Source organism: Eulemur rufifrons, chromosome 6, assembly GCF_041146395.1.
Source record: "Eulemur rufifrons isolate Redbay chromosome 6, OSU_ERuf_1, whole genome shotgun sequence".
In the NCBI taxonomy this organism is placed as follows: Eukaryota; Metazoa; Chordata; class Mammalia; order Primates; family Lemuridae; genus Eulemur; species Eulemur rufifrons.
Genome location: NC_090988.1, coordinates 94,141,560 through 94,285,738, shown reverse-complemented (window position 1 = coordinate 94,285,738; position 144,179 = coordinate 94,141,560). Strand labels below are relative to the sequence as shown.

Sequence of the window (144,179 nt, the reverse complement as noted above, 5' to 3'; positions counted from 1 at the left end):
CCAGCTTTTCTAGTTTTTTCTAAGTATTTGTTTGCTACATGCTACTTTCTCCATCATAGCCAAAAGTGAAGTTTTTCCTACTCAAATTTTGAGTAGGAAAATTTGCCATGGAAACCACAAGTCTTGCCTTTATATATATATATATATGTGTGTGTGTGTGTGTATATATATATATATATATATATATAATTTGATTCCAGGTGCAACTCTAGGCCCCCAAACCTGCACTTAGGAGAATGCACACAGTGAATGGTTTGTAGACGTCCTTAGAGGAAAGCATCCCCAGTGACCACTTCAGGTAAGGCCATGCAGAATAGACAAGGAATAGTCACCCAAAATGTACATCTAGGAGCCATCAGAACACAATGCCAAAGGATTTACTTTTTGGAAACATAATCAGTGTCTGATTAAGAAATTTCATTCTACTGCCAGGATGTCAAGAGAGAGATTCTGTTAAGCCTAAAAAATATTGATTTATAGAAATGCCCTCTATATTTTTAGAGACAGAAATGATTTCAGGAGTTTTGCAAGGCTTTGCCCTGAAGGAAAATGTGAACATGTTAGTTCGCATATCAAAAGCTGCCTGGCCTCAGGAGGGCGTCTCAATGGTCAGTAGCAGCTGCTTTCCAAGGTGACCCTGCAGTCTCAGGCCTGTGGTTCTCACGTGCTTTGAAAGATAAAGCAAGTTTTGCATGGAGCCACAGGATGGGGAACTGATCAATAAAGACAGGCCGCTGGAGATGAGAGCTGATCAATAAGATATGCCACCCGAGCCAGGGTCCAGACAGACCTGTGCAGTTAAAGTAATCAGCATAGGAACAGCTCATGCTTGATTTCCGAAATCTCTGTTCTAACACACAATAACCAGAGCCACAATGTCTCTGTTTTTGCTAAAGTGATAGCTTTATCTTAAAACTTAGAAGTTTGCCCTAAAAAGATTTTGTAACCATTTGTTCACATAGATAGAGCTAATTAAGGGAGCTGTAGAAGCCTTTTGGAAGACTTTGGACCTAAACCGAACTACCTGTTATTATGTAAATCCTGTTACCCCTGGCAACCAAAAACACTGTACCTATAAATACCTATGTAAAACTTCAGTCACGGTTGCACGTTCTGATGGGAAAGACGTGTAATCCTCCGAGTAGCCTCCTTTGCCTATCTTCATAAATCTATTCTTTATAAACTGTATTTTTGCTTCTGTGTAATATTTTTATTTCTATTTCGTACCATTTTTTCATCCTTTGAGACAACCCCTACCTGAGGGACCCGATTTTTTGCTGGGAGTGTAGCTAACTCCCCGCAAGATTCTATGCAATTCCTGCCCTACGGGATTTGGTTGGAAACACACTCTCCATTTTCATCCATGGGAGTTTTTATAGAAGTAATCCTGTTCCTTCTGAACCATTGTATATATTAGGGGGATAAATGGCATGTTTTAGTTGATAAGTCACCCTATATAATAAGTCACAAATGGACCAAACTGAGAACATAGCACATCTTCAGAGATCCTAGCCTACCTCATCTGCAATAACTACTCATTGGACTTTAGGTCGTCCTTAAGGATGGATGGATATATTCTACATATAGAAGGGAGTGTATCATTATTAGTGTGGCCAGGGAGATTGCCTATGGCAAAGACTTCTATATATTCCCCAGTACTCATCATTACTTTTAATAATGGAACACTCTGATGTTTTCGGAGGCTCTGTAGCTAGAGGCCATTTTTCCAAGCTCTCACTACAGCTAGTTGTGGCCACATAACTAGCACTGGTTGATGTGATGGGATGTGTGCCATATCTGGGTCATTTATTTGAAGACAAACCTCTTGACCTAGACATCCACATTCCCCTATCCTACTGGCTGAGAAGTGGTATCTACTGCAGCAGTCAGCTGGATACAGCATTGGGACATCAGTGCTGACTCTAATACGTGGAATGAGATCATAGAACAGTCATCTCTATGCCCTGGACCATCTGACTATCTCTGGACTTATTCATTATCAAAATAAATTCTTTTTAGTCTACCATATTTTGAAATTTGTTATATGAGCTTAGTGTGGACACTACCTTTATACTCAATAGTGTGATAGTAAATGTTACAGCTCACTCCTTGGGATGGAATGCATAAGAATGCAATGTTTTCCAATTTCCATGGTGTCTTAGTCCATTCCAAGCATGTGGAATTGCAAAGAAATGTGTACTATTGGCTCTTGTGACCCAGTAGAAGCCATATGCCCCCAAATTATCATGGCTACAAAGATCCCCAGAATCTTTTTTTCTCCCTTGCTGACAACCACTATTTGGGCAAACTTCCAAAATCATGATTCCAATCTTTACAATTAAAAAAAAAACCCTCAAACTTGCTAACCAATCAGATTACAAAAAACTAATCAGCCTGATTAGTTCCAGAGTATTGCTTGGTTAGCCAAGCAATTTCTTAGCTTAATTTGAATCGACATCCTGTAATAAAAAATATTTTTAACATTCTACTAATTCATGTTCTATTTGGTATCTGTAGAATCTAAAACTATTCACCCAGTTATTTAAAATGGAGCACTAGATATCAAGACCAATAATATTGGGGGGTTGGGGGTGGGTAAACTCACAACTAATGGACGCGGTGGGCATTTTGGGGGGAAAAGGGCATGCCTCGAATCATGGTTTGGGTGTGGCAAAGTCATAACATGTAACCAAAATGTTTGTACCCCCGTAATATCCTGAAAGAAAAAAAAAAAGAAAAAAGACCAATAATAAAGACACCATAATTAAGCCAGGATACAAGGATAAACATATCAATAGAACAGAATTTATGGACACTTGATTTTTACAGTGATGGTATTGTAGGGCAGAAAAGGCAAGGCAGATTTTGTAGTATTTAGGGTTGAGACAATTTGATATTCATATAAAAGCAACTTGATTCACTATTTATACTATGCACAAGAATAAATACCCAGGTACAAAATGAAGCTAAGTGTTAATAGCAAAACAGAGCTGGTAGAAAATGAGATTTTCTCCTGCCAGCATCACATAAGATTCCTTAACAGGATTCTAACTGTAAAGGAAAAGATTGAAAGAATGAGACACAGTAACATTAAGAGCTTTGGATCATGAAGAGACTACAAAGAAAGTAAAAAATTAAGCAATAGAGTGGTATAAAATATTTGTAACACAAACTGGTTCACATCCAGAATCTATAAAAAAAATTCTAAAAATTCCTAAGCAAAAGTCAACTCAATAGAAAAATAAACCGACTGGTACAGGCACTTTCCTAAAAAATTTTAAATGGCCAATAAACTTATGAAAAGGTGGGTAACTTCACTTTTCAACAAGAAAACACAAATTAAGACCACCATGAAATACCACTAATACTTACTAAAGTGGCTATAATGGAAACTACTGACAACACTAAGTCCGGCCAAGATGTGAAGCAACCAGAACTTTTATAAGCTTTGTCCAAACCCTTTTGGAAAACTGCTTTGTAGTATCTGAAAGTTGAACATGCCCTGTACCCCAGCAATTCCCCTCTAGGTACACACACATCAAAACTATGTATGTATATGCACTAAAAATAGGTACAAAAGTGCTCATAACCCAAGTATGCATAGATTAGCAATGACTTGTGGTATCTTTATACAATAGAATACTATAAAACACAAAAAACTACAACACAGAGAAATCTCATAAAATTCATGTTAAGGGAAAGAAGCCAAACCACAAAATCATATTTATACGGATGAAAAACAAAACTAACAGATAAAGCTTAGGAACGCATACTTAGATGGCCAAAGTATGAAAGAAAACAAGAAGGGATGACCATAAAGTTCGAGGTAGTGGTTAAATTTGACGGGGGAAGGGGAATCGGCAGGCGTTGTATTTGGAAAGCAGCTTTTTCTGGGATAGTCAGGTTTTTAACCTGGGTGGTAGTTATTTAAGTGTTCAATTTAAAATAATTTATTGAGCACTACTTTATGTACTTTCATATGTATATTTAAGTTAAAATGTTTAATATTAAAAATAAGTTATTTCAAAGGACCCATATTCACTTTTTAAAATGTCAGTTCTTAGGTATAAGAGTCTTAAAATGGAGTTGGGGAACAAATTCCTATAAATTTAAGGTAATTAAAATTCCTATATCTAAGACAGCTAAGAACTGCAATTACCCCTGGTTGGCTCTTTTTTCCCCCCACGCACATATCTGTCTCCATAGGACCTACATTAGCCACTACACTAAGACTCTCCCAGCCCGTGGCCAGCCTTTTTCAATTAATACTTAAAAACCATTATATCTGCCCGACACCCAATTAATGTTATTCCTAAATGTGCTCTTAGGTGATGATCAGTGAAACCAATTTGATGGTGAGTATATGTGGTGCTTATTTTTCCATTCTTGGGATACTTAGTAGAATGTGTTCCAGCTCTATCCAGGAAAATACAAGTGATGTTATATCACCATGGTTTCTTATGGCTGAATAGTACTCCATGGTATACATTGTGGGGGGGGAGGGGATGGTGTATACATACATAATGAGTGCTATGCGCAACGTCTAGGGGATGGATGGACACCCTTGAAGCTCTGATTCTGGGGGGAGGGGGGGGACAAGGGCAATATACATAACCTAAACTTTTGTACCCCCATAATATGCTGAAATAAAAAAAAAGAAAAGAAAAGAAACCCATTATATCTACGGAAAACATTTCAATAAACTGCTAGAACTGGCCTCATGTTTTAAACACATCTTATCACTCACTTCTTACATCACCATTTCTGACTGTGAGGCACAAAGAACTTGTATTCACTGTGTTCCTAGGAAGTTACTCCAGGTCTATAACTAAGGCTGTGTAAGGGTTGGTATATTTTAATGATCACATGCTTTCAACAACACTTGATCTTAGAGGCTTGGCCTTTGAAGATTCAAGTCCATACAACCATATTCACATCATACTTTTTCGGGGGCGAGGGGTTAGAGACAGGCTCTTGCTATGTTGCTCAGGCTGGTCTTGAATTCCTGGCCTTCCAAAGTGCTGGGATTACAGGTGTGAGCCACCATGTCCAGCCTTTATTATACTTAAACTGTATGTGGCATGCCTGGGCCAGGTATCTCTTAATTCCAAAAAGCCTCCAACCTCATCTTGCTCATGAATCACACCCACTGCACTGACAAACAGAAAAAATAATAGTAACAACAAAAATTTTATTTAAAAACTTAAAGCTCAAATAACTGCTAATGAAGTTCTGCTAGATACAACTAATAACACTGAAGCCTAGTTGAGTTATTTCAAACTTAGTCACATTGACTTATTGCAGAGTACCTCAGGACAATTACCTCAAGAGTCCTGTCTGCCAAACACACTTTGCAGACAAACCTGTCAACAAGGCGGGCAATGAGACCCAACATCTCATTAGCCCCTCTGAGATTTACCTAGCTGTCACTCAACTTTCGAAGGTTCCATGGAGAATGAGAAGCATCTGGCAATTATTCCCAGTTCGCTTGCTCACGGCCAAGGCTGACTGGTCATTTCCTGATCTATGTGCAAGAGGACAAGGAGGTAAAGATGAAAAAGGCAGTTTCAGTCAGTGTAAAACGTTCCTGCAGAAATTGGATGAGAATTAGGTGACCAAGTCTGCAGAAACTAGTGAGAGGTTTCTTAAAAGTTGTTCTGGCATGAGGGTTCAAATGTGGAAGAGGCACATGGCAGAAGAGAAGAGGTAGACTGGAGGGCAGAGCAAGACACCTGACATTTAGTGTTTCAGAAAAGTAAAAAGAACGTCAAGTTGAACTCAGCACGTTAGTTGATAAAAAGGAAATAACACAGCAATACTTATTTGGCCCTGAGTCTAGGATCAGAAAAGCCTTAGTTACTCCCTACTCAGTATTCAACCCAAAGAATAAGAATCAGAAAAATCAAATAAAAACACAGTTCATTCATCATACACATTGAGCATAGCAATGTGCCTGAATGACAACAAAAGCTACCTCTTTGAGCAAATTTTTCAAATTTATGTTTTCTACCTCGTGGTGCTTCATACCCACACAAAGTCACAGCAATGAAGAGAAAAACTAAAGCCAACTTCATGATACCAGATCCAAAGCGGCGACCTCTCAGGGTGCAGGCAATAAAATGAAGCTGGGCCGCCTCGTGTGACTTTATAGCTCACGATGAACTCAGGTGTTGCATATGCACACCTCCTTGGGCCTTACCACATACCTGGGCCAATTTCCTCAAATCCTATCTTTCACTGATTACCTGTGTTCTAAAATTCAGGAGAGTAGATAAAGTAAACATGAAAATTGGTTGTGCCCAGAGATCTGTTTCTTCTTTAGGTCTATGGTAAAATGACAAAAGAAAATACATATAATTCTCACACCATGTTTGTTTTTTTTTTTAATTTTAGGAATTGAGTCATTGTGGGGATAATTTGGGCAGCACAGGGAGACCCCACCTGATTTACTGACGTGCCTGGACCTTCTACCCACCTTTTTTACATTCAGCATTTCAGCAATCCATCTTACGACCGCCAGCTGTTTACTAGTTTGGGGGAGTTTTTTGCATTTCGATAATTTATTATAAATAGTTGTAGTGATTATTACAAACGTTTGGGGCATTTTACTACTATGTAATAGTAATGCAAGTAGTTGTTATTTATGTTTAAGTATACAACTCAGAAACTAAAATTTCTTATTTAATCCTTTTTCAAACATCAGGATCTCTTTAATTGAAAAGTATTCAGAAATTCATGGTAACCCGTAGAAAACTATTACCATGTGCAAGTACTTATCTTGTACACTAGTTTCTATACTTTCCCCTACAACTATCCCATTTTTATTTTTCTCTTTGCAGCCATACTCCTAGAAAAAGCCATTTATTCTCACCCTTCTGAGTTCCTTTCTTCTTATCTTCTCTTAAACTTGAACCAACAGACTTTCACCCATATTTCCCTATCAAAACTCCTTTTATAAAAGTCATCATTGCCCTCCATGTTGCTAGAGCTAATGATTAATTCTTAGTTCTCATCCTACTTAACCTTTCAACAACAATTGGCATGGTCAACAGCTCTACCTACGTGGCTTCCAGGACCCTACCCTGGTTTTACTTCCAGTCTACCTTACTGATTTCTCTTTGGCTCATTCGAAGGTTCTGCCTCCTCTCAGCTACTTCTTAACACTGATTATCATAAGACTCAAAACTTGGACCAATTATCTTCATTTTCCTCATGTATTTGCTTTGAAGTCTTACAATCTTATCAGCTTTAAATATTACTTTTTTCTGATAAATCCAAATTTTCTACATCCAGCCTGGACCTTCCCCTTTCGAACTCACCATGTATATATTCAACTACTCACTTGCTGTCTCCTCTTGGAGATCTAATGAGCCCATCGTAAACATGACATTTTCAAATAGAGTTCTTGAACCAACATCTTCCACATTTTTTGTCTGAGTTAGTGGCATCTCCCACTTTACAGTAACTCGCCAATCATAAACTCTCCTGGATTCCTCTTTCTCGTACCTTGTTTTTGTCTGCAAATCCTCCTCAGACAGACAGATCTGACCACTTCCTATGAATTCCACTGCTCCAGCTAACTCAGAGTTCTCAACCTCAGCACCAGCATCTGGGCCAGATAACCCTGTCAGTGGCTGCCTTATGCACAGATGTTTAGCAGCACCCCTGTCCTCTACCCACTAGAAGTCAGTATTAATAGCACACTAAGCCCCCATTGTGACAAAACTGTCTCCAGATATGTCTCCTGGAAGGTAAAATTGCCTCAGGATGAGGAGCACTGGCCTAACAATCATCATTACCCAACCCAGGGGTCCCCAACCTATAGCAAGTTGTATAATTATTATATATTACAATGTAAAAATAATAGAAATAAAATGCACAATAAATGTAATGCACTTGAATCATCCTGAAATCATCCCCTCTTACCTCCCTGATCCATTAAAAAATTGTCTTCCATGAAAACAGCCCTGGCACCAAAAAGTTTGGGGACTGCTGCTATCCCATCTCCCTACATCAGTCCTTGCTCCGTGTGTGTCTGTTCTCCACACAGCAGCAGGTGATCCGGAAAAAAATCCAAGTCAGATCATGGCACTCCTCCCTTTGGAATTTTCCAGTGGTTTCCCATTTTATTTCAAATAAAAGCCAAGGTTGTCAATCGATTTTGGGAAACTAGATTATCTACCCCTGCTCCACTCCCATTGTTTTAGGTTTTTTGTGATTTTTTTCTTAAATCTCATTATGACTTTCCAACCACACTGTCCTTCTTGCTCTGTGAACACTCTGGCATGCTGTCCCCTCAGGGACATTATACTCACTGTTTCCATAGTCTTGACAGACCTTCCCTCCAGGATCTGCACAGCTCAGCCCTCACTTCCTCCAGGTCTTTGCTCAATCATCACCTTCCAGGGTGGCCTTCCTGATGCTGTATTTAGAACCACAACCCTCACCCAAGTATTCCCAATCCCCCTTCTCTGCCTTATGTTCCCTCAGGAGCATTTACCCTTTCCCAGAATACACTTTGTTTATACTCTGTCTCCTACTAAAAATGTCAACTCCATGGTGGCACATTTGTAGAATAAATGATTATGCACAATTACCGGGTCCAACCATGACTGAAACTTACCTAAGGGCATGAATCAGCAACTGAGGAGAGTAACTTTACCCTTAGAAACCTATTTATAAATGAGCATGGAAGCTTAAAACTACCTACAAGTCAGCCCTTCAATAATTAGAAACAGCCATGTAATAGTACAAACTTTATTCACAAATAAGACTCCATAAAGTTAAAAGCAGGGGCAGTTCCATTTGCAAAGAGTGAACATAAAAAGGTATCATGCCGTTTTATTTAAAATTGCAAATTAGTTTTTTTAAATGGTTGAGATATTAAATTCCATTCCTGCTTCTCAGATTTCCACAAAGTAGCATATTATATCTTCAGTCCTATGGAGTCATAGTGGAGAGTCCAAGTTGCCTCTCAATATTGAAGTGAACAGCTCAGGTTCTTCTCTTGCAATAAAGGTACATCATTTGATACACAAGGGAAGGTAACATTCAGATTCTTACTGAAATGGAAGAAAGACAATAAAAGATAAAGCCCCCATGTAAACATTACTTAGCTACTTCTGAGAGCCCATTATTCGTAAGTAAAGCCATGTATACAGATAGGGGTGAGGGAGGAAAAGAATGAGAAAGTAAATATTCTATCTTTGAGACCATATCCTTAAGTGTATAATGATTCAAGTGCAATGCACATATAAGTAAATAAGAACACTTTTGCCCTTTCAGGTGTGAAGTACATCCCAAATATTCTAGGACTATCCTGTTTATTCTCTATAAAACATAGCTCCATCCCTTTATTAATAGCCAAATATCAACATATGGATTTTTCATAATATAACTTTATAGGGGACTCAAGAATGAAAAAACTGTACTACCTTATAGGCATGTGGTCCTTCCTGGAAGAAGTTGCAACCCAGATTTATGACACTTTTGAGTTCCCTTCTCCAGAGACTACCAACATATCTAAGCCACTTTGTAGGCTCAAAATTAATACTCATTTATTACAATTCAGAGATTTATTCATATTGGAATTAATAGGAATGTTACCTTTAAATTGATGATAGTATTTCATATCATGCCAAGAGGAAAAGCTCTTATATATATAGGGTCCCTACCAGTTAGTAACAGATTAATAAGACCACCATAGTGAATAATACCATCAAACAAACACAGGAATGCATGAATTTGCCAGTTCTGAACTGGAAGCTCTTTAGGCACAAGGCACCTTCATACAAATACATGCTATTTCCTTGACAATTGTGTTGGCTTTTATCTAGGATATGCCTGGACAAAAGTCATAAGATGCCAGTTTTGAAGATCCTTACCAAGATGGCGTTGCAGAAGCAACTCCCACTGTGTCTTCATTCTCAGCGTGTATTCTCAGCCTTGTTACCCATTGGGTAAATCTGCCAGTTTCATCAACTCTCCTTCCAACTTCATTTAAAGGAGGCTGCTGCCTAAAATAAGAGAAGACAGAGAAATATCACATGAGGCTCAAGATCTATTCAGAACCTAGTGTTTACAAGGCTGAAGTTGGGGCCAAATTCCTGTTACTAGTAGATGTATTGATTTCTGCTTATTTTTCAAGAACATCACAGGCAGTGTTTGTGGTGCTAAGAAGCATGAACTTAGAAAACCAGACTTCTGTGTTCACTTCCTGGTTCCACCACCTACCAGAAAATGATCTTGGGCAAATAACTTAATCTCTTTGTGCTTCAGTTTTCTCACCTGAAAATTGGCATAACAGCATCTACTGCAGTTGGGTACTCATTGTCCCTGGGAGGTTGAGGAGGGAGGTTGAGGGGAGGGTTTTCCTTGAACCCAGAAGTTTGAAGCCAGCCTTTTGGGTAACATAATGGGGTTACAGATCTAAAAAATATAAATAAGTATCTGCCTTATGGAGTTGCCATGAGGAATAAATACATTCATACAAGTAAAGTGCTTAGAACAATGTCAGCATACAGAAAGTGATTCATTAATGTTAGCTGCTATTATAATTATTATCTGTGGGAAGAACACTACGTAGTGTGGCTGTTCTGTAATTACTGAGGTGTAAAAAGTTTTTCAGGTCAAGATTTTAGCCAGAAAACCCTAATAGAAAAATTGTAAAAGAAAGTCCTGCCAAGTATATTAGAGTTTTGCTAAGACCTGATCAAAGTTGTTACTAATCTAAACATTAATTATCTAAGACTTTCTCAAAAAGATCAAATCTTAGCCCATGGATCCCGCTCTAATCTGGTCCATCTCTCTCCCCACAACCCTTCACGGGGCACGCTGATCTCAACTCCCTGATGAGTCCATGTACATTTTAGACTTTTATTTTTGTTTATAGCCTTCAGGAATCTTGAATATGGGCTCAAATTTAAAACTAAAATAACCTAATTTGGTTGGCTAAGATCTATCACGTTTTCAGTGACGCTGACAGTTGTATCAAAAAGTGAATCCTTTCATTTTTCAGCATTCCTAATAGTCGTATATTCCAAGGGATAATTGTAACACGTTTAGAAGAATACAAGGCCAAGGATCAAGGGATTTATGTTCCCATTAGGGTTTGGTGTCTCCCCCCACGCCCCGCCACCCCTGGTTGTGCCATTTAACCTTTCAGGTTAGGGGTTTTTTATCTGGAAAGTAAAGATGAAGCTGGGGCCAGGGCGGCAGCCCGGATGCTATACTCACTTGCGGAGGACACAAGACAGCGGCATTTCAGATTCGTTATCACTGTATATTGGCATATGCGTGATCTTAGTTTTAAATAGAACAAATTCCTGGAAAGTCTAAGGAAACAAAGAAAGATTTTGAACAGATGTTTGTCTCAAGTATCTCAGGAAACGTAAAGGCATTTGAGTAGGCATGTATAGACACTTCGAGCTCTCTAAAAATGGTCACACCCTCGCTAAATTATAAAAAGCATCTGCTCGTGGGCAACGGCCATTTTCTGATCTAAAGGGACAGATGGGTTAAAATCTGTCACAATGCTTGCACGTAAAAGGCAAGCAACACTTGTTAGTTGGAAGGATCTTTGTGACTCATTCGAGGAAGTGTACCCCTTACCGAGCAGCACGGTGGTAGCTGGCGTACTGCTTATCCACAGAAAACATGGCTTTGGAGATCCTGTGAATCCTGTTTGGATTCTCAGAGCTGCCTCTACTTGGAAATTCTGTTTAAACAAGTAAGTCTGTTTCCTTATTTCTAAAAAGGCAGTGATTGTGGTGGCAAGGAAGAACACTGAAGTTCTCAGTATATAGTAAATGCCTAATGGGAAGAATCGCTGTTTTAGGGTGAAGGGGGAGTTAAGATAATAGTAGAATTCTTTTCTAAGAACATGTATAATAGTTCTCAATATAGGGCCTGGTCCTTGATACCACAGGAGGATATGAACCAGAGGTATTCATATTCATTATATAATTTTAAATATAATGTTTCTATTGCCTTCAGATATATTATGCTTTTTAGATGATTCGAAAATATAAATAAAGTGAAATTCACATACTATCATCTCCCACAGATGCTTCGGTTAACACATGAATATTTCCCTGAATTTTTCCCCCTAGCTTATGTCAAGGTTGATGATGTTCTGCTAATACTTGTGTGGTGGACCTGTAATATGCTTCTCAGATCCCCTAAGGGCTTGTTGTCCCAGCTGCTAGGAATGCAGTCCCCAGAGAGCCTTTAGCTCTCAGCGCCCCCAGGAATTGTCACAGCTGCCAAGAGTAAGGCCACATTCCTTTCCTGGCGTGGCCCACATCTACTCGCCTATCCAGCAAGAATGTGAAGCTCTCTGCAGGGTCAGCCAAAGCTGTCTTTGGGCCTGCATCACAGCTCAGCTTCATCCTTTATACAACCTTCTTCTTTCTCCCAAGGGCACTTTTATTCCTTTTCTTTTCTTTTCTTTCTTTCTTTTTTTTTTTTGAGACAGGGTCTTGCTCTGTTGCCCAGGCTAGAGTGAAGTGGCACAATCATAGCTCACTGCAGCCTCAAACTCCTGGGCTCAAGCAATCTTCTGTCCTGAATGTGACTGTTAGAGAAACCAGTCTAGCCATATGACAGATAGAAACTTAGTGACTTCCAATTTGTGGGTCTGTTGAAGGAATCAGGTAAGATATAGCCATTTCTCTTACTTTAGTTACAATACCACATTCACTAGGATGGTAGAAAAACTCATAGTAAGCATCTGGCTCAACATCAGTTACAGGGCAGTCATCTCCTAAATACACTTCCTCGGGGTTCATATAATAATTGTGAAATATCGTGGGTTTAATCCTGGCGCAGAACCAATGTAGGGTGCATTGTACTTGAATAGCTGAGAGTTTTAAAAAAAAAAAAGAGAGAGAAATTTTTTGTTAGTATGCAATTACATAGATCGACTCAGAAAAATTTTAGCATAACCAGTTAATACAAATGAAGAGATCATCCTTTACTCAAATAAAACATCTTAGGGATAAGCAAGTCTGCAAAACATGGTCTCTGTTTTGTTGCTTCATCCCCTAAAAATATCCACATATACACCCATCCTTCAAAGAGACTCTTTAGTGACTTTTTTCATATACAGATTCAATATAAAATAAGATCTTATCCAATTCTCCAAAGTCAGCTTTTTATAAAGCTAGAATCATAAGAACATATCAATATTTATGCTAAGTAATATAGAGCATGTTCTGTATCTCTCTCATTCAACTGAGGGTTCTTTAGGCAAGTCCTTGTTTCCATTTTTGAATCTGCAGCTTTGTGTTATATAAAGGTAGTCACTGAGAGTTGATGTAGCAATAAATACTTGTCCTGAAAATTAAAGCTTCACAACTAGGCTTTCATAAAAATTTGCGTGATAATATGCTATCCTTCCCCTTCTAACTTGAAATATCAGGACAGTAATTTTTTTCGTCTGAGGGAACAATTTTCTGATATAATCTCCTTTTTGAGCTAGGTCCCATGGAAAGAGAATTAGAACCACCTAGAAGTTATAAGAATAGGTAGCCATGAGAAAAAAAGAGAGTAAGTTTGGCTATTTATCTAAACCTCACTAAAGAAAAATCCTTTCAGTTGCACTGAAGATATCAGAAGAAGCCTGAGTTCTCAGGAGATACTGAAAACTCACTAACCAAACAGGAAATACATAAACCTGCAATCCTGTCACCTAAGAGGCTACACGTGAAAAGATGTTCAACATCATTAGCCATTATAGAAATCACTACATACTTACCACAATGGCTAAAATAAAAAATTGTGACAATACCAAATGCTGGTAAGGATGTGGAGAAACTGAGTCATTCATATGTTGCTGGTGGCAATGTAAAATGAATCAACTACTCTGGAAAATAGTTTCTAAATTTCTTTAAAAACTAAACATACAACTACCATATGACCCAGCAATTAAACTCTTGGGCATTTATTCCAGGGAAATAAAAATTTGTTCACATAAAATGCACAGAAATGTTTATAACAGCTTTATTCATAATAGCCAAAAACAGAAAACAGCCCAAATGTCTTTCAGTGGGTGAATAAACTATGGTAAATCCATGCCATAGAATACTACTCAGCAATAAACAAGAATGAACTATTGATACATGCAATAATTCCTTAGATGAATCTCTAAGGAATTATGCCAAGTGAAAAAAGCCAAGCCCAAAAAGTTACATAGTATGAGTTCATTTATATAACATTCTCAAGATGACAAAACTGCAGAAATGGAAGACAGATTTGTGGTTGACAAAGACTGAGGACTGGGAAGGAGGGAGGGTTGGCAGGATAGGTTCAGGAGGAAAGCAGAAGTGGCTCTAAAAGAGCAATGTAGGGAGTCCTTATTGAGATAGAAATATTCTGCAATTTCGCTGTGTCAGTCTCCCAATGTACTATTGTATTATAGTTGTGTACCATGTTACCATTGGGTAAAGCTAAGTAAATGTTACACTTAAGCTCCATTATTTCTTACAACTGCATGTGAATCTACAATTATCTAAAAATAAAGGTTTTTTTTTTTAAAAAGCAAAATGCTGAGTTGTTTCACACAGAGATTAGCAAAAAAAATAAGGCATCTGTGAGTACCAAATATTGGTGAAAATGAGAAGAAAGAAAAGCTTTCATTCTTCTAAGAAGACTCTGAACTGGACAGCCCTATTAGAGAACAACTGAGCAAGAGGGAGTCAGTTTTCAGATCTGCACACCCTGTGGCCTCATGATTCCGTTCCTAGGTATGAAAAAAAGAAAGAAAGAAAAAAAACCTCAAGCACAAACATTACTTGTAACAGCCCAACACTAGAGAAATTCTAGCAATATGAGAATAGAAACAATTTGCAATGTATCCAATCAATGGAATACCAAACAGTAATTAAAATAAAAGTATAAATATACACCTCTAAATAATTTTGAGCAATTAAAAAGCTATAGCATGAAAAGAAATAGAAGTTTAAATGCCTGAAAAACATATTCATGGACCCATAAATTTGATGTAAAATTATAAAACACACCAGGAAATGAATAATGCCAAACTTACAAATGGGAAAAAAGGGAAGACAAGAGGGTCAGGATGGCCACAGGGACTTCAACTGTACCTGAGCTTTTACTTCTACCAGAAAAAAAATTAAGCAAATTATTATTGATTTAATAAAGCTGGATAGTGGGTTGATGGATATTAATATGATTCCTTATAGTTGTCTGTTTTAAATAGCTCCTAGTAAAGAAAAAAAAGCACCATGAATACACTAAGATTCTTACAAGCACTCACACAGCAGGTCTGGGTCGTCTTGCTGAACAGGTAACTTGACAAGAACACACAACCTTTCATTGCGACTCTGAAATTTCAACATCAGAAACTGACAGTCCAAGTTTATACTCAGGGTGATCAACTATTTTGGTCTGCTTAGTACGGGAGGTTTTCAGGGCTAACACAGGGAAAGTACTGAGAAAACCTGGACCAAGGTTGGCCGCCTCACTCGGGAGGAGCGGATTGCTATTCCCTCTCAAATTCAATGGATCTATGAAGGGTAAAGGCAGACTAAGCCCTTGACGAGGCGTCCTTCCTGTATATCACACTCCCCAGAGTCCCGAGCTCCTTCCACGACCCATGGAAGCCTCTTCTGCTCTCCAAGCCACTCCACACTCCTTACCGTCAACCCACTTCTCGTATGTGAGCCCCAAGAATGTGATATGGTCTAAAACGTGCCCGAAGAAAAAAGGAGTTGGACAAAGAAAGATACTCTCACGGTAGGGCACATTCTCCAGACGCAATATTCAAGAGAAGAAAGATGATAATTTATTTAAAAGAGACTCCCCCCTCCCATGTATCCTTAGCTATGATAAGATTCAACCAGACCAAAACAATAAGAATCTGAAAGCCACATCTTTCAGCACTCTTTATGAAACTCCTGTTCTCCGAGTCATAAGTTATACCTGCCCAGTCCTCAGCACAAGTCCACATGAAGCAATGAAGGAGAAAGAGCTCCCTCAACCCCAGGAAAGTCTTCATTTGCCCAGATTGGAAACCAAATCTCACTCAGGAAACAGGAAGTTGGGGAGAATAGACAGCCTTATATACCAAAACAGCTGAAGCCACACGCAGATGTAAGTAATTAAGTACGACTTTGGCCAGCACTCACGTGCCATGAATATACTATCATTTCATTTTACATAACTTAACACTTTTTATTCAAATATCAAAGAACAAGAGCAAAGGTAAAGCAAAATGTGCTATCTGAGCACAATAGAAGGCTCTACTTCACTGGCTTTAGAGCCCAAATCATCAAATATGGAGTTGTTTTTATGCACTAAGGTTTACCTTATTAAACCTCCCTATCATCCTAAAACATTTATCTCCATATCTGAACACTAAAGAAATAACTATAAGATAATTTAGTTGTTCTGTGTACCTCAGAAGGCAAAGCCCTGAGGACACGGGGACTGAAAATCTGATTTTACCTTATTCCACCAACCAACCTCCAAACAGTGGCCATCAAACTCTATAGACATAGAATCACCTGGAGGATTTATTGAAACACATCTGAATCTCATTTGGTTTTATGCTTCAGTAAGATTGAGATGGGATATGAGAAGTTATTTCTAGTAAGTTCCCAGGTGATGCAGATACCAACCATCCAGGAACCACACTTTGGGAATCACTGATCTAAAGGGATTTGCCTTCAGAGTGCATGCTGTGTTCACGCCCATCAACAGCATCACTTTCTTCTCGGGCTTTAAGGAGCATACACATCACCCGAGGACCTTGTTACAATGCAGATTCTAATTCAGAAAATCTGGGATGAGGGCTGAAATTCTGCATTTCTATTATAACAAATTCTCTAATAATACCCATGATGCTGGTCTGCAGACTGTAGTTTGAGTAGCAAGGCCTGAAAAATACTTTATGCATATTCCTTTCTTCAAAACAGAAGATGCCAACTTAAAATGAGAAATTCAAAATCTCAACTACAAAAAGGAGCTTAGGTGAATATTTGGTTCAAATGCATTCTGATTTTTTTTTTCTCTAGATCACCAGTTACTAGAATTCAGCAACTATGTGCTATTTTAATATAACATGGAAAGTAGGAGCTTACAGAAAGTAGAAGCTTACAGTAGAAGCTTACTAGAAGCTTATCTCATCTTATTAGAAAATAGTAGATAAATGCTTGTAACTATCCTTGGTATTATCTGAATTTTACCATTACATTTACATTCCATTTTAAAAGTTTTAAAAGGTCACTAAATGATGAGCTCTTCAAAGGTAGGGACTATGCCCATGTCATTTTGTATCTCCAAAGCTTGGCAAACCAGGTGCCCAATACATTAATAATATATGTCTTAGTGAAAAAAATTTCAATTTTTGGAACAAAATGGTTTGAAAAATGAGGCAGCATAAGAAATAGCAGGCGCCAGGTGTGGTGGCTCATACCTGTAATCACTTGAGGCCAGGAGTTGGAGACCAGTCTATACAATAGCAAGACCCCCATCTCTACAAAAAATTAAAAATTTAGTTGGGCATGGTGGCGTAGGCTGTAGTCCCAGCTTTTGGTAACCTATCAAACAAACTTCAAGAGATGTTAGGAATACCTGGCCTCAGACCAGTTACTATTTTCAAGCAAAAACTACTACAACACACTGAGAATATGTTCTCGAAATAGTTTTCTTAATTTAACAGACAACAGTTTCTGTGTCCATAATTGATTATCCCACAAGGGAGGATATGGTGAGAGGCTGAGGGTTTTTGAACCAGAATAACACACTACTGTGTTATTCTTAAAACAAAATAAAAAGTTATAGCTATTAAAGCAAGGCCTAGCAATACCTGAGCCTGAAGTTCAATCCCAGGAATGATAGGTCTTAAGCCTTTGTATTGCTTTGCATTTCCTTTTTATTTCCTTTGGAAGTTCCTATGTCTCACCTGAGTCCTCTATCAATACTCCACAGAGCAGAATGTTCATCATACCCCTTCCTGCTCAACACTGATTCCTGAAACAGAGCAGATACTGTGTGACATGGCTGTGCCCACTTCAGAGATGACTGGGTAAAGATACCTGCAAGAGCCAACATTTATGTACCCAACCAGGTATTTTATGACCCCCAAAAAATATTCAGGGCAAGTGAAAACAGGGAAGGTATAAAACCCCACTGAGACCTGAATAGCATATACAATTCAGCAATCGGGGTATACAAGCAGGGGGATACGCAGTTCTCTCTCTCGTACCTTGTGTCCCATCATATTTGATATTGATATGAAGAAAACCCTACACTTCCCAGTCCTTATTCTCTCTTCATCCTAGAACTTTTTCCCTTGACAGTAAAGATTTCATTTTACAAAGTTCAGAACTGAACAATGGGAGTCTAAAACTAATCATTGTAATGAAAGGAGGGGTTGATAAATTCAGGACTTGCCAGTTTAGAACATATTCTTTTTATGTTTCACAAAGAGATCAAATATCTTAAGGTTGGGAAGGGGCCTTTGAAGAAATATATAATCTAAATTATTTGGGTTTTAACACTGGGTCTATTTCAAACAAAATTTCAAATATATACAAAACTTGATTTTTTTTTCCTTTTTCTATAATCCTTAGGAGACAAGATCTATGTGGCTTCCATTCTTAAAATCTCAACTATCCCGAAACTCTCTACCATGAAGCTCAAGTCTGGGAGTTATAAAAAAAATCATGACCTAAAGTTATCCTTGTGTATTTTAGCTGGTTCCATTCCTATAGGTATGAGCTCAAAGAGTCCTCCCCATCTTTTGAAAAATATCCCCGAACCTTGGATCTCATAAATATCAAAAATCAGCTGCTTATGAACTTTGTTTTTCTATAGTAAATGCCTCTTTATGGGCCATACAATCACTTCAAAGGCATTTCATCCTCCTTTTCATCTGTAAATTTTAGAAGTTTGTGCCCCTGGACATTCAGCAGCACCAAAGAATAACCCAGTTTAATGATGTGATATGGTATTTTATTTCTATATTTTTACATGGTTTTAATTCATTGTCATCTATTGTAATCTCCTTTAAGATGCCTTTGCAAAAAGGACATCAGTATTGTTTACTTTCAATGTGACCACAAATCCATGGGTAAAACTTGACATATTTTATTGTATATCTGTATTTATTGCATTTCTAATTTAGCTAAGTAAAATCTAATTAATTAAATTCTAAGCTGCTGGGCTGAGTTACCAGGAAGGTGGGAGGTGGGGGGAGGGGGGGTAATCTTGCTTTTGATGGCTATTTTATACCCAGCTATTGAAAACCAGTCCTAGTTGTAGGCGATGTATGGCCAGTAAGCTTACTTGGCAGAAAGTGGGTGGAAATTGAAAACGTAAGAAACAGAGCTCAGAAAGGTGAATGAACAGGGTGTCTATTTAGATCCCCCCAACCCAATTATTCCATAATATAAGGGGAAAGGGATGGATTTTGGCTCTATCAACCTGCCACCCCATCAGTCATTTGGACATATCCTCCGAATCTGAGCAATGTCAGCAACGTCCCCATTCTTGGTCCCAAAGATTCTGTGTTACAGCTGGTTGCACAGAACACTCTGAAAGCTGTGATCATGTCTGCCTACACATTTTCAGATTTTCCTTTCATTGAGATGTTATCATTTTAAATCTAGAAGCCATGTTACCATTGGAGGAATCTCAATTGCATGCTCTGGGTAATGATGTAAGCACAGTCACTTTCTTGTGTATAACTTGGTGGAGAGGGCACAGGAAGATCTCCAGGCACAGGACAGAGTTTTCTCAAAGTCCAGACTAGCCATTGAGCTTTTGTCTCGAACCTGGATGGGTTCTTCCTTGCCTAAAGTTCAAGCCACCCTGTCCCTATAATTACCATATGTTTTCTGCTTAGGCATTAGTGATAATAGATATTTTCTGTTTGCATATCCCAGGGTTGAGACAGAGAATTTGCATTTTAAACAAATCCCCAAGTGATGCTGATGTTGCTACCCTGGGGCACCACCCTTTGGGAACTACTGTACTGAAGGTTAGCCTATGGCCGCCACCCACCCAGGGGCTTCAGATATCCTAAAGGTGTTCTAGAGATTACTCACAAAATACTTCCATTTGATTTTATATGCTATAATATCCTCTCTTCACACTTCAGAAGTTTGGGACTACAGGTATGCTGCGGGTTAGTGAGTAATCATGTACACCTATGTGTGGCATCAGGTATAAAATCACTTCGGGCCTGGGGTCATTTTAAGTAAGAGTTTATCTCCTAAACCTTAGGCTAAATTTTTATAATCAAGAATGGATCGGTCCGGGCACGGTGGCTCACGCCTGTAATCCTAGCACTCTGGGAGGCCGAGGCGGGTGGATCGCTCAAGGTCAGGAGTTCGAGACCAGCCTGAGCAATGAGCGAGACCTCGTCTCTACTAAAAATAGAAAGAAATTATCTGGCCAACTAAAATATATATAAAAAAAAAAAAAAAAATTAGCCGGGCATGGTGGCGCATGCCTGTAGTCCCAGCTACTCGGGAGGCTGAGGCAGTAGGATTGCTTGAGCCCAGGCATTTGAGGTTGCTGTGAGCTAGGCTGACGCCATGGCACTCACTCTAGCCTGGGCAACAAAGCGACACTGTCTCAAAAAAAAAAAAAAAAAAAAAAAAAAGAATGGATCAAGTCTCCTGTTAAAGTGTTTGCAGTTCCTGTGCTCTAGTCCTTAGTAGTTCACATATATAGAATTCCATTAACATCTCTCCCACTAAACTCTAAACTTTGCAGAGACAAGGATCATGCACTTTTGAATCCCAACCACTAAGCATAAGATCTGATGGGTCATAAGGACTCGAATATTTCCTGAATGACTGAGTGAATAAAGATATTAATGAATCCTCCCATTAGGCCACAGCAGCCTCCCAAGTAAATAAGCCAAGGGAAGGGGTGAATACACATTGATGGCACCTGAATTCTCTCTAAAGCCCGAGTTCCTCCAGGTACCTAAGAGAGATTACTCACACTTCACCAGGTCACAAAACAGTGTGTCAAACTTAGAGGAGCAGTCAGATCTTTGGTGTCAAAGGGAGGAATATTTAAAGTAAAAATTTGATCAGAGCGTTATACTGGAAAACCAAGGCAAGGAGATCAGCCAAGAAGTCAGCTCAAAAGAATACAGAAAGGTGTTAAAAAGGAGGATAAGGCATGAAGCAGAGAGCATAATGCACCTGAAAATACACTATTTTCCAGAGACGTTTTTGAAAAGAGAGTTTACTGGTCAGATTGAGACCTGCTGGCCCTTCGAGGCCTTCACCTTGCTACCACTCACAGTCACACGCCACCACACCTGGCTAATTTTTGTATTTTTTGTAGAGACAGGGTCTCGGTCTTGCTCAGGCTGGTCTTGAACTCCTGAGCTCAAGGGATCCTCCTGCCTGAGCCTCCCAAAGTGCTAGGCTTATAGGTGTGAGCTACTTCACCAGCCTAGATTTGCATCTTGATGTTATACTTTTATTTCTTTTTAAAATGTCAATTATCTAAATGTCATAATATATTTCATATATATTAGTTGAGTCCTATATGAATATCTATGCTTTTCAAATAAGCTTTTCTTTTCAGACTGAGATTTACAAATCTCTGAGGGTATGCCAGAGGGTTGAAGGTAGGAGTTTACAACGAGAAGATATAATGGAACAATTGATAGCTGGAAGATCTGTAGAAGGAAAAACTCATGTAAAACATTGTTTTACATTTTAAAAAGTAAAAGTCTATTATGGAATAGAATGCAAAATTGAGCTTGAAAATTTTAGATAAAAAGATTAAATAAACCTAATGCATGCCACAAGTACATTCCAACTATCTCCACTTCTACACACTGCAGGAAAGTGTTCATCCACTCCCTTTGATACTAGAGGTAATTTAAAGATCTCTACTCAGGACCATCCAAATCTAAGACATTGATGTTTTTTATTGAATGCAGATTTTCTAGCCTCGTTTTTTATCTTCTGCCAGCAGGAGGCACTGACGGAGATTAGAAGACCTTTATCTTCACCCTGCTATCTTAAAATGATGTGTATCCAGACTCCCCCTGTCGACCAAGGTTTGCTGATGTGAGGGGTAGGATTCCACAGACAAGACTTGAGCTCTAAAAAGTTTTACTAAAAGGACTGCAAGAAGAGCCTCACGAGCATGTTTCAGGATTATGCTATTACTAGCTGGAGAGTGGGAGTTGAAATAAAGAAGGGTGATCCTAAGGGATCACTAAAATTTAATTCCTCGAGTGCCCAAAAGGAAGACTTAGTCTCACCCTATTGATCTTAAGGAAGATACAGAAATGTTCCACTACAGCTGTTCCCCCAACCCATAGACCTGCAGGTCATCAAACTCTCTACTCTGTCTCCTTGTCAATCCAATGGTGTTCATTTCCACCATGGCTACTAAGTCTTTCTTAAAGGAATTAAACTCCCAACGATGTGGGATTATTCTGTGTCTAACACAACTTGTACACAGGTTAGAAAAGTGCTACTAGCAGCAGGGTGGGTGACAGTGACACTTCCATCCCTACCGCTCAGCTTAGGTCCTATTTTGAGGTAATCACTTGGTCATCAAGAAGTATAGCCAAAGGCACAGCACATTTTATTTGTAAGATCAATTCCACATAAAAAGTATACATAGACATCTTCTTATCATCAAAGAAATAAGCAAGGGCACCACGGCCACTTTGCTGAAAAGGAACACTTTTTAAAAACATATGAAGCACTAGGGGCACTATCCAAACCCTAACTTCAAGACATCCTCTTAGGAAAATGGCATAGAAAAGTGCTAAAATCTATAGTGATTGGTTTAAAAATTAAATTTTAAGGAAGCTGTAGCAACAGAATTATCAGGATTGCCACGGAATGCCCTAGAACATAGCCATGTTTGCGTACTCATGGAGTAGCGGATGAGGCATATTAAGTAGAAGTGACTGGGAGGATGGCTCTACCTGCAGAGAAGAAAGAAAGACAATGAATGAGAAGCTTGCAATGTAACCACTGACAAACTTGGCACAGAAAGCACATTCACTCACACGTTGACTAATGAATTTGGAGCATCTACGATACACCACGGATTAGAGGTTGTGGGAGTTGAGATACCTGGAAGCTTTTATCCAAGTGGCTGAGCACTATTTACAGTGAGTGGTTTTCACACGTTCTCACTTCTATGTGGGAGCTAAATAATGTGTACATGTGGACGTAGAAAGTGGAATAATGGGCACTGGAGACTCGGAAGGGTGGAAGGGTGGTGAGGAGTGAGAAATTACTTAATGGGTACAATGTATACTATTTGGGTGATGGCTATACTAAAAGCCCAGACCTCACCACTAGACAATATGTTCATGTAACAAAACTGTACGTATACCCCCTAAATCTATAAAAATAAAAAATAAAATTAAGTGAGTAATTTAATTATCAACTCAGATTATGTTTAAACCATACTGGAGATTCAGTTAATTTGATGCAACAATTGGGATAAACGAAGACTTACCAGTAACACCAGAACATACATAGACATATGGAAGTGGCATTTTTTTTTTCTAAACTGGACTATCGTGTAATTTAAGATTCATCACATGGCTAGATACTATTTAAACAACAACAACAACAAAAACCATTAGCAGAGATTTAAGCTATACCCCTCCTTATAGCCATACAATAGTTTCTATGTGAAAACTGCCATGTGTTGCCCATTCTCAGGATCCTCACTCACCAAGGAGTCTTGAAAACGTAGAATCTGAAGCAATCCAAACAGGGAAGTGTTGGTTACGTTCCAGGGAGAATAAGAAATGGTAGACGGAGGATCATTTCTTAACTTTGCAAGATTGTTTTGGTGGTGCTTGGAGTGGTCTCCAAACATGATGAGCTACAATTTTAAAGAAGAGAAAATTTGCACATTAGATCAAAATATAAACCAGTCAGTCTCATTTTGGCTCAACCCATTTTTGTTCAGCCTATTTTAGCAGCAGATGTACCACTACCTCTCTGCTCCTACTTGATTTTTTTTAGACTTAACACCCTTCCCCACCCTTTCATGTGCCACCATTCGTGAATATATTTGAAACAGAAAATGTTAGCTCTGATAAGCTTTATCAAATCCCAAAGACAACCCCTCACAAATGTAAAGCGGGAGTCCTGGATCTTTTAAAACTTGTCATTCGTAAACTAGTAGTAGGCTAACTGCGTTCTTCCATCCATCTTGAAGGTATAATAAAGTTTAGGAGGTTTCCCCAAAAGCCATAGGGCCATAATATCTATATCGAGCAAACAGCCAAATTGCTATTTTAAAAAAATATCTTTCAATACAATTATGCCCATTAAAGTTTATAGGATTTATAAAAGCTATCAAAATGGAAAAATGTTAGGTCTTCTACAGAATAAAGAACAGCTTAAGCCAAGATGGTTTTTTTTTTTAAATAAGACCTTAAAGAGCTGAAAACTGAGTAATCTGGCTACTGTTTCTACTTCTCCAGGCACCTCCTGATCTGCAGGTGGCAACTATGTGACAAGGCACGTTCAAGTCCTGACTTGCCATTTCCTAGCTACTTGATCATGGGTACAACCACCTCTGAGCTCTATTTAACCCATTTTACCGTGTCTTAGTTGGGTTCCCCAAAAGCAGAACTTGACAAGGGGATGTATGTGCAGGTGATTTATTACAGAAATGTTCCCAGCAAGGGAACGGGGAAGCAGGACATGAAGGGTAAAGACAGCAAGCCAGAATGCTGTTTTTTAAAAGTTTCACATGACACAGGAACCTTCAGAAATGAAGACCCAAAGAAACAGGAGAAAACTGTATTTTTATGGATAGTTGTCCAGAAGCATCATGGGAAAATAAAAGAATATGATCTGATGGTAAAACTGGAGGGAAATTAAAAAAAAAAAAAAAAGTATGCTATCCAAGGCAGAGTCCTGGCCTCAGTAGGACCTTCAAGAGAGCCCCAAAGTTAAATCCTGCCTCCAAGTTTGCCCCTGACTCAAGCAACAGAACTGGGCTTTTATATTCCCAAATCAGTCAATCGTGGAAGTGGGGAACATTTTGTAAACTTCCAGGCCCAGTTGGGGTCATTAGAAGCTGAGCACACACAAGCAAGGAGAGGGGCACATGGAAATGGCAAGGGGGAGTCCGGGGGGTTCTGGGCAGAGTATCTGCAAGGACCAAATGGCACAGATAAATATTTCATTGCACAGAGGAGCCCTGCACACCAACATCACTCCAGGCTTCAAACGAAGCTGAGCTTCATTTTCCAAATGTTTTCCTTTTCACAAGTACATCTTAGAAGGTACACTGTGAACCAGCTGGTTCCTTATACTCACCTGAATACAATACACATCAAAGCAATTTTGCCAGTGACTCCTTTGTGCATTGTGTTACAGTGGAGGGCGGAATAAAAAATCATTCCATATGAGACACACTAATGGGACTAAAAGACCTTTTATGAAGTATGCCAAGACACACTGGAATTTTAAAGAAATTGGAACAAGAAATAGGTCAAGTCAAGATGTAAGTTCCTTATACTGTACTAAGGTTTATCTGCACAGAGCCCGAAGGGACTGCTTCCACAGAAAAATTAGGAAAACAGTATGCCAAGCTCTTGATTATAAGTGCAACCAGTTAGCATTTGTGGAAATATTAATCAAATTATGAAATTTTTGAAATCCTGAATTGCCAGGCCAGGAACAAGGGCTACAACCTCTAATCAATGCATTTTTTCTGGGACTTGGCCTTCAAACATTACTGCAGTGCTGAGTCTCAGGTCTCTGAAAATATTAGACCAATTAGAGGTTTGTGCATGCACATTGTGGAGACATTATAAAACAATGTTATGGCCAAATAAAAATATCCATAATCTTAACACAAGGATAACTTCTGTAAACACATTTAAGTATATGTTTTTCTATTACTCATTTTAATAAAAATGTCTTACTGAATTACTATTTTTCAACCTGTTAATTTATACAATAAATATCCTCATGGAAATAAAATGTTTCCAAGGAGAATTAATGGTAACATACAATAACTTGGTTATAGTTGCTTTTGAATATATTGTTTTAGTCAAGTCTATCAGTTGTATGTGAAGTGTGGAAAATATATACTATGTGCTCCTTACTTCTCATATTAATTAAATGTTCATTCAATTGTCACTTCTAGTACAGCTAATACCACTAAAAATCTACTTCTCCATAAAACAAACAAAAAAAATTGGTAGAAATTATCAAATTCAACTTTTTCAAAACTCTGGAAATTAATCTAAGGCTTGCAACAATTCCAGGAGCATTTATTCAAGAAAAATGGTTGGAATCTCTGTAAGAACAATAAGTTTTGTGACACTTTAACTTGCTCTATTCTTATTCCCCTCTCCCTAGTCCACAGTAGCCCTGAAAACCAATCCTAGCAGAACCTGGAGAGACCAGATTAGTTTAGAGCTCCCCAAAATCTCCATTCTCCAGAGAATTGTCATTATTTGATCTTTCCTAGAATTCTGGTTATTTGACTTGACTCAGAATGTGTTCACTCTGAATAGACCTACAAGAAGTAAAGAGACTGAATTAGTAACTAAAAACTACCCACAAAGAAAAGACCAGGCCCTACCTGACTTCACTGGTGAATTCTATCAAACATTTAAAAAAGAATTAATACCAGGTGTGCTTCACAAACTCTTTCAAGAAATAGAAGAAAAGGGAACATTACTCAACTCATTCTATGATGCCAGTATTACCCTGATACCAAAACCAAAGACATCACAAAAAGAAACTATAGATCAATATACTTTATGAATGTAGACACAAAAAAACTTCAGCAAAATATTAGCGAACCAAATTCAGCAGCATAGAGAAAGGGTTATACACTGTGACTAAATGGAATTTATCCCAGGAAAGAGATATGTTGGCTCCACATACAAAAATCAATGTAATACATCATATTAGTAGAATAAAGGGCAAAACTCACATGATCATCTAAGTAGATTCAGAAAAAAAATTGTAAAATTCAATACAATTCATGATAAAAAAAAAAAAACACTCAATAACTAAAGGTAAAATAATGTTCTCTCAACCTGATAAAGGGCATCTGTGAAAATCCCACAACTAGCATCATACTTAATAGAGAAAGACTGAAAATGTTCCCCTATAATCAGAAATAACACAAAGGTATTCACTCTTACCATTTGTATCCAATATTGTACTGGAGGTTCTAGCCAGGGCATTAAGGCAAGAAAATACGATAAGAAGTGCCCAGATTGATAAGGAAGGTGTAAAACTATCTTTGTTCACAGACAACATGATCTTATATATGGAAAATCATAAGAAATTCACCAAAAAACTATTAGAACTAATAAATTTACTCACTAGGCCGGGCGCAGTGGCTCACGCCTATAATCCTAGCACTCTGGGAGGCCGAGGTGGTTGAATCGTTTGAGCTCAGGAGTTCGAGACCAGCCTGAGCAAGAGCAAGGCCCCATTTCTACTAAAAATAGAAAGAAATTATCTGGACAACTGAAAATATATAGAAAAAATCAGCCAGGCATAGTGGCGCATGCCTGTAATTAATTCCAGCTACTCGGGAGGCTGAGGCAGTAGGATCCCTTGAGCCCAGGAGTTTGAGGTTGCTGTGAGCTAGGCTGACGCCACGGCACTCACTCTAGCCTGGGCAACAGAGTGAGACTCTGTCTCAAAAAAAAAAAAAATTTACTCGCTAATGTTTCAGGATACAAGATCAATAGACAAAAATTAATTGTATTTCTAAATACTACAAATGAACAATCTAGAAATAAAAGAAAACAATTTCATTTACAATAGCATCAAAAAAACAAAATACATGGGAACAAATTTAATAAAGTTTATGAAGATTGTAATAAATTATAAGACTTGGACATTGAAAACTACAAAACATTATTGATCTAAATAAATGGAAAGACATCTGTGTTCATGGTTGGAAAGATTTAGTACTAAATCTAGTTAATATGGCAATACTCCCAAAATGGATCTTCAGAAATAAGGCAATCCCTATCAAAATCCCAACAGCACTTTTTGCAGAAATTAATTAACTGATCTTAAAATTTATATGGGAATGCAAAGGGCACAGAACATCCAAAACAGTCTTGAAAAACAGAAGAACAAGGTTGGAGGATTCACACTTCCCAGTTTCAAAACTTACAGTGTGGTACTGGCATAAAAGGTAGACATATCAATGAATCAAAGAGTCCAGAAATAAACCCACACATTTGAGTGAATTAATTCTCTACAAGGGTGGCAAGACCATTCAATGGGGAAAGAATCTGTTTTTTAACAAATGGTGCTGGGTATATACTGAAACAACTGTGTATCCCCATGCAGGAGAATAAAAGTGGAGCCCTACCTCCCCTTATAAAAATTATATATAAAAATTAACTCAAATTGCTAACTCAGAGAGCTAAAACTACAAAAGTCTTAGAAGAAAACATAGTCATAAACCTTCTTGACCTTAGATTAGGTGATTGTTTCTTAGATATGACACCAACAACAAAAAAATAGATGAACCGAACTCCAAAATTTAAAAAATTTTATGCTTCAAAGGACACTATCAAGTAAATTAAAAAGATAAGCCACATAATGGGAGAAAATATTTGTTAACCATGTATCTGGTAAGGGACTTCTATCCAGAATAAAGAATTCTTATATTTTAATAACAAAAAGATATAATACAATTTAAAAATGGACAAAAGGTCTAAATAGACATTTTCAAAGCAATATACAAATGGCCAATACATACATGAAAAGATTCTCAATATCATTATCATTAGGGAAATATAAATCAAAACCACAGTGAGATACCATTTCACACCCATTCCAAGATGACTAGAATCAAAAAGACAGAAAATAAGTTTTGGCAAGGACATGGAGAAATTAGAACCCTTGTTTCATGTAAATGAGAAAGTCACTTTGGGAACAATCTGGAACTTCCTCAAAAATTCAAATATGGAGTTACCATGTAACACAGAAATTCCACTCCTAGGTATTTATTTAATACAACTGAAAACACACACCCACACAAAAACTTGTATACTGATAGAAGTATAGCTACTCCTCTTTCCTGGTTCCTATTGTCATGGAATATCTTTTTCCATCCCTTTATTTTCAGTCTATGTGTGTCTGTATAGGTGAAGTATGTTTCTTGCAGACAACATATAGTTGGCTTTTGTTTTTCTTTTATCCATTCAAACACCCTATGTCTTTTGATTAAAGAGTTTAGTCCATTCACATTCAATGTTATTATTAATAGGTAAGGATTTACTACTGCCATGTTGTTATTTAATTTCTGGTGGTTTGTGGTCCGCTCTTCCTTCCTTCCTGTCTCCCTTTGTTAAAAGTGATTTTCTCTCGTAGCATGTTTTAATTTCTTGCTTTTCATTTTTTGTGTATCTGTTGGTTTTTTGATGTGAGGTTACCATGAGGCTTGTAAAAAAAATTTCATAACCAATTATTTTAAACATATAACAATTCTGTTTACAAACAAATAAGGAAGCTATGAAAAATCTAATAGAAATTTTACACTTTAACTCCATCCTCCCCCTGCTTTTTAACTTTGTGTTGTTTCCCACATATCTTTTTCTGCTCTCAGAAAGTTGTTGTAGTTATTTCAGATAGGTTTGTCTTTTAGTCTTCCTACTCAAGATATAAGTGGTTTAGACATCACAATTATAGCAGTAGAGTATTCTAGATTTGTATACTTACTGCTACCAGTGAGTTGTATATGTTCAAATGATTTCTTATTGTTCATTAACGTCCTTTTCTTTCAGACTGAAGAACCTCCTTTTAGTATTTCTTGTAGGACGGGTCTGGTGTTGATGAAATCTCTCAGCTTTTGTTTGTCTGGGAAAGTCTTTATTTCTCCCATATTTGAAGGATATTTTTGCAAGATATAATATTCTAGGGTAAAGGTTCTGTTCCCTCAGTACCTTGAATATGTCATGCCACTCTCTCCTCTGACCAGGCTGGTCTAAATGCTCCCTCCCAGGGCACTGGCACAATTCTGCCCTGTACTGTGTTTCCCTGTGCCAGGATACCCCTGAGTTTCTGTGCAAAGTCCCACAATCACTTCCTTGTCCCTCCCCTGGGCACCCAGATTCTCTCTCCACTCAGCACTGACCCCGCACTACCCAGGGGATGGGGGAGGGAGGGCATAGGCAGCACAAGATTGTCTTTTCTGCCCTCCTCAGTGCCTCTTTCCTCGTTATAAGGTTAAAACCAGGTAGTTGATCACTCACCTGATTTTTGGTTCTTTGAAGGTGCTTGCCTGCATGGATAGTTGTTGAATTTGGTGTTCATGCAGGAGGACAATCACTGGAGGTTTCCTTGCTATTCAGCCATCTTGCTCCACTCCCTCTCCTCAATATACTACTTTTGAATTCACATTATATTAATAAAACCACTGCATGCTAGAGACCACTTTTTCATCCTCCACCAAAGGTTAATGTTGAATAGTCTGTAAGTTGCTGTCAGAAAACATGGGTTCACTCCCTGCCTCTCCTGTTCCTGGGTTCTATTATTTTAGACAAGTCACCTGGATTCAACTTTGTTCTAGTTACACAGCCACAGAGAAAAATAAGAGATACAGGAGATTTTCGCACCAACTTCTATGAAGCATTCAAAGATCACAAATTCCAATCTTACCCAAAGTGTTCTAAAACTTGACAAGGATTATATGAGAAGGGATATTTATAGATCAATCTCATTCACTGGCAGAGATGTAAAAATGAAAAACAAGATACTATCATATTCACCTCTCCATCAAATTTTCTCAGGTGTTTCTTTCTTCTGAATTCCTCTAGTGAATCCTACCTCTGTTATAACTTACTGTCCACTTTAGCTCGTTGCCTTCTTCTTCAAAGGAAAAATGTCAATTCCAATTTACCAATGTGTAAGTTTCAGTTACATGTCTGTTGGGCAGCTGCATGACCTGAAAACTGGGAATAATGCCTTCTACACAGTGTTTCTAGACTTTAAGAGATGTAAGGACTAAAAAAAGATTTATGAGTGCTTGAAATGTCATGCTATATATGTCAAATTTTCTTCTTGCTTAATGGGCTATGAACTCTTCATGGCCAAATCAAGGTTCCCGTTGGTCGGTATACCTATCCTGAAAATACCAAACTCAAGTGTTATAAAATGAGCAAGTTCTTCCTCTTTGGCCTTGGCTGCATCAATCTTGCACTGACTGTACACACAGTGCCGCTGCGAGGTAAGATCTGGGGGTCAGTTTATTATTTGAAATAGGTATAGCTCTTACCTCTTTCTGACTCCCATATTCAGTGACAGGACAATTAAACACATATCCCTTCTCAGTTACAAGACAACCAGTTCTCAGAGATACTTCATCAGAATGCCAAAAATGATCTTGACCAAATAGGGTTGGCTCAGCCACAGCCCAGAACACTGTTGAAAGAACCAAAGGTAAAGATTCAGATAGCAATTTTATGCCAGAGGACATTCCAAGTTTGAACATAGCCTTTTTTTCCCCCATACCATAAATATATACAATTTTACTTGTCATTTAAAAATAACACAATACATAAATAAAAAGAAATCTCTTCCCCCACGGTGTGACCATCAAGCCTGACTTAGACAGCGATGTTCCCCAGCTAGCACGCTAGAGATGGAAAGGTCAGGGGAAGAGTGAGTGCCAACCCAGGGTCGGTCCATGGGTCCTGGGCCAAATATTCAGAGTAGATAAAAAGTGAGAGGTGGTGACAGTGAGGCCTGCCACTTGTAGAAGAGCCAGAGATCCCCTGAGCTTCCAGGCGACACCCTGACAGAGAACCCAAGAGATGGGGGGCTCAGGGGCACAGAGGTTACTGAACATAGTCTTTTATTTAAAAAAAAAATTACCCCATAACAGCCTTCAGAGATGTGATGTGATCATTTAAATTGAATTGTAAGAATTGTGAATGAAGGCTTTTTATCAGATTGGTCCCATGCAAGCCTATCTAGGGACAACCTCTGTCTCTTCCGAGCCGTGTTTCCTTAGAAACTACAGCATTAAGTTAAATGTGGGGTTTTGTCTCTGCTTCACTTCCTGTGTGGGGCTGCTCCTGGACTGGAGGGGCCTCAGGCTGGTGTGCTGGCCTGGGGTCTGCACATGGTTAGGACGGTATACATGACTCATGGAACCCTGGATTTGCAGCTCCTGTGGCTTCTGGCTCTCATCCCTGGAAGCCATATAAACCCCACACGGGTGAAGGGACAAGTGAAACTGTATCCTTGAGCAGCTGCTGGACCTGCCGATAAGGCGAAGATCTGCACCTGCTCTGCTCCACCCTATTTCCTTCCGTAAAGCAGAAGGAAGATAGTCTTAGACTAAGGCCTACTCACGTCTGGCACGTGTGGCAACTCAAATCATTGTCCACAGTTGCCCGGCTACAATGGCATTTTCTCACTCTGCCCCACTAATTCTACTACCAGAAATATATCCAAAGGAAGTTTTTAGACAAATATGCAAAGACATATCCTGCAGATAAAACTATCCCTCACTATATTTTCATGATAAGGAAACACTAGAAATAACAAAATGTTACGTTTAGTTTCTATGTCATATTTCTATCCAGTCACTTTAAAAAAAAAAAACAAACGTGTAGTTTAGGTAAGACTACTGTAAAATAAGCGCAGGTAGGACACATGGACAAAGTAAGTGAAATGCAAATAAAACAATAGATATTAACAACTTTATTACTTAGGACAAATAAGAAGTGAGAAGAGGAAAAACGAAGAGCTTTCTTTCGACAGCCTGATTTAGAGCCAGCTCACAATTACTTAAGAGGCACCAGGGGATACTGAGGCAGATGGCTGGATTATGAGCAGGAGATCATGTAGGACATGGAAGAGCAAGCTGAAATCTTAAATAGAGAAATATCTTTCCACAGGTAGGGTGAATAGCGTGGAGAGCTACACAATAGAAAACACCTACGTTTAGAAGAAAGCACAAAAAATAGCTCTTTCCCAAGCATAAGGATACACTTAGATAAATCACTTGCTTTGAGGGAAGGTGGAGGGCAAATGAGAGAAAACAACATGATAGCAGAAGTCAAAAAAATAAATTGGCAAGTCACTTCTACTCAAAATAGCAAACAATAAAAGGCGCAGTAACCTCTAAGAAACTACACCTTGAAACAAAACACGAGAATCACCCTCATACCTGATTCTTGCTCAGAAAAAGCCAAAAGCACACACAAAAAGAAAGATGACTGTAACCCCACAAAATCCTTCATGATGTCAGCTTCCAACTAATCATCCCTGAAAAACAAAGGAAATTAGAAGCGGCTGCCTCACTTTGGGTAATTTTTATACCCAATGCCATGCCCCCAGCTGACTGCATTTATAAATAACTCCTTGCCAATTGCTTGTATTTTGCGGGAATGTATTGGGTTTTTGCTGATCTAAATTGCTTGATGTTTGGAAAATCTGGAAAGTCTAAAGAACAAAGTAAAAACTTTGTAAAAGCCATCATTTCTACATTCAGAGAAAGATTTCTTCCTACCTGCTGAAACTTGACATTCTCCTGATCACTTCAGTGCCAAAATCAGGAGTGCGAATAAAGTGCTATTAGCAAAGCTTTGATTTCTCCAGGCCCTCCAAAATTCCTAGAAGAACAGAACATTCAGGGAGTGTCAACACATGTTTACTGAATTGATATTCAGGGGGATGTTTAAACCAGTGATTTTCAAACTTCAGCAGCATCAGAATCACCTGCAGGGCTTGTGAAAACACAGCTAGCTGGACCATGCCCCTGAGATTACTATTCAGGGCTGGGGGGTGGGGAGGGCCAAGAATTTATATTTCTGAAAGTTTCCAGATGCTGCTGGTGCTGCTGGCCCCAGGACCATACTTCAAGAACTACTGATTCAGACATTGTCACTTCAGTGAGTACCTATTTCGATGGCTCCCAAACCTAAATTTTCAAAATTATCCGGAAGACAATTTAAAAATACAGGTGTCCTAGCCCCAGTCCAGTCCAATGAGATCTGTTGTAGCTGGACATTTAAGAGTGCAGATGAGTCACTGCAGGGTCTTGTCAAAAATCCAAATTCCCTGAGTTAACTCAGTGGGGCAGGGCCCAGGAACCTGCATTTTTAACGATTGCCCTCAGGTGATTCCTGAAGGCTCATACTTTGAGAAACCCTGAGCAGAAGTCCTCAGGATTTCTGATAGGGGAGGGAGTGAGGCACATCTCCAGTTCTCCTTCAGTTAGTTTCATTTCACTCTCATCTATGTTATATCAAACACTTTTGGGTTTTTGTTTTTGTTTTGTTTTGGTTTTTTTGAAAACCACCAACATTATAAATCTCAGCATCCTTTGATATGAACTGTAGGATCATGATTTTAAACAAGAAATCAGATATGCCTGGGGCTACTCATTAAATGGCATCTTTGCTGGATTAATAAGAAATAAAACAATGAATCCAAATCATATCCTCTATCATATATTCTCCTGAGATTTCCAATATGTGTTAAAATATAAACCTTGCAAAATATTTATCTGTGCTATGAGTTATTGTCTTTTGAGGATCTGGAATGACCTAAAAGAAAACAGAGACCATTCCAACCAGCATGCCATTGTGCCAAGTTCCAGAATCAATAGTCTGACCAAAGCCTTTCCATAAGAAGGAAAAAAACCTTCACTCCCCAATTCAGTGAGTCAGGCAAACAACTAAAATTAGGTAGCTCTCACTTATCAGCATGTAGAGAGCTAAGGAGTATAGATTATCTCAACGCAGATCTGCTTGATTAGATAAAGAAATGCTGAGTAGATGATTCTAACATGCTTAACAATGGGGCCATTTTGACTTCAAACCCAGATGTTTAAATCCCCAACTCACTCTCAAACCCAGTGGAAACCACCTCAATCACTACTTTATTTTTATTTATTTATTTATTTATTTTTGAGACAGAGTCTCACTCTGTTACCCCGTGAGTGCCCTAGCATCAGCCTCACTCACAGCAACCTCAAACTCCTGGGCTCAAGCGATCCTCCTGCCTCAGTAGCTGGGACTATAGGCATGCGCCACCATGCCCAGCTATTTTTTTTTTTTTTTTTTTTTTCTGTTTTTGGTAGAGACGGGAGTCCCGCTCTTGCTCAGGCTGGCTCAATCAGTTACTTTTTTTTCCAGTTTGTTCCAGCATAAATTTCTAATATTTATCTAATGAGATTTTCTACCAATACACATTATTAATTTATCATTTGGCTTAATGATGTGAGGTTCCTTCCCACAAATATCTGACAACCTTTTATGTAATAAGCATGGTGCATGGTGCCTGGTGCAGGGTGGGACACAACAGTGAACAAGAAAGACTTATCGGCCAGGTGCGGTGGCTCACGCCTGTAATCCTAGCACTCTGGGAGGCCGAGGCAGGAGGATCGCTTGAGCTCAGGAGTTTGAGACCAGCCTGAGCAAGAGCGAGACCCCATCTCTACTAAAAAATAGAAAGAAATTAACTGGACAACTAAAAATATATACATAAAAAATTAGCCGGGCATGGTGGCACATGCCTGTAGTCCCAGCTACTCGGGAGGTTGAGGCAGAAGGATTGCTTAAGCCCAGGAGTTTGAGGTTTCTGTGAGCTAGGCTGATGCCATGGCACTTTAGCCCAGGCAACAGAGCAAGACCATGTTTCAAAAAAAAAAAAAAAAAAGACTTATCTTTGCCTTTGCCTTTGAGGAACTCACAGACTGGCAGGGAGACAAACATTAAACGTACACAGTTAAGAAATAATGTTGCAAAAAAGTAATTGCAATTCTCATAAGTGCTACAAAGGAAAATACAGAGTATCAAGAGAATGGCTAACAGGGGGGATAACCAGGTCTGAGAGTGCAAAGAGAGCATCCCTGAGAAAGTAGCATTTAAGCTGAAAGAGGGCAGGAAGCAGCACCATCTGATAGCAACAGTGCAGCAGAGGAAAACTGTGATGAAGTGCAGTACTCACTATAGTTTTATGAGCTTAAGAGAAGCCATCTTGTATGCAGGCTAGTGCAGCCATCTTGTGTACGGACTCACTGTTGTGTGAAGTAGAGAAGAATACATGAATAACAGAGAAAAAAATTTATACAGTGATTAACTTGTAAGTGATTGTTTAAAATCATTAGGTGTGTATGGTTACATTGTACTACGCTTGGCAGTTCCTTGGAAAAATGTTCCTTGGATGTTCCTCAAGGAAATGTTCCTTGATTTAATGGATGCTATTTGCTTCTGTAAATTTGCTTGCTTATGAATTATTGTAATCAACATATTCTTAGCTGTATGTGTATTGTTAGTATTGTTAGTGGTGAAGGTATATAACCCCTGCCTACTTTAAGATCGGGGCCATTCTCTGTCTCTGGACTTTCCCAGAACAGGGGTGGTCGCTGGCCAGCTAATAAAGACTCCTAATTTGGCTCAATTCGGTCTTTAGGTGGTCATTTCTCACATCTTAGGCTATAAAAAAACCACATGTACAAAAAGCCCTGTGGCAGGAAGGAACTTGGCATATTAGAAGAATTGAAAAACTGAAGCTGTAGTACAATGTACAGGACAGTGAGATAACATTTGAGAGGTAGAAAAGGGCCAAAAGATACAGGTTCTTAGAGATCACATTTAAAGTCTGAAGTTTTATTCAAAATACAATAGAAGCCTTCAAGGGTTTAACCAGGAATGAGGATTTTAAATTTTTTTTAAAACCTCAGCGTGATAACAACATATCTTTGTTGCCAAGAAAATTCAAAATTTCCATTTGCATAGATGAAAAGTCTTAAGGCAATGTAATTCAAACTGTGTCCCTTGAGAATTCCTTTTCTTTAAATGTGGTCTATGTATAGACCGAGTTTGAGAAATGCTGCTCTAGGAGTTGGGTGGAGAATGGCTCAGAGAAGGGTACAAGTGAATGCTGATACACAAATTTGGAAGTTATTTTAGTGATACAGGAAATTATGGTAATCTTGACCACAGTAGACGTAAAGGCAGGGAGAAGCAGATCAGTCCCAGAAGGTGGAATATGTGCCAGTGGCGATTGATTAGATAAATGATCAAGGGCGACAGAGGTATCAGGCGTTATATGCACCAGAGACTATTCTAAGCACCCTCCATATATTAACTCATTGACTCCTCACCAAAACCTAAGCATTAAGAACTATTATTTTCTACATTTTACTGAGACTTAGAGAAGTTAAAGGACTTACCTAAGGTCAAACATCTATTAAAATGTCAAAGATGTCAGCAGTGGTAAGTAAGTCTACAATAGAAGACTAAGAATTCAAGTTTGAATATGCTGATTTTGAAATTGCTTTGAGACATTCAAGTAAAAGTGCAGGGAATGCACCTGTCTATAAGTTGGGACCAAGAAGATAATCTAAGACGGAAGGAAAGATTGGAGAAATAATATATTTGAAGGCTTGGACATAGATAAAGAGTGTATGTAGCATGAGAAATAATAATATCTTAGTATAAAGCCCTAGGATTGTATAACATTTAAAGTTTCAAAAAAGACTGGACATGAGTATAAAAAAAGAGTTAAAAAAAAAACTGGGAGAAGAATTAGGGGAGGTTGATGGTGTTGTCACCAAAGACAAGGGGAAAAATGTGTCTCAAATTAGAAGGAAGAATCAACTATATTCAGTGATTTCAAGAATTCAGGTAGAAAATGCAACCCACAGAATGAAGAATATTTGCAAATCATATATCTGATAAGGAGCTTATATAAGGAACTCTTACAGCTCACTAATAAAAAGACAAATGGGAACCCAATTAAAACAATGGGAGCTAAACTATGGGTATGCATGGTCATACAGAGTGGAAAATAGACATTGAAGACTCCAAATGTGGGAGGGTAGGAGGGGATAAGGGATGAAAAACTACTTATTGGTACAATGTATACCATTAAGGTGATGGATACACTAAAAGCACAGACCTCACCGATATACAGTATATCCATGTAACAAAACTGCACTTTTACCCCCTAAATATATTGAAATTTTTTTGCAAAACCACTATGCCAAAGATTCTCCCATGTGCCAGGCTCCCCAATCCTGCCTGCTATGATTTCAAACTTACAACTTCTATTTTCATTTTTATATGTTGTATGTGCTTGCCTGATCAAATCTAATCCCTCAGGAGACATAAATAAAACATAAAGTGAAATGAAGAAAAAGAAACATTATTGAAAATAGTTATTCACCTAATAAATGTTCATTGGGCTGAAAGCAAGTAATAAATATGAAAGGTTTAAGACAATAAGCAAAGTAAAATTATTTCCTCATTGTCTCTAACCATACCTTTTAAGTCTTCTTCCTGACTTATCACATTTCATGGACAAATACACTTGACCACACCTTCTGACATTGCTCAATATTTGCTTAAGTGAAAAAGGCTGAGGCAGACCAGAGGAAGGGCTCTCATTGCCTTCTGCCCATCACCCAATAAATAGCCAACCAAGCCCTCAACACTCCAGAACACTGTTGGAGAGATGAGACAACCACACTGGCTGCCCCTAGTGGGGCTCTTGCTGTTTTCTCTTATTTCAAGCCAAGTATGCACAATCTGTGGTGAGTACATTTTGAGCTAAAATTACTCTAGTGTGATAGCCTACTGAAGGCTGTTGACAGGGGACATTGTGTAGAATTTCTTGAGAAAAGATCCTATTCTAATTCCATATGTGGCTTGACCCCATTAGTGATGGAGATGGTGAGGAAAGTGCCACCACAATGTAGGTTGTTTCAAGAGGAATCATAGAGTGAGCTTGTTAACTTGCCTGCCTGCTCTTTCTAGGTTCAGATCCTTTCTGGCACAGCATCTTTACCAAGTAACTGTCTACCCTTGTTAATTTCCAATGACAGACAATTCATGACCCCAGAGACTTTTCAAGATCATGGAAAATGATCTTTTGGTTTTGATATGCAGCCGATTTTCCTGAAGTTCAACCCATGATTGGCTTCACCACTTATAACTACATAGAAAAAATAATAATCCCTTTCAAATAATGAGGACTACATTCTTGTCATTAGTTTAGATGTTCCAAGCTGCATACCTCCCTTCCTTCAACTTTTCCCCAGAAGACATGGGTAAAAGTCTCATCATCTCTCCTCTGGGTTTTGGCTCCAGAGATTGTTTGGTTCTATTAAAGAATAGTAAAGTAGGAGAAATGAAAACTGGGTTCAGGTCTAGTTTAAGCTCTTAGTAGTTGAATAATGACCCAATGTTTCTGAATTTCTTTAGTTTCATCCATAAATGGAGGATAATGAAGGGAGGGTATTGAAGCAAAGATCTCCTGGAGTCTGAAGTAGCTCTCTGGTGCATGAGTTCCCCCTCGTGAGACTTTACTCTGGAATTGAGTTTCAAACCAGTCCAAAGACGACTATGTGGTACCATCTGTGGCTACAGCTTCCTTGTGCTCTGTAGCCAATAAGAAGAGATCAGAAAACAAACTTTTATTCATATAGGCTAAAGCACAGAATCTTCCAACTCTGATTTTTCTTCCTGGCCTGACATTTCCCCTGTTGGATCCTAAGAATAGAGGATCTCTAGGGAGACTTTGAAGTTCAATTCATGTACAAAATAATTTAATTTATCTTTAGCAGTCAAAGAGGCTGATTTGGGTTGTTGATCAGGAACTAAAAAGCCTGTTTCAGTGCTAGAAAATCCGCTGAAATGGGTGCTTCTGCAAAATTTCAGAGAGACAACTCACAATGGTCTCATGTGCTTGCAACAAACAGTTACCTTCCTACAATCACTCCATTCAGATCTTCTTGAGTCTTTATTTTAAAGTGAAGAAAAAATGGCTCAGGGAAATCACATTTTCTAGATTCTCAAGTCTAGTGATAAAAACTCCAGTTGACTGCAAGTAATTATAAATATATATATATATATATATATATGGCATTTTACAGTTTATTAAATGGTTTCTTGTCCAATATCTTTAAGGGAGGTGTTAATAGCCACAATTTTAAAATGAGGAAACTGAGGGTTAGAAAAGTTACATAACTTATTCACAGTCATGAGTTAAGGAGCACAGAGTCCAGCCAAGGTCTGATTTAATCCAAAGCTCATATTCTTCTTACTCTCCCACTAACCCATGAGACAATATGGAAATGAGTAGGATTTTTGGCTACTCCTCAAGATTCTGAGCAAATTATGTTGAGAAATTGTCCTACATTTCAAGTGATAACTAACTCTTCTTATTCTCTGCTTGTTCTTTGGGGGCTCTGGATTCTCTTTTACTTCCACAGTATAATGTGACTTCCCTCAATTCCTGGAGTTTGGACGTGTTGTAGGCTAAAACTGGAGGGTTTTCCAAAGGGTGTGTAATGCTGAATAAGGATCTCAATGTCTGGCCAGCTGGACAATTAGACAATGAAGTTTTGGGGTCAATCACCAATGTAACAGGATTTTTGCCTGCATTTCCTCAATATTAACCCAATTGATTTAGAAGAAGATGGAGAAGGGAAGAACTGAATCCAGGAAGTAGAAGGTACCTATGACTGGGAGTCAGAAGACGTGTATTCTAGTTTCAGCTAAGCCTCCAATTAGAGAGCTTTCTTTAAGGACACTCTCTCTGTAGGTTTCATATACAAAATTAGGGAATGGTACTCTCTCTCCCAGGCAGGACTGATATTCTGCCAGTACACAAAGGTAAGGCTATAACAGGTGTTAACATTTTCATGCTGGTTGTTAAAAGAGTAATGTCTGGCATGGGGGTTTCCGGACTTGCCTTTGTATTATTCCACCAACACAGTGGCCACTGGATTGGTCTAGGTCTGCGCCATGCCTGTTATTAAATATTTTAATATAACCTCTGCTCCAAGTCTTAACATTTTCTGAGTGTGTCTTATTTCCTTCCTCCTCTGCCACAGAGGTAAGTAAAGATGACCTCCGCCTAAAACCTCTGTTGAACACAATAACCCAATCAAAATATACCAGAGCAACCAAAGCTGCCAGTGTCCTGTTGTCCATCAGAGTTGTCGGGATCCAGAACCAAACCCTAGAGCAACAGCTGCTCCAACGAGTCCGAGACGGTGTGGAACAGAAAGGTGAGTCCCTGTATTCTCGGGAAGATTTAGGAAAAGATCTACCTTTCTAAAAGATTATCTCCAGCTATTCCTAAAAATTATGTGTCCAAAGTATCCCTGCTACATCTATTCTAGCTGTATAAAACTTGAGGTGGCAGAAAGGTCCCTCTAGAGATAGGTCTTGCTTCTTTGGGTCCTAAAAACCATTTTCCTTCAGGAAGCCACCAAGAAAAGCTATGGGCTCTTATCCATTAATACTGTTATATAAGCTAGCTGAGTTCACAACCCCAGAGATGTGGACCACAACTAAGAAAACTGACCATGGAGAGGAAACCAGGGAGCAGTGAAAATTTGGGCTGGGTTTGAGTCCACAGTCAGCCTCGAACCAGTCATGGCAATACTGAGCCTCAGTTCTCCACTTAATATAAGTGGGGAAATGAAGCTACCTTTACCTACCTCATAACATTATTATAAAAATTATGAGAAGCCTCAGAGTTTTTATATTTTATAAGGCAAAACATAAAAATCAATTATTACTATCCTGGCAAGCTGGTATCACACAGAGGAAAAAAAAAAAAAACCTCCAATGTCTTGTTATTTATCTATTTACCTTCTTTTTTCATTTTTATAAGAATTTTGTAATTCCAAAAAGATTCCGTGATTTCATGGAAAAGACTAAGATCTAGCTTGTATTTATACAGTCCTGCTATAAAAGACTCTGCTTTAGGGATAAAGAAGAGAGAATAAAATATCAGTATAGTCGTGCACCACATAATGACGGACTACATATGTGATGGCAGTCCCATGAAGTTATAATACTATATTTTTACTGTACCCTTTCTATGTTTGGATATATTTAGATACAAATATTTACCATTGTGTTATGATGGCCTATGATATTCAGCATAATAACATGCTATACCAGTTCATATGACTGTGTAGAGTGGAATAGAATAAAGTCATGATAGGCAACATAAATCACAAGGAAAACAGGAGGCAAAAAAAATCATAAGCATGTACCTTGTTAAGCTTGAATACTTTTCTTTTCAGTGGAAAATTTAACCTCTGGACAGCTTGCCTTGATTATAATGGCTTTGGGAGCATGTCATAGCCATGATGAAAACTTTACACATGACCATCACCTGATCAGCCAGCTAGAAAATAAATTCCAAGCAGAAATTAAAAATATGGGTAAGAATCAAAGGTTTAGAGACCATAGACAACCTTGTCTCCTCCACTGATTCAGAACTGTATGAAGTTTCCCTCCACTCTTTTCTTCTCCTCTTCATCCATTTATCCCACTGTACCTTGCAGGTCACTTTCTTTCTTCCTTATTTCAGCATACATCTTGAATATTCTTTTTAAATATGTTCAACTGATCATTGAGCCCATGTCAAGTGCTACTTTACAGATGATGGCAGGCAGACACACACACACACACACACACGCACACACACGCACACGCACACACTGCACGTTCTCTAGTCCTCCAGGAGCTTGGCTTTTAGACAAATAATGAATTACACCAGAAGTAGCTACACAACACAGGATACTGCGTCATAAGTACCAAAGCATCTAATACCAGCATAAGAGATAAAGATAACCAAAGTACTTTATCACTAGGAAAAACAAGTTGACCATGGTGGCCACTAGTAAGGTGCATTGGTTTATTTCAACGTCCACCCAATATTTATCCTTTTATTCATTAAGTCCCTCTGATCCCATCATCCTTTGAGATGCTGGGAACTTGTGTTTCTATTTATGGTTCCAACACCTTTCTATTGAAATTGCAAGAGGCTTGGAGGTGGGAAACCTGTGCTCTGGTCCTAGCTCTGTAACCACCTGAATATCTGGATACCATCTTAATCTCTTTAGGGCTGGGTCCCCTCAGTTATAAAATGAAAGGAGTTGAGTGGAGTTTGGTGGCCCTTGAAAGCCTTTAAATTTCTCAGGTTTGCTGATTCTGTGGGTGATCTCCCCCTTCTATTACTCACCTCTCCTTAGATGTAGAGAAATGGAAATAATGTAAGCAGGGATAAATTAAAAATGTATTACTCCAGTACTACTCTGAGTAAGGTTTGTCTTTTCCCTCTGCCAGAAGAACATGATGACAATCCACTGACTAACTACTACCAGCTCAGCCTGGATGTGTTGGCCTTGTGTCTGTTCAATGGAAGCTACTCAGCCACCCAAGTCGCTGAAATCTTCTCTCCTGATAATAAAAACTTTAATTTCAGTGGCCAGTTCTCAGTAGGTGAGTCACTAAATCCAATTCGCTTGGTACAGAGGACATGGTCATAAGCAAGTCTTACCCTGTGGGTTTTTCTACCAGTAAGTAACTAGATCTTTTTTTCTCTTCTCTTCATCTTAAGTCCCCTAAGAAGAAAATTTTCTTTTGGAGGAGAATGGATAATGGGTGGCCTTTCAGCCTCTTTCTAGATTTGTGGTATAATAGAAAGATCTAGTTCCTACCCCGGCTCTTCTTTGAGTTATATAACCAATGGATGTTAACTTTTGATCTTAATTTTTAAAATGAGGATAAAGAGTGAGAATATTCATATAAAACATTTTAGGAAGTTTAAGCTGTAGAGAAAAGAAGTGTAGTGGAATTCATTTATCTTAACACTGCCTCTTTCTCTAATTTATTGGGACAATTTGAACATGTGGATTGACTTGAAAAATACAACTTCTCCAGTGACAAAGTCTGATATTTTAGACTTTGTTTAAAGTCTAAGACAATTTTAATTTTTTAATTTTTTAATTTTTAATTTTTTAATCTTTAATTATTTTAATCAATAAGGTATGGATTCATCTTGGAGAATGACCAGAAATTTTTCACTGTGTCAGTTTAAACATCCCAAAAGAAGACTCTAGACAGCTCAGCCCCTATGACTCCAAATGCACAAGCTCACCTTTCTCCAAGAAGTTACAAGCAAAACGCCACTCAGTATTTCTAGATAGTAAGGAGAAAGTGAGGTTTCTCATACTCCTTTTCCTAGGAGAGAGGGAAGGCTCCAGTGAGGCAAAGACATAAAATGTAACCAAAACGTTTGTACCCTCAAAATATCCCGAAATAAAATAAATAAATAAATAAAATAAAAAGCAAAAAAATTAAAAAAAAAAAAAAAAAGACACAGGAGGAACCAAGTATCAAGCCAGAAAAAGAGCCCTTATCCCAATCTCTTGCCTCATCCTCTCCCTTAAGGGCGTTCACTGGGTAAAAATTCTGTTAAGTACTATTTTCTAATCAGGCCTCTAAGGGAACTCTTAACTGCCTTGCAAAGACATATTTTGTTTGGTGCATCATCCCAGGTTTTCTCAATTCCTTTGCCAATACGGCTGAAAGATTGGAGAAAGATGGAAAAGATGGGAGGAATTAGGATGTAAAAATGGAAAACTGTCCCTGTGTATGCAACTACAAATCTATAGGTGTTTTTATGACCCAGGTATGAAGTATTAAGTATGAGGAACCTGGCAACTCAACATTGGGTGGGAATTTTGAAATACTTGCGTGCTTAGTTCTGGAGCAATGATTGTTGTATCTTGAAATCCTTCTCTCCCATCATCAATGAGCGTGACCAACCATCCCAGTTTCTCCAGATCTGTCCTGCTTTCAGCACTAAAACCCTTCAGTCCGGGTCAAACTCGGATGGTTGGTCACCCTATCTATGCCATTCTGTGTCCTGACAGATACTGGTGCGTTGGCTGTCCTGGCTCTGACCTGCGTGAAAAGGAATCTAACGAATGGGCAGATCAAAGCAGGTGGAACGGATTTAGAGAGGATCACTAATCATACAAAGTCACTGGTAAAGAAGATTCTGTTTGAGAAAAAAGAAAATGATCTCCTTGGAAATGTGTTCAGTACAGGAAACGCTATGCAGGTAAGTCAGCTGGCGAAGCGAGAGGCAGAGGGGAGTCATGGAGGAAAGCAGTCTCTCTACCCTTTCTTATTGGCCTCCTGAGACCTTGTCCATTCTGTGTTTCCTGTCCCAACTTTGATTCTGTTCAAGTGATTCCCCTCCCCTGCCTGAAATGTATTCTTCTCACCTTCAGCCTTTACCTCCCCATATCCAGGGCTCCTAGGAAGCTTTTCCTGATTACAGTCTAAGAAATTCTAGAGTCTACTGCACTCTGTCTTGTTCTATCACGTGCAATTTTACACTTTACGGTAGACAGTAGTCCCCCTTTCCCGTGGTTTTTTTTTTTTTTTTTTTCCTTTTCACTGTTTCAATTACCTATAGTCAACCACAGTCTGAAAATATTAAGTGGAAAATTCCAGAAGTAAATAATTAATACATGTTAAATTGTGCGTCATTCTGAGTAGCATAATAAAGTCTCATACCTTCCTGCTCCATCCCACATGGCATGTAAATCATCCCTTTGTCCAGTGGTTTGTACACACTCCCTGCCTGTTAGTCACTTAGCAGCCGTCTTGGTTATCAGATCAACTGCACGATAACCCTTATGTGAGTGTGGTGTGCACCGTCTGGGGGATGGACATGCTTGAAGCTCTGACTCAGGTGGGGCAAAGGCAATATATGTAACCTAAACATTTGTACTGAATATGCTGAAATAAAGAAAAAATAACCGTTATATTACTTAATAGTGACCCCAAAGCACAAGAGTAGTGATGCTGCAGTATATTGTTATAATTGTTCTATTTTATTGTTAGTTTATTGTTGTTAATCTCTTACTGTGCCTAATTTATAAATTAAACTTTATCATAGGTATGTATGGATAGGAAAAAACATAGTATATTTAAAGTTCGGTACTATTCACAGTTTCAGGCATCCACAGGGTGTCTTGGACATTCATCTTAGGTCTCCTTTTACAGTAGTTTGTCTGTCAACAATATCTACTAATCCCTCCTATATGACAGGTATTTTTCCAGTGTAGGGATACAGGAGCAAATACGGCAGAGAAAGTCTGTTCTCATTGGAGCTATTATAGCTTGTGTTATTAAGCAGCTCCCCACCTCCCCACCCAAAGTAGTTTATAAGCTTTTTGACAGCAGGAATTACAGCTGAGTTATCTAAGGTGCCTCCTATGTAGTAAATGTTCAATAAATACCGAATTGCTGGTTTCTCTCTCTCTTTCCCTCTCTCTCTCTCTCTCTCAGGCCCTTTTCGTGTCATCAGAGTATTACCAAGAAAGTGAATGGAATTGCCCACAAACTCTGGACACAGTGCTCAACGAAATTTCTCAAGGAAAATTCAGTACTCCAATTGCTGCAGCCCAAATCTTACCTGCTGTGGTGGGAAAGACCTTCTTGGATGTTAACTCTTGTGTCCCTCATTCAGGTATAAGTTCTAAAGAGCAACCTGTTTTGCCTTTCACCATAATGCCAAAAGCATGTGAGATTTAGGTGTCCTTATGGACCCAAAGTAACCAGATAAATCTCTGGAACAGCTCCCAGAGAGAATTCAGTTCTCATTATGTCATCAGGGATTACAGCCACCTGAGGATTTGTTCTTAACTGGGTGCTAGATGTCATTCTTGGCTCAAACATTGATAAGCAAGGTATACTTGATGAAGTGATGTCTACCTCCAAAGGTATATTTTCTGATTGTCGGATATAGAGAGATCTGAGCATCATTCCCAACCTAAACAAAGTATAGAGGATCTCTTTTGTGACTCTGAGTTTCCATTGTCCACAGTGAGTGATGCATCGGGGAAAGAAGACATCTGCGTGGAAGGAATATGCAATATTCTAAGAACCTCGTTCTTAGAGGTTCTAAATGAGCCATTTATTCAAACAAATGATTTTACAACATGTATCTCTGTACATTCCTTGCTCTGCCACTTAAAGTTTTAGGAACCTTGGAAAAAATGTTTAACCTCTAAGCTTCAGTTTTTCTAATGTACAAAAATGGCAATGAGGACAGTATCTAACATAGGTTTTTGTGAGGCCTGAATGAGATGATCCACATGCCATGACTAGTACAGTGCCTGACACTTGATGTGTTTTCAGTAAGTGTTAAGATATAAAAAGGATAAAAAGGGCAAGCATTGTTGTATGCTGTACCAAGGCAAAAACAAAAAAAAAGTCTAGATCTTCTGTGAGAAATGGGAGTTGGGGCAACTGAATTGCTTAAAAGCTGGGATTTAAGCCAAATGCCATCATTCACAAGCCGGTGAGTGTCTGGTTTTAGTTTCTGTTTTAGTTATATGAGAGATCTGCTTCTTAATTGATGATACTTGCTCCTTGTAGTAAATCCATCTTTTTTCCATAAAGGAAAAAAATCCTTTGATAGAGGCTGAATAGGTGTACAATCTCTAACATAATTTTTATTATTCTGAATATCACTTTTGGCTTTTCTGTCTCTGCCAGGTAACTTCAACATTTCCATTCCTGTGCCTATAACTGTGGCACCTCATAAGCCACCCTCATATATCTGGGTCAATTACTCTGTGATCAATGAAACGTATTCCACCAATGTCACCGTGCGAAATGGTTCTGTCTTCCTGGATGTAATGAAGGAAGCTGAGAAACAGAACAATACTATATTTGGGTACGTCTACCTAGCCTAAGGTTAAGGTGTTTATGTCATTTCTAAAGGCTCAATACATCTGCAGTGAATCCAAAACACATTTAAAACACTTCTGGATCAGTGCCTTTGCTAACCATCCCCATCTCACAGCAGGAATTTAAAAAGGGAGGCGAGATATTTCGTCTTCTAGCACATAATAGGTATTAAATTAATGTTTATTTAATGGATTAATCAATCCCAGGGCTTTCTCTTATTTCAGCAAAACTCCTTCAATAAATAGAACCTCATAAGTCAGACATTTGGGGTTTACAATAGTGACTCTTAAATCCTTGACCCCTTTGAAAATCAGATAAATGCAATGAATGCTCATCCCAACAAAGTGAACATACATACAAAATTTGGCATTTAAATTGGGGGTTTCACAGATGTCCTGAAGCCTCTTCATCCCCCTCTTTCAAGAAATTCATGGACTCCTAAATTCAGGTTCCCTAGCCTAGGAGGCCAAATATTAAAATTAAGATATTGACTTTGCCTCTGAAAAGTATCATTTAATTGGCTTCTTAAATCTACTTGACATTTATTGTGTTTAAAACATGGTGTAGGATGCTATAAAGAATTATTATATATATAATTGTATATATAAAATATGTATATTTTAAAGGCTGCCTTCAAGGCCTTCCAAGAAGGTATATGGAATATGAAACAAACATTGACCACATCACTTTTTAATAAACACAACATGAAATATCAAATTATTCTTTCCTGTCCCACTTTCCTAAGGGAAAATCCACCAACTTATGGGACCTCTGGGACTTGAGGTTAACACTTTCTTCTGCTGCATTAGTATCTTCACCAGTTGCTACCTTGGGGTGGAGGGTTGAAGCTGTTGACCAAAAAGTGTCTAGTATGGCTGGAAGTGGGGCAGAAACCATGGACATCGTTTCTCTAATTTAGCATGTAGAGTGCCAGCATCAGAATCATCTGGAGTGTTTATAAAACATGCAGATTCCTGGGCCTCAGCCCAGACCTAAAAATCAAAGTATCTGGGAATAGGGCCAGGAAATCTGCATTTTTTTTGCAATGTCATCAAGTGATTCTTAGATCCGTTAAAGTGTGAGACTTGCTCACGTAGGGTTTCCTTTGAACGTTCTAAAGGCCTATAACTCGTTCGCTGTTCCCCACAGTTTCATTGCGGTGGAGAGTGACTGGGGCTCTTACATCATCTCTGTTCAGGGCCTAAACGCCAGCAGTAATGACAGAACCTACTGGGAACTTCTGAGTGGAGGCAAACCATTGGACCAAGGTACGGAAAGACCCACAGAGTGAAATGCCCAAGAGTTCAGGCGTGTGAGGGTGTGAGCCTCTGTGGGCGATGTCCCAAGGGGTTGGGAGAGAAAATATCCATTATTTGGTGATTAAGTGGTCAAATCATTTGAGCCAGTTCTCGTTCTTCCTTTTCAGGAGCTAGTAATTATGTTGTCCACGAAGGAGAAAACTTGCAGGTTCGTTGGAGCAAATACTAATAAGCCCAAACCTTCCTCAGCTGGATAAAAGCCTTTTGCGGTGGAAATCCATGCAGAAATTGGCCTCATCCCTTCCTTTTTACTTATCCTAATTCCAATAGGATAGTCAATAACATCCCCTTCTCTCTCTGCATGTTCAATAAAAGACTATAAATATACAAAAAGAGCATGTTCTAAGCACTTCATTTTTTAAAGAATTTTAGAAGTTGTTAGAGGGAAGACCCCCTCAGGAAGAAGTATAAAGAGATTAGACCACATGTCTAATGGGGGGTGTTCTACTCAATGTTTCCCCACTAACTATCTAGGTGACCTTGGGCCACTGGGTAAACTGGAGATAAGGGTTTAGGTCTAACGTTGCAGCCGCAGAAAGTTTGCAGGGAAACTGAATTCTCTGGGGCCCAGATGCAAAAGAGGAACCCAGTGGTCATATTGACTTAGACAGGCAGTGGGTAGAGAGAGAAATGTCACTCAGAAGAAAGGGGGAGATGGGAGGCTTACACATGAAAAGTCAGCCCGTAGTTTGAGAAACAAAGCATCTCTTCCCCCCAGGTCTGTCTCCCTCGGGTCCCACTGTTCTTCTCCCACATTTATTTTCCCTTTATTTCAGAATAAATCACCCTGATATTCATATCTTCAAGATACACATGCAAAATAAATCACTTCCAATGTTTATTTCCACAGGATTCACATTTAAAAAAAAAAAAATCTGAATCACATCTAGGTGGCTGGATGACGCTTCATACCGAGCTCCTGAGCCACACACAGATACGGACCCAGAACTGCCTTTAAGATATCAAAGGGCAAAAGGGGCTTCATAGGAAGCATAAGTAACCCATTTAAATTAACTCTCCCCAACCCGCCTCCAAAAAGGGCCTTCAAGTAGAATTAGTGAAATTGTTTCAGGAACGCTTTCTTCATTACTCCTGTGTTTTCTTAACGATCATCTCTGCTCCCGCCCTCCCCCAGCAACCCTGCTTCACTGTGGGAGACTGAACCCTCTTCCTCCACACTGCCTCCTGGCATGGAGACTCCACTCTCAGGTGCAACTCTGCCCTGGCCTTCGTTAACCGCATGTGACTGATGCCCTCACGGAGGGACAGAAATGGATTCTGTCACTTGGGTCTGTGTCTCATTTCCAAAGCTAAGTTAGGGAAGCCGGAGGCATGTTACCCTTCCAGGCCCCAGGGTGCTGTCAGCACAGGGGCAGTTGTCAGATCTGTTTGTAGACTATACAATCTATGTGAAATTCAAGGATAGTGGTTTAAGGTGACAAATACACAAAATATTAGAATTGGCGTCACTGTCCATGAGTAGCAGGATCATAAAATTTATCATCCAACCAGGAAACTGTTAAGAGCAAAAGCAAAGACTGTTAATAATTACACTCAAAAAAGAAGCCAGGTGAGATGGCTCATGCCTGTAATCCTAGCACTCTGGAAGACCTAGGAGGGACCAGCAAGAGGGAGACCCCGTCTCTACTAAAAACAGAAAAATTAGCTAGCCATGGTGGTGTGTGCCTCTAGTTCCAGCTACTCAGGAGGCTGAGGCAGGAGGATCGCTTGAGCCCAGGAGTTTGAGGTTGCTGTGAGCTACGATGACCCCACTGCATTCTAGCTGGGGCAACAGAGCAAGACTCTGTCTCAAAAAAAAAAAAAAAAAAAAAGAAAGAAAGAAAAGAAAGAAAGTAAGAAAGAAAGAAAGAAAAGAATTTACATCCACGCCTTAGTCAACATGGAATGATTAAATCAAGCTGATTAACATATCTATCTTCTTACCTACTTAGTATTTTTTTTGTGGAGAGACATTAGAAAATTACTCTTAGCAATTTTGAAGTACACATTAACTATAGTCACCCTGCTGTACAATAAGTCTCACAAACTTATTCCTCCTGTCTCACTGAAACTTTGTGCCCTTTGGCCAACATTTCATTATTCCCTTCCCGCCAACATCACACTGTGCCCCACAAATATACACAATCATTATCTACCAATTAAAAATAATTTAATTTTTTAAAAAGAAAAAAAAGAAAACATTAAAAACTGGGACAATCCTGGGAAAACCAGTATACGTGGTCGGCTTTGTCAATAAGGAAGCTCAAGCAGAAATACAGTCCTGCATTGTCTGACAACAGGGATATGTTCTGAGAAAATACGTCATTGGCAATTTCATCGTGTGCAAACATCACTGAGAAATAGGTCTAATTCAAACTGGTGATGAAGAAGTATTATTGAAAGTGAGCTAGTGTCATTGGGAAAGAGTCATTGATCTCCAAGGGACCTATTCCAACCTTGCTACATAGAAATGCCTTTAATCTCGGAGAGAGACACGAAAGTTAACGAAACAACACTCCCTTAGCATTCCACTAACTTTGATTAGTGAAACCTAGTTCTGGCCGCACTTGCCTTACAAGAAGCTCCTAAGCTTGAGACGATTACAGAACCTGGACCGAATCTGAGGACAGGAACTTCCATCTGTTGCCACAGCAAAGAGAAACCACCACAAATAAACCTTATTGATGTCCAGAGAAAGTCAGGGTGCTTTGATACCAGAAAATTAGGCACAGGAGAAACAAGCAAATGAATAAATAAATAGGCCGAGTCAATAGTTAGCCAAGGATTGTCAAAACGCAGTTGTTAAGAAATGTATGGTCTGCGTGGTTCCTGTTCTGCAGGTTATCTGCTAGCTGCAACAGTCGTGTCCTAATCAGCTTGTGGCAACCATGGTTGTAAGTGGTTATTTGCAAGGAGAGTATGTTTAAAGAGCCAGCACACCAGTGGTATGCAGGTCACCGCAGGGTGGGCAGGAGCAGGGTCTGGACCCCAGGGTTAGCACCATGCCAGATTCCTGATCCCATATTAGATGCTTATTGCTGCTGCAGCAGATTACCACGAATTTGTTATCTTACAGTTGTGGATGTCAGAAGTCTCACTGGGCTAAAATCAAGGCATTGAAAGGGCTGTGTTCCTTCTAGAGGTTCTAGGGGAAAATCCATTTCCTTGTGTTTTCCAGCTTCTGGAGGCTGCCCACGTGCCATGGCTCATGGCCCCCTTTCACCTTCAAAGCCAGCAATTGCAGCATTTTGACCTCTGTCTCCATCATCTCATCTGCTTCTCTGACTCTAACTCTCCTTCTTCCCTTTTCCATGTATAGTGACCCCTGTGGTTACATTGGGACCACCCAGATAATCCAAGCTAATCTTCCTCTCTTAAAGTCAATTCATTAGCCACCTTAATTCCATGTGCAACTTTTATTACCTCTTGCCATATAGTCTACCTAACATATTCACAAATGATACATCCCTGAGATTTGTGACATCTTGTGAGGGAGGGGAACATCTGGTGGGGGAGGGGACATCTGGTGGGGGATGGGGGAGGTGGCACTATTCTGCCTACTAATCTGCCACCACATAGACCCAAACTGTCTTCCTGGTCTCATCTGCTACCATATACCATGTATTGGATATATATTGCTCCATAACGTTACCCTAAAACTTAGTGACCTAAAACAATGACATTCATTGTCCCACAGTTTCTGTGGGTAAGGAATTCAGAAAGGGCTTAGCGGGGTCCTCTGGCTCAGGGGCTCTCACGAGGCTGCAATCAAGATTTCAGCTGGGACTGCCTTCCACTCAAAGCTGGACTGGGAGAGAATCTGCTTCCAACCTCATTCACACGGTTGTTAGCATGTGAATCCCTCCCTCCCTGGATGCTGGCTGGAGGCTACTCTCAGGAGACGGACCGTGGACTTCTCCATAAAGCAGCTCACACTTGGCAGGTGGCTCACCACTGCAGGAAGCAAGAAGAGCCGGAAAATGTAAGCAAGAGGGAAATGAGTCTTTTGCAACCTCATCTCATCCCTTCTGCTGCATTATATTAATATTGATTAGAAATGAGGCCAGCCCACCCTCTAGGAAAGGAGACTACACAAGGGAATGAATACTGGGAGACAAGAACATGGGGCCACATCAGAAGCTGTCTTGCATACCCCAATATGTACCCTGTGCTCTCACCTCATAAAACCACCAACATCCTCCGAGAGAGAAAAAAGTGTTTTGTAACCCATCTTGTATTTGCTCATTGATTCATTCATCAAAAAAGTATTTACTTTATTCATACTGTGAGCTAGGTCGTGTTGCAAGTGCTGGGGAGGGAGCGGTGAGCAAAAGAGACAAAGCCCCTGGCCCCCTGGGGCAGACATCCTCGTGGGGAGGAAGGCAAACATCTGAGTAAGCCCACATATGGCGTGATGGGTCACAGGGTGATGAGTCACAGCAGGAAAGGGGCTCGGTGGGTGTCGGTGGAGGTGAGTCTGTCTCACAGATGGTGGCCTGGGAAGGCCTCTCAAAAAGCTTACCTTTGAGCAGAGATATGAAGGAAGGGAGGAAGCCGCCGTGAGGCTGTTTTGAAGAAGAGAGACAAGGGCAGAGGGGACGTCAAGTGCAAAGGTGGCTGATGCGTTCGAGGAACAGAAGTTCCACGCAGCTGCAGCAGGGTAAGCAAGGGAGAACATGCTCGGATCTGAGATCGGAAAGGAAACCAGAAGCCAGATCTTCTAAGGCCTTAGGACTTTGACTTTTCTTCTCCAATGACAGCCACTGGAGACTGTCCCCTTAAAGGGAGCTACTTAAAATGCAGGAAAAATTTAAGCCCCCTCCATGATTTCAAGCTACTATGCACAGCTCTCTCTTATAAGGAGGTATACTTTGCTTTACAATATGGCCACACTTCTGGGAAAAATATGTATATGTAATCAATCCCACATTTTTTTCTAATTACTTCCTTTAAAAGATAATATCTGAAAGTCTTGGGTATTTGTTTGAGACTGCTTTTATCCCCAGATAAGGAAAGAGAAATCAAACAAAACCATTTCTTGGAAATTTGCATTTCTTGATTAACGTCAAACACCTTTAAAGAAAGAGTCTAGGCTAGAACCCAGGTCCAGGCCAACTTAATTAATTGTATAAAGCCAGACTCCACCTGGCAGTTCCCTCCCTGAGAGACTGCAAGGACATATTGTAAAGCAGGTGCCTTGGACCATAAAATGAGCTGATGCTTACAAATTCCCAAACCACAAGGCAATGGCTGGGGAGAAACAGCCAGGAGCTTGTCTGACTGGATATAATAAGACCTGGGAGAGGTCTTGCTGATACTGGCACATTAGCCAAACGTCCCAATGTAATGACCCAGGATTTTGGAAGAGGACACTTTCTCGTCATTGCCCTCACTGCACACTCAGCCCTAAGCTTCCCATAGGACTGTGCTGCCTAGAAGTCACCTTCAGACACCTTGGAGGGTCTATAGTAGGTAAACGTAGATAAGCAAATGGAAATTAGCTGTACCAGGGAAGGAGAGGTCAGCATAGGTAGTGAGGAGTGGTTGGGTCCCGGGACAGACTGAGTTACAAAGGGAAGCACATATAAGAGAAGGTAGAGAAACACTCCACTTGCAAATACTGGCAGCTGTGGACAGGAGACATGGACAGGACAGAGGAGAGGGAGATGGCCTGGTTTACCCTCCACCTCCTGAGCCTTCTCTGGGCTGTGGCTGGGACCAGTACCCAGACTGGGAACTCTTGTTGTGAGTACGATGTTTTTTCCAAGGAGATCAAAGAGCCAGTCACCTGGGGAAAGGCAGAGACCTCAGACACTGAGGTCTGCTAATGAGAGATGGAAGTAGAACTTCAGGAATGATGGTTGACGATATAAAGACAGACACTTGGTGACTATTGTTAACCAGACAGAACCACCAGAGGGAGGTTTGGGTACCTGCTGAGGACAGATCATATCCTAAATCTTTAATATGCTTCGTGGCAGAGTGACAAAAAGAAAATGGATGCAAGGACATCAGTGATTTCTAGGAAGGGGCTAGAAATTATGTGAAAGGCCTGTGAGCCAGATTACTTGGAGTTACCAAATTAAAAATCGCTTTCTTAAAAACATGAGTTATTTGAGAAGATGTAGGGACTAGCTGGCCTCCAAAGAAAAATCTCAATGTTTCCTCCAATTCTCTTTAGTCACTTGGGATACCAATGCTAATCAAATCTCCTAAAAGGTGTAAGAGACACAGGAATCATGTTTCTGAGAAGGAACGAAGGTTCAGGGATTGGTAAGTGGCTTTTCTCTCCTCAGCCGTCCCCTCCGCACAGCAGCCCCTGGTGGATGGCATACAGGTGCTCATGGAGAACTCGGTGACCTCATCCTCCTTCCCAAACCCCAGCATCCTGATTGCCATGAACCTGGCCGGAGCCTACAGCGTGGAGGCCCAGAAGCTCCTGACGGACGAGCTCATGGCCAGCGACACAGCCAGTGAGACACCTGAACCCCTCACATGCTTCCCTGAATCTTGCACGCCGCTCGCCACCCCCAGATCCCAACTTCGTGTCCCTCCACCCCAGTGTGCCTCTGATTGTACCTTAACTATCCATGCACCTTTCCCTACATACCTGTAAGGTACCTGGAAAGAAATATGGGGCAAGTCAGAGCATTCGTGGAGAGGGACAGTAAGGCAGAGAGAGTGCTAGACTAGATGTCAAAAGACCAGGCTTCCAGTCCTGGCTCTGCCACTTATTAGCTATGTGACCTCGAACAAGTCACTTAATCCTGCTCAGCCTCACCTTCCAGAAGATTCTAATAACAGTAACACAACTACAAATAATAACAATGATAATAAATAATCTCTGTTCTGCCTACCTCCCAGGAATTGTCTTGAGCCTCAAGTTAGATATTAAAGCTTAAATTATTTTGTAACTATAAATTTTTATGTATAAGATTGTGTAGGTATTCTTGCTGCTTTTCTAATCAAATGCCAGGGATTCTTGATGGACTCATCTGTCTGTACAGAGGCCACTAGACTAAATACAAATATTTCCTTAAGTATTTTTTCCTGCATTTTCTTTGGAAAGGCAGATTGAAAAACTACTCACACTATTAAAAAGTCAAAATGATCTGGATAAGAAGCAGAGACCCATGTTCAACATCTAATAAAAAAAAAAATTAAAAGAAGAAGCAGGGAGCTCAGTCCTGGCCCCTGGTGGTCTCTTCCCTTAGAATGTCTTTGTCTAACTGCTTTGTTCTCTCTTCTGCAGACCTGACCACTGGTCAACTCGCCCTCACCATTATGGCCCTCACCTCCTCCTGCCGAGACCCTGGGAATAGAGTATCGATTCTACAAAAACAAATGGAGAGCTGGGCACCTTCAAGTAGGACCTCGTTAGAAGGGAGGGGAGAGTGAGGCGCGTGGTCCTCCCTGGGAATTTTAGACCCAGGAAGGGAAAGGGTGGGGTGGGGAGAACGGAAAGTTAGGAAACAGACACATGCACCCTTCACTCTGGTCCCTCTGATAATCCTACAAGTGAGAGTCTCTTCCAATCCAAAATGATCTAGAAAAGACCAGTACCCGGGGGACAGACTTGTCAGGCACCTCCTGTCTGAAGACAGCATCATCCCTTTTATTCTATCCAAATGCCAGATGACACTCAGAACACTGAAGCTGCCGTTTGCCAATACTGTGTCTTTCCTCGGGGATGGGTTTTCTAGCAATTTCTATTTAAAAGTTTTGGCTGTTCCTTGTTCATAAATGTCCTCATCATGTTGAATGTTAGTCTAATGAAGGTTCTCTATCCCCTTGTGAGGCCTCAACGTGGAAGCATCAGCCTTCTATGGGCCCAGTCTGGCGATTTTGGCACTGTGCCAGAAGAACTCCGAGGCAACCTTACCAATAGCAGTCCGCTTTGCCAAGACCCTGCTGGCCAATTCCTCTCCCTTCAACGTGGGTGAGTAGGTCGCCACTGCCTTGAGCTGGGGACACCAGAGGCACAGAACACTGCATGGTGCAGCTGGCGGGGAGGTGAGAGGGGAGAGCTTCGCGTGGAGGAGGAGCTGAGGACTAGCAGCGTGTCTGTAGGTGGAAGCTACTTAGTAAAAGTTTGTTGGACATGTGAGTTAAGGAGTACATGAAGGAAGAGGACATAGTAACATGTAGCAGCAAGGACAATACTTGAAAGGTTCTGAGGAGTAAATGAAATCATGTCACCAGGATACAGTAAGGACACAATAAATGTTAGCTGTTCATTCGTTGTGGTGGTGATTTTGGTGTCTTACTTCCCTGTGATTCGCAGACACAGGAGCAGTGGCAACTTTGGCTTTGACCTGCATGTACAACAAGATGCCTGTAGGTTCAGAGGAAGCTTACAGAACCCTGTTTGGTCAGGTACTCAAGAATATTGTGGAGAATATCAGCCTAAGGATCAAAAGCGATGGCATCATTGGAGACATCTACAGTACTGGCCTCGCCATGCAGGTAAACACATCCCGGACACTCTTGGTTGGGTCTGTGCCAATAAGCCTGGACTGTGGGATCAAGATTCCAGGCTTCTGCTAATATCTCTGTGAAAGTACAGCTAGTATGACTGGAGGTATATTCCCTGTAGTACCTGTTCCTCAGTTTATCTACTGGTAAAATGCAGGTGAATATTAATTCCTTCCTACCTTATGGGTAAAGTGTGAAATTCCATATTAACTCATTTCCCTTCCTTGGGGAAGAAAAAGAAACAAGAAATCAAGACATTTATTAGTTTATTATTAATAATGATCAATCCATTCATAATGTTTACAGACTATTGAAAGTTTGATGTATAAACAAACAATAAGGATACTACAGCAGGTCCTCAAAAATATGGAATTTTCTGATTCAGTCTCACCAGCCACGTGTTCTTTTGTAAGCCCTTTATCCTGATCCAGAAAAGGCAGATTTTTATTCAAAATGATGAGTGAAAATGATCCAAAGTTGACTCGACCTCGCAAAAACCCCTAGTAAGTGGTAGAGCCAGGTCTGTCTGATGGCCACATCCATACTCAATCCTATGCTTCCCTAGCATGTATTCCCAGGCTTGGATTCTATAAGATTCTATAAGATGTTGGATTTGATAGACCCAAATCCAACACCCTGGCCCCACCCTAGTTGATTAGGACAGCATCCTTCATGGAAGGCAGATGCACCAATGAGAGTGGGCAAAGATAACCAACTAGGATCAAAAATTAAAAAGCCATCTGTGGCCAAATCCTTTAATCCAAACTAAGAAGTTTGAGTCTCAAAATATCCTGTGGGATTAATATAAAATTGCACCATAAACTCCCCAGCCCAGAAAGCCCAGGAAAGAAAAATACATGAAGTTATGATGCCAGCCCTAAACCTAATATACCTCTGGAACTCTATTAGAAAGACATTGTCTTTTGAAGAAACAATAGAGACTGGTATAGATATTCCACACAATAAAAGTTAGAAAAGAGCCTAAACAGCCCAGGAATTAGTTCATGTTAAATACAAGAGTAAAAACAAAGCTCTCACTCCAATGGCATGGTCAATGAGATTCTTTCCTAGAACAAAACTCTGGTTTTTTTCCACGGCCGAATCATACAAGAGCATTCCAAGGGTTTGGATCTATAAAGCTTTGTGGAAGAAAAAAGACAATATGGAAGGGATATAAAATGTTTCGCGGCTGGGGAGGTTGTGTGTGTGAATTGCTTAAAATAACCTTGCTCAACTTAGCACCAGAGAAGTGTTTACTTTTGCTAATTTGGTTTGTGAGTTCTGTCTGGAATTTTATCACCTAATAGGTACACTCTGATAAGCTGTTCTTGGGAATTAAAGCTTTGCCCATCAAGAGGCAAGATCTCATCCATAACCAGATACCAAAGGCCAGGTGGCTTTCCTGTTAATTGGGGTCCTTAATCTCTTCCTACCCTCCTTACTGCCCTATCCGGAGTTTACCAAGGCAGCCTGAAATCTGAAATCACCAGCTGTCTAATACATAACGTTTTCTAATCTAAAATGTTCTGGTGTAGAAAATCAAAGGGCCCTGGAGCTATAACAACTTGGGTTTGAACCCCAGACCTGGCACCCTCTCAGGCAAATATTGAAATTCTCTGAGTTTCATCTTCCCTATAATAGCAAGGTTGTAACTAGGTTAAATAAAATGTGGTATGCAAAAAAAAAAAAAAAATCATAGGCACAATGTCATGCTTAATAATTGTTCCTGGTCTCTCCCAGCAGAACAGTAGTGCTGTTAAACCTCCTTTTCAGCCTATGCTCCAAGATGTGCATGCCCTTCAAGTGGCCCCGGGGACCCTTGTCCCTTCCCAAAGGCACTCATGAGGCATTTCCTCTGTTCTAGAACTGTTCTTTCTTCCATCAATATTTGGCTGCTTTCAAGTTTCCTCTGATAGGAAGTTAACCTTGAAAAGGGATCTGATAAACCTCTTGAAAAGTTACTGATGACCTCTAACAGCTTAATGTATTACTCCTCTCTAGAGCGTTGGCATTGGTGATTTTAATCCCAAGTGGCTACATCTTGCTTAGTGGAATTTGGGAGATGAATATGGCAAGTGGACAAGATATTGTTGCTGGGGAGTACCTGAGGCCCCTTTAAACCAAACTGCCTTGTAAAGTGGCCTCTGTCCAGAGCCATGGTTCACAGTTGCCAAGGTCAACAATGATGGTCACTACTGTCTGGTTCTGATACTACTGCCCTTGGCTGAGAAAGCCATTTATGACTCCCCTCTTCTTTCTCCTGTTGCCCAACCCAAGCTTCAGGTGAATCAGTCTTCAGCAATCCCGGCCCATTAACATGCTTTGGTGGCCGCAGTCAGCACAACTCTAAAGGGAGAGGTGGTAATGGCAGCATCCACATTACACACTACAAAATGCTTTTGTATGTTAGTCCTTCCAGACCTCGAATGATCTCCCCAACTGTAGGCAGAAATTATGATTTCTATTTTACCCATGAGATATAAAACTCAGAAAAGTTACATGGATTTCTTGGTGTATTAATCAAGAGCCATTTTGCAAGTAACAAAAACCCAAGTCATTTTTGCTCAAAAAAAAAAATAGGGATTCAATATTTCATATACAATGGGAACTCCAGGGCTGGATTAGGCAGTTTCAGGAATAACTAGAAAAAAGGGCTCAAATCACGATATCAGGGGTCACTGTTTTTCTGTCTCTTGGCCCTTCTTTCCTCATTCTCTCCTGCTGCATGGCTTCTTCAAAGTAGCTGAAGAAAATGGTCTCTAGCAGCTCCATGTTTGCTTATATGATCTCAGTTGAATAACCCCATCACGAAAAAAAAAAATGTTACTCTCTCTCAATGTCTGTATGTCAGGGAAGGACTCTGATTAGTACATATGTGCACCAGTCGCTGTTACCAAGGGGATGGTGCATTATCATCAGCCCAACCCAGGCCACAAGTCTACCCTGTGGCCAGAATTGGGAAGCCTCTGATTGATGGTCCTGACAAGATCACAAAGTGAGGGAGAAGTCCACCAAAGGGTGTGCATGACAGTGCAAAACATGAGGTCTATTCTGTTTATGTGGCCAGGTTGTCCTAGACTAAAGCTCCCTCTGGAGCTTGTTTTGCCCAGCTCTCACCCTCACTCTGCGTGCAAGAATTGTTAGTAAATATGGCAGCCTAATAGTGTTTACTGGATCTGGTCATTGCACAGATATTCGTATGTGACTACTAAGTGATAGACACTGTGCTAAGTGGTGGAGATACAGCACTGAAGAAGACAAATGTAGTTCCAAACCTGTGTAGCTTCGGTTTTGGATTCTAGGTGACTGGGTGATCACAACAATTAGTGACCAAGTCTGTCTCTTATAAGGTGTGTAAGGGCCAACTCTCAGCATCTGTGCCTAATCTCTCTCTCTCTCTCTCTCTTTCTCTCTCATCCTGTCCCAGGCTCTCTCTGTAACACCTGAGCAACCTAACGAGGAGTGGAACTGCGAGAAGACTATGGATATAATACTTGATGAGATTAAGCAGGGGAAATTCTACAACCCCATGGCCATTGCCCAAATCCTCCCTTCACTAAAAAGCAAGACGTACTTAGATGTGCCTCAAGTGTCTTGTAGCCCTGGTAAGAATTCTTTTAATATCTGCCTCTCCTTATGTCATAAACCAGTGACTATGCCAGGAATAATATGTGGATCATTGTTAAGTGGCATACAGTTGTGTTATGTCCATTATTCTCATGTGGGTAGAGCATTCCTGACTTCCAATCCCCAAGAGTATATGCTGGCACACAGCCATACCATCCTGCCCTCAGAATTCAGCCCCCCACGTCTACTTCATTCATCGTACATTTATGGGCAAAGCATTTTGTGGGACACTATGGAAAGGAGAAGGTCCATGGTCCTAACAACCAAATCACATATAGCTTCATTCATTCATTTGACAAATGTACCACCAAACATTATGTAAATCTTATCATATCTGCTCTTTACAAAGTCAGGAGACAGATATATAGACAAATACTACAATATACGGGAGAAAGATATAAGTATTAAATAGAAATTAAAGCCACATACTGTGCAAAAGCAAAAGAAAAGTGGTGACCCATTGTTGATTTTGTTTGGGAGGCTTAATAGAAGAAGAGAGTTCATATTTAAGCTGAGCCTTAAAGATCTAAATATGAAAACTTGATGCTCACAGCACACCAACAAAATGGGGTAGAAACTCTGCATGCTATTTTTTAATTAGAAATATCTTTATTTTATCCAATTACTAATGTAATTCAGAAATACTTAAAATTCAACCTTTGCAGAAATGTGCATTTAGCAAGTGAGGAGTTCTGTATAAAAATTTTATCACCTGAGAGATAACTAGTGTTTGGTATGGATTCCTCCGACTCTTATTTTTAATCAAATACTAAAACAAAGTATTATTTCTCTCACATTATATGGACTTCTTAAGACAAGAAGATATTAATAGGCTTATTATCTATCTCAATTCAGAATCTACAGAGACCAAAATCAAGCAAACTGATCCCAATCATACCAAACACTACCACATTCACCTAACTCCTTAGGCGGCTTCCCAACAATTTCCCAGCTTTAACGAGGTGGCCATGGAGTCCTTCCCAGGATTCTACACTCATTGTTCAAGTACTTTGTTAAATTGTGTGAAACTCACTATTTTCATGAAATGTTTTCTGGGATGAGTTACCGATAACAGAGATTTTCACCCATAATACAAACCGCATAATCTTTGCTCTTCACAGGTCATGAGGTGCAACCAACTCTACCCAATGATCTTAGCCCTGTCCCCACCTCAACATCCAACATCACTGTCACATACACCATAAATAACCAGCTGAGGGGGGTAGAGCTACTCTTCAATGTGACCATCAATGTTAGTGTGAAAAGTGGATCGGTGCTACTTGTTGTCCTTGAAGAAGCACAGCGCAAAAATTCCATGTTCAAGTGAGTGTTACAAGTGGTGTTCACCATTCTCTCCAGGTTTAACCTGAATTCCAATTCTCTCTCTCTCCCTCTCTTCCTTCATTTTCTTACTTTGTTTTTCTTTTGATAATTTAACAAATTTTTATTTGACAGCCTCTTGAGGAGCTTGCAATCTAGTAAATAGGCAAGGCTCTCATGAAGAATCAAATCATACAGGTCAATATATGACAGAGTTTTAAAAACAGAAATTCAGAGGAGGGAAAGTCCATTGTGGATTAGAATAGTCAAAGAAGGCTCCATGGCTTTGGACCACAAGGAATAGGTACTACTTAGGAAGATGTGGGAAGGGGTTATTGTAGGAAGAAGAACAAAGCATTTGTAGGAAGAAGAACAAAGCATTTGTGGGTATAACAAAGCATTTGCAATGAAGTAAGCAAAAAAATTGGGGTCAGCAAACAAGGCAGCTTGACTAGAGGAGAGAATACACGACTGAATTGAGTGAGTGATGTCTTCAAGGGTAGGCTGGGTGATCATGTAAAAAGCTGAAATGCCTGACTAAGGAGACTGGACTTCATTTTACAGGGAAGCATTGCAAGCTTTTGACTAAGAAAATCCATGTTGTAAAATGTTACTTTGGTGGTGAGAATAGAAGACAAGGGTGAAATCTAGGGCACGACTACACCAGTGAAGCTGTGAAGTGATGAGGACCTTATCTAGGATAAAGGGACTCACACCAAGGAAGCCTCCACAGGGCTCTGTGAGTGACCACATGTGGAGGTCAAGAGAAAGAAGCTTCAGAACTATTCACAGGAGTGTTGAGAAGAAAGAACACCTTTCAAAAAAAGAGATTTAATTCCTTAGACATGTTTAATGGTGGGTCATCAAAATAGAAATATCAGCAGGCTTGGGGAAGTATAGATGAAGTTCTAGGAAAAGACATCAGGACAGGCAAAAAATATTGGACAGTCATCTGAAAGAGGTGATGTCTGAAGTTAAGGAGCTGTGCAATGGGTGACAGACACATGCACCCAATAAAACCATAAGACAGATCCAATTATCCCCACTTTACAGATAGAACCTTTAGGCCCAAAGAAGCTAAGTAACATTCCTAAGACCACATAATGTGTAACCAATAGAGTTGAGAGCTGAACCCAAATTGGACTGATTCTAAGGCTCATGCACTTTCCATGCCACTGTCAGGGAAGAGCAGGATACAGAAACAAATCACAGAGGAGAAAATTAAACTTTGGGAAATGTTTATAGTTTGTAAAAAGAGGAAGTGGTAAGGAAATATGGAGCAGTCTAAGCTAAAGGAATAAAGAAGTGCCAAGTCATGAACAAGAAAAGAAGAGTTGCTTTGAAAGAATAGAAGATATGATCCAAATCCTGCAGAGAGATGTCAAGGAGGAATACTGACAAAAGCCAAGGAAGTGACAACTGAGTGATACTACAGGGGAATCTATTCCACCAGGCTCTGTTGAGCACATTGTATCTGCTGCCCACTGCATGGCGCCATAACTTTCCTAACTTATAGAGGCAGGTCAGGATAAAAGTTGCACTTCAACTCCTCTGAATATATTATACTATACTTCTCTGTGCTTAGCTTTAATTGGGCCTGATTTTTCTTTTTCTGGTTGTAAATGCAATAAATATACATAGCATAAATTTTGATGGAAAAAGCATAAAGAAGAAAACAAAAATAATCTACAATCCTTCCACAATATAACCACTGCTAATATTTTTTATAATTTTGTAGATTTGTTTTTTCTACGCATATTACAAATAGTTGTAATCTGTCAGCTACATGGGACAAGCAGCTATTTCATGTAAACTTTGTTTCTCATGATTTCACTGAACATTAGTATGCATTTTCCCATGTTACTGAAGATTATTGAAAAATATAATTTTCATAACTTCCAAATAGTCAATCTTGGATATTCATTGCATTACTCATCTAATTATTTGCCCATTGTTGGACATTTACATTTTTTTAATTTGCTTACTGATAGGTGTTTAAAAAATCCATTCATTTTAATTTCATTTAATTCCAAGTGAATTAATTTCATATTCATTAGTCATTTGCATTTTCTCTTTTGAGCATGATTTTATCTTATCTTTAAAGCATTCAGGATGTCTCTGTCCCCTTCATCTTATCCCCTTATTGCCTGACCTAAAGTGAGTAGTAATCAGACATGATTTTTTTCTTAGATTTGAAACTACAATGACATCTTGGGGCCTCATGATCTCTTCTATCAACAATATTGCTGAGAATATTAATCACAAGACATACTGGGAGTTCCTTAGTGGCACAACACCTTTGGATGAAGGTGAGAGAAGAAAAGGAATGGGCACTTCTTCTATAGTTTGAAGGCTATGTTCCTTAATTCTTTTATTTAATTAATTCATTCATTTAATCAGTAAATAACTGTGAAATTCTATATGTATATACAGTAGTTGTATATAAACTAATTACATATATATCTATAAGCATATATTATATGTATATATATACAGCCATTAGATAGATCAATTCCATATGTATTAGTGACTCTCTTTTTACTGAGAAGGAAACTAAGTCTTAGAGACATGAAAGGGACTAGTACAATGCATGCATTTAGTATGTGAGAGCAGATAATCAAACCCAGATTTTCAAACCCTGGGACAAGTTTGCTTTCTACAATAGTTTCGCTCAGAATTTATTCTTCATCTTCTTTTTGCTGTAATGGTTTTTTAAAAAGAAGGATGTTTGTGTGTTCATGTCTGTGTGGAGAAAGCAGGAAGAATAAAACTCAGGCTTCGGCAAAACCTTAATGCTTGTTAAAGTTTTTGCACAAATATTAAAATATTCTCCAACTTAAAGAGCACTGGCATATGGTTTTGTCTAAGCATGATGTTACCTAGTTAACCTGAGGTTGTCACCATACAAAGACATGTAAAGCCAAATTCACAGTAGAGGAAAGGTCATGGTTTGGTACAGATGCTTCATTATCCAATATTACAATGGGAGAGATATTTTTCTTAGAGTCTATCATGTATTCAAGAAAATCTGGCCAGTCAGAATTCGTAGAATTGCAGCAAAGCATATAATAGAGATCTTGGAGTCACACAGGGCTTGGTTAGAATCTCCTTCCCTTATTTTCTAGCTACACGAGATAAGTAATAAATCTCTGAGCTACAGTTTCCACAGCTATAAAATGAAAATAGTAATAACCACTTCTTGTGTTCTTATGAAGATTAGAAATAATGTGCTTAAAATGATTAAATAGAATCCCTTTTGTATGTCATGTGTTCAAAAACGGTAATCATCAATGTTATTATTAGTTTTCCAACCATCTTTATCTCAAGAAATTGCCCCAGGAACTTAAATCAGCTTCATTTTTATGTCTGCCAATTACTTTTATTCCCTGGGAGAAAGAATAGTGAAGAGAAAGGCCTCTGGAATCCCAAAAGATTTAGGCCTGAAATTATCATTCTTTCTGTTGCTTGTGCCCGAAACATCATGGATATTGTCATCATCTATGCTTGGTTTCCTGAAAGACAAGAAGTCTCAACATGCTGCTGTATTTTATTTCTTACATATCTTCAAAAATGAGCAAGAGGTCCTCCCTTGAATGTTCTAACTTTGGCTTAAAGAAGCCATTTTAACAATAACCATCACTTACTGCACAATTAATATGTGTCAGGTACTGTATTAGGCACCCAACAGTCATTATTTCTAATTCTGAAAATAACTCTTCAGAATAAATATTATTAACAAAACTTTAAATGTGAGGAAAAAGAAACATATATCTTAACAGTTTTACCCAAAGGCACAGTCCACAAAATGGCAGCCTGGAGACTGGAAACAAGAACTCCTTAAATCCAATTCCATGTTTTTTCCATACTAATCAAATTGCCTGTTTATCTCTGGGATGATTTTACTCCTTTAACAAATTTAATGGGCTGATCCTTGGAGGACGGGGTGTGGAGATGGTTACATGTAGCTCAGTCTCCTCACGTTACTCTGCTTATTTCCAGGGGTTGCTGACTACATCCCCTTCAACCATGAGCACATCACAGCCAACTTCACACAGTACTAAGGAGGAGGCAAGTTCAGCATCCACTGGACATCTCCAAAAGGATGGGTGGAATTTTTCCCACTTCATTTCAAATCTATGCAAAAAAGTGAATATCTACGATGTCACTATATTCCTGGTCAAAACATGGAAAACCACTACGTAGAATAAAGATGCAAAGTTCACTGGAGTCTCAACCTCTGTGACCCATGAAAATAAAAGTTCTAGCTTCTCGATGTAATGACTGCCAGTCATGATTTAAACCTAAGATGAGGGGAAAAAGAAAAGTCCAGCTGATTTTTTTGGAGATTATTTTTGGAGATTGAATCTTTGTGATTAAGCAACACATTCCCTAATTCTACAAATGAAATATTTTTTAAATCTTTTATTTTTTCTTATACCAAGTACTCTTTTTCAAATCACCTAATGTAAACATACGTATATACATATATATATAGACACATGAAATGACCAAACTTATTTCATATGAAACTTTCAGAGAGTTCAGGACTAGCTAAATGATGTTATATCATAACTCTTCCCTTTCATTTCTGATGTTTGTTCTGGGTAAAATCAAAGTAAAATATATTTTATATAATTTATATATGGATTATGTAAATATAGTCTATATCCAATATATATTTTATTTGATAGATATAGGTCTTTGAAAAAAATTTAAGCTTTCAAAGACAATAACTCTACTCTTGGCTGGAGGAGTCAACACTGGTTGACAAACCTTCTACAGAAGGATATGAAAATTTGCATCAAAAGGCCTAAAATATACTCACCTTTGACCCCAAAAAATCCCAATTCTGAAATTTGTGCAGAGGAAAGAATCATAAGAGGACTCATAGATATACAAAATCAAAATTTCAGCTGTGACTATTAGAAAACAGAGCTTAGGTTTACAGCCATACTACATGTCCTAAAACTGAACCCCAGAATTATATAGACTGAGCTGCCCAGTCACAGGCCTCCCCTCCAGGCATTTCAGAGCAAATACCTGCTCTCCGGTAACAATCTGGCTCCCAGAGAAAGAGGAGTGAGCCACCCAGGCCCAGATCCTCATTTTAAACACATCTATTAGGTAAATTGCTCTATCCTAGAAAAAGGCCAGGGCTGTCACTGTAATGGAAGGAAAACGCGAGAGTGGTGAATAAAGTGCTCTCTCATAACATATAAGGTTTATAATATGTACAAAATAGAAATAACCTGTTTTCTAAGTTTTATGCATAAAACATATATTAATAATAATTGAGCAACTGGTAAATGGGAAAAAAGATTTTAAACAAAGATGATATTTGTTTTCTTAACAATAAATTGAGCAACCAAAGTGTGTGTGTGTGTGTGTGTGTGTGTGTGTGGGGAAGAGTTTTGCCCCCAGCTTTTGCTCTAATAATAGGAAATTGGAGAACAAGGGTAGAGGGGAGACAATAGAGGGCAATCACAGACTGGTTTTACATATGAAAACCTTGTTCTAGCTACCTACTTAGGCATTAACTCTGGGTCCGTGTTCATCTGTATTGGCAGGACTGGGCACAGGGGAATGAGGTTGACACTGGTTTGCTAAGACGAGTTGCAATTCTGCTCTGAGGAAGTGCTTTAAAATGTATTTATATTTGCATACATTGTAAAAATAAAGGTGGCTGTCATAAGTGATAAAATGAGAAAATATTGCAAAAGAAAATCATCTGTGAGTACCTTGAGGTGGAAAGTCATAACTTTTGTTTGTAAAATACATCTATTTCTCAAGACATTTCAATTTTTTATGTGTTCCCCATACATTTTCTAGTTGGTTTCCATTTGTCATTATCTTACAGATGAAGGATTTCTACTCTTTCCTTGTTCATTTGGGGACTATTATGCAGTTTAAGGATTTTCCCTAGCAATGCTTTTCTTGCTTCTCTTGCCCCTAATTCTTATCTTGTGGTTATTTATCACCAGTATATTATCTAAGAAGAAATGATTAGGTGACTTATTATTATAATATACAGGACCCAATTTTTTTAAAGAAAAGATGGCAACACCAACTTACTAAACAAAAGCCAAGACTAGCTGCATATACGTGGAAAGTATTTATCAGAGAGAAACCTAATATTACCTCTGAAGTTCTTCTCATTATTTTACAGCTCCTACTCACATTTTCTCATAGTCCCACAACCAAGGACTATTTTTGCTTAATAATATATCCCCACCTAGCATGACACCTGAAATCAAAATATATATTGAATTAATGCATTATTTCAGTTCAGAAAAATTACAGTTGGAAAACATAGTTTGCAGATACAGGGTGAGAAGAAATCTGGACTAGGAATCAAAACATTTTGGGTAGTCATCCTGTATTTGCTTTCAAACAAGCTGAGTGACCTGGACAAGTCTCTAAGTAATTCAAAGTTTCTTCATCTATAAAATGAGGGATTTAACATTGAATCATCTCTAAAATTCTCTTTCATTTGGAACAGTCTTAAGAATTGTATTCTGTGAGATATGTATATTGTTTATAATAAGCTATCTACTGTAATGTATTGGCTGTAATGGAGAACAATGAATTAAAGTGTAACAGTTCCCTCCAACCATAATCACGTGTGTGTGCTCATTATTGCATAATGCTAATGCCCAAGCATGCATTGGTTCCAATTTCAGTGATTATAATGAGCACTTTGTGACCTCTACTGGCCATAGATGGTAAAGCCTGAGCTTTCTTTAAGAGAGTGGTCCATTATGCATAACTATTAATATTTAATATTTTTGTGAAGATGCAGGGGAGAAAAGAGGGACAACTGCTAGCAAATACTTTTCTCCCATTTAAGAGTTTTGTACAATTGTGCTTGCCTTTAACTAGATATATGAATGACATTTAATAAATACATGATGGAAGATAACACGCTTTTAAGGAACTGCAACTAAATAGATGACATTTTCAGTCCCTTTGAATGAGATCCTATAATTCTTTGAAACAGCAAGAGCCTCGAGTCTCACTCAGAAGTGCAAACAGCTCTGAGATTAATTTTTTTTAAAAAAAGGAACAAGAATTCTAGCCAAAAAACCAAAAATAGAGAGTGTGGAACTTAACAAAATGGTTCTAAATTTTATCTTGAAGAATAAACATATAAAACATAGCCAGGGTGTTTTTGCAAAGTAGAGTGCAAAAACAAAGAACTTGACCAAACAGATATAAAAGTGTGTAATAAAGTGACAATAATTTAAACAGTGTCTGTCTTTATGTTTGGTCTTGAAACATGGGAAGGGAATAAAATATCAAAAGGGACCAAAAAAATTATGTGAGAATTTAGTACATTATAAAGTCATATATTAAATGAAAAAATAGACAAAGTATACAAGCAAATTACACACGCAGAAAACAAATAAACAAAAATATATGAAATCAAAGACATGAGAAAAAATGTGACATCACTCATTATTAAGGAAATGTAAACCACCCTATAATCAGTCTGTAAGTTATATCAAGTAGGACTTGGAGAACACTATCAGAAATCAACTGATTTAGTTCACTATTGCTTATCCAAACCAACTCTGTGAGGCTGGGGTTTTTTGCTGTTGTTTTTGTTTTGTTTTGTTTTTTGGATTTCTCATGGCTCTCTGATTTTTAAAAAAAATAAAAATTGTGTTGTCACTTCTAGTCACAGAAACCTAAAATGTCCAATGCTATGCAATAGTCACAACTCTGGAATTCCACTTAAAGGAAAAGCAGTCTCCCCCAGCCCCAGCTCAGTCCTGCTCCAGGTAGAGACAGTAGTGAAAGCACAACGGAGAACAGGAAGTGTTTTTATTTCCTCACTTTGCACTTTTGCCAATCAAGTCAGATCTTTCCTACCCCTGCCCCGATCTCTGTTTCTGACTCCCCTGGGATGGCACCTGTTGTGGGCGGAATCACGTCTCCTTGATAGAGATTGTGTTTTTCACAGAAATAGGAAAAACAATCCTTAAGTTCATATGGAATCACAAAAGATCCCGAATAGCAAAATCAATCTTGGGATAGAAATGATTAGCTATAACAAGGTCCATTAACTCTTTTGATGCAGATTCAGTATGCAGATAATCAAGTGCATGAATTTGTAAACAGAGTTCTCCCAGTACCTTTGTAAGCTTTCCAGGTTTTATTTGTTGCTATTTGTAAAATTAATCCATGGGGAAAGGCCACACAGATTTAGTATGATTCAAGTACAACAGACATGAGTCTCAATTTGCTAATCGCCTTTGTGTCCTAGAAGCTTGGAAAAATATTCTCTCATTCTAATTATTAGAAAGCTGCAGGCCATAAAAATGATTTACTCAACATTCTCCCACAATAATTACATAATATTTCATTTTAACTTGATATCAACTTCTGATTGTCCATTCACTGGGATCTCAGGAATCACACAGACTGCTTAAATCCTGACTGTACCGCTTCCCTGTTGTGTGACAGAAAGTTCAATCATTTCATCCTCGGGATGGAATCTGCAAAGTAACTATAGTAACTTACTTATCTAATGGATTTGTTGGGAGGAGTTAAGTACAATGAGGCACTCAATGTCTGGCTAACTGCGAGCGCTCGGTAAATGTCAAACCAGTGACAAATCAGTGGTATTTTTCCTAATGCCTCTGAGGGGCCCCTAGAAAAAAAGGGCTTAATGCAGTGAGGGACCAACTTGCTAAGCGAACTGCAAGCTTTAACAGTTATATTCCGCAAAGAAAACTCCGGCCCGGCCGCCCTCATCTGGGGAGAATCCGGAGATTGGAAAGAGAACCTTAGAAGGCCAACGGAGCGCCTAGGCACGGAGGGGAGGATCCGGTAGTTGACCCTCCGACACCAGCGGCGGAACCCAAGCCCCGAGGCACCAGTTTCTTCCGCTTCCGTCGAGCCTCTCTGTGGAGTGGACCGGCGAGAGCACTACTTCCGGCCCGAGTGAGTTGTGTCTTGAGCCAGTTCTCGCGAGGCTGTAGAGCGTCGCTCAGTATCCCGGGGAAGGAAACCAATGTCGCTGTAGGGATCGTGGTGCGGCTAGACGCGCGCAACATGTGGAAGCTGCTGGCTCGCGCTGGTGCGCCGCTCCTGCGGGTGTCCTTGTCAGGTGAGAAGTCCCTTTTGGTCCCTAAAGAAGACTTTCCCCCTTTCCTCCCCACCTCCAATGCTATGATTGATTCCCAAGCCCAAAGAAGGCTCTGCATATGCTTACTGAACCACTGGTTGGGGGCTGCACTATCCTGCGGCCCCCTCCACCGTAGGGATTCGTGCAAAAGGGTCACGACCGTGTGTCGGTGGGGAGGGCTCGCCGTCTGCGCTTGGGAACCCGTTTAGTGGAACCTGCGTCGCACACTTCATAAAACACCTCCGTCAGGAGTACGTACCTTTGGCCCAGGTTGTACCAGGACCCGGTTTAACTTGGTTTGTCTTTGTATAGATTCTTGGGCAGCCCTGCCCGCCAGCGCTGGCATAAAGACGCTGCTCCCAGTGCCAACTTACGAAGGTGAGAGCTTATCTTTTTCCTGTTTGTAAGTCTTTCTCCTGATGGAACTTAGCAGAGAGTGGGAGAAGTCAGTGTTCTTGGGCTTCATATCCCCATTCACTCTTTCAGTAAATATGTATTGAGAACCTACTGTATTGCCAAGCAGTGTTACCAGCACTAGAGATAAACTAAAGAATAAAATAGGTCCCTGCTTTTATGGAGCAAGTGTCTAATGAGATAACTCCCCTAAGGCCCATCACTGGTTATGGCCCATGGTCCACTAAGCCAGGGCTAATTGGCCTCAAACCTGGACTTACGATGTTTTCTCCAAATAAGATAACATACGTGCAGTCATTTAACAATATTATTGAAAAGAACTAATTTGTTAAATATACATTGAGGGTAAGCCACAATTTTGTAAATCTCATCATTTTTTTAAATATACTGGAAACATCAAAAAATGAATGGGGCCTGTACATATGAGGGTCTTCTACACATAATTGTTAAACTACTGTATTTTCTGGAAATACGTTTTGACTTGTAGGTGAGAGAAAGCATTATAAGTTTCTTTGTAGCTGCATATAGAAGCGGGGGCGGGGGGGGGCAGTAACTCTGATAGTGTTAGTAATAATTTGATATTTCCATTAATATTACTAATGTGATATTTCCTTGAAGTTGCCTGTTTTATATTTGTCTCCATCATAAAGCCATGCTTGTCACTATTGCTGTCAAGTAAAGATCATAAAGATGTCACATGTCTGGCCTGAAGTGGTGCTCACCCACCCTCACCTGGCACACTCTTGCACATTGTAGGTTCTGTGCAGATCTCAGTATGAAAAGCCTCTGCATATATGTTTTTTAAAAAGCATTGATCAAAGGATTCCTAGGTTGTAAGTTTCTCAACAACAATGTGGCAGAGCTGGAGAATTTAGTTTCATGTACAATATAGTATTCTTCCCACTACCCCCATTAACATCCAAAGAGTCAATAATGTATTTTTTTTTTTTTTTTAGTATCATGCTGTCTAGCTTTGCTGTTTAAGTGGATGGCATCCTAGGCCAAATTATAAAATGTTTCTAGGCCTCGGGTTCCTCTTCCATAAAATGGAGATTAAAAATATTATTTACCTAATATTCTGTTTCTTGACCTGGGTGATAGTGATGTGTGTTCGTGTGTTCACTTTCTGATAATTCACTGAGCTGTATATTTTTTATTTGACCCTTTGACTTAAGTGCGTTAAACTTTAAAAAGTTGAAAATTTTTAAAAAAGAAGCCCTAAAAAAAATACCAAGGCTATAAAAAGTTGTTTTAAAGATTAAATGAAATAATGATTTCCAAACAGTCCCTGTTACAGTATTGAGCACAAGATCAGTGATTAATAAATGCATTTTGGTTCAAAGGTTAAAACTTTGCTATCCGCAAAGGTTTAGGAACATCATCGTAGCCAAAAAAATTCCAGAGTCACTAAAAGCATCCACAAGAAAAATGTAACACACCTTTGGAATTACTGTTCAGTGGTAACTTTAAGAATTTCACCTGATTGTTATAAATCTTTCTAGGAAGAAAATGCATCTTTTAAGATGTGTTGCTTTATTTATTCTTGATTATCTGTGCTCCTTTTAGATGTTTCTATTCCTGAAAAGCCCAAGCTGAGATTTGTTGAAAGGGTACCACTTGTGCCAAAAGTAAGAAGAGAACCTAAAAACTTGCGTGATATACGGGGACCTTCCACTGAAGCTACTGAGTTCACAGAAGGCAATTTTGCAATCTTGGTGAGTTTAGCATCAAGCAGCTACAAGCCAGGGTTAACAAATCTCATACTCTTTGAATTAATTCTAGACCCTTCCTCTACAGTTTTTATTAGAATTGCCACCAGTTGGTCTTTAAACTGATGTGCACCAGGGGTGGTGGCTCACACTATAATCATAGCACTTCGGGGCGGGGGGGGGGGGGGGGGGGGGGGGTCAAGGTAGGAGGATCACTTGAGGTCAAGAGTTCAAGACCAGCCCGAGCAACATAGCGAGACCCACATCTCTACAAAAGATAGAAAAATTAGATAGGTGTGGTGTTGCATGCCTGTAGTCCCAGCTACTCAGGAGGTTGAGGCAGGAGGATCATTTAAGCCCAGGAGTTTGAGGTTGCTCTGAGCTATGATGATGCCACTGTACTTTAGCCAGGGCAACAGAGTGAGACTCTTTCTCAAAAAATAGTAGATAAATAAACAAACTGATGTGCAGAGAAGATACTGGGTATCCAGTAAATATTTGAGTTATATATCTTTTTTTTTTTTAAGTAGAGTACAAATAATGTAAAAGCAGGAGAAGGAAGAGGCTACTTAAACTATCCATGACTTAGGAGTTGGGCCAGCTGTTTCCTTACTTGTTGAATAGCTTCCATAAACTTACTGTTAGTAGCTACATATGTGGGTGTGCACTGTGATTTATTTCCCATCAGGCAGCCAGAGTGATGCTCTAAAGTACTCCTCCCACAGCCTGCATGATCAGCCCCTGCCCACCCCACAGAACCTCATGCCCACTCTCCCCTTCCTCGCTCTACGCTAGCCACACTGGCTTCTTCTCAACTCACCAGTCCTCTGCTGTGTCAGGGCCTCCACGTAAGCCATTTCTCTGTCTCGAACACACCTCTCTCCCCTTGGCTAGTTCTTATTCTGGCCTCAGCTTTAAATGTCACCTCATAGAGACCTTCCCTGGCTCTCCATTGAAGTGGGTCCACCCTCACTCCCCTTTATTACTGTACCCTAGGCTTTTCCTCCATGGTACTTTCTAGAACTTATATTTTTACTTTCAATTGTATCAGTGAAGCCACAGTTACTATAAAAGAAGAGACATCATAATAGATCCCATAAAAAATATCTAAATCCCCATGTGATTCTAAATCTCCCATTCACTTCTAGGCACTGGGTGGTGGTTACCTCCACTGGGGCCATTTTGAAATGATGCGCCTGACAATCAACCGCTCTCTGGATCCCAAGAACATGTTTGCCATATGGCGAGTGCCAGCCCCTTTCAAGCCCATCACCCGCAAGAGTGTCGGGCAGCGCATGGGGGGCGGCAAAGGTGCCATTGATCACTACGTGACACCCGTGAAGGCTGGCCGCCTTGTAGTAGAGGTGGGTGGCCGTTGTGAATTCAAAGAGGTGCAAGGTTTCCTCAACCAGGTTGCCCACAAGTTGCCCTTCCCAGCAAAGGCTGTGAGCCGAGAGACGCTAGAGAAGATGCGGAAAGATCAAGAGGAACGAGAACGCAACAACCAAAACCCCTGGACCTTTGAGCGCATAGCCACTGCCAACATGCTGGGGATACGGAAAGTATTGAGCCCGTATGACTTGACCCAGAAGGGGCGATACTGGGGCAAGTTCTACATGCCGGAACGTGTGTAGTGAGTGTAGAAAATAAAACGTATGTAGGCTATTGAAAGAATCTGCATTTTTATTCCCCTCAGCCTACCTTCACAGTCTTTGGGTAGTTCTCTTGTCATAACTAGGAAGCAGTATATGAGTAGGAAAGAAAAAACCAGTACATTAAATAAAAGTTGAGCATCACTCTGCATGTAACTTCTCACCGGTTATTCTTAATCCTGTAGAAGATTAAGAAACAGGCCTAGATGACTATTGAGAGCTCTTGGTTCTCCTGGGCTGCAAGAGGAACGTCTTCAGGACTGAAGCAAAGGTGTGGGTTCCCCTCCTACTGTGCGGGTCTGACTTAACGTCTGTAATGCCTCTTATGTGTACACCCTTCAGGAGCCGGTTTCTATGACATTTTACTAGTTACAAACACATTTTTAGAACAAAGGAAAAAATGACATGAGTACATAGGTTCATTGACTCAACAGGTATTTATTGATGCGCAGCTACCCGTGTCTTCTCTCCACTCTGGAAGGGGGCACGTTGGACAGTATGGCAAGGAATATGCCTTTGCCCTTTAGCAGAAGGAACTGATAAAAGTTAAAACTTGGTGGCCCTTTCTAGGTCTGAAATTCTCTGAAGAGGGGAGAGTGGCTCTACCTTTGTGTCCCTGCAGAACCTAGTACAGTGCCATGTGCCACGCAGCACACAGATCCCTACTGCCACATGAATGAGGGCTCTGTGACTCAAATCCCCGTGGCTGCAGCTCTCTGATTCCCTTTAATGAGATTAATCTGCTTTTTGGAGCCGTAGTCTTTTATGCCCTATTCAAAGGCATAAAGGAAAGGAAACACAAATTGATAGAAATATTAAACCATCTGATTTTGAAAGTGGGTAGAAAACAGCACACTGACCAAAATGTCATTTTTTTATCCCACTTTCTTAAAAGAATAAGGTATCCAGCAAAGAAACAAGAACTTGGTTTACTTTCAAAAGTACAAACTTAACAGTTGTGTGGTCCTCAAAAGTTGTATACTATGATTTTTAATGAACTTCTTGTTATTAATCACTAAATAAATTATTTGCATTAGAACTCAGCCACATAGTTTTAAAGCTGAACACAACTGAACCTTGAAGTGGGGATAGTGTTTAGAATGGTTTCCCGCGTATACATTACTGGCCAGCTGTTTCAGCGAGCAGCACAAATCAGGGGAGCAGTGAAATAAGCGAGATCCTCACTCCACCTTTCTCACCTAATGTCTTCATCAGTCCTTTGTTAGGGTTCACAGCGTTCTGCTGATGTAGGAGTTCAATTATAGCATAAACCTCTTTCTTTTGGGGTCTGTGTATAGTTACTGAACCACAATCCTGGGAGAAGCCATCTCCACAGAGTGAGAGGCTGTTGGTAAAACAGAACCACCCATAGAAAAAGCACTTTAAAGGGTACGTTGTGGTAACAGGGCCTGATGTAGCATTTTTGCAGAAGAGCATCAGCCCATTCCCAAGCAGCTTTACACAGCCTCTCAGTAACAAACCATGTTCCCACTGATGCCTTAAAGAGTTTAGGGGTCAAACCCAAAGACTAGTCAATGAGTGAAATCAGAGCCTCATTATAAGTAAGTCAAAAGATATTTGAGAACTTGTAAGTGGCAGGCACTGTGCTAAACAGTGGGGACACAGCAGGGAGCAAGACAGGCATGTGCCTATCCTTAGATAACCTTCACTTTTAAGACTACTACTGGACTCTGAAGGAGGAAGTAGATGTGGAGTGATCAAAGGTGAGACCTAGAATAGCCTGAAGAGCAGAAGTGACAAGTGCCCTGACATTCTTGACCAACTCACAGCAGTTCAAGTAAGAGTCTGTTGAATTAGATGCGCTACAATATCTGCCTCATCACAGCCATACTGCAGGTGCAGGCTCTAAATTTCACTTCCTAAATAGGTGCCCATTATGCTTTCTTCTCTACCCTGCAGTTCCCTCCTTTAAACAATCTCTCTGACCAACTATATATCACTGTACTCCCTATTCCTGCACCCCTGCCCCCACCCAATTCTGGATTTTCATAAGTTCTTCCTTACATAACTTGTAATAAGTAGTTGATTGGTTCCCTGTGTCATAAGAAGTTTCATGATGGAAAGAGGAGTAGCTGATGAAGAGTCTGCATGGAGAAGTGATGGCACCACAGGGGTGGAAGGAGGATTAGAAATGCCAGTAGCGGATCCATCTGTGAGAGCTAAAGAGGTAACAGAAGAATGGAGGGGAAAAAAAATCACAGATTATATAGTGTGGTGTTGGTGGCCAGGACCACTCTGCGCAGGGGTAAGGGTCTACACACAAGGCTGTGTTAATTTGTAATCTTGGAAGGGGAAGAAATTTATTTAGTTTAGGTTTGCCACGTGGCCCTCTTCCAAAAAGTTCAGCGTGCATCTAATGCAAGAACTCATTCTTGCTCCTTTTGCCATTCCCAGATACCAAGGCTCAAATTGTTTACCAGGAATCAACATCCTTGGCCCGTACAAAGCATTCTGCACAAAGCTACCCGACCAGGTTATAGGATAGATTGCCGCCTTCTTTCTCCCCGACTCCTGCCCCCAACAACCTGCTACCAACTCATTTTTCTATCTCTGAAACATCCCTTTCCTTAATTTTCTCTAACTTTGATTCCAGCACCTGATCCCACCCAGAGTAGGGCATCAAACAATGAATGCCCGCAGGACACAAGAGGTTCAAGTACGTGAAAGCAGGCCTGACCCTCCCCACAGATGGCTCACCTTTTTCAGGCAAATATGCCCCCAATGGTAGAAGCTAAGATGATCGCAAGGATAACACAGCAGATCATGATCATGATCTTCTTCTGCTCATCCAGACAAGGAAAGAAAGAACACGTGAGAAACATAACTGAGCTGAATTCCACAGGAAGGGAGACGGTGCACGTGGGCATGGAAGAGGGTATGAAGGAAAAAGGAGCACCAGGAGGAAAAGGGAGATGGATCTGGCTTCTAGAACTCAGAATGTTCACAGAATTGTTACTTCCAGGGGAGAGATTCAGAAATCAAAGGGACAGGAATCTCAGGGAATGCTGAGCGAGCCATTCTGCTGTCTAGATAATGTCACAACGGACCTCCCTCCTTTCCTCCTAGAGCCAGATTCTTCTGGGGTAGGACCTCAAGTCTGCAACTCAAATAGTTACACTTAATTCTTTGGCAGTTAAACCATTTTCAAATATTTGAACTTTTGAACCACTTATCTGGTCCAGCACATGGTTTAAAAACATTTTAACCCCATTCTAACACCTGAACAAAAATGACCACATGGTGGCACCAAATCACTAAGTGTTTTGCATGGAGATAAAGCCAGAACTGTTTCACAATCAATATATAAGTCATTTATTTTTAAATTAGCAATAAAATAATCAACTTTACATTTAAAAAAAAATACAAACAACAACAAAACCTTCACATGTTGTATTCCAAACTATAAGCCCCAGGCCTCAATCTCAGAGGAGAGCAAAGGCCTGTGATTAGTTTGTCTCCCCTGTTGCTGGAGCCAGTCCACTGACTGACCGACCGACCGACATCATAGCCATGGGCAAGAGGATGTTCCCTGGCTCTGTCTGAATGCCGGATGCTGACTGCTAGTGAGTAGCCTGTGCAAAGGAAGCTAATGGACAGTGCCTGGATTAGGGTGCTCACCCTATCCTAGAAAGCATTGGAGTCAAAGCTGAGCTATACCTGGTGCCCAAAACCAGGGAGACTGGCCGAGACCAGCAGGGAATCTCAGGGGCTTACCACTGGGTTAGCACAGTCACAGTCATTCGAATATTTCCTGGCCGTTGCTTCCTCCACGATAAGAATCGAGGGAGACAAAGAACCTGCCAAGCTCATTAACCCAGCAGCAGGAAGAGAGATTCTGCAGTCTCTGGTGTTCCCCAACTGACTCAGTCCTGAAGACGGCACATCCCATAGGTCACATAAATAATATCAAGTTGCTGTGGGATGTTGCCAGAACAAGCCTAGTGTAGGCAACAGGTGGGGAGAAGCGTCAAAACATTATACCTTCTGTGTGCTAAAATTTAATGGGGATCAATTTAGTCCTCCAAAGAGCTCATTTGATTTTCCCAGTGCTCATCCAGAAAACAAGTTTCTTGATAATATGGGAAGATCACGTTTCTACAATGATTCATTTGCAGGTAAACAAATGTCCCTTACCTAATTTTTAGCCAAGCTCAAAGTCATTTTTTTTTTTGAGGTCCTAATGTCTTCCACTTTTATTTCCTACTTCCTGAGAGACACACGCATACATGTACATACATCTCACACACGATTATAAAAATACGTCTGGAACACGTGAGTGACTGAATACTCACACCAGTCCCATGAACCATTTCCAGAGCCTGAGACTCCAGCACCTTATCCCTGACCCAATTTAAAATCGCAGGTAATTTTTGGCCTCAAGGCACTGGCTTCACAAAGTATCACTCTCTAGCAGTGAATAGCCAGTTTCCAAGACTCAGGCATGGAAACAAATAGTCCATACCTGTAGTCTTTGCAAATGGAAACTTCGGATGACTGTATCATCCTGGCCCCTCCTTGAGTAAACAAGAGAGAATACAACATAGAGAAAAACCAAAGTTGGCCCCCAAGCTGAACATATTAAGAGCTTAATTTAACGTTGAATTTCAAACAAGTCAGCTTTTCAGACCAAAATGACATCTGCCAGCCCCTCATGTTTTTAACACACAGGGACAACAAGCTGAGTATTGGCATCCTGCCAGGTAGAAGACTCAGCTCCAAGCCTTATTGTTGCCAAATTTAGAAGAGTCCCTCTGCTTAATTAAAGATACTCCCCTAAAAAAATACATTGCAATTTCTGGGAGAAAAAAACTCTATGAGGTAGAAAATGTAGCACCTTGAGAGGGTCTCAGATGGGCTTTCCAAGGTGCAAGGCACAATTTGACACAGCACAGGAGGAGAGAGAAGCTGGGTTGGTTCACACGGTCCAGGAGGGAGGAACTTCAGGCAGGTGAGGCAGGAGAAGGTTCTGAGGAGAACTCAAGGTTGCACTAGGTGGATTAGGTTCCTCCAGGGCTAGATTGCTTGCTGAGTCAGGTCCAAGGATAGTTACAAGGAAACAAAGGAACGGGTCCAACTCGCTCTCAGGAATGCCATTCAAACTCCATTCCCATCTGAAGACAAGGGTGGCCACACCAGGCTGGAGTGAATTCAGGTTCTAGGAGAGGCAGGGAAAGGAGCAGCTGATCAGTGCAGGGCAACAGGAGGATCAGCCACAAACCCAGAAGGCAGAGAGGAAAGATCAGAAATAGCTGCGAAAGGGAGAACAACGGAAAAGGCTACACTAAACCTGAAAAATCCAATAGATAGAACCTGGAATTAAATGTCCCGCTGGACAAAGAACAAAAAGCCCTGCTGTGAGAGGGGGGCAAAAGAAAAGTCTCCAGGCCTTTTATAAGCCTTCACACAGGCTGTCCACACCCACAGAAGGGCTTGTCAGTGGACCTGGTGAAAACCCATTCTCTGCAGGGGCCACGGCAGCACCTCTCTTGAATACAGGAGTTTCATGGTACTTGAATCCCTGCCTTTTTCCTAGAAGGCAGAAGGGCACAATGAAAAGAATATGGAAGGCCATCGTGTTCTTCACCTCCTTCTCTGTGAGCAGTGTACCGGGAGGACTAACTGAGCAACACTTAGATGCACACATGGAAGCAATATTCATCGGGTGCCGGGCAGGTGGGAGGGGGTGCAGGAGATGGGTAAATTCATAACCAGTGGGTGCAGAGCACACTGGGGATGGGCACGCTTGTAGCTCTGGCTTAGGTGACCCAAAGGCAATATATGTAACCAAAATGTTTGTACCTCCAATATTCTGAATTTTTTTAAAAAATTACTTAAAAAATTATATGGTAAAGTTCAGGGGTCATATTACAGCTGATCCACCTTACAAGCTGTGTAGCCTTGGGCAAGTTTCTTAACTTCACTGAACTTCAAAGAGCTTCCCCACCTGTAAAATGGGATATTAGCCTAGAGCAAGTAGCTTGCACAAAACTAGAGAATGTAAACATGGGTTTTCCCTCCTTCCTGTCCAGAGACCTCTCTCACTCAGGTGACATGGAGGGAGAGGGGAGTCCAGACCTAGGTAATAATCAGTCTTGACTTTATTAGGGAATATGGAGTAAACTATGATGAGCACCTTAACTGCTCAGCAACTTAGTATCTTAAAGATCGGGTTAGTCAACTATAAAACAATATATTAATCAGTCTCCTCACCTTTGAGAAGTTACCTCCTCAAACAAGATTCATTTACATTCTGAATTCCTGGAATTAGGATTGGTAAAAGGGCACTATGAATTCGCAAGACATCTTTCATCCAAGGATATGGAAAGATAATAACTGTTATTCCTTTTTAAATTTTAACATCTTTCTCAATGAGATAGTTAAAAGGCAGAACAAAACTCAAACTTAACAAAAAAAAAAAAAAATCAAGGACTAGACTCCAAATGCCATAAACAAGAGGAAAAAAAAAAAAAAGAACAAACTAATTAATTGCCTATGAGAGATTGATCATCTTGTTGCTTATCTCTCACGATGAAGTTGAATGTTCAGTGCTAAAATAACCTGACTTTCAGATGTTCTGATCACATGGAAGGAGGAGGACGGAAGAGATACACAGAAGCAAAAGTAAAAAGAAAGAGCAGCTGTGGGTATCAATATGATAGTTTGTATCAAACCTTAAAGATGTCTCTGCCTACCTCAGCCATCTCACTTCCATGAATTTATAATAGAGAGAAAATAAAACAATTAGAAAAATACTAAATAAGGTTAGTTCCAGAGTTATAGCAAATAATAACACAAACCTCCAACATTGAGGAAATGTTAAATATTTGAGAGTATATTCATCATCTTGTGTTGCAAATTAGATTTACAAAGAGATTTTAGTGATGTGGAATGATGCTTATGATTTTGTAACTGTGTACAAAATATATGTAAAACTATGTCTGAGTGTGTGAACATGCCACAAGGTTATCAGCAATAATACTGATTAATTCTTTTTTCTATATTTTATAGATTTAAACAATATATGCTATATTTTATTCAGAAAAAAATCTTAAAAATCACAGAAGTCTTAATACTCCCAGCAACTAGATCATTCCTGAAATGCTACCTGCCGTTAGGCCTGACTCAGTAGTCAGCTCTATCCTTTGAACAAATTTTAAAGAAAATTAATAGTCTAAATTTTAAAGCCACTATCCTCTAAGGTTCTCTAGATTTTGTGGACAATGATAAATGGCTATCTTGTTTTACTAAGAGAATCTAAGATGTAGTAAAGAACTCTCCTAGGTCTATTATTAGCTATGTGAACTTGGCCCTGTTTAAGACTGAGTTTCTTTGTCTGTAAAATGTGCATAATACCACTGCCTATCTCATAAGGGTGTTGTGAGGATTCAGTGATAGAAGGTGTTTGGTACACTGGCTCAGCTCCACACTCAGAAATGTTAGCTACTACATCATTCAAGATCCAACCAGTCAGCCACAAACAAAACCCTACAGACCCAAATTCCAATTCAGAGCTTCATTTACATTTCAAAGGATGCCCCTAGCAAAGCCCAGTATCCGGGAAAGCCAGTAAGAATTCAGAAGACAGACCCCAGATGCAAGACATAGACTGTACCCAACTTGGAGCATGCTTCCTGGGCAAGGGGACTCAAACTGGGGTGCTCAGGTATCCCAGGAGGGTGGAGAAACACAAGACAGAGCAGGGACAGGGTCTACAGGATGGGAACAAACAGGAGACCTGACCCACGGGCTGCAGCCAGAACCCGAGAGAGAATCCACAGGCTACTGAAAGTTCTAGAAAGCTCAGTGTGTCCAAAGACAATCATAAGGGGAAAGAAGTGGAAGTTGAAATCCCAAGCGAACTTCCTCTCGAGGAGCCAATCCAGAGTCCCCAAGAGTAAGTTGCTTATTCGTTTACTTACATGTCAGTGCAGCAGCCTCTTAGGCCACTCTTATTTCAGCCCCACGGAAAGTCCAATAATCAATGCTAAAAGGCCCAGCAACACAACTACTACCACAATGATAATTATCAATTTCTGGAGAGAGGAATAAGACAAACAAAAACAGATCATTATTATAAACAACCAAAAAAATATAACATCTCAGACAAAACCCAACCCCTCTCACCTCTACAGAGAAAACATCTAATCCATCCAAATAAGAAGCCTACACCTCTACATAAAGACATTCTTTTAGGATATTTTACATTTCTTAAATTACTTCATGGCTAGCCATGTCGGCAGATGGAAATATGGAGCTTCTATTAGCTGTCAGCTCTTAGCTCACACTGTACTTTTGCATATGTGGACAGATATAATAGTAAGAGCCAATGGGCCAAAATATAAAGTGACTGGTTTTTCCTTTTTAAGAGGCAGTGTAAAGACATTTTTTAGATAGTCCTAATTTCCAACTCCATCCATTTGTCCCTTAAAGTACACTCCTACGTGACAGACCCATCATACAGACTGGGGACCAGAAACTATGATTCAGATTCATCCTGTAAAATAACTTCCCAAATCCCCTAAATCCCTGCATAAGCACTAGGTAAAGCTGGAAGAAAAAGACTGAAGAACAAAAATATCAGAGCCCAATAGAAAAAGTCAAAGAAAAGTCTAAAAAGCAGAAGCCACCAGAGCTAGATACCCAGCCAATGAGTACAGAAGCTTAGAAGTCCTCAAGCAACAGGGACACCAGAAGGATGGACAAACAATGGTGTGGTGGAAAGAGCATGATCAGGATCAGATTTTGAATCCCAGCTCCTCTATGTACTAGGTGGCCTGAAGCCGATTATGAAACCTCTGACCCTCAACTGTTTCACCTGTAAAGTAGAAACAACAGGTGCTTGGTAAGATATGAGATAACGTTTAAATAGCAGTTAGCACAGCACTAGGTATAGGCAGAGAGAAAGAATAGGGGGCAGAGCTCAGGCTCCTGGAGTGGAAGACAATGAAAAGAAGGTTTCTGAAGAACAGAGGAGTCAAGTGTAACCCCTGAAAGGTTCATGAGCTATGTCCAGGAGATCAGCAGCAACACCTGGGCCGTGCATCCATCCTACAGGGCTGCCTTTCAAGTGTGGGTTCTTGGGGAGAAAGCATGTGAGCCAGATCCATGCAAGGCACAGCTGGGAAGGGAGGGCGGGCAGCTGGTCTCTAGGAAAGGCTGAGCTAGGGGGTGGCAGAGGCCAGGGCAGGGAGGGAAGGCATGGGCTCAAGGACGCAGGTAGGGATGGCCAGGGAGAGGAGACTCCAGGAAGACCAGCCAAGACTGAGGCGCTCACCCTGCGGGCTTCGCTCTGATACTTGACAGCCTTTTTGGTATCTGCCACGGCCCGCTCCACGAAGCCCACTGACTGGTCCATGTTGTTCTCTATACGGTCAATCATGGCTCCCTTTCCCCAGGTGCAAGAGGTGGCAGCAGCAGAAACACAGACAGGGAGAGGGGAGAGAGAAAGAGCGAGAGACAGCAAACAAAACGGACTCTGTTCTCTGAAGGCGACAAATAGGAGAGTCTCACCTTCCGGGCCTGACTCTTGTATTTCACAGCTTTTTTAGTTTCATCTCGTGCCTTCTCCACGTGGTCCACTGTGTGCATGACATTCAACTCTATGTTATCTAACATCTCACCCTAGGGGGAACAGACACTAGTCACACCAGTAAACACACCCGGAACAGCCCTGGCTAGCGTGAGGAAGGGATTCTCTTTCTTATCACCTTCAGTGCCAAGAGGGGCATCTAGAAACCCTGAAGCCCGGCCTTCCCTAGGGCACATGTCACACTTTGCACACGATGACCTGTGGTTCCCCCATGCTTGCCAGGGGCGGGGGTGTCACTCATTCAAGAAACATTCACTGAATTACTTCTGTGACCGGCTCCTGGAATATACTTTCTAGAATGCCTAGTAACTACATACTACATATAAATATACTCTGAGGTAACCCCTTCCCACCTTTTTTTTTTTTTTAACTTAAGCACATGGGGAGGAACCAAAATAAGAATATCTCCCGTTCTTAGGACATCAGCAGGATGCTGGCCTCGTCCTGGTCACTCAGACCAAACTGACCACAGAATACACCTGGCACACAGCAGGTGCTCAATACATATCTGAGGTGGGGAACATTTGCTTTCTCTACAAGATATTCCAAGCCCTTTGCGTGACAGACATTGGGTTTACCCAAGCTACTGGCTTGTATCTTCCCTTCCAGGAAGTGGTCTCTTAACACGATTCCCAATCATTTCCCAGCCATTACTTCTTGACAAGGAAGTCTGGTCATCCCAGTTCATTGTAGCATCTTAGAATGGGATTCTCCTCCCCTGCCCAGACCTTCCTCAACCCCATCACTTTACGCCAGTCTGTAAACAGGCACTTACCACCACTTGACTCTCAAACCAGTTCCTCGGCAAGGCAGTGTGGGAGGAAGAGAGAAGAGTGGGGATGGAGGGACTTGAAAAATGGTCTCAGAGGCCGGAGAGGGCTGGGGGTAAGGCACCCGGCCCCGAGCAGGGAACCAATGTCAAAAGCCGGTCATGCTGTGCTCAGGCTTCAGCTAGGTCCTACAGTCTGTCTACTACGGGAGCAGTTTTCAATCCTGTCCAGTTGGCAGAGCAGCTGGAAGTTCGTGGGACGAGAGCACAGCACTATGACACGGTGGCACATTTAACTGTACCATAGGAACTGGGAACCACCCAACTGTGTGAGACTAACACCCTAGGCAGGCGACAGAGAACTCCACCCCTGAGGAAGCACGCCTTGGACAAAGAGAGCTGTCCAAACCAAGCACCAGCGGTGTTTCGAGTCTTTCTGTAAACAGTATTTTACTATTCTTTCATTAATAACGTTGTCTGCTCTGTTCCTTAGCAAAAAGTGCCAATTTTTTTTTAAATACATACAAGAGAAAAAACAAAAATGGAAAAAAAAAACTGTTAAAAACCTAAGTTTTCACTGTGAACTAGAGAAAAAATCATATGTTTTCAATGACATCAAATAGTCCATATCAGGAGATTGTTTTAAGGCATCATCATTAAGAACCCATGTCTCCAATAAAGAAAAATAAGACAGGAAACAGATCCTGAGGCTGGGGAACTAAGTCCTTGACAGAGCACATTGGACCTGTATTAAGTAGCAACAACTACGACGCCAAAGAACAGGCAAGAATGACAAGGCTAAGATTGCCCAAAGTGTCAGCATTCGATAAAAATGTACACTTTTTCCCCCTGGGATGCTGGAATTGTGTTACTTCTCATGCAAATTCCCACTGGTTCTCCCACCCACCTTACCTGGCATCCCGCATTCCCATCCTCCCTGCTCTCAGGAGAAACTGAGTTTTCCTCTCCTCCCTCCCCACACTGGGACTCCCTGCCAGTTACCTGATTTTCCACCAGCATGGCGATGTCCATAAACATGTCATGAAGCTCCTTGATGCTGCTCTCCAGCCTTACGATGTCCTTGTGCCGTCCCTCGATCTCACTAAGGGCTTGCTTGGAAATCTGGGAGTCAATGATCTACAACAGGCCACACACAGACAGACCATCAGCCACCCCTGCAAGGAAGGCTGCCCCTGCCGTGGCTCTCATGCACACTCCCGGCGAGCTCCTGGCCTCCCCCACCTCCCTGCACCTGCTAGACCCTGCGAAGCTGCACAGGGGCCTCCCTGCTCACGAAAGGGGTGCGCCATCCCAGCACCAAGGCACTCACCCCAGAGGTGAAGATGGCAGGGTTGCCACTCTCTAACATCTCCTCCAGCTCCTCATCTGTTGTCTTTTTGCCGGCTTTTTAACAAAAGAAGTAGAGCATCAAATACAAGATCAAAGTGCAACACATTACTTGAAAAGTTCCCTGAAAATTAGGAATATAGTGGCTTCACTATAAAGACCATGGCCTTCAAAACACTCCAATTGCCTCCTGACTTGTCTTTCTTGTCTCTCCCCTAAGCACCTGATTGTGTTACTTCCCAGCTCAGAGTATTACTAGCCCCATTCACTACGGCATGGAGTCCAAGCCCCTCCTAACGGTGTGCCAGTTTGTGGGCGAGCCCTCCCTCAGTCTATCTTAACCTTACACTACTCTAAACGTGCCCTTTCCCAGGCCTAGGGAACCTGCCACTCCCAAACACTTGCTCTTTCTTGATTACATCCTCGCTCACACAGTTCCTCCCACCTGAAGCACATCCCACCTTGCAGGGCCTGGCCTTCCACACGACTAAATTCCTAAAGGTCATGGCTTTGTCAATCTCTATATTCCTCACAGCAACTAGCACCACACCTTTTATTTCATAAATGTGCTTTGCTGTCAACAGACAGCAAAAAGATGCAATGAGTGCCCAGGAGAGCAACTGCTTATCAACTGCTTCCCCTCTATGTATGAAGACATGCTAGATCCCAGAGAAAAAAATTACTTGGGCCTGATAAACACTGTGTCACTTTTCAGCTAAGATGTAGCATTGAGGATGTGCCAGTGCTATAACGTGTGTCCTAGGCTTGGGCACAAAATATGACATGGAAGCCACAAGCAGAGTTGCTGCTCATTCTCCTTGGACCCCACAACTTGGGATGGACAAGCACAGGGCGGGAAAAGGAGGAGAGGAGACACCAAACTTCAAACACATACTAATTTCGAGCTGCCGCTGGATTCGCCCTTTGCTGCGTTCACGGAAGTCCACCTGAGCTTCATTGTATTTGGTCATCACCTCCACAAACTTCCGGGAGAGGACAGAGTGCTGTGGGGACAATGCAAAATGCAGTAAGCCCGCAGGAGGTGAGGGAGGGGGAAGGTCCCTAACTGTCACAGAACCCCTTCCCGCCCCCACACAGCCGTCTACAGCAGCACTGGGCTCAGAGTCAAAAGACCAGGTATCAGACCCAACTTTCTGGTTTTCTAGGTTTGCACCACTGGGAGAGTCCGCTGCCCTTTCCAAAGCATGGCTTCAGTATCCGTTTACCTGCCCTGCTGACCTCACCTGGTAATTGTGAGGCTAAAGGAGATCATCTCTGTGAATCTCTGAGCCCTGTACCCACATGGACTAGAAGCGTTTTTCTGGCACAACTCTGGGCTCGCTTTCTAAAGCTGTCAGACTCCCTTCCCACGTGTAATAGTTGCCAAAGATACTTGAGTTCCTGCCCTAGCTGATCTCCCCAGCTCTTTCTGCTTATAACTAAATGCATTCTCTCCACAGCCCTAGATGCCTAAGCTCAAACCTTCATAATAATTTTTATTCTTTGCCCACCTCTCAGTGTCAAGCCCTATTGGTTTCTCCTTTGCAAAATCGTCCATATTTGTACTTTTTCCAAACCCAGTGCCACCATGCAAATATAGACCAAAATCATTGCAAAAACCTAACTACCAGCCTCCAGCCTCTTTCCCACTGTCTCCAGCTTTCAAACAACTGCCACGATATCCACCTAATATACTGCAGCCTGAAGCAAAAGCCTATGGGCTACAGGATCAGATCCAAATTCCCTAGACTGGTACTCAAAGACCTCTAGAACAGGGCACGACATTATCAACCAAAAATTCTGTGTTCACTATCCCACAGCAAACTTTTTTCTCCAGAAACGCTGTTCTCTTCCTGTCTGCCCCTCACTCCCACCCACACCACCACCATCACCACCACGGCTGCTGCCAACACACCCGCGTGCATACACACGCGTGCACACACACACCCGACTTCTACCCCGGTGCCTCTCAGGGCAGACTACTTCCTGAGCCTGCCCATGCTTGGCGTACTCTGGCCCAGCCTGCTCTGCCCATCCCCAGCGCTTCCTGAGATCTTTCAATGCCAAGAGCACCTGTGCTGGACCATGTCTTCTTACACTGTCCTCCTGCTGGGTCTCACGGAATACTTTCCTAGGCCACTTGAACGTCATGCCAGTTCTTTAAAGACAAGGATTCTATCTCTGAAGACCCCTAAAATGCCTAGTTCCAAACCAGACAACTAATGACTAACGATGTTTAAAGAGAAGACATCAGTTTCCTCTCCTGTAAAACAAGGAGGCACACTGCCTCTTAAGCTGCACTCTGGGAAGCCTTAAGAGGTTCTCCAGGGGCCTCGTTAGCAAAGGAGAGTGTGACAGAGGGGCCAAAAGGGCTGGACTCTGGCCCTGGGCCCCGCTTCAACCGGACAGTTTCCTTCGACCAGTTCTTCAAATTGATTTCCAAATAAGAATTGTATTTTTTTTTTAAAAATGACTCCACAGTTAGGAAGGAAAAAAAATTAAAATGGGACTAGATGATCATTAGACCAGGAAAAACCTTACCTGGGATTTCCGAATCCGAAGGTCTGCTGACGACCGGACCTCGTCTTCTTCAATATGCTTCTCCATGCCTGAAGAGGAGAGGAAGGTTCTACTAGCAACACATCTGCTGCTCCTTCCGAGAAACACACTGTTCAGTGCAAACCTGCTCACTCAATCTCACACCCCCAGCCCACGGAGATGCAACAGCAGGTAGGCGCAATCTCAAAAGATCAGCTCACAGGTGGGCTGCTGGAAGTGTATTCCTCAGCCTTTACGATCGCCAGGTCTTGGCATAACGGTGAATGGCATGGGTCTCTGTCGCCAAGAGACTTAAGCCAAAATCCTTGCCCTGGCACTTACTAGGTATGACTTCAAAAAAGCCACTTAACATCTCTTAATATTCCTGTTCTGTCATCTGTAAAATGGAATAAATAACAGTACCACCCTCACAATGCTAAGGTGCGGATTCACCGAGAAGGCGCAAAGAGCGCTCAGCACAGCGGCAGGCACACCACCACTGTCAGTACTGGAAGCTGATAACGACTTCTCCCTCCACTCCAGTTAAAATAGTTATTGCTATTTGTTTTGGGGGAAGAAATGATAAATTGGGCCGAGTAATGCTGCTTTCTCCCCGGACCAAGAGCATGCATTCACCAAACACACTGTCAAGAATGCAGACCGTAGCCTTGGAACTCAGTAAAGCTGCTGGGCCCCAGGAGAATTGAATCTACCACAGCAGTTTCACTGACCTATGCTCTCTAAAGTGGGGGCAGGAGGCTACGGGAGGGTGACACTCCTAGCCCACCACTGAATGACATATCTTGCATCTACATATCTCTGAAATTACTATTCAAATGTATGTAGTGCTGGGGAAACAGGACCAACAAGAGAAAAGTCGGCTAAGGAACTAAGTTAAAGGACCAAGTCACACAGCTACTCAGTAGCCAAAAGCACATTCTAATTCTCATCTCCTAACTTCAATTCTGGACTCTTTTAACTACAGTCAGGATTCAAGAAAAGATAAACTTCTAGGGCTACAGGTCCTTGTCAGGACAGTGCCCAAACCACAAGCAAAGAGGGAACAAGTGGTGTCACTTCATTCCAGAGGAGTTTCAGTTTGGAAGAGCTGGACCCCAGGGAGCTGAGACAGACGGTGGCAGGGCTTGGCTTGTTCCCTTTGTTCCTCCTTACTCTTCAGTTTGTTCCGGACGTTATTGGCCCTTTTCTTGATCTCGGTTGTGAGCTGCTCCAGGTCATCCTTGGTTTCTGGGTAAACAGAGGCAGGTAGAATGAGTTAGAAAGCAGAGGACTAACTGCTTTGTGAGCTACAACAACCAACAGGAGGCGGGGAACTTTCTCAGGCCCCCACTGCCCAGAGCAGTATTTATCCCAAAGCACTCTGTCATTCGAACCTGTCATTAAACTCACAGAGCATTTATTTATTTATTTTTGAGACAGAGTCTCACTGTGTTGCCCAGGCTAGAGTGAGTGCCGTGACGTCAGCCTAGCTCACAGCAACCTCAAACTCCTGAGCTCAAGGGATCCTCCTGCCTCAGCCTCCCGAGTAGCTGGGACTACAGGCATGCACCACCATGCCCGGCTAATTTTTTTTTCTATATGTATTTTTAGCTGTCCATATAATTTCTTTCTATTTTTAGTAGAGATGGGGTCTCGCTCTTGCTCAGGCTGGTCTCGAACTCCTGAGCTCAAACGATCCGCCCACCTCGGCCTCAGCATTTATTTTTTAAAAGGCATTTTCGAGGCACCCCATCCCAGACATACGGAATAAAAACACCTAGGGTTGGGGCCCCAGAATCAGCCTGTTTTAACAAGCCTTTTCAAGTGATTCTCCAGCACACAAAATTTTAAGAACTTGCTCTTAGAGGAAACAACCTGGTTTACCATGAGGACCTCAGCTCAGCAGGCAGAAGAGGATTCTATGGGACTTCTGGGGCAAAAGGATTTTAACCACAGCTCAGCCCGGAATGAAGCAAATATTTATGACGTACCTACTACATGCCCAAAGCCGTTCTGGGTTGTATGGAGCAAATTAAGTGTTAGCTACAACCATTCATTCAAAAACCATCTTTCAGCCTCCACTACAAGCTTGGAACTAAGCTAGAAACCAAGGAATTAGAGAGAAGATACGGATTCTACCTTCAAGGTTTCAGAGTCTAGTAAGGGACAAGGGAGAAATAAATCAGCAGTCCTAACATGCAGCAGCGTCGGGTAAAGTTTGAGTTCTGATGAAGGTGTGCACAGGGTGGCTAAGCACGGTCCCCTCACATAGCCTAGAGGGGTCTGGAAAAGCTTCTAACGACAGAGATAGTAGAAAGACTAAGTGTTAACCAGGTAGAAATGAAGACTTACATAAAGAGTCTCAGGGAGAAGAAACAATAGATAAAAGGAAGGAAGGAACAAGAAGAGTCTGGGAACAGCCAGAGGTGATCTAGCTAAAGTGCCGGCAGCGTGAGGAGGACAGTGGGAGGGACGGTGGCTGGGAGGGCAGGAATGTGACCAAGACAATTCCCATGTGCTCTGCTTTAATCTTCAGGTACTAGAGAGCCATGGAAAAGAGGAAAGGGTGGAATGACCATGTCAGGCTTGTTCCCTGTTCTAAGGAACCAAAAATATAGCCCTAAACTCTGACAATGCAAAACAATCATGGGAAAAAGTTTGCCTCTGTCTTGGTAACAAACAGGAGTTTAGGGATAGAAGGATTTCTGTGAACCTAAGCTGTTTCAGAACATCTCCTGGGGAAAAAATGGACTTGACCTGGTAGGATTTAGAAAGGGGGCGGGGAAAAGCATCGCAGGCTGGGGAAGTGGTACAAGCAGAGGCGCAGAGCGGGACAGAGCAGGGGCGCGTGAGAAGCAGTAAGAGTCACTGCCGGTCAGGAGAGCGACGAGCTGAGCAGCAGAGGAAAGTGGTTAAATAGCTCAAGTGGGACCGTAAACAGAGAAGCTGACTGTGGCCAGGCAGTGGGAACTCAGCTAAGGTAAAGGAGACGGGGAAAGGACACAAGGTGTACATTAGTGGGATGTGATGAGTACACGCCCTGCTGCTCCCAGAGGCGGGGCAAACAAGGCTGGCTCTGCCCCAGTGCAGAGGGTCACTGCTCTGAGTAGACACTCACTGGGCTCTGGAATTGGTGCAGACAGAATGATACTGTAGAGTTTCTTAGCCTCCTCCACATGCTCTGAGATCTTGTCGATGTTGAGCCGAGTTTCCTCAATCTGTAATCAGAAAGACAGTAACTTGCATCACCAAAGAGGAAGAACATGTGCATGGCTGAGATAAACACTTAGCAGATCTCCTTGGTGAAAGATGCTCACCTTTTGGGTTTGGGGAGGAAGCTAATGACTTAAACATCTTCAGCTGCCCAGTAAGTACCCTTTCCACGGTCAGATAAACTAATCTCAACAGAGCAGTCGTTAAAGATCCATACTTGTTGCTCCCTGAGAGGAATACATTTTTCCACCGTGGGTGGGAGGATTCTGGACAGAGAACAGCCAGGAAAACCAGGAAGCATTACCAGAGGGGAGGGTCAGCAAACCTCATCGGGCAGATCCTTCAGCCCCAAAACGTAAGAACAGAAGACAGTGAGGATGAAGGCAGGGGGGCAGACAGGACAGAGGGAAAAGTGAAGTGAAAGGAAGAGAACGAACCTAGCGAGTGGCAAAACAAAGAGAAGAATGAGAGGAAGAGAAATAAACAGAGAAACAGATAAAGATGACAAAGCGGGGCAGGGGAAGAGAGACAGAGACTAAGCAATGATCACCTCAGGAGACAACCTGAGCTTCCCCTGGACACAAGTTTTGGTGAAAGGCTCGTACTGCCGATTCCCTCAGATGATCAGGACCCAGAAGCTGAGTCATGGACCATTTCTGCACATTTCTAGGGCTCCTGGTTGGACAAAGTGGGTATCATGAAATCTTTCCAGCAGCACTCCATTCCTGGATAGCACACCATCACCAGGCACTGCTGCACGAGCAGTAAGTGCAACCTCAGCTCCCGCTTCAAAGGCGCAGGCTGCCACTGGCCCCGAGGCCCCCACCGCAGTGGAAGCATATGTACCGGGGCAGTGCAGGAAGAGACCTCGACATTTGCAGTGTCTATCACCCTCACTCCCAGAATGAGGGGCACGTCTACACTGCAACAATTAACAAGCAGAAATCGTGTAAAATGCCATGCAATGGGATCCTAACAGCTGAGATGCAACAAAAATACAATTCAATGTATATGTGCTGCTCCCGGCATACCTTTCTTCCAGCAGATGATTTGCCTCTTTTTAAAAACCTGATTACAGCTCTCCAAATTGAAGTGAAAATAGGAGAAATAAAGCTTGAGTTCTTTAACCCTCAAATCAGTATTTCTGCCACTGAAGCAAGGGATTTTCCCCTCTATAAATATATTGGCTTAGATATGCCAGAGTTTGAGAACAGAATCACTGGCTTAAAGACGCAGAATAAAATTTCAATGTAATAATATCATTGGAGCATAAATAGACATACAGGTAACTACCCAAATATTTCTGAAGCATTTTAACAGCCGACAAAGCAATCTATAGGATTGGATTAGTGCCATTATTCAAAGGAGGAAACTGAAGTTTAAAGAAGTCATAGGTCACATAGCTGGTGACAGGGACAGCACTCAGTGCCCTCCAGACTCCAACTGGGATGCTTCTTCCATTTGACCCAAGACTTACTTTTTAAATTTCTCTATACCGTTTCACTTTTAGCAGAATCCCAAGCTTACCCAACTATAAAAAGGGCCTGTGTTACCACCTCAGAACCTGGCCTTTCGGGTAACTCAGATACTGCCACCTTCCCCTCCCTTCTCCTTTGTCTCTCACATTGACCCCTCTTTTCATAAAATGTCATTTCATCACACAATGTTTCCGCTTCCATCACATGACTGTCTTGCCAAAGCAGCCACACTGTTTTACAGGATTGAGAAAAAAAGCCTTCTAGAATAAAATGCACTAACCATTTAAAAATGAGTTCAACAAGTTTTAACAAGCCATAAAGGACTTAGATTTTGCATATTCAATGGATTGGTTGTCCTAGAAATTCTGTTCTGAAGAGCATTCTGACTCAAAGTTTGGTCAACGGTAGAAAGAACAGGAGACAGGAAGTTGCTGGGACGAGACTGCTGGGAGTCACTCCAGGCATTTGGAGACCAGATGGTAGATGCTCATCTGGCCCCATGCACAGGAGAACTAGGTCCTGGGTGCTCCATCCTCAACCTGCCTACAGGACTGTCTGGGCCCAGAGAACTCTCCACTCACACCCCCACCCATCCTTCACCCACTGCAGCTGTTCTCTTTCCTCTGTCCTCATCCACCTCACCACCCGGAGGCATTTCAGGAACCTTGATTTCACAGCAGTTTTGTCAGTTCACCAAATAATCACAGAACTCCTTTAGGACTTCAGGATGGGCAACTGGCCAATCACAGAGCTTTCTTCTTTTGAACTTTGTGTCTTTGCTTTTTCTTGGAAGTGTTGGTCTTCCTCAAAGGTGACTTTCTGAGTATTTTATGGTGGCAGCTACATGTGATTTCCTTTTGTGCATTTGCCAGACAACCAAAAAGTCATGAGGAGATCAGGGGAGGAGGAGGAAATCCTAGTAGGAAATTGACAAGTGCCCAATCTAAAAGCTTAAGGGCTTCCCCACAGCAGAAGTGTGCTGGGCCCATAAAAGCTTAAGGGCTATTTGTATGTGTTTGTTTGGGATTCAGTATACTGATGTTACTTGGCATGATCTTATATTTTATCGGAAATGATGCTAGGCCCTTTACGGTACTACTGTGAGGCATCATCCTTATCTCCTTTTTTTATATGTGAGAACACTGAGGCTCAAAGAGGTAGAGGAACGTCCTCCAGGCCATACTGCAGAAAGAGGCGATGATAGGGTTGAACCCAGGCATCTGTTAGGTACTAAACCCTGTCTCCTGAACCAGGTAAACATACAAGAACCACCTATGGAGGGTTCCTCTGTCTTCTCCCCCACGTTCATGCGTATTCAGCTACACCCGGTTAACGGGCATGTCGACTGTCCTGTGAGATTGGTTCTGTTGCCTTTCACAGAGATAATGTGCCTTATTTCTTTGTCCTCTAACCACAGTTCCCTATACAGAGAGCTTTTTGCACAATGAACCCTCATGGAACACTGCTGACTGAGGGAACCAGTCCAATGTGTTTTTTGGTTTTAATCATCATGCTAAATTTCAGCTAACAGGTTCCCAATGCTGTCTTATTTTGTGTTGCTTTTTAAAATGTATTTTTAAGGATTTGTCAGTAATATGGGAATCTCAATAACAGAATTAAGAAAATAAGTTAGAATCAAACCAGCTGGGTTCAAGACTTGGCTCTATCCCTTAGCAGTTTTATGATCTTAAATAAGCCATTTCCCTTCTTGAACCCCAATTCTCTCATCTGTGAAATGAGGATTATCACAATTCCCACTTTAGAGGTTTTGTGAGGATTAAATGAGATCATACGTGTCAAATGCTTAACACAAAGTACATGCTTAATAAACAGTAGACGATGACAATGATAAATACAAAAATAGCCAGCAATTATTGCACATTTTATATGCCATATACTATGCTGAGCCTTTACAAGTGTGTCTCACTTAATCCTTACAGCAGTCCCAAAGTTAACAAACACCCTGATGTCATCAGTAGACACCCAGAGAAATCTAAGGACACCAAGTCAACCACTCTTCAGGTTGGGTGTTACCTATCATAATTACTATATTACACTAATCATTATCATCTAACCAAAAGAAAGGAATTATTTTCAAGGCATGAACTGGCCTCTTTCCTCTGGACCTAATTAGCCAGTGGAATCTAATCAAACAATAGAAAGCAGAGAAAGTGCTACTCTGGAGAACTGGCAGATTGCCAAGGGGTAAGGTGGAAGGCTAAGCAAAAAGCTTTGTTTATTCCCCCTAAGAATTATTCTCCGCCTCCCCTAAACTCCCAGGTACCCTGTACCTCTAGCTGGGCATTAATTCCTACATATTTATTGAAAACTTATGTGCCACCCTTTCTAAGGTGACAAAAGTAATGTGGTTATAACTGTCAAATAACTGATTCACAAACCATATACCTTTACTTTGCCCCAAAAATGGCATAATCCAAAACAGTCTTCATATTAGAGTTTCTCAATCAAATCCTCTTTAATGTGTTCACTTGTCTGTTTTAGAAAACAAACATTGATAAGAAGGGAGGGAGAAGTCTCCTAAATCAACCACACAGCAGACGTCAAGTCTGTAAGGGGTTTTATCTAGACTGGGGCTACAGTTTGAACTCTCCTTTTATAAATGAAAAGAATGATCTCAGCATCACACTCACCAGCAAAAGCAAGTATTCTTAGACAATGATCTCAAATCAGTTAAGTGTATTTGGGCTTTGCATCACTCAAAATGTGGTTAGGAAAATAAAAACCTATCTATTTTAACCCTAGTAATATAGCAGAGGGAATTGTTTATGCAGGGATGGAAGGGCCAAGAAACCCTCTGAAAATTAGCAACAGCAGCAGGAAAGACAGTGGTCATCAGGAAGGTATGGTCACCAGAGCCTAAAGCCAGGGCCTGGGAGCCAGACCACAGTGGAGTTGACCAGCAGAACTGGGACCATGGAGGCAGGGTCTGTTGAGTGAAAGCTGAGGCCAAGGAGGAGACATGTCCGAGGAAGAGAGAGAAAGAAGGAAAAACACGGCTTCTTCCCTCCTCCTGAGTCTTCTGCTAGTGCCTCCATGTCTTAATCTGTTCAGATTCCTGTAACAAAAATACCATACACTGTGCGGCTTAAACACAAACATGTATCTCTGACAGTACAGGAGGCCAGGAAGTCCAAGATCAAAATACTAGCAGATCTGGTGTCTGGTGAGGACCCTCTTCCTGGCTTGTAGATAGCCGCCTTCTCATTGTACCCTCACATGGCAGAGAGAGCGAGCATCTTTCTCATGTCTCTTCCTGTAAGGGCACTAATCCACCTGCATGACCTAATTACCTCCCAAAGGCTCCACCTCCAAAACCATCACATTGGGGATCAAGCTTCAACATATGAATTTAGGGAGGACACAAACATTCAGTCCACAGTACTTCCCTTGGCCAAACATACCAAAAGCCAATTGGCAAGAGAACCTGGGCAGTGTAGTTCCCTGCAAGACAGGACAGAGCACAGGAAGCAGGGTGAGGACCTGAGGGCCAACAGGCGAGTGACCGGCAAGGTCTTCCTGCCTGCCCCACTGGAAGTGCCCAGAAATGCAGAATCTACCAGCTCACCTAGTAGGTCACTGTCATCCAATATTCTCCTTAAAGAATTAAAAGTATTTAACCTGCCAGATTTGACTTAATACCTAAGTTTCCAAGTTACATTCACTTTGAGGTTCTTAGTTCTCACAAAAATCAAGCCTACCTAGCAAAGCCCTGGGCTTTAAGACTGGTCAGTCACCTTGAAGTTCCTCTGGCTAGGTTCCCTCCACCCCACCCTGCCAGGCTCTGCCCACAATCTCTCGACTCTCACCTCTCCCAGTCCTGACTCAGTCCTCTCAAGGGCTGGCACCATGTGCTGCTCATCTTTGATTCCTTGAGATTCATCACTGTGTCAAGCATGTGGGATCATTTAGTAGGTATTTGTTGAATGAATAAATGAATACAGGTAACTTCAGGAGACAAGCATACTTCACACACCACTGCAAATAGTCCCAGGGTTTTTTTTTAAGCATACCTGTTATGGACTGAATGTTTGTGTTAACCCAATGTTCATATGTTGAAGCCTAATCCTCCATGTGATTGTACTTGGAGGTGGGGCCTTTGGAGTGTGATTAGGTCATGGGGGTGGAGCCCTCATGACTGAGATTGGTGCCCTTACAAGAAGAGGCCAAAGAGCTGGCTTGCTCTCTCTTTCCGCCATGTGAGGATACAACGAGAAGACTGCAATCTGCAACCCAGAAGAGAGACCTACCAGAACCTGACCATTCTTGCACCCTTCTCTTGGACTTTCAACCTCCAGAACTGTGGGAATTAAGTTTCTATCGTTCATAAGCCACCCAGTCTATGGTACTCTGTTATAGCAGCCCAACCTAAGACAGCACCCAAAAAAGAAAACTTTGTAATTGCATTTTCCAAAGTGCATTCATCCTTGTTAATAGAAGTTCCATGTCAGAAAGGATTCTATAAAGAACTAAGTGCTAGGATAGCCAAGGTAAGCAGGGTTCTTTATTACAGGACTTCTTGGAGCCTTTAATAAGTTAATGTGCATTTTAAATTTCCAAGAGAGGAAAGGAATAGGAAGAATTTTCAAACATGTTTGATTACAGGTTTTTTGCGTCTCACACTGCCATCCATAATAAGCACTTTGCCTCACCAAATAGCCATTCCCTAACCCCTGCCCTTACTTTCTTTTTAACAGCCCGAGAGGATGAATCATGATCACTTCTATGGTGATCCTGGCAATCTTGTCTCTTTGCTAAGTGCTCACTTTCCTGATGTCCCTTCCAGCTGAGGGTGACCATGACTACGTGACCCAGTGCCTGCCAGTGGGCCACAGGGAAAGTCAGCTTGGAGGATCTGGGTCATTTTCTTCTTTGATAAAAGGATTTCTGGACTTTTCTAGCTGCTCTCTTTCTTACTGCTTGCGATGCTGTTGCAGGGTGATGCCAATGGAGCTGTGATTCTGTGGGGGCTTCAAAACACAGACACAAATGTTTTAATGCTTCTCCCACTGAGGGATAGGATCTATGCCCTGCTCTCTTAAATCTGGCAGGCTTGTGACTGCTTTGAGAATAAAGCACAGAAAGGCGATGTGTTTATGTGCCTTCCACAGCTGGAGCTCTTGCCAGGAAGCAGTGAGACTCCACAGAACAAGTCCAGTGGCCCTGAGTGGGCCACGCCATGAGAAGCCCAAGCCACGGGAAGAGGCCAAGCACAGGTGCTGCAGTCCACAGTCTCTGCCGAGCCTTTCCTTCGAGTCACCCCCATTCTGGTATCAGACATTAGAATGAAGAAGTCTCTATAAGCTTCTAACCTCAGTGTTTTCTAGTCTTCCCCATAAAGGCCCCAGAAATCATGAGGCAGAGATAATCCATCCCACTCTGCCCTGTCCAGATTTCTAATCCGCAGACTCTGCCAGCATAACAAAGCGGCTGTTTTATACCACTAAATGTGGCAGCGATTTGTTATACAGCAGCAGAGAATCAGGGCAGACTCTATCTTGCAATCTCAAGAGAAAAGCCAAGAGGATCACAAAGGTGTTAATCTAGAACCCAACACCTGTAAACCACCGCATCTTCCCTGACTCTGAATTTCTTCATACGTGGAATAACTGTATGTCTGTACTGCCTAAGCCACAGTTAGTCAAAAGTATCCCTAAATGATACACCGTGCTGCCGCTCGGGGTCACACATTCAGGTCAAAGCTCTTGTCCTTTTTCCCATGGCTTCCATCAGCCCACTCGCTTGCTTTCTGTTCCTGGTCTCTCCCACCCTCCACAAACTGCAATCGGAATGACTTTTCTACAACACACTCTGACCACATCACTTCCTTAAAACCTTCCAAGGTTCCCCATCACTTTGCAGTGGTTCATAACCACAGTAGGCGACAGAATTATGTGGAAGAACTTTCTCCCAATCCGAAAGTCTGAGTCATTCCAGTCCCTATGAGTCAGGAATGTGTAAGTGCAAGAAGCTCCCCAGGCGATTCTGATGGCAAGACTAGCTGAGAACCACACCTTCCTCCCTCCAGGCAGCACTTAATGTACTAAATACCTTCTTGACATTTCCATTATCATATAACTTTTTAGAAATATTTATCACCCTTACTGGATAAGGAGACACCAGAAGGCAAGGATCCTGTCACACAGAATGTTGTATGCCCAGCGCCTAACACACTATCTGGAACACAGTAAAGACTCATGTATTTCGATGAATGAATAAATCAACATAGAACAATAAACCCCTAATGTTTCTGCCTCCGAAGGCAGGTCCATTTCCTCTGAAACTTTGCTGTCTCTGCCAACTGAGCAATCAGGCCAAGGAAAATACCGACAACTGCAAATTAGACAAAAATACGGGGTTTATCATTTACAAGGCTCTGGCGTGATTAGCCAAAGTAGCCTGAAAACCCAAGAGCCAATCCTTTTCCCTAACCACCAAGAAGCTGGAGAAGCCATTCAAGTGTTACAGTGTGAATCACATTCTGAAAATATCCCGGTCCTGTGACTTCATCTGCACCTTGCAAATGCCTCTGTGACCAAGCTGTGATTCACACTACCGGTTCTCAGCAAATAACCAAGAGTGACCTCCTGGAACAAGTACAAAAATCAAGTTTTATTGTAAGAGTGCTTAGCATGTTCCGTAGTCACAGAAGGAGGGATACCCCTCATTTCCCCAAATCCCTATTACCTGAAAGGACCTTTTTCCCAATTTCAAGGATATTTCCAGACCACATTGTATACAATAAATGTCGTGTTCTATACTTATTCACAAGTACATTGGGGACAAAATGGTGATGAGAACTAAAATTTATGAAATACATATTCACTAGATGTCAGGCACTCTCTAGGTGTATACTCTCTCTCATTTTATATTCATAATAACCAGCAGGTTCTTGTTTTAGAGGAAACTAGAGTTTAGAATAGTTAACTTTTCAAAGTTGTACCACTAGTAATGGGGGAAGGCTGTGATTCAGACCAGTGTCTATGGGGCCGGAGCCTGCACAAACTGTTCCCTCGTGCTTCTGCCCCACTGCCCCCAGGCCCGTCCTCCATCAGATTCGAGAAAGGAGGACAGTAACTCTGCCTAACCCCATGCTAAGCACTTTCTGAGTGTGAGCTCCTTTAATCTCCAACAAATCTGTGAGATGATTCTTTTTCTCCCCATTTCACAGATAAACCCGCTCAGCCTTGGAAAGGTTAAGGAACGTGACCAAGATCACACAAGTGATAGGAGATATGGAATTTAATTTCAAAGACCATGCTCTGTCCACCTCCCCATGCTGTCCCCTTCTCCATTCTAACTATGAAAGGGTTTCATGGGTCTTTTTCCTAAATGACAGAAAAGCATTTAACAAAGAGAAGGCCACAATAAACAAGGCAGCCCTGGAGGTCTCATGTTAAGTCTTCAAAGGGCCTCTTCAAAAATAGCTATCACCCATCCAGTGCTTTTCTGTCTAGATAGTGCTTTCCAGATGTGTGGTCTCATGTGATCCTCACAACAGCCTGGAAAGTTAAGTGCTAACACTGCCAATTTCCAGAGCAGGAAATTAAAGCTCAGACAGGTTAAGTCACTCGATCGAGGTCACACTACTAAGAAATGCTTGAGTGTGGACTCAAACCATGTTTGGGAGGCCAAAGGCCACCATCCTCCCACCCAACAAGGAATCCTGCCTCTCAGGGACCTTCTCACTGGTTCAGGAGAAGAGGGACAACAGTTATTGAAGAAGATTCCCTATCTTGCGGAAGAAATTCTTTATATCTGATTCTCCAAGGCAAGAATGTAGAAACAAGCCACACAGTGACTTCAGACATCTCAAAGCCACCCCCACCAGGGAACAGAAGGACATTTTCCTTCCACAATGCACAACTGAAATAACACTGGACTCACAGAGCCCAAGTGTTGTTTGATCTCACTATGACTCCTTGACCAAAAGGACAGTCCCACCCACGAGGAGGGTGGGGATCTATGGAGAGTTTCCAGTCAACTTCCCAAGCAGGCCAGCACATGCTTGAGTTGGCTCTTGAACCCGTTTATTACTCTAACAGGTAAACGGGCATGAACCGTCAAGCCTCACTCCACTCCATTTAGAGAGAACCAGAGGGTTACTTTTCCAAGTCCGCAAACCAGAGGACGAGAAGCATCTACATTCTCCCTGCAAAAAGAATACAGTGCCTCTTGTTCTCTTTCTAGGGAAATTAAAAAAAAAAAAAAAAAACAACCAAAGAAACCATAATAAGGTGGTGGAAACTTCAACAATAGTGAGCTTCTTGGTTTTTTGTTTTTGTTTTTTGAAGTTATCATTCATTGAGCACATATATGCCAGATGCTACACTGCATGCTTTATAAACACAAACTTATTATCCCATTTAATCCTTATGATAACCCTATGGGGAAATATCCTATCATCCCCAAGCTGCAGATAAGGAAAGCAAGGCTCAGCATGTTACGTTCACAAAGTCAAAAGGTAGGCAGAAGCAGGGCTGAGACGTGACCCCAAGTTCACCTGGTCCCGCAGCCTGTGTTTCTGCCCGTGACACTCCTCCACAAGCTTCCCACCACTCCCAAACTACCGTAGCGCCGTCCCAACAAGGACCTTTAGGATCAGAGTGTATGAATCTATAGACATGGGTGACCCGTTTTTATCCCTACTAAACCTTACAAAAATAAACTGGTGGTTTCTTGATTTCTCAGTTATCACTAGAATTAAGTCAAAGAGACTATAAAAATTTTTGGAAACAACAAATTTGATCTATTTGAATCACAGGCCTAACGAAGAGATTTTATTGTACACTTATGGCTGTGACCCTATGGTTGATACTGTATTTAAATTAAGTGCTTTAGGCAAGGAAGGATATCATTAAAATGTTGCCATGTAGCGTAAGACTTTAAAAATACCTCTTCAATTACATATAATTGACCCTCTGCTGACTTTCATAATAAGGTTAAAAATTCAGACCCTCCAAGTAAGCAGTAAAAAGAGAAACTCTTTGTAATTTCTTCATCCAGCCATCCTACCCCAGCAGAAGACTATGGCCTTCCTCTGCTACCTTGAAAGATCTGAGGTTTTTAATTCTTACTAAGAAAGCTGTTTCCTTATGTACATTCAGAAAAAAATGCAAGAAGGTTGCCTACCTCAGAGAAGAACTCGTCCATAAAAGCCGTGTTGTCGATGGCGATCTCGACCTCATCAGTGTCATCATCCTGTGTGAGCTGCTTCTGCAAGAGACAAAAAGGAACTAGCTGAGTGTGGATAAAAACACAATAAATAGCTAACATTATGAATGCTCACTAAGTACCAGGAGCCATATTAAGTATTTTGTACATAATTTCCTTTAAAACTCATAACAGGACTATGATATATCAAACTCTAGTTTGCAATGTCTGAAATTAAGTCCTAGTTCTACGGCTTACTGACTTTTTGCAAGGGCTGAGGGAGGAGGAAGGGAGGGACAAGCAAGTTACTAATGTTGCTGTGCCTAGGTCTCCTTATCTGTTCAATGCTGATAATAGCACTACCTATTTTATACGGCTGTTTAAGGAATAAATGAGCTAATGAATACAGAACACTTTTGCACAGTGCCTGGTACATTGTAAGTACTCAATAAATGCTAGATTTTGTTGCTGGTGGTGGTGGTGGTGGTGGTGATGGTGGTAGCAGTGTCATTACTATAGCTCACTCCAGTTGAGGAACCTAAAACTTCAGGAAGTGAAGTAACATGGTGAAAATCAGACAGCTAAAATGTGGAGATATGCAGTTTCTAACCCATCTTTTGGATCTGAACCGGACGTTCCTAATCCCTTGTCCACACTGTTCATTCAAACAGGTTCTAGACACAATTCCTCCAAAGCACAAGCTTCAAATCCTCACAGTAGGAGTAAAGATTTTCCTGTTTTCAGCAACTACCTGTTACAAAGGAAACAGTACTGTGTTGTCCCTGTCAGAGAGCTCCTGTTTATAAGGAAGAGGAAGGTCTCCCCCACCCCCCAGCAACCTCTGGGGACCCACACTTTCTCAATCTCATCCAACTTCCTCTGCAAAATCACAATGTGAATATCAAAAGGAAGTGATTCCATTCCCACCCAGCATCAAGGGCCAAAGCTATTTATATATTCTTCCTGAATGTTCTCCCCTGACTACTGCTGTACCACTCACTGCCAATTTCTAAACACAGAGAGAGAACTGGTTGTGGAGGATAGAGGCAGGAAAGGGAATAAACCCCCTACACTTGCTTCTTCACAACCTTCAGTGGCCTCCAGCTTTCTAGGCCAAAGATATGTCACAGTCAAGCACTTGGAACCCCATGAGCAATGAAAGCACCAAGGGCCTAGTTCCTCATCCACTACCACCCCCTGAATCCACAGCAGGAGGAGTTACTGGGAAAGCCCATGGCTACTGGGGTTCTCTAACCATCTGGGCAGTCTCTTGACTGACTCCCCCAGTACCTCATTCTCTGGCTGGTCTGGAACAATCAGCATCCCCAGAAAAACAGCCATATTCAAGGAAGCTGAATTTGAGGGCATGCTACCATCTCCATGACTATTATCCCAAAACTTGGGAAAACATGTCCCTCTGCCACCTGAAGTCATTCAATGACAGCTCAACTCCTAGAATTTAAAGTCCTAATGCCTACCAGAGCACATGGGGCCCTTTACGATCCAGCCCCACCCACACTTCCTCCTCTATGATACACTCTCTGAACCAAGCAAGCATTTGGAACTCCCTGCATTTCCTGGACACGCCATTCTTTCTTATCACTGTGCTGTCACACAAGGGCTTCCTTCTGAAATGCATCTGTCCAACTGGCGAAATTTTACTTAGCTTTTAAAACTTGGCTCAGACAACCTCTGTGTAGCTTACCTAACACATGCCTGCCCCATGCAAAAGTTAAAACCTCCCTAAGCTCCTCCCGCACTTTGTAGAAACCTTCCATAGCAACCATCACAGCCTACTATTATTTATTCCTTTGCTTATCTATCTTTCCTCATTGACTATAAACTCCTGGAGATTCAGGATTGCTTTATGTATCTCTTAGAGTAGATACTCTTTGTGTGTGTGTGTGTGTGTGTGTGTGTACGCGCACGCACGTACCCAAAACACCTCCCTTTGCAGAGATACCCTTCACCCTTCCCACATGATTCTGGGGAGACTGTCTTGACCCAAGCTCCCTAAGGAATCTGAATCGTGACAGGAGTTTGGAGGGAATGGAGCCAGGGCAACCAACCGCAGCACCCAACAGAGATGTCCGTGAAATTCCCGGAGCTGCCTTGGCTCCTGTCCTTCCCAAGCCACCCCTTGGCTTTGAGCAGGATGTATAAATCTGCCCCAGTCTTCTTCCAATGATCTGAGTGTACCCTTCTAGCATGTCTCTTTTGATCCTTAGCCAGATGAAGCTTTTGTTACTTGCAATTAAAACTGAGTGCTGTACTTGTCATTAATTATTCCACATGTCTACTGAGTCCTTAACACATAGCAAGCACATAACAGAAATTTAACCAATTTTAGCTGAATAAATAACTAGCTTCTACAGAGACAAGCAGCCTGGATTCACCTACCAGTTTCTAAAGTTTGAGATAAAATGTTCCCTTCAACAAGTACCATCAATACTCAGGCCCCTCAGCAGCCTCCATAGAGTTCCGGCTCCCAAGAAGATCTCTGCAACCCTTACTAGAAAGCAGGAACCCTGTCTTCCTCTAGGAAGGCGAGTTAATAAGCTTTTGTTGAGAGTGTCCTTTCTTCAGAGGTCACCTGGAGACCCACACTGAAGAAAGAGACTCCACACATACCCGCCCCTACACACAAGACATCAATTCGATCTTCAAACAAGCACACATGCTAAGGAAGTAGGAAGAGGCTACCAGCATGGGATGGGTTAAAGGAAGTTTCTGGAGGCTGGGAACACCTCCTGAAGCACGGAGGCAGGTGCCCAGCTCTCCGTCATCATGTAAATTCTTGGGACCCCTAGAATGTGCATATCTCTTGGCCTTGAGCAGGCTCTAGCCAGGCAGCCTGGTCCACCTTTTGTGAGAGAACGTGTGAACTGTAAAGAGAAACCTAGGTCCAAAACCTGCTGTTACCAATCACTGGTTGTGAGAGCTTAATCAAGCCCCATACCTCTCTGAGTTCTTATCTATAAATAGTAACACCACCACACTTGTTCTGACTTCTATGAGGATTGCAAGAGATCACACATGGGCCGGGCGTGGTGGCTCACGCCTGTAATCCTAGCACTCTGGGAGGCCGAGGTGGGCGGATCATTTGAGCTCAGGAGTTCGAGACCAGCCTGAGCAAGAGCGAGACCCCATCTCTACTAAAAATAGAAAGAAATTATATGGACAGCTAAAAATATATATAGAAAAAATTAGCCGGGCATGGTGGTGCATGCCTGTAGTCCCAGCTACTCGGGAGGCTGAGACAGGAGGATCCCTTGAGCTCAGGAGTTTGAGGTTGCTGTGAGCTAGGCTGACGCCATGGCACTCACTCTAGCCCGGGCAACAAAGCGAGACTCTGTCTCAAAAAAAAAAAAAAAAAGAGATCACACATGGAAAGACTCTAGCACAATACCAGGCACACACCAGTGCCTAATAAAGGTCAGTTTCCCCATCACCTGCTGTAAACAGGTGGGTCTAAAAGAACAGAATCCCCTGTGAATCATCATTGTCTTCCTCCTCTACTTCCTCCTCAGGAAGCTCACACCAAAGGCTAAGTCAGTAAGATGGGTTCCACAGTGTCATGCTGGCCAGGGTTCTATACCTGATCCATCCCATGCTAGTCACCAAGCCTTAAACAGACGGTGTAACCCCTCTGAGCCTCACTTTCCTCATCTGAAAAAGAGGAATAAGAGTGTATTGCTTGACCTCCCTTCCCCCACCCCCACAGCTGCAAAAAAAAAAAAAAAAAAAAAAAGTGTGTTGCTGAACCTTGCTGGAGCAGCAGGCCCTATACCACTGCATCAGCCTCCTCCCCAGTCCCTACCTCCCTTATCTCTCTGCTCCAATCCCATGACATCCCTGTTTCCCAGTATGCGATGGTTCCCTACTACCTACTGTACTGTAGTAGCCTGTCTGTCATGATCCTGTAGGAGATGGACACACTCACGCATTTAGCCATGGGCCCACTGCTCTCCACCAGGCATCTTCTGCTCTGTCAACCTATTCCCCTGTCTTCTGCACACACCCTTTTATTCCTGGCACTGGGGCTTTCTATTGGCGCTATGTCCCTTTATTTCCTACCACCCATGACATACCTATAACTAACACGTCTCCCACCCTCCTCTGCTTTCCAAACTCAACCCTCAAGGCCCAGCTCAGGTCCCATTTCCCCCACAAAACTTGCCCCAGCTCATATTTATCAAATAGTTTCATGAGTGGCAATCTCAACTTCCAGGGTCAATTTTAAGCAGCCTGAGGTCAGAAATAGCAACTTGTAAGTCTTGGTAACTCCAGCGTACTTAGCACAGAGCTGGACACATAAAAAGTAAGTTGGTGTCAACTGCCTAAATCTGCCTATCACAAGCAACGTGACTGCAAGCCTACAAGCACTGCCAAAATTTACTCCCGGGTTTTACAAAATCCATCCCCACTTCCCTGCCTCCTTCCTCTATCAATAATATACACTGTCTGCCAGGGCTGACAATATTAAATAAGGTAATGTTTTAAAGTTCTTTATGCAATGCACAGCACATACTAAAAACTAAATAAAGTAACCACATATAAGAGTCAGCCAAATCAACTTCTCTACAGCTTTAACCTGGATATAAGAATCTTTAAAGAAGAAAGGGAAGAAAAAAGACATGACTTTTAGGTAGGGCTGAAAATTCAAGGAAGAGGCTATCATAGCAAGACATCCAGAGTCATGTGAAACTGGAACCACCGCCAGGCTTCCCTACAGAGTGGGCTCAACCAGCTTCCCCGGCCAGGCTCCCTCCCCTCTGACACGAGTGTGCTCTCACAGCCCAAGAGGTGTCGGGGACCCCACACAACGCCCTTCGTCTTCAACCCACATGACTAGGCTTAGCCAAGAAGAGAACTTCGGCATCTTTATCAAAGAATCAAGGCATGTGGTAACAGAAACGTTGCAGTAGCTGCAATAACAGCCACAATAAAAAACATTCATGAGCACCACAAGCCCAGCCACCCACTTCCTCCCCTCCGCAGCCTCCAGATGCCTCTCAGCCCAGAGATGGAGATACCGCCACTGACTTAGCAATGACCTACAACCTGGGATCTTATCTCCCCCGACCCCACCCCTCAAATGAGCCCCAAAATTCAGCAAGGACAGCCACGGATATGACCTTTTCTCTGGACAGAAAGCAGAAAGACTTCAGGACCCCAGAACTCAACCTCAAGCAACTAAACTGCAATTCCTCTCACTCGGTGCTCAATGCCTTTCTCTCAACTGCCTTCTCTATCATCTTTAGTCTATCTGACCACAGGTCCCTCTCCATTAGCTCATTTAATTAATAAAAATATTTTTGCCACCTATAGAGCCCCTACCAGGAGCTAGGTGGCCACAACACTCAAGCTGCTTTATGTACCCCATGTCAACAAATCCCATCCGCAGTCTGTCGTTGAGAACCTGCAGGTCAGAGAAGGTGTAAGAGTTATTCCAGGTCTCCCAGCTACTGATCTGCAGAGCCAGGGCTCATGCTTAGGTCATCTGTCCTAAGCCCTTCTTATCGCACTGCATTCTGCTCACGGCAGCGTACCACCAAGAGCAGCCATGGGCCCAGGACAGCCTCAGCCCAGCCCTGCAGAAAGCACCCTGGGCTGGGAGAGCAGAGCTGTGGCCTTGGGGACAGCACTTGGCTCTGTTAAGCCTTAGTTTTCTCACCAGGTAAGGAGCTTAGCTTTCCGGAACTCCAGGATACCTCACATGTGCCTCAGAAACTACTCAGGGTGGTCGGGGAGGGGGATGTCAAGCAGGTGGGGCTCCTGGGCCTCCCCCCTCTTCAATCTGCAGAGCTTCACTTTTATGTGCTTTATACACTTGGATTGGATATAAGATTTCATTTTAAGAAAGAGTCTTGTCAAAAAAGAAAGCTGGAAAAGTAGATGAATGGATACCTTCTATGAAGTAGAAAGAGAGGAGAGTCCCTCCGACCGAAGTTAAAACACAGCTGCAACATAAGTTTAAATCATCAGCATTTCCTTAAGAACTTTTACAAATTAGAGCCACAAGACAGAAGGGATGAGAAAGAAAAAGGGAGTCATGCCAAATGAGGAACACACTGTTCACCAGCTCTCTGGCTCTGTCTCTGCCACAGGTGCCAGACCCCAGGGAGATGAGAGGGTCCCAGGACAAGAAAGCAAGCCCAGGAGCTCCCAGGAAAGAGTTTCTGGGTGAAAAAATTAAGGGACATATCTGGTCCTTAACTTTCAGCAGGGCATTGAAAGATTTTTGGCCTTCCTGGCACAAACAGGCGAGCACAAATTCTGGCACCTTCTCTTTCTTCTCCATATTTAAACACTTTTTTGCTCCAGAGACACAGACTCTTCTTTATAAACCCAGATTTTCTCCTGACAAATCTGATTGAAAGAGACAATGACACAATGACATCTGGTTTTACTAGTCCTTCTTCTTTAATTTAAAGAGCCAGAAATTCCAAGTGTGCCGGCTCTCAACAGACACCCAACAGGCACCCGGCGCTCTCTGTTCCCCAATTTAAAGACTCAGACGACCCCTCTTCAGTGCCCAGCTCTCCCCACTAAGCTGTGTTTTCTCTTCTAGTGAAACTCTCCCAAAGGGAACACTTCTCCTTTCCACTGAACTGCATCTTCCCCAACACCCTTGTCAGATGAACCAAGAGGAAATCAACCGATAATGCTACCCTAGCTGAGCCTCGTGCTTTACTATCAAGATGCTGTTCTAGCTGAACAATTTGAGGCAAGAATTAGCCCTATTTGAAAGAGGAAGACACTGAGGATTGAACTCATTATCAGCCCAAGGGCAGCGAGTCAGTGGAAACTGGACAAGAGCCGAAGTCCCCGAGGACCCCCCTCCTTGCATTCTGCCGTAACAATAATGATAGCAGATAATAGGGGTGTGTATTTTGTCATGGTTTCAAACGCATTATTTAACTCTCACATAAACCCTACGAGGGACAAATATTACTTTCCCCATTTACAGATGGAGCAACTGCTAAATTAGGTAAAATAATTCATCCAAAGTTATTCAGCTAATAAATGGCATCACACCCAGGGCCGCTGCTTGTACCGGCTACAGGCCACTTGAAGGCACCCTCCCCACTCTGGCTCAGCGCCACACCCTTGCTTATTTCAGGGGGTGCTGAAACATCCATAAAACTAAATTAGATTAATCTATATGCATGAATGAAAAAGATACCAGTGCGTATAATCCCACGAATGCCCATGTGTGTAGAGGAACAGAGACACATCTGACTGCCTGAGTTGAAAACCCAGCTCTGCTACTAAGTATCTCTGTGCTCTTGAACCAGCTACTTAACCTCTCTGCTTCAGTTTCCACATCTGTAACACAACAAGAATAATCTGCTCACAGAATTGTTGTGAGGATTTAATCAAATTTTACACGTGAAAGAGTTGGAACCCATTCTACTAAGTGAAGTATCCCAAGAATGGAAAAATAAGCACCACATGTACTCACCATCAGATTGGTTTCACTGATCATCACCTAAGAGCACATTTAGGAATAACATTGATCGGGTGTTGGGCAGATGTGGGTGGGGGAGGGGATGGGTGTATACATACATAATGAGTGTGATGCGCACTGTCTAGGGGATGGACACGTTTGAAACACTGATGGAGGGGTGGCAAGGGCAATATACGTAACCTAAACTTTTGTACCTCCACAAAATAATGAAGAATAATGCTAAAAAAATTTTAAAAATAAAATGATAGAAACACACATAAAAAGAAAAAAGAAATGTTTAGAGCAATGCTGGGCATGTATTAAATGACCAAGACTATGCCACCTAAAGCAGAAAATTGGGCCTTCTTTTCTCTAAAAAGAGTTAGAGTTTCTGCTAAAGAAGCAACTCTAATGCCAGTTCTTAGAAGGTGACAACAGGTGTCTTAGGAAGAGGGAATTACCTGCAGTCACTGGAATTTACTTAATGTATTTTAAATCTGTCATTTTTCTACTATATGCTTTTAAAGAAATAGAGCCCCCTTTGACTTCTGCTTCAGCTACATTCTCTCAAATTTTGATGTTTACTACTCTCGTGATCACTCATTTCTAAATAGTTTACCATTTCTGCTTTATTTTTAGCCCAAGAGTTATTTAGAAAGGTATTTTTAAATTTCCAAAAATGGGTAAGCCTGGGGAGGACTATTATTGTATTAATTTCTAATTCTATCATTGTCGGGGAACATGGCCTATGTGACATACGTTTTGTGTAATTTGACATTTTCTTTGTGTCTTAACACAGGGTCAATATTTCTTAATCTTCTATGTGTGTTTCCAAAGAACTTGCATCCTGTTTGTTGGATGCAAAAGTCACGGAAGTTGCATCCCCACAGGCCATGTTGATTCCTACCTGCTTTTGCTTCTCCAGACCTGAGCTGGGTCTAGAAAAGGAGTGGAAAGTCTCAAGAAAGGAAGGTTTGCCTTCGCTTTGTTGGTGGGGAAAAAAAAATTTTTTTTTAAAGAAAAATAAAAGGGGCCCTCTGGGTAGATGTTATCTATACTAATGAGGAATCTAAGGTTAGAAGGGTTCATTCATCTAGAATCATACAACTAATAAGGAGCAAAGCCAGGACTGGAACCAGTCCAATGCATGGTCCAATCCAATGTTCACTGTTCACTGCTACCTTAACTCACAGAGGGCCCTTGGGGTCTTCTCACCACCCAGCACACCCACAATATTCTCCTTCTCACTACAAGGTTCCATGCAGAGCAAGAGACTCATTCATTCATTCATTCAGCAGTCTTTACTGAACATCTGACATTCACCAAACAATAGTCCAGATGCTTGGATCAAGCTCAGCCCCTCCTCTCCAGGATCTCACTGTCTCAGATAGAAGACAGACAGACACATAGGTCCTTGTGTCACCATGCAATGAGTGATGACGGCACTTGGCACAAGGAATTATGCACCCAGGAGAAGATGGGGTGCCTGTGTAAGGTCAAGCCTGGGGGGGAGATGGAAGCCAGTTAGAGAATGTTTGCAGAGATGACTCCTTGGGGAAATTTTGAAGATTGAGTGGATTTACCCAAAGAAAACCTACAGGAAGGCCATTTGGGGTGAGAAGACCACAGCTTTTTCCTGCTTTCCCTCTCATCCCAGGAGATTCAAAGAAGGCCTTCTTCTTCCTCCTGGAGAGCTCAAGTCCCCTTTAGGTCCTTTCTCCTCTACGCTAGGCTTGTTCACTCTCACTTCCTCTCTCTCTCCTCCCTTGGTCCTGGCTCCTCAACACCTCTGTAACATTCAGTCCTCAAGGATACAGAGAAGAGGAAGGAAGGAAGGAACAATGTCTCACTCCACCCTCTGCCCTCTCCTCAACCCTTCCTTTCAGTCTGTCCCATAAGCCTCTTCCCTTCATTGTCATTCTAGAGTAAATACTAGTTACAACAGGTAACATTCATTGAACATGCAACATGGGCTGAGGATTTTTCTAAGACACGTGCTTCCTATTCACCATGCATTTACACCAATCTTCTGGGGACACTCCCCATCTTATAGCAGAGAAAACTAAAACATAAAGACGCCAAGCAACCTGCCCAAGATCCTGCAGACAGGAGGGTCGCCTGGGCAGCTGGCTGCAGAGCCTTTGTCCTCAGCCATCTGGAGTGATGCCTCTTAACAGCTCCCCACCCCCACCCCAGCTGTAGCATGCAGCACTAGCCACAGGAAACAAGCTCCCAGAGAACCATAAAACAGATGCCAAGAGCTGACAAGGTCATGAAAAACAAGGAGAGACTGAGAAACTGTCACAGGCCACAGGAAGCTAAGGAGACAGGACAACTGAATGCAATGTGGTGTCCTGGATTGGATCCAAGAACACAAAAAGGACATTAATGGAATAACTGGTGAAATCCAAATAAAGTCCACAGTTTTGGGAATAATAATGTACCAACAGCGGTTTCTTAGTTTTGATAAGTGTAAGATGTGAACAATGAGGGAAACAGGTGAGGGATAGACAGGAACTCTGTATGATCTATGTAACTTTTCTGTAAATCTAAAAGTAACCTAAAATTTAAAATTTATTTTTTAAAAAACCCCAGACCGCCCTAACCCAGACAATAAACATACCCAGGCAGTACACGCTCCACTAATCTCTTTAGCTGGGGGTTGAACTTCACTCAGTCTCCAGACAGGGACTGGGGAAAGTTGCCATGGAAATGGTCCCATGACAGAAAACAGGGTGACCTACCAGAGGAGACGGGGGCAGGCTGGGAGGAGAGGTGCACAGGGGCCTAACATAAGGGTGGCTGGAGATAAGGCCCCTCGCGGACCTCAGACTCTGCAGTTAAATACAATTGCAGAATATCCCCATTCATCCCCTGGACAGTTGGGTTTACAGCTGTCCAGGCTTTAGGCGGGGAAGGGAGATAACAGGAGAGAATGAGGCATACATGGTCTGTGTGCTTCCAAAACACAGCACCTAACAGGGCAGGCAGCTTCTGAAATTGCTGTTTTATGTATCTACAAAAATAAAGAGGTTCTGGGGGACCCAGGGAAGGCACATTCAGTGCTGTCAGCCTGGGAAGCTTCCAGACAGCGATGACACTGGAATCTAGCCTTAAGGGAAGAATTTTGCCAGGGAAAAATGCAGGAGCTAGATTTCCACTGTGCTGTCCGCATTTTCTCTTCCATCGTCTTTCTGAATAGGAGCAACCTTCCATGTCATCTCGGGCTGGGGGTTTAGGTAGAGCCTTGGAACTCTGTCCTTGGGGATGGACCAGTGACCTCTGGCTTCATTAGCAAATTTATAGGTTCCCTGGGTAAATGTTCCACTTCAAGCAGGTACAGTTTCACTTACCCACAGGGAATGGAGCAAGAAAAGTAAGTCATAATAATGAATAAGGGATGTGTATGGGCCAAGCTGTTGCTGATCAGTCAACAGACAAATGTTTAATACATGCCCGCCACGCAGAATGCTAAGCACTGGGGCCCCAGAGAATGATCACATCTGCCGCTGCACCAAGGGACATACAACGTAGTTGGGGAGTTGATCAAATACAGTGTAGGGTGACAGGAAGAAGCAAGACAAACATGCTCAACTCTTGATCCCACCACTGCCCAGAGGAGGATCTTATTCAAACCTGAGCTTCAATTACCTTATCTGTAAAATGAGAATAATTTATAGCAACACTTTTCCTTGTAGGGTTGAGAGGATTTGAGACAAGGTATATAAAGTACCTAACAAAAGTCCTGTCCAATAAGAAGTAGCTGCTCAATAAATGGTTATTGTTATTGTAACTGATACGGTGACAAGTACTGGAACCATCGACCTTACAGACAATAGGACATAGAAGACAAAGAGTCCAACTCATAAAAACAAAACAAATGGAAGGTGGTTTCAAACCCACTCCAGGGTAACAAAAAAACCCACTGACTCAAGACAAGTATTTCGTTGCAAAGCTACATACAGCCCATATGAGCTGCTAGAATGGAGGTCAGTATTCTAGGCTACAGAAATAGAGCATTACCTGTAAAGAAGGAGTTCTGAAAGATGGGCAGGAATTTTAACAAAAGGTGGGGAAAAAGCCCTGCAAGGGAGAGAGGACAACATCAACAATCGTCTCTCCCTTAGCACCTGCCAGTCCCCCAACCTCCCCACACCCTCACTGGAATAAAAATAAAATTAATCCCCTTCGCTCATCCACGCACTCTCTGGCCTCGGGCTGATGGGTCTGTAATCCCTACTCAATCCCCATCACTCTCATCTCAACCCTGCTTCCCGTCTGCTCACAGCAAAGCAGCTCTCCCAGAGAATGAATCCTCCCAGGTACAGAGAAGAAAGGCAGGAATCCTGACTACTAAGAAATCTTATCACTAAAGGAGGATAGAATCTCAGGAAAGGAGCAAATTGGTACTGTTAGGATTCAGTTATACAAAGCACTTGGCACACAGCAGGGGCTCGGTAAATATTTATTGACTGAATTAAGCTTTAAAGGGTAAGTACAGCTCCGTATTTCTGGTAGGGTTATAGCATAATTTCATCCTGAGGAACTCTGATCCCATAGAGATCCCGGAACTTCCAGTGGGGAAAGAGGCCAACAACAGCCATTTAGGAAGCAGCGAGACACAAAATAGAACAGAAAGTAAAGAGTAAATCTGGCCTTTAGAGCCCCAAGTGGTTGATTCCATTAGTGCGCTGGTCTTGGAGGGGCCCGGACATGCAAGTGATTTCTAGTCCTCCACAGATCAGTCTCCGAGGGGGTTCAAAGTCCTAGACCTCTCTCCCATACATCAATGGCTTCTCCATTATCATTACCTACTTTGGATTATTTTTGGTCCTCTTTTCATGTAATATAGTTCTTTGTTTTCTCTATGCGACCATTTCCACTCTAATACCAGGACTTTGTATAATAATTCTGCCTAACATGATGCCCACCAGGATGCTAGGCACATAAAGGTCAAAAAGCACCAATCGTGGTGGTCAGCAGATCCCACACACATGCAACTCTGTTGTTGCCCCCACATGTTTTGTGTGTTCTTGACGGTTTACATACATAAAGCCACCAGTGGGAGTGGTGGAGAAAATCAGGATCCGTGCCTTTCTTCTTAAGAGCCTCTACATGCATCTGAAGAGATTAGATGTCACTTGAAGAGGGACCTGAGCTCCAGCTTTACTTCTTCTGGGAACCCCTCAAACTCCATATCCATCTCCCATGTCCCAGAGGCCAGCCAGCAGGGTCTTCCTGGGGTTGCTTCTATCACAAGGATGGTGTCATAGTGTCTATGTCTCCTCTGTCTCCCTACCTGACTGTGAAGTTCCTAAGGGCCAAGATCATGTATGTATCACCAGTAGACTCCAGCATCTATTGCAGGGCCTGGCACACAGTAGGTACTCACTAAATGCTGAATGAAAATATGGACAGGCAAAACATCCCTGAACCAGGAATTGTCCAGACTCAGAGGATTCAAAGTTCAGCTACTGAGAAATCAGTGCTGATTTCAACCCCCTTCTGAGACAGGCTGGGTGTAGGCACTGCACATTCCTGGCAGGTTTGTCCTCCGTCACTGAAGCAGCAGGCTGCCGGGGGAGCCTACCAGGAAGAGCAGTGCAAGAGAGGAGGTAACTCAGGTCTTGTGACCGCAGCCCCTGGAAGAAATGACCTTCGGTGTGGACATTGCTGCCAAAGGGCCGAGACTGAGGAACTCACATTTACTGTGGTGACTCACAATGACCACAGGAGAAAAGGACGACGATGCACTTTACAGGTGCAACTCCAAGGCCTCAGTCTCTGTAGACTCTGAAGCCGTAGGACAGGCTCACAATGAAGCATTTTATAGAATCATACATCCTCAGGGTTGGTGGAGGCCTTAAATCCCCTAGTTCACCTCCCCTGTCTCAAAGAAATGCTCAAATTCCTACAATATTCAACATCCCAACAAGTTTCTTGCCATGCTGGAGGGCTGGAGGGCTGGAGGGCACACTAACCTGCCTCATCCTTGGGCAGCTGTGACTACTAAAAATGCTTTCTTACAGATTCCTGATTTCTATCCCTCAATCCCACATGTTCTCCTTGAATCTTTTATACAAAGAGTAAAGCTAACCTTATGCACAGGACAGCCCTCCAGCTATCTAGAGGCAGTTAATACCTCCCCACCCCAGGGTTTAGAAAGATCACCACAGAAAGAGATTGCACAGGTTGCTCAATGTGAAGTTTCCTGCAGGTTAGCAAATGCTTTTCACTGATAACAGGAATTACCAAGAATCAGAGCAAAAGATGCCTATCTCATGCAGTGAGGGTGAACCATGCCTGCGGTGGGGGGAGTACTGGAGGAGGCAGTCTAGACACCAAAATCTACAGAAACCTTAACAGACTTCACAGAAACCATTAAATAATGCCAGAAGGAGCTTCTGAGATCAACCCCATTCCTTGTTTTACAAAGGAGGAATTAAGAAGCAAAGAAATAAAATGGCACAAAGGAGCCCAGAGATTAAGTGCCAGGGCCACAATCAGAAGCCTCAACCTGCAATCCAGTCCTCTCTGCCCCGCGCTGCTACACATGGCCCCGCTCCCAAATACTCCAGCAGCCACCCTGTGATTGCAGAACAATGGTCCCAGAGTAACAGCCACCTCCAGTCTCACTTTCACCACATCCTCAAGAGGTAAAGGGAGGAAACCTATCATTAGCTCCATTTCACAGACGGTAACTATGAGGCAGAGAGGTGAGGGGACTTGCTCAGGTTCCCTGGAAAACTGAATTTATTCTGGGAACTCAAAGTTCAGTTAGGACTCTTTGCTCGTTGTTGACAATGAGCTGTTGAAAGGGGCTACAGAGTATCTTCCCCTAGAAAGGGAGTCGCCCTGGGTGTGCTATTCAGTTTTGCTCTTTCTTATGATTGCTGGGTGTGCTGACACAGAAAGATCAAAACCAGCTCTTCTTTCCTTTCTGCCTAACTGGTGTGCTCCACGGAAAAGAGCATCGTGGAGGGTGTCAGGAGCCTGGGTTCCTCTCCTGGTGGTGCCCTGACCAGCTCTGTGTCCTGGGACATTCCTCCCACTACTGCAAGCGCCAGTTTCCTCATCCATAAAAACAGCGACAATAAGTTCTGCCCCAACGGTAACAAGGATGACTGAGAGCAAGCATGAGGCAGAGAGGCCACCCCCACAATAGGCGACTGTTCTCTTGCTTCTCTCACTTCCCCAGCCCCCTCACCTCCTCTGCAGCCTTGCTACCCAGAACAGGTGAAAGGGTCAGGAAGTTCTCATCCACGCAAGGGAGGAGAAAGGAGAACACTTGTGACATCATCCCAACCAGTCCCCGACACCTGTACTTTCCAAAGAGCACTTACAGTTATTAGCATCATATTTACTGCTTATTAAGTCCCACGTGCCATGCACCATGAAAGGGTTCTTCTGCACGCCCTGGTGCTTTTCCTCACAACTACCCATTTTACAGATGACAAAACTTAGCCTGGGAGTTTAAGGGACAGCCAGTAAGCAGTGGAGCCAGGAGGACACCCAGTTCTAATCCAGTCCTGTGCCCCCTAAACTTTAATGTGCTCGTCAATCACTTGGGGTGATTCATGAATAAATAGACTCTGATTCTGCAGGGCTAGACTGAGGCCTAAACTGCTGCACTGGTAGAACTTATGTCACTGAATCCCCAAGGCTTAGCACTGGGCCTGGCCCATCGGATACACTCAGCAATTATTTATGGAATGAGTCAATGAATATCTGGCTCAAAAACTCAGGCTTTAGCCCTTCTCTAGATAAAGTTCCATAATGTCATTTGATCCTCACAACAAATCTCTAAGGTATGGTCATTCCCATTTGACAGATAAGGAACTAGAGACTCAAGGACTCAAGGAGTAGCCTAAGGTGTTACAGCTTTTATGCAGCAGGACTGAGGCGGTCTACCTTCAGATCCTTTGTCCTGACCACACGGCTGTCCCCAGGGATGGGGGAGGGGAATAATAATTACAGACCACCTGTTGCTGAGGAGCTGACACATCCTGACATGTGACTGGATCACACAGCTTCAGAGGTCACCAGGGAGCCAGGCCTGGAGCCCACCGGGAGGAAAACAAGGAAGAGGGGAGAGGGGGCATAGTGTCAGGCAGCCGTGGGCAGGTGGTGGGGTGACCCCTGACCTCACGGTGAGTCTTGCTGGGCCCAAGCATCCCCCCCACCCCCGGCCACTGCGAGGCCCAGCTCTGGACAGACGCCGTCCAGCTTGGGGGTGGGAGGGTTAGAGGCGTTCAGGGAAATCGCTGCCTGGCGATGAATCACCAGGCACATGACCCCGCATAGGAGGGGAGGGTGCGGAACGGGCGCAGGATGAGGCCGGGGACACAGGGAGGGCAGGCCTCGCGCCCGACCCCTCTCCCGCCTCCACCTGGGGAGCAAGTGGAAGCCCCTCTCCCTCGCAGCCCCGCCTCCGAGCAGCCCCCCGCGCCGGGTCCCCGAGTGCCGCAAGACTCACGGCCTTCAGCTGCTCCAGTCGGTCCTTCATCCTGGCGCCCAGGCGCTCGGGGGCCGGTAGCACGTCCCAGGTGAGTGCGTCCCAGGTGAGCGGCCGGAAGTGGCGGCCGGGCCGGGCCGCTGCGAGGGAGCTCGAGGCGCAGGCGGAGGCGGGCGGCGGCGGCTGGCTAGGAGGAGCGTCCGAGGCCACGGGAGGCTCCGCCGCGCCGCCCCCTCCGGCCCCCGCCGGCGCCAAGCGCTCCAAATCCGGCTCCCGGGCCGGCGCCGGCGCGCAGCGCTGATCCGCCCGCCGACCCGCCCCTTACCTGGGCCGCGCCCCGCGCTCCTCCTTAAAGGGCCCGCGCCCTGTCCCCGCCACCCGGGCGTCTCTAGCTCCGCCCCCCCAACTAGAGGTCCCCCAGGGGACCGGTCAAGGCCAGGTGGAGGCTCCGGCCCTGGCAGATCCTGCCGCAGGGCGGAGGACAGCGAGGGGCTCTGTGTGGCCTCACTTTCATCTTTTCTATTGGACAACTGTGCACTGTCTGCCCTGGGCACTGCGCTAGGATCCAGCTCTGCGACGGACTGGTTGCTACGCGGGGATAATGTCCCGAAACAAATAACTCTCAATGCGAGTTGTGCTGCAGTGGGTAGGACGGAAACGTCCAGCAGATACTCCGCCTGGGGGAAGGGCATTCCGAGTAACGGAATCTGCGCAGGCGGGGGCTGCCTGGAGATGGGGGTGCAAGAGGGTGTCCAAGAGGGTAACTAGAGATGAGGCAGGGTGGGTCCGGCTGGGGCGAGGAATTTGGATTTTATGCTGTTGACAATAGGGATCCCTGGAGAAATGCACGCCGTTCAATGTTGAAGTCAGACACCTGCCACTAACAGTCTGTATAATTTGGGGAAAGCGCAGTTTCTCAAGAGGACCCCGTTTCCATGTCTATAAATTGCAGATAATACCCACTTCGTAGCTTGCCGTGATGCCTGTGAGCGAGGAGGAGCGATTGATTCGTAATCTAAGAGCAGAGCTGTAAAATAAAGGTGTTGGCATCGGAACACTTAATCCCTCTTGTTTCCCTAGTGGTGCGGAGATTCCCAAATAGACTGTACCATCCGGAAAGGTGGGCGGGTTCTTCTCACTGCCCCTCACTCTTTATCCCCGTCTTCTCCTTTCTCGCCCTCTTTCTCCTTCCCTGTTTGTCTTCTTGGGAACAAGTGACATATCCAGCAGGACGGAACTCAATAAATAGGACAGACAAGCCGGAGAGTTAATTTTCAAGTTAGGAAAAGAATCTGCGGTGTACATTCAGGTTTAAAGGCTGTAAATACCTTTGTAGTCCTAACAGGACTTTGCCCTTTTGTGCCCTTTGTGCTCCAGGCTGACTTCATCGGCTCCCATAAAGATACGCTCTGTATGGCAGAGGTCGGGCTGTTGGAATGGCCCTGCGGTGCTCAGCCCTAATCCTCTCCCACGCCCTGCACACTTTCTTCTGGATGGCTTCCGCGCCCTCTGGTGGTCATAACTGGACAAGGCGAGTTGATCAGAAACTATACTGTATCGCCTCCTTCCCCTAAAACCTTATTAGGGCAGATAGCTAGATCCCTGCACTTTGGGATAGCAGAGTGTCCTCAGGAGGACAGAGCTGGGAATAACTTTTTAAGTTAGAAGTCTGCAAACGTCTGGACCACAGACGTCTGGACTAAGAATTCTTTCTATAGCAGGAATCAAGGGTAGCCTTTCAGCCTCTGCTCAGGCAGAAGTTTTCTGCTGAAGGATAATTGTTTTTAAAAGACTAAAATCATGACTTTCATACGAATATAAAATGAACGCACATCAAATATTTTATTGAATTCATTAATTAATGAGGGACCCAGGAAGCGGTTATGCCTGTCCAGAGCAGAACCCAAAGAGCAGACACATATACAGGCAATCAGGAATGTTGAAATGAATATGTTAATAAACAGAAAACTGGCTTTAGGTGTCGGGAGAGAGCAATGGCACTCCTCCCTGGACAAAATGCATTTGCGTCTCAATGGGCAAGAATCATTTGCATTACTATCAATTTTCTACAACTTACAGAGTTGGAAGTTAGCTGCAACACCTTAAAATGCACAATTATAAAATCATATGACCCAGAAAGGTGCATTAGACATGGCCTAGCATGCCATATAGTACACCCAGTAATCTTCTTTTTTTCTTTTTTGGCCATTTTAATTTTTTCAGATTTTTTAGATACTCCCAAGGTAGCGCCTTTCATAGTTGAACAGTTCCAACTGTGTTAAAAAGTTCTCTGTAACACAGAACAAAAATTTTCCTCCCTATAACTCCTGCCATTATTTCGTTTTGCCTTTGTCCAAATACTTAAGAAATATAATCTGTCCTTCACAAGATGAGCTTTCCAAGAAGGGAGAGTTGCTATGGGGCACCAGGACAATTGCTAGACACGTGGCCAGGAGGCCTGAGTTCTAGACACAACTCTATCACAAAATAGCTGTTGTTTGACATCATACAATTTGTTTTATCATCTGTCAAATAAGGGGACTGATGAAAACTAAAGAATCCCAAACTTTTCAAGGCCAAGAATATCATATATGCATTATTTTTATTTATGGACCTCTTCTTTGGAAAGATTCCATATTTCTAACAAAATAGATTCACTGGGTAATAAGAAATTTGGTTTCCTATAAGAGGATGTTTCCATGAGGGAAAAAAATGACCTTTTGGTTAGCCTGTATGGCCATAACAGAAATGACTATATGATTTCCCTTAAACTTTTAAACATTGAGAACAGCACAAAGAGCCATCATTTTAAAAGAGAAAAAAAAAGCCCTCAATTGCAATTGGAATCCAGGGACCAGAAAGGAAGCATCACAGAGTTTTTTGTTGTTTTTTTATCATGGCATTCTACATATTTGAAGGTAGATATTACAGACTTAAATTCTTCTTTAAAACTCCTATTAGCTATGAGCCTGAATTGTTAATTTTATATTGATAGTTGCTTTTCCCTGGATTCCGTCTGCCAGTTGTGTACAAGAAACTGAAGAAAGGCAAGTTGCAGTAGGACAAGGGACCTGCAGGAGGGGAGTCCATGGGCTGGTGAGGAAGATACTGGTGTTGAGCCAAGTGGACTATAGGGTCTGCAAGCAGGTAGACAATGACTTAAGTTTCCCAGCTCAGTAGGAGCCCCTTCTCTCTGAGATAGACAGATAGATAGATAGATAGATAGGTTTTTCTGCCCCATGGTGGTCCTTGGTTTCCCAGACACTAGGTCTAGTACAGCTGTTTCCCCATTAAACAAACATAATCAGGATTAATTCAAGTGTTTGCATTTCGGTTATAAATAAATCAGCCAACACTTAATTTCACCTTTACGAACAAACCAAAGAGAGAATCCTGAGATTTCAGGGCTCAACTTCCCTCTCTCCCCTCCCTCTGAGCCTGTTTCTTTCCAACTAGAATAAAAGACTGAACTTTACCCCATGTTGACTTCCAGGACCTGCCGTGGGACAGGTGAGACCACTTTCTGTCTGGTGTACCTTGAGTCAGTATTTCCAGGGTGTGGTGTTCAGGAGATAAAGGGATCTAGAGAATTGAAGAGGAAGACTCTTTTTGTTCCCTCACAGTAATGCTTGCCTGCTGCAGGGAGGATAGAGAATAAATGTCCTGGCTTGTAGCTATCTATTGCTGCATAACAATATGCCCTAAAACCTACCAACTTGAAATAACAAATATTTATTATCTCACAGCTTCTGAGATTCAGGAATCCATGTGCAGCTTCGCTGGATGCTTCTGTCTTGAGGTGCTGTGGTTTGAATGTGTCCCCTTCAAAATCCAGGTGTTGCCAATGTGACAGTACTAAGAGCTGGGGCATTTAAAAGGTGATTAGACTGAGAGGGCTCCTCCCTCATGGATGGGACTAGGTACCCTTAAAAACGGCTTGATGGGGGGACTTTGGCTTGCCTGCCCTTTTGCCTTCTGCCATGCAAGGAAGCAGCAAGAAGACCCTCACCAGATGGCAGATGCCAGCACCTTAATCAGACTTCCCAACCTCCAGAACTGTGAGAGAATACATTTCTGTTCCTTATAAATTACCCAGTCTCCAGTATTCTTTTATAGCAGCACAAAATGGATTAAGACACAAGGTCTCTCACAAGACTGTAATTAAGGTGTCAGCTGGGGCTGTAGTCTCATCTCAAGACTCAGCTGGAGAGTGACCTGCTTCCAAGGTCACTCATGTGGTGAATGTTGTTGGCAGGATTCAGTTTCTCAAGGCTGTTGGACTAAGAGCCCCAGTGCCTTGCCATGTTGGCCTCTCCACAGGGCAGCTCACGCCATGACACCTGCTTCCATCAGAGCAAGAAGTGAGACAGATGGATGGAAGCCAAAGTGGTTTGTATCCTACCTCATCCCATCTCATCTTGTATTAATCTCAGATGTGACATCCCATCTCTTTTGCTGTATTCTCTTCATTAGAAGTGAGTCAATAAGTTCAGTCCATGCTCAAAGTGAGGATATTACACAAAGGAGTGAAGACCAGGAGCCACCTCAGTGGCCACCTGGCACACAGTTCAAGTCCCAAATTAATGCCAGATGCACACTATTTCTTTCACCTTCTTAGAGCTCTCCTGCCCTGTATCCATCCTGGACAGCTCCTACTCATTCTCTAAGTCTCAGAGTAGATGCTTCCTTTGGAAAGCACCTCACCCTCCAGGACTGACTTATGCATTTCTCAAATGTGCCTCTATGATACTCTAGAATTCTCCATCATAGCCCCTACCATGCTACATAATTACCCAGACGCTTGTCTGACTCCTGCACCTTCTGTAAGTTCTGTGAGGGCAGCAGCCTTGTCTCCCCACTTCACTGATGTGAACCCAACCTCAGCACAGGGCCAAAATGTGCTAGGCACTTGGTAAGTATTAACTAAATTTATTAAATAAATCTTCTTGTTATATGGCTCTGTTATGTCTTTCTCCTTATTAAAACCCATCAGTGGCTTCTCATTACAAGGAGTAGGGAGACCAGACTCTTCCTAGAATGGCATTCAAGGCTTTGCCCAATCTAGCCCAAGCCTTACATACTGTCACTCCCTGACACCATCAGCCTCACCAAACAACCATGTCTTCTCTGAACCTAATTCATCCCTTCATGATTTCCCAATTCCCTCTGACTGATATGTCTTTCTTCAGTGTCATGTCTGGCAAATCCTGCTTCTCCTTCAGGACTTAAGCCTTCTCCAGTTTGTCCAGGTGGTCTCCAGGTTGGTCTCTCTGCACCTTCCCAATAGGGCTTGTTCAGATGTCTTTCTAAAGCACACCCTATGTTGTCTTTTCCTTAGCTGCTTACACAACTGTCTTCCTGACTAGACCATAAACTGCTTGAGAGTAACAACTTGGTAATATTCACCTTCCATGATTACCATGAAATAGGTGTGCAGCGGGTATTTGGAGAATGAAACAATCATTGACTACTAACACACACACACACACATGCACACACACCCTAGGGATCCTTCTCTCCTCTCCCTAAGGAGAAAAGATCCTTCCTGGATCCTGCCTCTTAAAACTAAATGTGATGGCAATTTCTTGTGACTTCTAGGATAAACTTTTTGTCACTGAATTGAGTACTTAAAATAATGGGCTTTATTGATAAAGATGTTTTACATCACATTGTTCATGTGTTTTCCTCACATTAATCTCCATAGACCATAAACCTGTGCCTATGATTTAATAAGGTCAATTATTTGTACCACAATTTGTTTTGTATTTTTGTACAAATTCCTCAATCCCCAGAGCCATAAAACATAAAATTCTACTTTGAAGAGCCTGGTAAGAGAAATTGGAAGACTCAGTGGGGAAACCTCTTTACCTCTGATGTGCAGAAGACATGATTGTTTCTTACGGCACCTTTGAACACATGTCAAGAGTAACAGGATATGCAAACTATTTAACTGATAAGGGATTGATAACCAGGCTATATAAGAAACTCAAATAACTCAATAGCAAAAAAAATAAATAAATAACAACAATAATAATAACCTGGTTAAAAAATGGGCAAAAGATCTGAATAGACATTTCTCAAAAGAAGATAAACAAATGGCCAACAAGTGGATGAAAAAATGCTTAACATCACTAATCATCAGGGAAGTGCAAATCAAAACAACAGTAAGCTATCTTCTTGCCCCAGTTAAAATGGCTATTACCAAAAAGACAGAAAAATAACAAATGCTGGTGAGTATGCAAAGAAAGGGGAACACTCATACACTGCTGGTGGGAATGTAAATTAGTACAGCCACTATGGAAAACAGTAGGAAGGTACCTCAAAAAACTAAAAATAGAACTACCATATGATCCAGCAATCCCACTTCTGGGTATTTATCCAAAAGAAAGGAAGTCAACATATCAAAGAGATATTTGCATTCCCATGTTTATTGCAGCACTATTCACAATAGCCAAGATATGGAATCAATGTAAGTGCCCATCAACAAATGAAAGGATAAAGAAAAATTTGATATATATGCACAAGAGAATGTAATTCCACCATAAAAAGAATGAAATATATCATTTGCTATAACATGTGGAACTGAAAGACATTACGTTCAGTGGGTTAAGCCAGGCACAGAAAGACAAATGTTGCATGTTCTCATTCATAGGTGGGAGCTAAAAAAAAAAATTGATCTTATGGAGGTAGTGAATAGAATGGTGGTTACCAGAGGCTGGGAGTGTAATGAGGACAGGGCATAAACAGGTGTTGGTTAATGAGGACAAAAATACAGTTGGATAAAAGGAATAATATCTAGTGTTTGGTAGCACAATAGGGCAACTATAGTTAACAATTTATTGTATACTTCAAAACAACTTTTAATAGAAGAACATATTTGAAATGTTCCCAACACAAAGAAATAATAAGTGTTTGAGGTGATGGATATTCTTATTACCCAGATTGGAGCATTATACATTGTATGCTTGTATCAAAACATCATAATTCCCTGTAGGTATGTACAACTACTATGTATCCATAAAAATTAAAAGTAAAAAGACCATACATACATATATATATTAGAAAAAAGAGTAACAGGATATTCATAATGAAGCACAGGTGAAAGGAAATTGGATAATTATGACTTTAAACTTTTTGTAATTAAAAAAGTAGGACATTTAGTGTGAGTACTTCTCCATTTTGATGTTTGAATAACCATCCTGAAGTTTTATAATATTGTGCTTTCCTAGTTTTGTTTTATTCTGATATCTCACAATAACAGAGAGGGAGCCCATTTCATTATGAATTAAATTAAATTACAGAGAAATAAGCTGATTTTCCCAGGCTCACATAGCATGCTGATAGGTGTGCTACAGGAGCTGGTGGTTGTGTGCCCAGGCTGTGGGACCAAACTACTCAGCTCAAAGCTCAGTCCTACCATGAATAGTTGTGTGACTTTGGACAATTTATTAATATTTAATGTCCCTGTGCCTCAGTTTCTTTATCTGTAAGTGGAAATAATAGTAATACCCATCTCATGGATTTTCATGGAGATAAATGTATTGATAAATGGGAATTGTTAATTCCCTAATTCGATCACTTGAAAAGAAATCTGCTAACCCATTATAACTTCACTGCTTTCTCAAAGAGCATGGGGAACTGAGAAATGCCCAGATTGTTTCAATCACTAGTGAAATAACCCTGTTGGTATTCAAAGTCTAATGCAGCATTTTCAAAAGTAGGTTCAACAAGACAAACCATTTCAAAAGGTACTCCAAGGAAAAAAGAATTTGGAACACATGGTGAAATACACTCCTCATCTTAGAGAGTCATGACTGTATGTTTACATGGTACAGCCTGGGTAAACCTGCAGTAAAACACCAGTTTTACTTTGGTCAGCACAGTATTTGTCACTGTATTTGACCACATAACATTTATTTCACACATATACCTATTACCAAAGGACTAGTGTCCTGCAGATAATACCGACCTAGAATATTGCAGGAGAACACGGGAAGGACAGCAAGTATCTATGAACAAACCACAAAAGATCCTTCTGGTTCTTGTTTTTCAAAGAAAGACAGCAAAATTTCAATTCCACATAATATGGATTCTGGTCATGATTTTTGCCTTTTAAGGCCTCTGATACTCTTTCAGAAAATAAAATAAAATTTATAGCATACTGTTTGTACTTTACCAGATAAGGAAACAGAGACCCAGGGAGATGATTTCTTGTTCTTGTGCTTTCCTGTTCTGTTCTTCAGAAATGCTCTTCCTGCTCCCTTTTGCACACCCCGAAAGCTGGAGCCCTGTCATGGTGCAGCTCAAACACCACCTCCCCCATCACACTTGCCTTGATTCCCTTCACTGTCCCTCCTCTGAAATCTATAGTATTGTGTCCCTTGGCCCTTGGTGTAACTGTGGTGTGAGCTCTTAAGTCTCATGAGATTTCTTACTTCCTTCAAGGCAGGAGCTACATCTTACTCACCTTTCTACTTCCTGCTCCACTGACCACAGGTGGGTACATAGCACATAGTAGAATTCAATAAAGAGTTGTTTACTGCCTTGTTGAGTGTTGTAGATGAATACATCACTAAATAGTCAACAGGAAGAGGAAAGAATGAGCTTCCCCCACCTTACAAAAACATAGTAAACCAGTGATACACTAACACCATTGCCTTGAGACAAATGATGATCATGAAAATGACTGTCATTCTACTTAGACTCCTCAGAGTCACCGTAATGAGTCCCTTCCCCCTCCTCACTGTCCAGCCAGTGTTTGTCTTCACAGAATTGGTTTTGCTCTACTTGAATCCAGATCTGAACCAACATTCTCCCTCTCATACCCAGAAAGGCTCAAGTAGCAAAGCAACTTTTACATGTCATGCATACTTAGCTTGAGATAGAACAGGAGAATATGAGATACGTGTATGAGAGAGAAAGAAATGAGGAGGGGAAGGAGAAAAAGAAGAAGAAGAAAGAAGGGAGGTAGAATGGGGAGGAGAATGAATAGACGTAGGGAATGTATTTTAGAGGCAGACCAATACAGAGTCAGAGACTGACATGGAGGCCAATTAGCTCTGGTATGAAAGTAAGAAAAGAGAAGCTACCAAAACTTTTAAACTTCAGTACTTTCCCCAGAACCTTTCCCTGGAAAATAAGTTAGAAATTAAAGATTAATAATTTTAAAACACACACACACACACACACATACACACACTCAACATTCACACCACGAGCAAGAATCATGAGAGAGTGGTTGGGATGGTCCCGGTTTGATTTGCATCTTATTCCTGGCTTAGCCCCTACTTAGATGTGCAATGGGTGGGCTGCTGAGAACCCAAGAACTACATCTGGAGACAAATCCAAGATAGGACACACTGGACATGTGACGGTGAGGATGGTAACAACCACATTCACTGCAACATATCCCTTTAAAATTCACAAAGTATTTTCACTTAACGTATCTATTCATCCTTATAACTACTCCCAGAATTTAGATCCTGTGAGTATATTAATCCCTCTTTTGGAGATGAAGAACCTGAGGCTGAGAAAAGGAAAATGACTTTTGAAAAATAATATACTTAGGAAGAAGTAACGGCATAAAAACAATGAACTGTGGTCCCCCTTCTCCTCTTCTTTTCAGCATGTCCATGTTTCTCTACTAGGCTATGTTGTAGAAGAACTTGTGTTTAGAGCAGCAGGAACCTCATCATTGCCCTCTTGAAAGCATCCTTAAGCTCTCTCTTCCTCATGCTGCAGATCAAGGGGTTCAGCACAGGGGTGATGAATGTGTTAACTTCAGACACTACCTGGCCTCTCTCAGGAGAGTAGCTGGAGCTGGGGCACAAGTAGATGAGGCTGGCACATCTGTACTAGAGAAGAACCACAGTCAAGTGGGAGGAACAGGTGGAGAAGTCCTGGTGCCTCCCCTCAGCAGGGCGGATCTTCAGGATGGCAGCCACAATGAAGACACAGGAGAGAGTGATGAGGAGGAAGGGGATCATGAGGACGATGATGCTTCGCACAAACAGAACAGCCCCATAGACCCAGGGGTCTGCACAGGCCAGTCTCATGACAGGGAGGACATCACAGTAGAACATGCTAATTTCTTCGCTGCTGCAGAAAGGGAGTTGGAAGATAAGCACAGTCAGCTGCATGGCCAAGATGAACCCCAGCGGCAGAGACCTCAGGGCCAGTTGGATACACAACCTCCAGCTCATGATGATTGTATAGCACAAAGGGTGACAGATGGCTACAAACTGGTCATATGCCACGACAACCAGCAGAATGCAGTCAGCGCTGTCCAGGAAGAAAAAGAAGAACATCTGGCCTCTACAGCCAGGCAGGGAGATTAGGTTTCTCTCCATGGACAGGACACTGGCCAGAATCCCAGGGGCAGTGATGGGAAAGTAGAAAATCTAGATCTCTGGAGCTGACAAGTTTTCCAGGAGGAAGTACATGGGAGTGTGGAGACAATGACTGATCCAGATGGTGAGAAAAATGGAGACATTGCCACTAATGTTGACCAGGCACATAATCAGGAAGGTGACAGAAATCAGCATCTGCACCTCAGGGAGTTTGGAGAAGAGACGGAAGTGGAAGTGAATCATTCCAGGTTGGTTTGTGTCCTCCATGTGTTCAATGCATTGGGCTTGCTAATGGTACAGGTGCAGGCCCTGAGGACAGATAAATGTCGGGACCAAATCCTACTGCTGGATAATCCTTTCAACTCCTGGCCCCACCCTTCCTTGATCTTCTCAGCTCCAACTATCCTTCCCTCCAGTCTAAATTCAGCAGCTCACTTCTATAACACCTTTCGGTTGTAATCACCCAGAAACAGTTCACCACTGAAACTTTTTTTATTGTCATAAAATATACATAATATTTGTCATTTTAACCATTCATAAGTGTATGTTTCAGTGGCATTAACTACTTTCACACAATGTTGTGTAACCCTCACCTCTATCTCTTTTATCATCCCCCCAAAAAATCTGTGCCCATTAAACAATAACTCTCCATTATCCCCTCTTCCCAGCCGCTAGTGACCTCTGTTCTACTTTCTGTCTCTATGAATTTGCCTATTCTGGGTACCTCATGTAAATGGAATCATAGAATATTTGTTCTTCTGTGTCTGGCTTATTTCACTAAGCATAGTGTTTTCAAGGTTCATCCATGTTGTAGCATATATTAAAATTACATTCTTTTTATGGCTGGGCAATATTTCATTGTACATATATACCACCTTTTCTTTATCCATTCATCTGTTCAGAGACACTGAACTATTTCCACGTTTTGGCTATTGTGAATAATGCTGCTATGAACGTTGGTATACAAATACCTCTTCGAGGCAGCACTGAAATCTTAAAACACAGTATACCGTTCCCAGACCACAAACCCCTCTACTTCTTTGATATCTTGCCTGGTCATCAAGAACACAGCCAGTCTAGGTTCTAATGCCTAGTTTGATTGAACAATGGTATAACCTTGGGCTACTTGTTGACACTTTCTGTTTAAATTTCTTCATCTATAAAGATTAACAGTAGGAAACAACTCAGAAGATTGTTGTGAGAATAAATGTATCTGGTTCCTACTCAGCACTCCATAAATGCAATAATTGTTAATAGCATGAAGTGGGCTTCCTAGGAAGCATCTCAGACTGCTAGGGAAGCTGTACATCTCCCTGGTTCTCTTTTCCTACCTCATGGGAAACAGGGCATGTAGGGGAAACTGCAGGGCTAGACAACCTGGGTCCCATGTTTTGGGGTTTTCACCAAAGTGTTTTTGTCTGTGGATAGTTGCTAGTTGATATTTCTGTGGAGGGAGTAAAGCCTGGGACCTCCTATTTTGCTGTCTTTTTGATGTCACCGAGAGTGTCTGTTTTGAAGACTTACTTCTTCTTAGTATCATTGGCATATCATGTCACTTCATTAGCTCCAGGTTAAACTAATGTTAATGTTTCAATTCATTTGTAACTTCACACCAGGAAGTCCCTCACAGGGTCAGGAGATCCTAAGGTCAGTAGGGTTCATTGGTCCATTGCCCGAGGTCTAGAGCACACAACAGCTCAATCAGCCCGTTCTTCCCTTTACCCTTCCTTACCTTCTGCCTAGAGAGACTGACAACCACATCCTTACCTGAAGTTGAGTAAAGCTCAAGGTGGAATCCTCTTCTTAATATCTTGGGAACCATGGAGTTGAACCTCTGAGAAACCACCTTTCACTGAGGGAAGCACAAGTTTAGATATTCATACTTTCGTGCTGCGAAAAGGGAAAGGAAGAATGTGGGACTTTGCAACCTACAGACACAATTGTGGGTTCTCTCTCAACTCTCTCTCCCTCTCTTTTCATTTCTGGAGAATTTCCTACCCACTTTGGTTCAATAGAGTCCCAAGAGGCTAACATAACTTTCAGCCTGACCATCCCCAGGAGGTCAATGTTTAAATACAAACAGGAATTGTTTGGGGACGTGATATACTAAACTGATTTAATTGCTATAATACTAGACTTGGCTATATTTTAATCATTGCTTAAATTTTTATTTTCCAAGTTTAAGGTAGTTTGGCAAGATTGTCAGCTCCGTTTACCCAAGTAGAGGCTAATTTTGTGCACCTAGACAAGTTCTCAGAATCCTTCAAATCTCCGCCAAGTATCACCCGTTAAAAAAACCTTATTCTGATGCATACACCTTCCCCCACATTGCTCCAGGAAGGAAAACTTCCTCCATGCTTCATGCTTTGTGGTGTCTTTGTGTCCACCCAATAATAGCAGTTATCACTCTGTATTGTATTATTATGGTACTTGTTCCACCTCTACTAAGATAAATCCTCAGTGGGAGCAACTAATTCAACTAGGTATTGCACCGCATCTTTTAGTATGGTGCTAAGCACATAGCACGTCTAGTATTCACTGATTGCTGAATGTTGTGTTGTTGAACATTCCTTCCTTCGATCACCAAATTTTGTTCAAGACAATACCACACTCTTTATAAATGAAGTGTTTTATACAAACTGCTGATATTGAGCCTGTTCAAGGAGATTATAAAATGTTGAAAACAAAGTTTTTCAAACTTCAGTTATTCATGAACAAACTTCAAGATTTATGTTTTATCTAAGTTATCAGCATTATTTACTTAATACATTTCTTGGCTTATACTCAACTCACTCTTTTGCTACATAACAATGTATATTGTACTAGTTATGTATATTTTATCTCTTTTAAATAAATACAAAAAATATTTAAATGCTCATTTATGTAGAACCTAAAACTTTCATTTCCAATACTCTGAAAACTCTGGAACCATTGTTGAAAAGAAGGCCTTAACGGGTGTGTATGTTTGTGTGTGTGTGTGTGTGTGTGTGTGTGAGAGAGAGAGAGAGAGAGACAAAAGAGAGAGAGAGAGAGAGAGAAGGAGAATTTGACAGTTTTTCAGAGCAATTTTGAAAGAAGCATACAAAACCTTTCCTGAAGAAACAATCACCACCCATTTAAGACTCTATGTGTCTCCTTAGCTGGAACTTATTTCAAAAATGTACAAGTGAACAAGTGTCCACTCAGAAAAGAACAAACAAAATCATTTCATTGCTCTAGAGCAGTAGTTTCCAGCTGCTGGCCCACACACTACAGACAGACCAGGGATGGGTTTTCAGGTGCGCTGTGTTTCGCAGTTTTGTTATACTGCCCAGTGCTTCAGAATGCAACGCGGCAGATCAGCTCGTAAAAGTTCTATTTTAAATATGTTAAATGTGAGATACTTATTAGTGATCCAAAATAGAGATGTCAGCTAGATAAGTATATATACAAGTCTGGAGCTCAGGGACAATGTTAGGCTGGCTAGAGCATTATCAGCACATTTAAAGCCAAACAAATAAAGCAGCTCACCTACAAAATTATGTCAATAGAACGGAGGACCTAGGACCAAGACCCAGTTTGTGCAAAAGTTAGGAAAATAGAGGAAGTCAGCAAAACAGACTAAGAAGAACTATCAGAGAGACAGGAGTAAAATTGGGAGGAGGGCATGCTAATTACCCTGATCTGATCCCTACACATTATATGTATTGAAACATCACTGTGTACCCCATGAAAAAGCACAATTATTATTTGTCAATTTAAAAATAAAATAAAGTAAAACTTAGGAGGAAATTATTTCCCAGAAGCAAAGAGAGTAGGAAATATTGTAGGATATGGCAAAAAGAATAATGCTGCATGTGGAAATTTTTAATGGATTCTACATAAGTAAAGTGAAAACAATAATTTTTCTTTCCCCCAACCGACCTCATCATTGAACTTATGAACAAGTTACTAAAAGACCATCCCTAGGGAAGATGTACCAATGGAATAATCCTGATGCAATTTTAACTCTTAGGTACACTATATTTGATCTGGTTAATTTTTGCTTCCCAAACAGACCTCAGTCATCTCAGGGGACCAACAATGACTTGTTAGTTAGATTAGTTATGAATGTCATTATTTGATGATAATTTTAAGTCTGAATACCAGTGCAACTCCAAAGGTAAGTTCCAAGCTACAGAGATGTGATAAGTAAAGCCTAGATGTTACCTTGTACAAAGAAGAAGGAGGCAAGATGGAACATACCCTCTGTCTAAGAGGTGATCTGATAGGAATCAGATCTTGTTTAAGAAGTGTCTTAAAATAGTACCCTGGATCAGTGAGATATGTGATCTAGAAGTGGTCAGCATGCCAGCCCAGGAAAATTTTGAGGACAGTAAGACCTTGAGGCAGACCTCTGGGGTCCTCAGTGTTTAGCAAAGGATGCAAGTAAATCTGCAATGGCTTGAAGTCCTCTTGAGTCTGGCAAACGGTAAGAATCTCCTCCCAGACTTCAAATTTTAGAAGATTAGAAAAATCCCTTGTCAGCAACTAAGCCAAAGGTTGGGGTATACATTGGCCAGGGAACAAAAGCTAAGTATTGAGCTTATCACAGAGAGAGTCAAAGTCCTGTTCTTACTCAGAACCAGTATTTTATACCAGATGGCTTACAGGGAACTCCAGAATACATACTGTGAACACCATGCTCTTCAAACTGATGAAAAGGCAGAGAAACTGTTGAAAACAGTCAAGGGATCACATAGCAGATCAGATAAAATGAGCTCAATGCTAACCAGTCCCGAAATACAGAAATGTGAGTCTCTTCTAGAGTCCACTACTTTTTTAAAACATTCATCATTCCAAGTTTCAAATTTATAGAAATTGAAAAATTAGAAAATATCTACTTGTATTATAAAAGGAATGACCATAAGTTTCGTTTACATAGGAGTCACCCTTATGCATTAAAAAATAATTGTAATTATATACAATTTTTCAAAGGACTTCATTGCAAAAAGAGAGATATGCCTGAGCTCCCCTAGCATGTTGTCCTTTTATGACAGCCCTTACCTGGATTTGACTTGTATCATTTTCGTACTATCTCTTTCATTCTATTTTGAACTTTCTGAGCACGTCTCCTTTTCCACATTTCTCCCTCTTTTCCCAGAAACTAGAGCTATGTCTTACATTTAGCTAGCCCTTAATAATGTTTGTAAAAGGGATTTATTAAAATAAATATTGTTGATAAAATGAGTAGGTGGTAAGAGAGAAAGAAAAGGAGGAGCAAAGAGGAAAGAGAGAGAGATTACAAATTAGGGTACTCAGCACTGCCTTTGTAATAATCTGATGAATGCTCATGGCACATCACTTTACAGCGACATAGTTTGTTGATAAAGGACAATTAGAAATAAAAGATTTGGGGGGTGGGGAAAAAATATGAAACTATTGTTTTTAACTTGCACTGTTCACTTAATAATTTATCATGAATATTTCCCATATTATTTCATATCATTGTACAAGAAATAATGTATACATTATGAGGACATATTGTATCTAACAAGATATACTGTTAGACTCTTTGATTCTGTAAAATTAAATTGAAAAAAAAAATACATAAAAAAAATAAAATAAAATAAAAAATAAAGAACTGGACTATGGAGAACAGAAAAAAAAAACAAAGAAAAGAAATAAAAGATTTTGTCTCTCTAGGGCACCTATCATTCAGCCTTGAACACAGTGCATTGCTCAGTGAGGTACAGTTTATTTGAGTGATAGAAATAGACTTGCTTCCAGACTGACCTAGGAATTAAGGTCTAGTCTGCCATTTACTAGCTAGGCAAGTTAAACTCTTAAGCCTCAATTTCTTCATCTGAAAAAATATAAACAGTAAAGGCATGCATTGCACAGGAATGAAGGGCCGCTTTAATGGAAATGATGCCTGTAAAATGATTAGCACAGTGTACAAATCTTAGAGTACTTTGCAGTGCACAGCACCGAATCAATGTTACGCACTATTATTGCAGTAAGAGAACAATAACTTTTTGTTGAATGTCTGAATGCTTCATATGATATACTCACAGGTCCCTTGTAAAAGTATCATGTTGAACCATGTGAAATTGCCTATATGATACCATTGAGTTTTAACTTTTTTCCCCAAATCATATGCTACCATTTTTTTTCAATCTCAGGATAGATAATGAAGGAATCAATGACTCTATGTACTTTAGTGAGCAGTTAATATGTGCTAGGCATGCTAGTAGTTTCTTTAATGGACATTGTTTAAGTTGCACCTCACAACAATATTGTAAAGTAGTGAATTGTTATTCTGAACAAACAGGGTCTTACAGAAGGCAAGTGACCCAGTAAGATCCAAAGCTAATAAGTGGCAGAGCTGGAATTTAAGCATACATCATTTAATTCTAACATGGCTTACTTTTCTGAAAGCATAATTTACCCCAAATTTATATGCTTTTTTAATGTATACATTCCCCTAAAATCTAGTTATGTAACTAAAAGAGGCAGTTTTATTGACTTAAATAAAAGGTCACTTAGACTTTCCCACTTTTCTTTGCAGTTATGGGTAAACTGATGTTCCTTGCAACCTACCTTTTTCTTCCTGTGATTAAATGTTTTCTACAAATCTAAACTGAGAGAAACTGTAAGGGGGGTGTGGAGGGGCACAAAAGTGTTGCAAACAGAATCAGAATAAGAGAAATTCTGGATGACAGTCTTGTCCCTTTGATTCTATAGAGTAGATGGTATTTCAATCATCTTATGCATTTAAATAATGAATTAAAAATCGACCCACTTGTGCAACTTTGGACATGTCAGTCACTCTCTTTGGAAGAGATGGACCAGGTAACCTGGCCGAGCTCTGACTCTGTGGGAATCTATGATCTTCTGAGGCCACCAGTCAACTTGTACAGGGATTACCTGAAGGACAAAGAACTTGTGAAGCCATGTTCTTACTTGCACGATGGTAAAGTCTCAAGAGATGATAGGCTATCTTTCCAAAGACTAGCTCTCTTCTGGGAGTTTTTCTCTGGGCCATACCTATCTTAGAAGAAGCTGGCTACTACTCTAGTTGTTTTCTTTGGAAAAGCAAGACAAAAATCTGTTCCAAGTCAAGAGTTAAGACTTGGGAACTTTGGGGAATTGTATTTTCGATTGAGTAGTAGCGAATCTATAGTCTAAATCAATACAAAACTTTTCAACTTACCTACTCTAATTAGCATAAGAGACCATTTACATTCCTAAGGACTTGGTGATCAGCCACAGGAAAGAAATTTTGTTGAACTCTTATTTTTTTATCCCTCCAAATTAATGCAAATCTTCCTAATACCCTATATTATCTCCAAAATTTTTGATATGAAATCATTCTCCAAAATTTTTCGAGTTGAAATTGATCCTTAAAAAAAGCTGTGCCATGTTGATCCTTGAAATTTACTTTCTCCAAAAACACAGTTTTGTATCCTCTAGATTCTAGAATATACACATTCCAGTTTAAGAAGCTTGCATGGATCCAATAACCACTACCACCGTTCCAGATTTAAATAGAGAATGAAGTCAGCAAAGCATGCAGCTATTTGTTTTCATGATACCCAACATTTGGTTCAATATTTGGGCATCAAATGGTTGGGATATCTGAGCAGTCTAGACCATCTGAAAGTTGTGTCTAATTGGTTTCTTCTTTGGAGTAACAAAGCACTTCATATACTTTAAAGTCAATATAACATCTAGATACAGCCTAACTTACATCTTTACCTTGTCATAATAACAATAACAAGCATCTCTTTCTTTTTGGAACAAATTTAGCCATAGACCAAGTATCTTTTTTTCCCCATGTTTCTTTTAAACACTACCTGTTGGGCCACAGGAGGTCATAATATGATAAGTGGGAAACTTTAAAGAAATTAAGAGAATAGTTAGACCAATATTATAATGGATATTGTAGTACTTGGATTTCTTATGTGGTTCCCTGAATTTCACAGTATTTCTCTAGGTTTGATTTCCCCTTCTCTTTCCTAAACCTTGTAATGAAATGAAGCCAATGCAGGCTCTACACTGCATTGAGACACAAGTGCTTTAAGAATAGGGATTTATGCTCAGGACATAGGGTGGACTTCCTGAGCCTAAGGAGGCTAAAACCAACAAGAACAGAAGGCACCAGAGGAACTTTGTATCTCTGGTGTCCTAATGATTGGAGAAAATCATTTTGTTTTGAGCATGTAGGTTTGGTTTAACCACAAGACTGTGTATCTTGGTTTGGGGACTAGACTGTTAGCCACCATGAGGCAGGAGCTTAAAACTGAAGGCACCTATGACAACTTGGGTCATGGGTCATGGGTCACAGAGGATTCTACCTTCTCTTTGTTCCCATGCTCTCCTTCATGAAGAATGAATTAAACAACTCTCCCTTTCTTTCCACCTAAAGTATAATTTTTAGCCAAACGCTTTCCCTTTGCTCCTTAGAAGAGAAAGAAGGGAGGTACCTTTTGCTGCATTGCCAGGGGAAATCATTTACTAGATAAATCACAATCGAGATTGTAATTATGTCTCTCAAGTCTGGAAACACTGTAATCCAACATATTTTGTCTTAGACTTTAGGTGTTTTTTTTCCAGTAGACCATCTAGTTTTACCTATAGCTGAACTGGAATCAATCAAATAATAAAGCTATTTAGGAGACATAAAGTATAGAGGAAGATAGTATAGTACAAACTAGGTTAAGCACAAGAGCTCTATAGTCACACTGTGTTCAAACCCTGGCTCTCCCATTTTCTAGCTATGTGACTTCAGAAAATTTCTTAACCTTTTTAACCCTATATGTCTTCATCTGTTAAATGAGGATGATGATAGTACATGCCTACTAAAATGGATTTATGGATTAAGTGAGCTAATGCATAATTAAGCACTTTTCACCATGCCTGGCACTTAAGATGAAATAAATGATAATTTGTCATAAGCCCCTGCCATCAGAGCCCCAGCCTTATTCTTGGGGAACCTAAAATATAGTTGAGGACAGGACATACAGATACAGTAAAGGACAGTATATTAGCCCTAAAAATCATAACATTGTGATCATTATAGAATTTCAGAGAAAGAAGAGAGAGATTTAAGCTAGAGTGGCCTAGGAAGATTTCTAGAAAGAAGAACATATATCCTAGAATTTGAAAATTGAGTAGGATTTGGATTAGGCAAAAGAGAGGAGACAGTATTTCTAGTTGAAAGGAGAATTAAAGTGCATGAAGCAGGAGGGAGGATCTGAGTAAGTAGACTATGTGATACAGAACAGGAATGATTGAGTGCCATTGTGGGATTAGGCTAAAAAAGCCAGATCTGAGAGAGACTGAAATGTTTGGCAGAGGAGTGTGAAGATGGACACTTAAGCAATAGAAAGGAACTGAAAATTTTTAAGCAGGTGAGTAACGGATTATAGACAGAAGAGAAGGGAGATGAGAGACCAGATAGCTACCACAAGAATCCAAATGTAAGATAGCAACGGGGAGAGCTGATTGGAGCCATGGGAAAGGACCAAGGTAACAAACATGAGACACTCTTTGAAAGATGAACTATCAGTATTTAGGGATAAATTGGATAAAGAAGAAGGAAAATGGATCAATAAAGTCTCTAGGTTTTGAGATATATTACAGAGTTTATGATGCAATATCATAACGTGCCAAGAGCACAATTCTCTTTAAATTACAGCATACATCTGCCTATACAATGCTAAAATTTTTATTTCAAATTTTACATAATTAATTCATACCCTATTTCATCCACTTGATAACTTTGAGCATTAACTTTAAATTGGCTTTATTCATTAATTTGTTTAGCAGATTCTTCCCGGAAATGCTTCTATAACAGGCACTGTGCTAGGCACTGGAATTAAAATAAAGATCATCAAAGTACCCACCACTGAGGATTTTTCTGTGTTTGGTCCTTGGGGGGTAGGAGAGGAAAGACAAGGTGGTAGCAAATGTATAAATTATCATAAGATTTTATTTATAATAAAAGTATGCACATCATTGCTGATGTACCTCAGCAAGTGCTCTAACACTGAACAGAGAATTTGGGAAAGCATCATATTAAACTAGAGATGACTTGAGACTTGTATCATGCTTTCTTTTAGTAGGTCCAATACACTACCTATGGAAGGAATAAATAAAACTGCAAAGATACAATTCTTCTTTCGTCCATTCTCACCTAACCCTGAGGTCCAGATGGTGATTTTTGTGGCCTTCCTGTTGATGTACCTGACCAGCCTCAGTGGAAACGCCACAATTGCAGTCACTGTCCAGGTCAACCACTCCCTCCACACCCCCATGTACTTTTTTCTGGCTAACTTGGCAGTTCTAGAAATCTTCTATACATCTTCCATCGCCCCACTGGCCTTGGCAAACCTCCTTTCAATGGGCAAAACTCCTGTTTCCATCACTGGATGTGGCACCCAAATGTTTTTCTTTGTCTTCTTGGGTGGGGCTGATTGCGTCCTGCTCGCAGTCATGGCTTATGACCGGTTTATAGCCATCTGTCACCCTTTGCGATATACCCTCATCATGAGCTGGTCTTTGTGCGTGGAGCTGATGGTAGGGTCCCTGGTGCTGGGGTTCCTGCTGTCGCTGCCGCTCACCATTTTAATCTTCCAACTCCCATTCTGCCGCAACAATGAGATCTACCACTTCTACTGTGACATGCCTGCAGTCATGCACCTGGCTTGTGCAGACACACATGTTCACGAGACTGCCCTCTATATCATCAGCTTCATCGTCCTAAGCATCCCCCTCTCACTGATCTCCATCTCCTATGTCTTCATCATGGTAGCTATTTTACGGATCCAGTCAGAAGAAGGGCGCCAGAGAGCCTTCTCCACCTGTTCCTCTCACATCTTAGTGGTCCTCCTGCAGTATGGCTGCACCAGCTTTATATATCTGTCCCCCAGTTCCAGCTACTCTCCTGAGATGGGCCGGGTGGTGGCCGTGGTCTACACTTTTATCACCCCCATTTTAAACCCCTTGATCTATAGTATGAGGAACAGGGAACTGAAAGATGCCCTAAGAAAAGCACTGAGCAAGTTCTAGGTAGACTGATCCTATGATTCATTTAAATTCGAACACTTTTAAAAGTAGAGTGGGATGCTATTAATAGCTATGCTGAGACGACATGCATAAGCCAAAAATGTCCTCAGCAAACTGAAATATGTGGCCCATTATTCTGGGAGCTCCAAAGGAAATGAATGCCACTGTCTTACTGAAAATAAAGGTATGTCACATAGGACAACATGATGTCATGGGTATAGATGAAGAGAGAAAATCAACATTTATTTGACAGCAACTATACACCAGGTACTTTACATGGATTATCTCACTTAACCCACAGTAAGTCTTCATTTTACTGAAAATAAAACTCAAGTAGCTAATAACAAATATATCCAGGATGAGAACACAAGTATTTAGAAATCTAAAGACTAAGCTATACTGGTTCTGGTCTTGCTCTGCCAGTAGAAATACATGTAACCTCAGGCATGTAATCTCAGGACAGTGATCCAGATGCTGACTGAGTTTCCAAAGAGAGAGATCATTAACTCATAAGACTCTCCATTCCTCAACAGACAACTTGAGTCATTAAAGCACTATACCTATTTTGAGCTAAGGTCTGTCCACAAACAACATTCTCCCACTGGTCTTGTTTTCACTCTTGAACCTTCTTCTGTTATACATGGCAGCTCTTCAAATAAGGTAAGAAAGATTTGTATCTTCAGTCCTCTTTTCTCTAGAACAAGTACTCTAACTCTTCCTCCAGGAGATTGTATTTGAATCTTCTCACCATGTCAGTCACCTTCTAGATTTTCTCTAGCTCCATACCCTTGTACAAATTTTTTGCCCCAAAATAGCCACAATACACTGGAAATATTTTGCTCTGGGAAACCATTACTTTTCATGACCTGTAAACTGTATTTTCACTAATTCATTTTGATCACTTTAGACTCATAAATTTGGTAGCAAATAGAACCTTCATGTAGCTTTCACGTAACTTTCAATTCTGCCTGACCACAATTTACTTTAGTTGAATAAATTTAGGATATTTCATTCAACACTGATAAATTGTATTTTATCAGGTTTTGCCAAGTGATGCAAACTGCCAAAGTCATCTTTGGGCTTTATTTTATTCATTGTAGTTTTGTGCCACGGTTAAAATTGTAATCATATTTCATTGCTTTTGTCTAAGTTATTAACAAAAATGTAGAGTAGGATAGGATGAAGGCAGAGTCTTTGATAGTCCTCATCTTTGAGAATTATTCAGTTAGATATAAATCTGTTCAATTAATACCATTTGTGGTAGATTGTTGCAATTCTGGCCCCCACTGAATCCCAACTCCCTATATCCATGCCTTGAGGTAGTCCTCTTCCCCATAACTCGAGGAATGACTGTGTGACTTGCCTTGGCCAATGGGACATTAGCAAATGTATTGCAAGCATAGTCTTATACTTACACTTTGGGGCCTTTCTTCTCTTGCAGTCCTAAGACCTCCACATAGCCCAGGCGAGATGACATCCTATAGAACAGAGATAAATCATCCAAATTGAGACTCCCTAGACCAACCAGCCCCAATCTACCAGCTGACTTTAGCCACATTAGTAAACCCAGTAAGACCAGCAGAGCCTAGCCCAAATTGTTGACCTACAGAATCAGGGCAAATAAATGATGGATATTTTAAGCCATTACATTTGGAATGGTTTATTTTGCAGCAAAAAATAACTGATGTGCCATCCAGTCTATAATTAACTATCTCTCCAGAAGGATATCATGGGAAACATATCAAATCCATATCATTCAAACAAAATATACTACAGGACTTATATAAATCCAACCATTTAAAGCCCTATTTTAAAAAATGAGGTGCACTTGGCATGATGTATCATGAGTCATTTTATATGGGCTCTTAGTAATCACCAGTCTTTTCAAAATGCTTGCAACTTATGTGTTGAATCATTCATTTCCAGAATTTTACTGGGGATTGGCATTGAGATGGCAATCTTATTGTTTTGAAACCCTCTAGTAGTTACATACACATTTTTTATGTATAATTTCATCTGGATGGGAAAAGAAACATTTTAATAGTTGTGAGTGCCTTGGTAATGGAGAATGTAGCCTTCACCTTTGAATACCCATAACAGTGGGTAGCACTTATTAGACTCAGCTAATTCACTGTCAAGATAAATTACATCCTAGGACGATGTACAAGTCTTGTCTCTCTTAAAAATTATATGCTCCTTATATAAAGCAATTGTGTTTTTTTCTTTTTTCTATCTTTTATATTCTTCACTGCTTCTTTCACTTTGATGGTACTCCATAAATATTTGTGAAATTGAACAAGACTTTCTTTGGCAATAACTATTTTCTGATTTTTGTATTTTTATTATAAAATGTCACTAATAAAGATATATTTTAATTTAAAACATATGTGTTTTATTTGATTCTATTAATAATATCTGTGAATCCTATAACAAATAACGAACAATACACATGAGAACTATAAAATGTCCATTGGAAGGGAGTAGGTGGTTATCATTACATATTAAATGAAGATCACACACGTGCTATCTTTAACCCAATTTTAGCAAGAATTTCTAAAACATCAGTCATGCATAGAGAATTTTGAGAATTTGGAAATTTCACTTGCCTTGGAGCTAGTGTTATTGATGTTGCTCCACTTTATCCCAGTGATTCTAGACAGTGAGGTGGACAGGCATGCTCTGCAGTCACGCCCAGAAAAAAAAATTCCCCAACAGACTCCCATTTTTCTCACCATCTCTTTTCTGGTATTGCAGTGTTCAGAAAAAGAAAGGAAAGAGACGTTCTACTAACCAGAGTAGAAAAGGAATAACGGGAAAGATGTTGTCAGAAGATCCTGGAAAGAACAAATTAAATGAAGAGATGGTGATAGGGTCAACAGAGGAGAGTAGATATTTGAGGAATCTCTGAAATGTGACTGCTATGGTTTGAATGTGTGTCCCCTCCAAAATTCATGTTGAAACCTAATCCTCATTGTGAAGGAATTAAGAGATGAGATCTTTTGGGGAAGTCATTAAGCCATGATGGCTCCTCATGAAAAGGTTATTGCCTTATAAAAGGGCTGGAGGGAACAAGCTTAGGACCTCTGTGCCCTTTTGTCCCTCCCACCTCAGGGCTGGGGCTGGAGAAAGGGGCCCTCCACTGAACCGCTTCTGTCTACGCAGGTTGGCACCAATTGAATCCACACTGTCAGTTTTCCCCAGGGCTCCTGTGGGGATGTTTGGAGGCAGGGGGTTCTGGCCATCTGAGTTCTGGACTTGAAAAAACACTGCTTTCATGCCCACTTCTTTAAAATAACGAGAAAGTCACATGGCAACATCAGCTTTCCAAAGGGCCTGAGAATGCAACCACTTTTAAAAGGGAGTGTCTGCCGGGCGCGGTGGCTCATGCCTGTAATCCTAGCACTCTGGGAGGCCGAGGTGGGCGGATCGTTTGAGCTCAGGAGTTCGAGACCAGTCTGAGCAAGAGCGAGACCCCATCTCTACTAAAAATAGAAAGAAATTATATGGACAGCTAAAAATATATATAGAAAAAATTAGCCGGGCATGGTGGTGCATGCCTGTAGTCCCAGCTACTCGGGAGGCTGAGACAGGAGGA

General features: G+C 41.5%; 6 protein-coding genes and 1 pseudogene across 7 annotated transcripts; 4 read left to right on the top strand and 3 right to left on the bottom strand.

Moving 5' to 3' along the window:
- Window positions 1-22,861: 22,861 nt before the first annotated feature.
- OOSP3 (oocyte secreted protein family member 3) lies at window positions 22,862-33,235 on the bottom strand. Its single transcript, XM_069470640.1, is given in 6 exon segments — window positions 22,862-22,942; window positions 23,707-23,828; window positions 23,831-23,859; window positions 25,311-25,408; window positions 31,261-31,406; window positions 33,163-33,235. Coding segments are annotated over 6 exon segments (549 nt in total).
- A 5,224-nt stretch (window positions 33,236-38,459) lies between these two features.
- On the top strand, window positions 38,460-49,012 carry TCN1 (transcobalamin 1). Its single transcript, XM_069470071.1, has 9 exons — window positions 38,460-38,538; window positions 40,843-41,019; window positions 42,049-42,189; window positions 43,097-43,252; window positions 44,689-44,879; window positions 46,118-46,298; window positions 47,330-47,510; window positions 48,674-48,792; window positions 48,951-49,012. Exons 1-9 carry the CDS (start codon window positions 38,460-38,462, stop codon window positions 49,010-49,012), a joined length of 1,287 nt encoding a protein of 428 aa, XP_069326172.1.
- A 5,497-nt stretch (window positions 49,013-54,509) lies between these two features.
- CBLIF (cobalamin binding intrinsic factor) lies at window positions 54,510-66,326 on the top strand. The gene is made up of 9 exons (XM_069470070.1): window positions 54,510-54,588; window positions 55,140-55,316; window positions 56,096-56,209; window positions 56,642-56,782; window positions 57,128-57,309; window positions 60,746-60,923; window positions 62,067-62,268; window positions 64,456-64,574; window positions 66,265-66,326. Exons 1-9 carry the CDS (start codon window positions 54,510-54,512, stop codon window positions 66,324-66,326), a joined length of 1,254 nt encoding a protein of 417 aa, XP_069326171.1.
- Window positions 66,327-71,228: 4,902 nt separating this feature from the next.
- Window positions 71,229-75,183, top strand: MRPL16 (mitochondrial ribosomal protein L16). The gene is made up of 4 exons (XM_069470069.1): window positions 71,229-71,377; window positions 71,708-71,773; window positions 73,376-73,524; window positions 74,667-75,183. Exons 1-4 carry the CDS (start codon window positions 71,323-71,325, stop codon window positions 75,150-75,152), a joined length of 756 nt encoding a protein of 251 aa, XP_069326170.1. The 5' UTR covers window positions 71,229-71,322; the 3' UTR covers window positions 75,153-75,183.
- A 3,388-nt stretch (window positions 75,184-78,571) lies between these two features.
- Window positions 78,572-119,420, bottom strand: STX3 (syntaxin 3). 2 transcript variants are annotated; one of them, XM_069470068.1, is made up of 11 exons: window positions 119,226-119,420; window positions 103,276-103,359; window positions 92,553-92,652; window positions 90,608-90,682; window positions 89,438-89,505; window positions 87,792-87,900; window positions 86,880-86,953; window positions 86,552-86,686; window positions 84,702-84,812; window positions 83,111-83,224; window positions 80,285-80,346 (listed from the first exon to the last, which is right to left on the bottom strand). In XM_069470068.1, exons 1-10 carry the CDS (start codon window positions 119,253-119,255, stop codon window positions 83,141-83,143), a joined length of 870 nt encoding a protein of 289 aa, XP_069326169.1. In that variant the 5' UTR covers window positions 119,256-119,420; the 3' UTR covers window positions 80,285-80,346; window positions 83,111-83,140. The 2 variants fall into 2 exon arrangements, with proteins under 2 accessions (XP_069326168.1, XP_069326169.1); XM_069470067.1 differs by lacking the exon at window positions 83,111-83,224 and having other exon boundaries at window positions 78,572-80,346.
- A 9,347-nt stretch (window positions 119,421-128,767) lies between these two features.
- Window positions 128,768-129,820, bottom strand: LOC138385004 (olfactory receptor 10V1-like; annotated as a pseudogene).
- Window positions 129,821-139,657: 9,837 nt separating this feature from the next.
- OR10V1 (olfactory receptor family 10 subfamily V member 1) lies at window positions 139,658-140,587 on the top strand. Its single transcript, XM_069470066.1, has one exon. The coding sequence runs from the start codon at window positions 139,658-139,660 to the stop codon at window positions 140,585-140,587; it is 930 nt and encodes a 309-aa protein (XP_069326167.1).
- Window positions 140,588-144,179: the final 3,592 nt, after the last annotated feature.

What these genes read in the sequence shown, in the direction of transcription:
- STX3 (XM_069470067.1), bottom strand. Translation starts at nt 119,255, where the DNA reads ATGAAGGACCGACTGGAGCAGCTGAAGGCC. An exon ending in GACTGGAGCAGCTGAAGGCC is followed by an intron (nt 103,360 to 119,225) that starts GTGAGTCTTGCG and finishes TGTCTCTTGCAG; the next exon opens with AAGCAGCTCACACAGGATGA. An exon ending in TGGACGAGTTCTTCTCTGAG is followed by an intron (nt 92,653 to 103,275) that starts GTAGGCAACCTT and finishes TTCTGATTACAG; the next exon opens with ATTGAGGAAACTCGGCTCAA.
- CBLIF (XM_069470070.1), top strand. Translation starts at nt 54,510, where the DNA reads ATGGCCTGGTTTACCCTCCACCTCCTGAGCCTTCTCTGGGCTGTGGCT. An exon ending in CCAGACTGGGAACTCTTGTT is followed by an intron (nt 54,589 to 55,139) that starts GTGAGTACGATG and finishes TTCTCTCCTCAG; the next exon opens with CCGTCCCCTCCGCACAGCAG. An exon ending in TCAAGTGTCTTGTAGCCCTG is followed by an intron (nt 60,924 to 62,066) that starts GTAAGAATTCTT and finishes TGCTCTTCACAG; the next exon opens with GTCATGAGGTGCAACCAACT.
- TCN1 (XM_069470071.1), top strand. Translation starts at nt 38,460, where the DNA reads ATGAGACAACCACACTGGCTGCCCCTAGTGGGGCTCTTGCTGTTTTCT. An exon ending in AGCAGAAATTAAAAATATGG is followed by an intron (nt 42,190 to 43,096) that starts GTAAGAATCAAA and finishes TCCCTCTGCCAG; the next exon opens with AAGAACATGATGACAATCCA. An exon ending in CTCTTGTGTCCCTCATTCAG is followed by an intron (nt 46,299 to 47,329) that starts GTATAAGTTCTA and finishes TGTCTCTGCCAG; the next exon opens with GTAACTTCAACATTTCCATT.
- MRPL16 (XM_069470069.1), top strand. Translation starts at nt 71,323, where the DNA reads ATGTGGAAGCTGCTGGCTCGCGCTGGTGCGCCGCTCCTGCGGGTGTCC. An exon ending in CCTGCGGGTGTCCTTGTCAG is followed by an intron (nt 71,378 to 71,707) that starts GTGAGAAGTCCC and finishes GTCTTTGTATAG; the next exon opens with ATTCTTGGGCAGCCCTGCCC. An exon ending in CCCAGTGCCAACTTACGAAG is followed by an intron (nt 71,774 to 73,375) that starts GTGAGAGCTTAT and finishes TGCTCCTTTTAG; the next exon opens with ATGTTTCTATTCCTGAAAAG.
- OR10V1 (XM_069470066.1), top strand. Translation starts at nt 139,658, where the DNA reads ATGGAAGGAATAAATAAAACTGCAAAGATACAATTCTTCTTTCGTCCA.